Here is a 135346-nt window from a genome sequence, read left to right on the forward strand (position 1 = left end):
ACACGGATGAATCACAAGATGAGGAGCCAAAGAAGCTAGACAGAAAAGGCTACATACTGTATGCTTCCATTTATATAAATTCGTAGAACAGGCGAAAGTAATCTATAGTGAGAGAAAGTAGGTGAGTGGTTGCCTGACGCCAGGGTTGGGACACTGACTATAAAAAGGACAAGAAGGAACTTTTGGGAGGTATTGGAAATGTTCTGGAATCTTCCTTGTGATGGTAATAACAGATGTATACACTTGACCAAATTCAATGAACTGTACACTTAAAGTGGGTACTCTTTATCGCATGCAAACCCTGCCTCAGTAAAGCTGATGTTAAAGTTGAAGAGTCACCTAGAAGTCTTAGGGAGCAAAGGGCCCTTTCGGCTGTCAATCCCAGCTCCCCTCTGAAGCCTTCCCCGACAGTGTGTGCGCTCTCCGCATCTCTTCAATGCTATACATCTCTGGCTGTTGCATAAAAACCTGCTTCTTGAGAATTTTTGTATATTTATGCCTATTTTCCATTAAACTAGGTTTCTCTGAAGAATGGTAATCTCTTTAATAAATTGAGACCATTATAAAAGCAGAATTATGTTCTCTTTCTTCCGATTCAGGGAAACGTTGATGAAGTCCTGGAAATCCTAAACAAAAATATTATTTCTGCATTTTTCTGGTAAGAAGGTCCTATGTTTTTATTAGCCTCTCAAAGTACTGCTGAGGCCAGCAAGGTTAAAAAATCTCTGCTGTGGCCCTGGCTGGTGTAGCTCAGTGGGTTGAGCACGGGCCTGCAAATCAAACGGTCACAGTTACATTCCCAGTCAGGGCAGATGCCTGGGTTGCAGGCCAGTTCCCAGCAGGGGATGCATGAGAGGCAACCATACATTGACATTTCTTCCCCTCTCTCCTTCCCTTCCTCTCTAAAGATAAATAAATAAAATCTTTTTAAAAATCTCTGCTTTGGATCCACACGCTTTCCCCCCAGTCACACAGCACTGGGCACTGTGCCCAGGGGGCAATCTGTCTGCACTCCTGGCACAGAGGATGAACCCACACGGGAGACACTTACTGTCCTGCATCTCAGCAGACGCTGCTGCTGTCTCTTCCTCCACGCTGGCATCACTGTCACCATCTTCACTGTTCCCTTCTGCCTCGTCTAAAGCACTGCCTTCTTCTTCCTCCTCTTCTTCCTCTTCCTCCTCCTCTTCTTCAGAAACATTCTTTAATGTGGCGAGTAGTTTGTGGTACCCAGAAACTTGTTCTGGTTCACTGTCTGCTTCACTTTCAGAATTTGAACTATCTGAACTCTCTGACTAAAAAGAAAATAGGAATTTTAAAAACAAAATGATATTGTTCTCATTGCTACCCTGTGACTATTCTAGCATCAGATCAACAGCGTAACAGGCTCAGACTTTCCTAAATAAAAACTTTTCTGCACCCTATCTATTCTACTCAAGCAAGCACAGCATCACATTTACTTTAAATACTTAAGCTAGCTAAGACTCTAGCAGCTCTTCATCTTCTTGGAACTGCTCATGTTCCACATGGGAAGAAAGCTGACATAAAGCTTTAGGCTACAAGGGGACCTACCCCATTTGTCAGCCATTGGGCCCTAAATTTAAAGAAGCAACTGGAGAATTACGATACAACAAAAGGATGCAGGCTGGTAAGTAAGCCTCAGCAGGTTCTAATAGACAGATCTCTCAGGACAGTTCAAACTCTGGTTACTGTTATTGTTATTGCAACGGCATTTTAACGGACATCTGCATTCAAAACCAAGCAATATCACTAATTAACAGCTTACATCTAAAACAGAAAAGAGTGAAAAAGTAGCCAAATTTTATTATTACTTATAATTTTAAAAGTGACAACCCAGTACCAACTATTACAAAGGAGGTACAAAACATACCAGTTGACAAATCTGTGGTTTTGCTTCCTTTCCAGAAACCCTGCGAAGAAACAGGTGATTTTTAACTGTAAGTATGGAGCAATCAAGAAAAAGTCTAATGATACAGTTACAAGTGAAAATGGCAGAATATACCATGATAAACACGGCATCACTACAGTCACGTAAAAACAACAAATGCACTGGGACAGAGACTGTTAGAATATGACAGATTGTTAGAATATGACAGATAACCATTGACAAAAAATGTCACAAGGTCACATGACAAATACTCGAGTCACGCAACAACCAGCTGTCATCCAAAAGACGGCAATATTTGGCAAATACAAAACCTCAGATTTACCTTTTCTAGCAAATTTCTTAATTAGAATATCCCTCTAAGTTACTGATAAAGTGGCCCAAAAGGGTGGGGTGTTGAGATCATAACTGAGTCTGAACACTGACTGAGGAACCCACAAACTACCGACACATCTTTCCTCCCTCATGTCAACTGGATAGATCAATGATGTCGAGGGTCCCAAACGGGTCTTTAAAGAAAACAGAAAACAAATCAATCTAGAAACTCTCCGACCATGAAAAGCCAGCCGACACCCTGCACTGCAGGAGTGTGGTCTGGCACAACGTCAGAAGCTCCCCAGACGGGAGAAGACCCGTGCAGAACCACATCTCAGGTGGGTGGCCCCCAGAATCCTCCCCCGATGAGCACCCGCGGGGCCCGACCCTGAGCACCGCGGGCGCCGGGGCGGGAGCAGCCCCGTCACCACCGCGGAGGAGCCCTGCGGACCCAGCCCGGGAGACGCGGGCTCCGACCGGGAAAAGATGCTGGCAGCTCCGGCCCTGACCATGACCCTCCATACTTGTCATAGAAGGGATGCTCCTCGCCGAAATCCCGAAGGTGCTTCTTCTGCTTTTTAGTCATGGTGTTGAGCAGCTGGCTCTGGCTCCGGCTCCTCCGTTTACCCATAGCGAAAAATCACGTCTGTCCGCCTTCAAAAACCACGTTGACCCCTAGAGGTTCCTCCACTAGCGTGGACTCTCTGACACCACCGTCGGCAGAAGCAGGTTACCGTAAAGCAGACCCGCTTTACGTCTCGCTGGTACGACAGGAGCTAAAATTCCAGGTTCCCATTCTGCCCCCTAGGGAGGGTCTTTGGAAGCACAGACAGGTGTGCCCATTTGCTCTCTGAGACCTAGAATTGTTTGTTGGCAGGTAGGCTTGGGGCTGCCAGGGTTGAGTAAACGGGTGGGCGGGCTTTGCGCTTCTGTTTTGATTTTGGCACTCAGCCTGAATAAACACGTAGTAGAGGAGATGGTGGAATGCAGTGACTTAATATTATGCTTTAATAAAAATACCAACCAATATGTAAGCATGCCCATACAACTCACTTCATCCTCACAACACTACACAAATAGATCTTACTAACGAGTCTGATACTGCAAGTGAGGAAACCGACGTTTAGAAAAGTTTACCCACTAGCAAGAGAGGAGATGGAAACCTAAGTCTTTTTCGTGTGCCACGGGCTGCCACCCATGACACCGTGTGCTCTCTCAAGTATGGAGACGCAAGGCTGAGGTTCCCGCCCTGACCCCACGTTCGATTTCACCACAGTTTTGAAGACCCCCTAGAAACAAATCTGTTCCCATATTGTTCGTGTTACAAGAGCAGAAACACACCCAGAGGGGTAAAGTGACTTTCCTAAAATCACCCAGGGAGCCAGATGTTGGAGGAAGAAATAGAACCCAATTATGTGTCTCCACAATCAACTCGGCAAAAGGGAATGGAAAATGTTTTGAGATTGAGTAACCGTTTTATATCTTGATCTGGTGGTGGTTACACTGTGTATACAATCACCAAAATTAATGACACTGTACACTTTAAATTGGTGGATTTTAATATGTGTAAAAAATGACCTCAGTAAAAAGAGGAAAAAGCAAAAACCAAAACTGGACTCCACTTCAGGGATGTGCAGAGTACGCAGGGCTACTTGAGACCACGGGATAAACACAGTGACTTTTTTTCTCCTAATGATAACTTACCAGATCATGTTCTATAAAAAACAAATGGTGATTCATTGACCACAAAATTCACCTGAAATTTTTAAAAGATTTTATTTATTTATTTATTTTTAGAAAGAGGAAAAGGGAGAGAGAAGGAGAGGGAGAGAACATGTATATGCAAGAGAAAACATCAATGGATTCCCTCTTACACACCCCTAATGAGACACTTGGCCTGTGTCCTGACTGGGAATTGAACCAGCGACCTTTTGGTTTGTAGGACAATGCCCAATCCACTGAGCTCCACTGGTCAGGGCTCACCTGAATTTTTAAGGTGAAACAGGAGCCAGCGAACAGTGTTCATTCAGCTCTGCTTCTAGGGGTGCTTCTTTGGGAAAAATTGACCTTTGCCCAGTACCATGTCACACCTGCAGAGGTTGTGCTGGAGCTACTAGGATCCTAGTCTTGCAGGTGCCCGTGGCTATCTCCAGCTCCTAATTAGATTCCTGGATGCTGGGTGGGGTAGAGAGGGCGGGTAGAGGAAGTACCAAGGAAATATGCAAACAGCGGGTGGTGCCAGCAGCTGGCCCAGCGGGAGAACCCATAAACAAACAGACATCTGTCTTCTGTGAAATGTCAAGATAAAAGGTACAGTGACGTATAGTAGCAAAAGGCTGTGTGCAAAGTGTCGTCATATATCTTAAGTTGATAACCACAGTATAATATGGCTGTGACAATCACCGAAGACTTTTCTTCCCCTCCTCCCACCCTATCCCAAGTGCCTCAGCTCCCCTCCCCAGAGCAACCAGTTTCTTGGTATTCTTCCAGAGATCTATAAAAAGCCATATTCTTAAGCACTTGAGGTGACTCCTTTCTCTCCTGGTTTCCACATCTGTGTAGTCCTGCAGACAGGTCTAGACTGTTCCCGTTTCAGTCAAAAATGTGCCCAGCTCCACCCAAGGAGCCTCTTCATTGGTTCACTGAGCAAAACCAAAGGATTCCCCCTTCTGAAAATATTTACATTAACCTTTGACAACGTAAAAAGGAACACTTTGTGACATTTTAACCTGAGAGTCCAGAATTTGAACATTTTTTTCACACCCCAAGTGAAAGTTCTCTTGGGAAAACCCACACAAAGATGTAGGTGCCAACTAGTAAAGGCCCTGGAAAAATTGTAAGGAGGACAAATTGTTCTTTGCTTTCTCCTTCGCACAAGTAGCCTTCCTTCTCCTTCCTCCAAGCTTGTCTTTCACCTTGACCCTCAGGCACTCAGTATTTTCAGGAGTGAAGGCAGTCCAGGAAATAATATTTTATGCTGGCTCATAAAAAGATGTTTATGAATTAATGTGACTTCACCCAGGATCTGTGCAATTCCCAGGAAAATGCTCTCAAGGGGTGAGGGAGGGATAATTATCCCTTAGGACGAAAATATCAGAATGTTCTAGAAGGTGATAATAAAAATTTTAAATAAAAACCTTTTGGGGGGGAAATTTCAAGTGTATATAAAAGTGGACAGAATGGTATAATGCATCCCATGTACCTCTGACTCAACTCCACTAACCGTCAACACAAGCCTATCTTGTTTCATATATACGCCCAACTACTGCCCCTGCGTTAGGGGCAGTAGTTGGGCGTATATACTGTGGCTGCGTTATTTTTTAAGTAACTGTAAATCCCAAACATCACTGTTTCACCTGTAAATATTTTAGTATGCATTTTTAAAAGTAAGGGAATGTTTTAAACACAGCCACATAGGCATTATTTCACTTACAAAAAGTGATAGTTATTCAATATCATCCTATAAGCGGTCAGTGTTCAAATTCTCATGGTCTCATAATCATGGTTTTTTGTTTTACATTTTGCTGGGTTTGCATGGTCTATCGTTCTCTGTATTTCTCATGAGTAGCTTGTTGGACCTAGAATCCTGATCCGACTTCATTATAGTTGGTATTTTATATTTCCATCGGGAGACATACAGTATCTGATTGCCTTTCATTTATGTTGCCGACTATTGGTGCTTAATATATGAATCTGTTAATTCACTAGAGGTTGCACTACTTCTATGATAAGAGGAGATGGTCTAATCCTATCATTTCCTCTTTACTAACTTGCTTGACTCTTTCCGTAACAACAGACTTTTTTCTTACCTAAATTTTGGTGACCCAATGTTACAGTTTGTATAGGGAAATCTACATAAATTCTTGTCTCTCTCTTCATTTACTAATTTTTTAATTTTTTAATTTAATTATTGTTCAAGTACAGTTTTCTGTCTTTTACTCCCATCCCAGCCCACCCCCCGTGCTCCCCACCTCCCTCCCATTTCCGCCCCCCCCCTAGTTTTTGTCCATGTGTCCTTTATACTTGTTCCTGTGAATCCTTCCCCTTTTCCCCTGAAATTCCCTCCCCTCTCCTCTCTGGTCCCTGTTCCATTTACTAATTTTTAGCACAAGGAGTCAATTTACTAGATCTTCTCATGGTGATTAATCAAGTTTTTGTTTTTCTTTTCAGTGTCGTTATTAATTCACAGAGTTATACAGACTGATGCATTTTAATCCTTTGCAAACATGATGGTGTATATGGTTTGAGAGAGCTTATTTGATAAATAGCTGTGTATTTAAAAAGATACAAACAATCCACTTTTTAATGCAAATTACGGAAAGTAAGCAGGGGTCTAGCTGAGATTTTCAAGGGTGGGGGATGGGGGTCAAAGCTGGAGGATACAGATCAGATATGTTCAAGTTTTGGAATTTATGTAGTAACAGGGCATACCGGTTCAAGACATGTTGACAGGAAAACATGATATATAACCCAAAGATGTGACTCTCTGATAGTAAGAGTTCAGACAGCTACTGACTGGGAAGATTCTGGGGATGGTGTGTGTGTGTGTGTGTGCGCGTGCATGTGCACGCATGTACGCCTGCCTCCTCAGAGAGTTAAGTCGGAGTTTCCCATGTATGAGACCAGCTCCTCCACCACATGCATATGCACACGCCTATACACACCCCAAAGCAATCCAGCCTCTCCCTGAGCATGCTGGCAGAACTTGGTCTTTTGCTACCCTCTAATGAGCTTATTTATTCACTAAACTCTGTCAGCCAGGTGCTACGCCCGCAGCTGAAATGAGGAGAAAGAATAAGATCCATGCCTGCTTATTCTAGGAGTTTGCAGTCTTGTCTGGGTGTGAATAAGTACACAGATGATCACAACACACTGTGATAAATTCTGAACTGATACACTCAGAAACAGGAAAGACAGTGTTTTGGGCTGGGGGCCAAGTTGAGGGATCCGCTGCCATTGGGCATTTGTCAACCAGTCACATTCGTTGAACATTAGTACTGTGCTCAGAACCGATACAGGTTCTAGATCTTAGGCTGTATGAGTTGTTTCAGCTGACTTCATGAACAGCATGTGTGTGTTCAAGACAGGATATGAGGGATATAGAACAACAGGAAATTAAAAAAGCTGTGTAGTCATAAGGTTCCATGGCACGTATTGTACATGGAGCAAGAATCTTTCTAGGTGGAGAATATTTTAGAAAAATGAGATAATGTCTGAGAATAGGAGAGCTTTGTAATGCACTTAAATGTGCTCTACATAAGATTGACGTGCAAAATAATATCATGTGTAGTTCCTACACTTTCTGTTTATCCAAAACGGTGATAAGTTACCCAATGTCAAACCCAGAGCCTGGCGTATAGTGACCTTTAATAAATGTTTCCTGAGGTCTATCAGAGATTGATTTACATTACGTTTATCCTAAAGTTGAAATACTTTGTCAGATTATATTATTCTAATTAAGAACAAGAGAGACGGTTGTTCTTAACTACCTCCCTCAACTACATTCTATTTTTTATATTTTCTGGCAAAGGCTCAACATGGACATGTTCATTCATTTATCAAACATTTACTAAACAGATACTGTGTTTTAGTCATGAGACACCCAGGTTTTAAAAAGCTCAGACCTGAGCCCTGGCTGCTGTAGCTCAGTGGATTGAGCACGGGCCTGCGAACCAGGCAATCGCGGTTCGATTCCCAGTCAGGGCACATTCTTGGGTTGCAGGCCAGTTCCTGGCAGGGGCCAGTTCCCAGCAGGGGAAGCACGAGAAGCAAGCATACATTGATATTTCTCTTCCTCTCTCCTTCCCTTCCCCTCTAAAGATAAATAAATAAAATATTTTAAAAAAAGGCTGGTAGTTCAGTTGGTTAGAGCATCATCCAGATGCTCCAAGGTTGTGGGTTCTATCCCTGGTCAGGGCACATGCAAAAGTCAACCAATGAATGCATTACTACATTGAACAACAAATTGATGTTTCTCTCTCTTTCTCAAATCAATAAAAACAAACCTCAGATTTGAGGATCTGACGATGTGAAGATCTCAAAATATAGTTAGGGAAACAAACGGATGAACAGGTAATCACGTTATTGTGGGGTAAGTGCCGCCACCGCATTAGAAGGACGTAGGAAGGGTCCTACGAACCCAGAGGATAAAGAAACACTGCTACGGAATGGGCGGAGGGCGTGGGGAGTGGGTGTGCCCATTCGGGGTTTCCTGGGGAAACGCGTAGGGAAAGAATACTCCAGAGAGAGGAAACACCTCGAGTAAAGGTGCAAAGGCATCTTTGGAGAACTGTACTTGGTCCACGCTGCTGAGGAGGATGGGTGGCGGAGGACAGGTACAGGGGCAGCAGGGGAGAGGCAGCCCACCAACGGCCTTTCACGCCTTGCTGGGGGGTTCGGGCCCAATCCCATGTAAGGTGAAGAGCCCTTGAAGGATTTCAAGGAAGGGGGTTCTGTGACCAGATGTGCCTTTGAGGAACCGCTGTGCTGTCTGGTGTGGGTGACAAAGCTACTCCCCTGAGCAGTTAGTTTATTATCGATGCTTCTCACCAACACTCTGCAGACTTTCTCGTATGTTTACCAAATGCTTGCTCCCACGTCTTGACTTCTCTTGAAATTTGTGTCTCAAGTTTCTCCTGATACAATCATCCTAATCTGAGACTATAGTGAACTCAGTTTTTGAAATCCACGCCACCCACGCTAGTCCCTGTCTAGGGCGTGCTTGCAGCATGGGAGGGTCACAGGGGCCTATTCCCCACAGCTGTTAACTTAAAAAAAATAGTTATTTATTGATTTTTTTAAGAGAGAGAGAAAAGAGAAAAATCGATTTGTTATTCTGCTCATTCATGCACTCATTGGCTAATTCTTTTAGTCCTCTGGCTAGGGGTCACACAATCTTGGAGTAGTGGGACAACATTGTCACCAACAAAGCTACCCACAGCTGTTAACTTCTGTCTTCCCTTTGCCTTTGTGGGCTCAGGGACCCTGTGTATATCTGCCCAACAATGTCAGGATCATTTGATTTGCATGTTAAGCCTGAGACTTTTATTAGACATCCAACGGAGAAGTCCAGAAGGTAGTCAGATGTGCATTCATACCTGGGGTTCCGGGGAGAGAACCAGCAGGGCCAGGACGCCCATGCATTTAGGGGGGTTGTCAGCATATGAATGAGAACGATGAGATCACTTACCATCAATACAGCGCAGAGGCCTGGGAACGAAGCCCCAAGGCCCTGCACATTTAAGAGCCTGGGGACATGAGGAAGAACTAGAAAGGTGAGTGAGAAGGAGCAGCCACTGGGGGAGCAGGAAAGCTGGTGTTGTCTCTCATTTACTGACTGATCCTTCTCAGGAAAGGCAGGTTCACAAAAAAGTTAAAACTGCAGATGGGACTCAGCTAGATCTGGATTGACATCTCAGTCACATATTAAATACTAAATGAGTTTACATTTCATATGCGCCATCGGGTCCAGCAGAGGACCTGGAAGGCATTTGTTCAGTAGTCACTGATTGCATGCTGGGCATGTTGTGAGTGCCAAGGGGATTTGTGGACAAAGCAAACAAAAGGCCCCCTTCTCAGGGAGCTCACAGTGCAGGAGGGAGCATTCTAGAAGCAGATGATTCTCCATGACATCACAGTGTGACAGATTCTTTAGTGCAAGTGTGAGTCATGCACCAAGAGAATAGAGAGGAGCAGTCATTCATACAACCTGTGCTGGCCTGGCTTACAAGTGATACATTTTTTCTCATTTGTCTTTTTCACGCCCAAGAAAATCACCACTCTTCCAAGTACTACCAATCAAACTTTATGACCATATGTAATCCTTTTTCTTCTGGAGAAAAAAAAGTGAAAAAAAATCCTCAGGGATAGAGATTTGGTCCTACTTTTTCAAAAAGGAATTAAGAATTACTTTCTTGAATGAAATCGGGTCTATCACCGTCTATTTGCCCAAATCAACAGCAGCTGCTGAAATGCCCTCCCAACTTTGACTGTTTCCAGACGGCTCCCCAGTGTAGCCCTCACAGGGCGGCCTTGACTCCCAAGAGCCCGCCGCATCTGGTGTGGTAGGGTTCAGTGATCTCACTCTTTTTCCTTGGGCAATGACTTACCTTCCACTTGGGGGCAGCTTTTCCTTTACATAGTGAAGCCCCGAGAAGATCAGCCTTTCTCATATTTAACCGCCATACGTTTCTCATGAACAAGGTTTTCTAGTGTCTCCTTGTGCTTTTTATTTCTCCTGGCTTTCTTCTCTATGCATCATTCTGGTCAGAACTAAACATTTTCAAAATAAAATTTGTCACCGAAGATGTGCTTCCTGAGTGTGCTATAAATTCTTGCACTGAAAATTCCTCGAGGACAGATTGCAGAGCTGTTTGGAACTCAGTATTGAGCACGGAGGAGTCTGAGCCTTACTCTGCAAACTTATAGCTCCTGCAGCTATGCCTGGAGACATGACTAGGGATTTGGGAGCCAGATGAATGTTTGGATGCTTGTGTCCTCCAATCCTGAAGTAACTGCAATTGTAGTCCCTCTGATGGCTGGCATGGATGGTGAGTGTATTTGCGACAAGGCAGGTTCTAGCAGAAAGGGAGATGAGGGTAGGGTGGGCAAGGGTTGCGCATTGGCAGCTTGGATCCAAGGAGGAGATTTTTTTCTTTCTTTCTTTTCAACCCTCACTTGTGAACCCGCGAACATGTTTTCATTGACTTCAGAGAGAGCGAGAGGAAGGGGGAAAGAGAGAGAAACATTGATGTGAAAGAGAAACATCTATCAAATGCCTCCTGAACACATCCAACCGGGGATGGAACCTCAACCCAGGCATGTACCCTGACCAGGAATTGAACCAGCAATCCCTGTGTGCACAGACTGATGCTCCACCCAACTGAGCCACGCAGCCAGGGCCCAAGGAGGAGAATTTTTTGACCACACAAGCATACACCCTGGAATCAGAGTTTCCTAATCAGAAAACAAAAGACCTTGAAAAAGCTTTGCAAGGAAATAAACTCAGGCAGTTGCATATTCCTAATTTAAAAATGAAGAAAACACTTGGCTTTTCTCTTAGAAAAGGTAGTATTACTGAACAGCAAGTGGGGTCCTGTTGCCCACCACCTCCCTCTAGGCAAAATTCTGGAGGCGAAGTTTTGGTGATAAAGGAAAGAGGTCTTTAACTCAAAAGCCACACAATTTTGGAGTAACGGCCTTCCCCATACGTTAGTCACATAGCTTCAATCACTTAAACCTATCCACGAAGGCTAAAATCTTTAACACCTGAGTTCTGTCATTTTCCCTGTTAGTTTTGAGTTATCTTATTTCTATAGGATGAGTTCACAAACTAGAACAACATAAGATATAGAAGCTACACAATTTTGGAAGAATGGCAGGCTTCTGCCTCAGAGGTCATCCCCTCCAGAACACCCAGGGAAGAATAACCCTGCCGCCCTCTATTGCAAGGCCTTGCAAGACCAGTAACCAAGAGGTTACTGGTTCAATTCCTCGTCAGGGCACATGCCTAGGTTGTGGGTTCTATCCCCAGTGAGGGTTCGTGCAGCAGGCAACAGGTGGGTGTTTCTCCCTCACATTGATATTTCTCTCTTCCGTTCCCTCACTCTCTCCCTTTCTCTCTCTCTCTCAGATGAGAATCAAATAAACCTTTAAAAATATTAAAAAAATAAAAGGACAGAGTATCTTTTGATGTAGGAATCCCAATGACACTTGAGTAGAAGGGCCTGAAGGAGCGAAAACTTCGCATGTTGCAATCCCATCAAGGAATGTGTTGGTATTAGTAGGTGGGGCCTCTGGAAGGTCAGTAGACTCTGAGGGTGGAGCCCTCGTGGATGGGGTTAGTGCCCGAATCAAAGGGACTCCAGAGAGCAACCTCCCTCTTTCCTTGAGTGAGGACACTGTGAGAAGACAGCTTCTAAGAACTAGCAAGTGGGCTCTAACCAGACCCCAAATCTTGGGCATTCTAACCTTGATAATTGTGCAAAAATAAATGTCTGCTCTTTATAAGCCATCCGGTTTGTGGTATTCTGTTTGAGCAGCCCCGACAAACTAAGACATCGAGCTTCTACACGAGTAGCTTTAGCAGGAAGCCCAGGCTCCCCTTGGTTTGACCAAGTCTGTCAATGATGTGGACCCAGTGCAAAAGGTCAGTCCTGGTTATGTCCACCTCCAGTTGTCACTGCTGAAGCCTGGCTGTGCTCCAAGGGAACATCCTCTCCCACATTCCTCTTCTACTCCCCTCAGGTTCCCCCCCCCCCCCAGCTTGTTACGCTCAGCCTCAGGTGTGCCATGCCAGACAGAGCTGGCTCCCAATGGGACCACTCTTTAGGGTCAAAACTCTGCAGTTGACAAGTGCATGGCCATTTCCCTGGCACTCCCCTAGTGCCAGTCTGGATGGGTTGGAAGGAAGCTTCAACATCGCGTGTTCCCGTAGCCAGTTCTCCCCACCGATGGGCTCTAGGTCACAGGTCCAGATTCTCCTCTGTCTTACTGTAAAGTTTATTCTGGTGGCCTTGTCACAACTGTCTGTCAGTGAACCTCAGTCAGGGCACCCCCAGTTTATCCGACATGTTCTGGGAACTGAATCTCAGAGAGACAAGATCCGTAATGTTCAACATGAGCAGTTCTTATTGTTGAGCATTATTTGCTGACTAAGTACAAGTTCCTATTAAAATGAATGGAACAGGAAGGATGGAGAGAAGTCAGGTCTCTGTTCCCAGATGAGTGTGGTGTGTGTGGAGGGAGATGAGCAGGCTGTAAAGACCAGGCCCTGAGAACATATTCTCCTGAGATCCAGGACTCTCTTGTCTTCTGATTCCCTAAGAAGATTTAGGGTAGGACCAATATAAATGTATTCAAGAAAGCTTCTGGGTGACAGGGAAATTTTATAGCCTCTTGCTAATTTGCCATCATCAGAGTCTGCAGTCTAAAATTTGTGAACTCGTGGCCAGTTTGAATAGAGGCCTTGCACAGTCGGTTCTAACCGCATAGAGCAATTGTGTTGGTCCTGACAAGCACCGAACAGGCCAGATAGGAATCATACTGTAAGCATCGCTGGTTTGATTCCCAGTCAGGGCACATGCCTGGGTTGCAGGCCATATTCCCAGTATGGGGTGTGCCAGAGGCAACCACACATTGATGTTTCACTCCCTCTCTTTCTCCCTCCCTTCCCCATCTCTCTAAAATAAGTAAATAAAATCTTTAAAAAAAAAAGAAATCATACTGTAGGCATGCCAGGACCCCCGAGACCGGCCTGCTAAGAGCCTGGGGAACCCAGAGAGAGGAAAGGATGCTTCTTTGGCCGATCACAGTTCAATATGGCACAACCCAATTAGTAATGTATTTCCTGTCTCCTATACCTTTAGGGAATAAAATGCTGTGGTTCCTTCTGTGAAAGAGTTGACCATCTTCTTGGGAAAAGCAGGAGGATGCGCTCCTAGAAATCATTAAGACAACAGACTGTTTGGGACTTCTGGACATGACTGTTAGCTGCCCTGGTGACTATTGTATAACCAGCTACATTTGGAGGCAAATACATGTCCTTCCCGAGGGTCCCTCTGCACGAGGGTCCCTTCCTTGATTCTTGGAACCAAGGAAGAGTTTGCTCTTAGTGGGCAGGGCACTGGGGTTGAGAGGCGAGATGGCAGCAGCTGCCGTCCCTTCTGCCTGGTCCAGAGCTGAGGTAGAAACTGTAGCTCCAGGCTCCACTATTCACCATATATTTATTTCTAAAGAGTTCATTTGTTTATTTTAGACAGAAGGGAATGGAGGGAGAAAGAGGGGGAGAATCACATCAATGTGTGGTTGCCTCTCATGCCCCTCTGGCCCACAGGGGGACCCGGGGACCTGTGTTACTGGGGACCTGGCCCGCAACACAGCCATGTGCCCTGACTGGGTACTGAACCAACAACCCTTTGGTTCACAAGCTGGCAGTCAATCCATTGAGCTACACCAGCCAGAGCTCACCATGTGTTCTTGATGCAGGAAAGATATGTCCCAGGAGAGGGTGGGCCATATCCGTGCCTAGAGAGCTGAGTTCCTTGTGGTGGTGAAGAAGCATCTGAAAAGGTTCAGAAAAAAAGCCTTAAGTCGGGGGGGGGGGGGGGTGTTGGGAACAGGGACAGGGACTTCTAACCAAACCCCAGTATTGGATTAGAAGAGGCTGGCCCTCTCTTGAGAGAATGAGATGGGTATTTTTTTTGCAAGAAGTGAAGTCCCCCAGTTTTTTACAGTGCTATGAGAAAAGTCACTTTTAATTATGCTAATTAAACAACGGGGCACTTAACTCCTCAGGAGAGCTTTTCATCTTCAAAAGGGCTCCAGGATGGAGCATTAACTGTTGACAGGAAAGCCTGCAGTTTCAGAGCACCCCCCCCCCCCCCCCCCCCCCAGCTCTGTGGGNCCCCCCCCCCCCCACCCGCCCCAGCTCTGTGGGCTGGAGTGCCTGGTAGGGGCCTGAAGGGCCAATGCCCAAGGACTTCTCTGGCTTCAGGGTGGGGAGCAGGTCAGAGCGAGGATGTGTGTCCAGAAACTGGCCCTCACCTCCTTGATACTGGATGGGGGGGGGGGTGGTTTGAGAAGTGTGGAAAGTTGGGGGGGGGATGTCAGCCTCAGTCTAGTTCTCCTGAGCCCTGACCCTTATATTGGGGTTGCCGGATAAATACAGGACACCCAGTTAAATTTAAATTTCAGATAAACAATAAACATATGCATGAGCCACACACACACACACTCACATGTACACAGCTCCTGTGCCATCAGGGGCGGGCCTTTCTACCTGATAGATTCCTTCCTACCTCAGAGGTCAGCAAGTCAGGGCATGTTCCCCAGGGCCACAGGGAACAAGCTGGTTCTCCAGACCTGCCCAGACCCAGCCCTTTTCCCACCCTCCTGTGGGAATCAGCGAAAGTCCTCCTTACGGCTCCGAAGGGGCGGGAACTCAGTGTCCATCCTTCTCCCCTCCTTTAATGGCCTCGGATTTGGCGATGAAGCAGCCCCAGAAGTGGAATGTCCAGAGTTCCCCTCCCCTTCCAACTTTTTTTCTTCACACCGTGACATTCACCCCACCACCCTGAGGCCACCTACTCCCTTTGCCCTGAACTGCTGGAACAGAAATTCCTCTGTGACAAACAGCAGAGAGAAATGGTCCCTGGGCCGAGATGAGCTTCCTGACTAGGCAGTGGAATCCAGGCCGCCAGGACGGGTCTGGGCCTGAACTAGAAATGCTGCTGGTTTCCTGGGCTGGGCTGGAAGGGAAGACAAGCTGGCACTTGCCACAGCACAGAATAGTAACTGGGCGGTGGGGATGCCTGCTTTGAACCAGAGCGAAACTCGCAGGGCCTCCAGACATTGACTCACAGAGTTTCCCAGGCCCCTGAAGCCCCAGATCCAGCCCCTGGGCTCTGTCAGCCAGGGTCAAGGCCAGAGCATGTTACCTTCTTCACAGCCCCAGGACAGACAGATGGGCACACACATCCTGGGATATTACTTCAGGCCTGTGGGCAAGATTAAAATCTCAAAGCTTGAGTTCCCCTTTGTGACCTAATGGAATGGGCACGTATGAGACAGATTGGGCGTCGTCAGCTTCCTACTCACCATCTACCAGCTGAGTGACCTCGGACAAGGCTCTTCTGCAAATTAATTTTTTAGAAGTTCCTCAATGTGCTTGAAAATTAATCGTTCAGGGAAAATGGAAGCGTATGAAAGATGAACCTGGCTGACTGGCTGGCAATGCTGTGCAGGGGGTCGGGGCACTAGGCCCCACCTGTTCCTTCTACTGCAAGATTCTGAAAAGATTCCAGAAAAGCCAGTGTTGGTAAATGACTCTTAGAATTGCACTGGGGAATAACAACCCCTTTCCTGTGAATGGTAGTATTAGTAAAACATGCTAGTAGTGTTTCCTCCTCTTCTTATCCCTTTTTTCCCCTTAAAAAATGGTCCCAGAGAGAGGGGAAGGGAGGGAGAAAGAGAGAGAGAGAAATGTCAGTGTGAGAGAGAAGCATCGATCAGTCGCTGCACATGCCCTGACTGAGGACTGAACGGCAACCCAGGCATGTGCCCTGACTGGGAATCGAACCTGTCACCTTTCAGTTTGCAGGATGATGCCCTACTGACTGAGCTATGCAGGCCAGAGCCCTTTTTATCCTTTCTTAATAAATTAAAAGTGTATGAATATATGAATCAAATGTGATACACTCAGTTCATGGGTATCATTCAAATCATTACCCCACAGTTATGGAAATATTTTACACCCTGGCCAGTAAATGTTTATTTACTTATGAATAACTAATCTACTGTCTGATTAGAGGAAAGGAGGAAGTGAGGAAGAAAGGAAGGAAGGATTGACTTGACGTCATCTAAGTGGATCTTAGTAGAAATCTTGACTCTTAATTTAAAAGTCTCATATCTCTGATGTTCTGTTTCCCCAAGTCCTCCTTCATATTTGAGCCAGAAAATATTACTGGCTGTAATATTTTCCCACCTTCTTCCATTTCTGCAGCAGCCTTGCCCAAGCTCTGCTAATAATGTTTTGTAAATAATGAACAGAAAGAGCTTTGAAGCTATCTGGCTGCCCCGGGGGGGTTTAGTCAGCCAGGCGCCTAGCCAGTGAATGCCTGGAGGGTCCTTCTTTGGATTTGAAAGGCTCCCGCAGCAGCTAACGTTAGGCAGATGTCGCCGTGCTGGGGAGGGACAGGTGGTATGTGGGCTGCCTCAGTCTCTGGTTCCCAGGTCTGAATAAAATAAGAGTCCCAGAGAGTGGGATGAGGAGTTTCCCAGGGGGGGCTAGAAACAGGTGGGGTCTCACGCAGGACGGTGGTTAACAGGTGGGGGCAGCTTGGGGATAGTGGGCTGGTATAAGCATCTAAGGCAGAGCTATTTCTAATCTTAGTACATCTTTCTTGCCAGTCATTTTGTCTATTTCAAACTTCAGAGATTTGAACCGGGGCATGGCCACTTCCCTCGTGACCTATTATCCTCCATCAGCTGTTTGCTCAAGTGTAAAATACACATACTAATAACGGACCCATACATACACGGTCCGGCACAAATAAAGCCCCCTTTTTATTACAAAACCATAAGCATGCAATTCTGTAAATAACAATATTGTACCTGAGCACGTTATATGCCTGTTAGGTGAAATGTCCAAATGAATACTACAAATTATTACACCCATATCATTACCCTGCCAACCGCACTCCAGCAGGCCTTACTTCTGCTGGGCCCCGTATGTATTTAGTTAATATGTGCTGGACACCCACTGTGTGCCAGGCCCCAGGTGCAGCAAGCGCTGAGAACACAGTGGAAACAAGACAAAGTCCTCGTCCTCCTGGAGCTCATTTATACTACAGGACAGAAGCCCTGAAAGGCAGCTCCTGTGGGATATGTTCTATAACACATGCCATTCAAATTTTTTTAAAAAGTTGTTGCAAACGTAAAAAGTTGGAAGATTTTAAGTAGAAATCTAGATTTCCCAGCAGCGAAGCTGGGCCTGTGTCTCTTTGCAGCAATGGTCAGCCAGGGCTTAGTGACTGTTTCCTTTAAAAGGCAAGCATGCTCTCCAGGTAGCCAGTCAATATCCTTAGGCAGTCTTTTTTTTTCTAATTTTATTAATTTATTTTTAGAGAGAAGGGAAGGGAGGGAGAAAAAGAGAAACATCAATGTGTGGTTGCCTCTCGTGCGCCCCTCCAACTGGGGTCCTGGCCCACAACTCAGGAATGTGCACTGACTCGGAATCGAACCAGCCACCTTTTGGTTCCAGACTTGCACTCAACCCACTGAGCCATATCAGCCAAGGCATCCCCAAGCACTCTTACTTTGCTCAAGCTGAAGCAGTCTTTTTTAAAAGATTTTATTTGTTTATCTTTAGAGGGGAAGGAAAGGAGATAGGGAGAGAAATATCAATGTATGGTTGCCTCTTGTGTGTCCTGCAACCCAGGGATTTGCCCTGACTGGGAATCGAACCGTGATACTCTGGTTCGCAGGCTCACGCTCAGTTCACTGAGCTACACCAGCCAGGGCACGAAGCAGTCGTTTTTTTATTTGTTTGTATTACGTGAAGCCTTTTGATGCTCACTCACTGTACATAGGAGAAAGTCTGGCTCTCTAACAGGACACTCCAGGTCTTCCAGACCTGTTTCCAGATCTGTTTCCTGCCTGACTCATCCCAGCAACTGCTACACTCCCACAAATAACAGTTTCCTGTGATACTTCTGAACCTTCGCCTGAAATGTCTTTTCTTTTATTTGTCTATCCAGGAAAGTGACATTGACCTCTAAGGGTAATCTTAACATTTCCCTTGCCCCCCAACCCCATCCCCTTTGTGAAGACTTCCTGTGAGGAAATTCCCAGAAAGTCACATGATCTGGAGACCTTCAAAGATGCAAATGGTCCACTGGAGACCAAAGGGCCATCCACAGTTCTTTACCTTATGATTGGACCCAGGGACCTTGCCATTGGTGACAATTGGTAAAAAGCCTCAGCTTTCCCTCTAAATGGAGACAACGTAGAAAACATGAAATGAAATTATGTGTGTAAGGGAACTTCGTATCCTTCCTGGCTTAAGAGTAAATATGTAGCAATTCATTTCTGAATTCTTCAGGTTTTCATTAAGTAAATGCTGGGGCCCAGCCCTGTGTCAGATCCTTCCTTGAACACGGGAGGGTGCAGCAGTGAAGAAAAAATAACTGTTGCTGAGACCTATTACTGTTTTATTTATTTCATTTAATTCTCTTGTCAACCTTTACTCAACTATGAGATGAGTAAACTGAGGTCCAGCCAGCTCGTACAACTAAGAATTGAAAGAAGGGGGTATTGGTGACAAATTTCCAAGCACAGGTTGTTTGGGGAGCACAGCAGTGCTGCCGCTGGAACTGAATCATAGACCTAGGACTCGTGGTGGTTAGAAGGTGATTGCGGAACGCGTCCAGCTCCTGTAGATGAAGGGCTCAGGCTCAGACGACAACAGGGAGGAGCGTGACCCAGTGCCAGAGAAAGGCCTGACACCCAGGTCTCGTGACTCCTGGGAGCTCTTTGTTCTTTCTTTTAAAAAAATAGTAATGATAATATTTTTCTCAAATATTATGCGTATCTGCTTTAAAAATCAAATAGTACTGACAGCTCTGTAACCAAGCCATCAGCCCTCCCCACTTTCTATTTTTGTTGAAATAATATGTCTTCTCCTAATGTTTCTGGTGAAATCTCTTATTCCTTCTTAATTCCCCATGCTTTTCGTCCTGTCTTAAACTTGTGGGTCGATCTCTTTTAAAAATTCCTTCATTATCATTGACTGGAATGGTATGGAGAGGGAGAGGGGGTAAAACGTGCTTGATCAACCAGTCCAGTTTCTAACCACACTCCCCCTCCCATTCTATATACCCAGAGAGCTCATTTTTCTGGAGTCAACACATTGTCCAGTGCTCACAGAGCTTCCCCTGAGACTAGCCCTGTGCCAGGACCTCCTGGTTCACACGAGGTCCTGGCTGGACTGTGCCTGTGCCTATGCCTGCTGCCCCCCCAAGATGTGACTGAGACCTGGAAAGAATCATTTATATGAGGAAACAAAGAGCGGATAACAGCGATGATGATCTCCCCAGTCTGCACGGCAGTTGGCCAGTTTCAGAGAGCTTTTGTGTCCACGACCCCACCCCACAGCAGCATGTGATCACTCAGTGGGTGGGTTGGTGTTGACCAGGAAGTCAGAATCAGGACCCTGATCTGTCCCAACAGGGCAGCGTATTTGAAATCAGGACTGTGAACCCTCACATGCATGATAGTTGTGGTTTCTTATTGGGCTCTTTTGTCTGCAGGGCCAACGGAAACTTCCTTTCCAGGGGAGATGGAATTGGACCCCGGGTATGGCACTGAAGGAAAGAAAGAATAGATGAAGGGTCCCCAGGAGTGGGGGTCGGTGGGTAGCTTAATTCCAAGGGATTTACTGGTCCTTGTATTTCCCCTTCCTCCTCCCACATAGACCCAAGTTTGGAACAAAGAAAGCTGCTTTTTTGAGAACACTTACCAGTGCCCAGTCAGGCTCAAGGATAAAAAGAGTCTGAAAACTTAGTGAGAATGCTCCTACATTCTTGAAGCAGTCTGTTTCACTGGCTGGGCTAGAAAGTGAGATTCATGTATGAATTTATTTCTGGTGCAGCTTCTGTTGCAGAAATAATGATAATTCTAGGATTTGTATAGCAGTCAGGGATAGAATCTATGGAGGGAGGGGGGACAGAGGAAGGGGCAACAACTGATGTGCGCTAAAATTTAGCCCTGGCTGGTGTAGCTCAGTGGATTGTAGCTCAGTGGATTGAGCGTGGGTCTGCAAACCAAAGGGTTGCTGGTTCGATTCCCAGTCAGGGCCCATGCTTGGGTTGCTGGCCAGGTGTATGCCAGTGGCAACCACACTTTGATGTTTCTCTCCCTCTCTTTCTCCCTCCCTTCCTCTCTCTCTAAAAATAAATAAATAAAATCTTAAAAAATTTTTAGGCTGTAGTTCAGGCAATGTTTAGGCTCATCTGTACCTCGGTACCGTAAAACACTTGAATGGAACCAAAGGGAAACCAAGATGGAGGGAGGACTGGGGTAGACCCGATGGACTCCAGATGCTTTCCGGAAGGCTGGTTGGGGTCTGAGCGCCTCTGAGAGCGCAGAGTTAGATTGTATAGCCCGAGTCCTCACCCGACTATCAGCCCCACCAGCCTGCAGCTCAGTCTCAGAGAGCGTGTGCTGTCACTGACTCCAGGGGCCCTACGCTCTCTACTGCACGGAGCCACCGGGAGTCTCCCTAGTTGCCCTGCCCTCTGCTCTGCTCAGGAGAGTGGGTTTGGGGTCTCATGCTTGATATTGTAGAGGCTAAAGCCTCTGAGTGGAGAGAGAAACCCCTCCTCACCAAGTCAGAGCCAACCGGGAGCAGGCGTGGGGAATCCCCGCTCCCTGTCCTTGTGAATCAGAGACCCAGTGCTGAAACATACATCCTACCGCCTGAAACTCAGACTCAGTGGTGAGTCAGCACGGCCCTACCTGAGCAGGGATGGAGAGCGAACAATGGGAACATCGCAGGCCTGCACCACACAGGGGATGTCTGAGTCCCAAGGATCTCTTCGTGGACATAGAGCTGATTCCTCCAGAGCCTTGAAGGGCTTCACAATCTGTTTTTATTCCTTAGACCAAACAGATGAGGTGTGTATCAAGCCAGATTTCACCATTCAAAGAGTCAGGAAAGTTCCTCCTGGTCTCTACTCTAATTCCTCCTGCTTCATCCCCTTCCATTGGTTCTTCAGTAGTGACCTGAGTGTTGGGACTTAGTTTTGTTCACCCTAGTACCAAAAGTGCCTAGATACATAGTGATTTTTAAAAAATTAACAACCAGTGCAGATGTAACAAGAAAAAACCCTGGCTGGGGTGGTGAGCCAGGTCCAAGTGGAAAGAGCCCTAGGTTCCTGGCTTTGTGGCTAACTTGCTGTGTGACCTTGAGCAAATCATTTGACCTCCCTTGGCCTCAGTTTTCTCACCTGTAAAAAGGGGGAATTTGGACTAGAGGTTGCAAACTAATGCAGGCAATTAAAGTAAATGAGGGAATCCAATACGGTGGGGTTGTGCTAAATGCAATGGTAGACCCCTCTACATGGGAAGCTACTGCAAGGTGGGACCGCTGGCCCAGGGTGCTGAGAATCCGGTTATTTATGTGAAATCTCCTGGTGCTTATTACTGTGTGGGTCAAACAAATATATCTAAGTCAGTCTCACCCTCCAGACTAGAGGATGTTAAAGGCCCTCCCAGCTTGAATTTTCCACTTCTGAAATATTTGTCTTCTAAAGAGAATCCTTAATAAATCACCTTAGTCATGGCAATTTCGGCTAGCACAGATGTGAATGCCTATGTGTGGGCTTAGGCTCATATGCCTTTGGCTTTTAGCTCCCCTAGATGAGACCCTCCTGGTGGTCTTCCCCCATCCCTTACTGTTTGGTTTCTGGAACCCAGCCTTGGGCTTGTCCATTGAGTTCCTCAGTAGGCAAGATCTGGCTGTGCTGATGAGATACCCCTCCCCTGCATGAAGAAAGGGTGACCATAAGCAGGGGCTGAGACAGAGGCTGGCTGAGTCAGGCTCGGGGATTTCTGTCTTCCCAGGCCTTTGATGGCTCTGCCCCTAGGCTTAACTGGGACTAGGAGTCAAGCCCACATTATTACGAATCTAGAGCTCTCCAATCTACCTGTATTGTAGTTTGCTAGGGCTATAAAAAAAAAAAAGTACCACAGACTGGGTGGCTTAAACAAGAGAAATTGTCTCGCAGTTCTGGAGGATGGAAGTTCAAAGTCAAAGTGTCTGTAAGGTTGGTTCCTTTTGAGGGTTTTGAGGGAAGGATCTGTTCCAGGCCTTCCCGTGGCTTGGAGACGTCCTCTTCTGATCATCTTCCCTCTGTGTCTGTCTTTACGTCCCACTTTCCCTTTTTTATAAGCAACAGTCATATATTGGTTAGGGCCCATCTTAGTGACCTCATTTTAATTTTAGCTTTGTAAAGACTCTATCTCCATGTCCTGATGGGATAGCTCATTTAATTAGAGCATCATCCTGATACACCAAAGTTGTAGGTTTGATTCTCAGTCAGGGCACATACAAGAAGCAAACAATGACGGCACCAATAGGTGGCACAACAAATTGATATTTCTCCCTCTCTCCTTTCCTGTCTCTCTCAAAATCCATTTCAATAAAGATGATCTCCAAGTAAGGTCACGTTCTGAGATACTGCAGGCGATAGCACTTCGACACACAACATATGAATTTAGGGGTGGTACAGTTAACCCATCACACTACTCCTCCACAGCCTCTCACTCGTTGCTTTAAACTCCAAAGCCTGAGCACCCTGCTTATGCCTCTTCTTACCTGTGACAGCTCAGTGCTTTCAGGGTCTCATTTAGTGGTATACAGCTTACTGTAAGTACTGTGAATGTATTTTTTTAAATCTTCACCTGAGGATATGTTTTTTATTATTTTTTATAGAGACAGAGAGGAAGAGAAAGAGAGAGAAACACTCATGTGAGAGAAAAACATCGATCGATTGCCATTTGTAGGCTCCCCAACTGGGGGTCGAACCTGCAACATTTTGGTGTATGGGACAACACTCCAACCAATTGAGAGACCTGGCCAGGACTTTAAGCATGTATTCCATACAGACTGGGGTTCACTGCAGAGGGGAAGGTGAGGCAAATCTCATCAAATTTCTCATCGAAATTCAAGGCACATACAGGCCTTGAATTTCAGGTAATAACAGGAGATCCCATCTTGTTCTGTCAGGCACTGTTTATATAGGACTTTTCACACACTGATAAAAATTGCAAGTATTTATTTATTTATTTATCTTTAGAGGGGAAGGGAAGGAGAGAGGGAGAGAAACATCAATGTATGGTTGCCTTTCGTGCGTCCCCTGCTGGGAGTTGGCCTGCAGGGAACTGACCTGCAACCCAGGCATGTGCCCTGACTGAGAATCGAACCTGATCGTCTGAGTCGCAGGCCCGCGCTCAATCCACTGAGCTACACCAGCCAGGGCAAATGGCAAGTATTTATATAGCACTTGATAAGTGCCAAATATTGTTCCAAGCACTTTGTGTTAAGTAACATATTGATTCCCCACAATACCTTTTTAGGGGGTGGCTATTATTAGCCTTGTCCTACCTCGGATAAGAAACTGAGGTCCAGATAACTCAGAAATTTCCCCCAGTCTATAGTAACCAATGGAGCTGGGGTTTGAATCCCAACACTTTGAAGTGAGATTAACAACTGGGGTGCGAATCTCCAGAGGCCATGCTTTTCATCTTTGCTAGAGAGTTAGTTATTGGAAAAGGCAGGGACTATTATTCTCATTAATAGATGGAGAAACTGAAACCATCAAAGTACCTTAGCCAGGGTCACACAGGTAGAGCAAAGGCAGAATTCCTGCTCTGAAAGCCACCGGGCTTCCTTTCCCCCAGAAGGGACCAAAAATGCCTTCCCCATATCCTGTGTCCACAGGCCCACTGGTAGTCGGGCTAACCCAGAATCTTTAAACCTTTATCTGTGTTTAACAGTCTCTGTACCGCAGGGTAATTAAGGGGCACGAAAGAGAGGTGTCACCCTCTAGACTTAGATCTGACCTCCCAGTCGCTTCCTGTTTCCCAGACCACCAGCACCCCGCATAAGGTGTGAGCTTGAATACGGAAAATTTCTCAGCCTGGGTAAGAAGCAGGGGAACTTTGTGGGCCAGGGGCTGGGCCGGGCTGGGCCGCGCAAGAACACAGTTTCATATTTCTCGCAACCGGCCAATCCTGAGCGCAGGAGGGCGTGGCCACACCTGGGAGGCGTGGCCAGGTGGCCCGGGGACTGCGGCGTCCAGGGAGAAGCGCTGACGTGAGCTGGGCGCACCTAGGCGGAGCAGGTAAGGGCTGGCGCGGGACTGCGAGCGGAACCCGCAGTCCCTACCTCCGTAGAGCCAGGTACTACTTGCCTAACCCGTCGAGGAGCACAGTGGCGACTGGTGATCTTAACTGGGTCCATGGTTTGGAGGGACGCCCGCTTCTGGTAGCCGGATTGAGGAAAGGTGGGGACACCAACTTCTGGAGGCTAGTTTGAGGGAGGAGGGACACGCCCGCTGGTGGAAAAAAGGTCCGCTCCAGCGTTTGTGGGCTCAGGGAAGTTTCTTCTGTATTTCTTTTTTTTTTGAGGGGCGTACCCTCTGGGACTGGCTGCCTGTTGCCCTGGTCCAGGTGGCTTTTGCGCTGTCCCAACCCCAGGGCGCTGGGCCCTCCGAACCCTACCTGCTGTCGACTGCCTTTTCCTCCCCGCCCAGCCCGCTCTGGGCTCCTACCCACTCACCGTCGGATGGAGCTGAGACGTCTCCACCCCTCCAGTCTTACCGGCTCGCTCTGACGCCGGCCTCTATGTACCCAAGGACGGAATTCGGGGTCTGCCGGCCCTAGGTGCTGGGGAGGGAGGGAAGGTTGGGAAATTGGGGGTGGGGAGGCCAATTTAGCCAGTTTTGTTTTCTCTCCTGACTTTGTTTAGCACAGTCAGGCCCGCTGCCCTGGTAGGCACCGGTGGGGTTCCAGGTAGACCAGCTGGGTGTATGTAGGGAGGGTGGTGACGGGCGTGGTTGCTCGGGGGTGAGGCCCTCTTCCCCCGTGGGGGCTGCAGGGCTGGTGTGGAGAAATGTGGGAAATCTCCCAGGATTACTGGAAGGGAGGCCCGGGATGCCACACTTTACAAGGCTTCTGCTTGGTGGCGGAGGTCATCGCTGCCCCAGCCCTGCTATTGGTGAATATCAAAAGTGGAAGCCAGGGAAGGGAGAGGGGGAAGACACTCGAGTGCGTGGGTGACAGCTGGGGCCGGCCCAGGAGCGTCGCGTCGGGTTCAGTGTATGCCTGAGGAATGCCTGACAGTAGCACCCAGTACCCTGCACATTGCTCTCACAGCCCCAGGTTCACTGCAGGGGAGAAGGGAGGGCACGGGAACTGTGGCTGCCGACCCAGAATTTACTCCTGAGCCGGGCTAAACTAACAGCGGGAAAGTCTGGGAAACCTGGAAGCTGGCATTCTAATTCCCTCCAGGAGGAAGGGGAAAAATCCGGACCGCCACTGAGGCCTGTCTGCAGGAAATAGCGATGTGTTTTGTTCTGTGGAAAACCGCTGACAGCCAAATCTCAGCTTTGGGGGAGCGGTGTCCCTGGAAATTGTCCGAGCAGGGGCTGCAGAGGTGTCTGTGGTGTGTTCACAGAGTCCTTGCCCTCTGGAATGGGGGTGTGAGAGAGGACGGTTAGTGCCTTGGTGGGGGTTGAAAGTGTGCCTGCTCAGTGCCCCCTGTGAGGGGAGTGGGTGGGTTAGCATCTTTGTTCTTTGGCTGGTTAAATACATGTCGGTGATACAGGCCTTGAATTTCACTGTGATGGCAGTGAGAGATACCAGGGCCAAGTTCCACTAGGCCAGGGTTGTTCTATGGGCATTAGGGTTTGGGAGGTGAGAACATTTTGAAAGAAAACTCTGATTTAGGTGTGTTTGAAGATGGGTGCCTGTCTTCTCCTGACCACTTCATCGCTCTTCAGGCTGCGGGCATCTTTGTTGCTGTTTTTGGTTTACTCTCCTAGTGTGTGGAAGAAGGGAGGGACTTGGGTGGCAGGGTGCAGTGACAGGATTTGGTACCGCACACTCTGACTCAGGAGTGTTGGATCCAGGCCCCAGGTAAAGTACTTAATGTGTTTGGGTCTCAGTTAACCCAGCTATAAACGGGGATGAGAATGAAGCCATTTCCAGATCAGGAGGATGAAATCAGACATGTTAAGGAAGCACTCATGTAAAAACTGTAAAGCCTTTGTAGATATTAAGGGTCATTGTCACCATGGTCTCATTAGCTGAAGGCCATCACCTTTTGTACCTTCCAGTGGCCAAGAAATGTCTTAGCTTCCTGTGGTTAAAAAATACTACTTGCCGTTTATATTTTTTTGAAAAAAAAATTGAAACCTGTTATGGCAGGAAGATGTAAATTAGATATAAAGTATATAGGCAAGTATAAAATTCACTTATAATCTTATCACCAGGTTTCCATTGAGACTATCTTCTTGCATTGGTGTATTCTTTCCCTTTTGAAAATTCTGTGGGTAGGTATATACATACCCACGTGTGTTGTATGTTACAAAAAGGAGATACTACTATACAGTTGGTATTATATGCTGCATTTCCCCTCAAATTCAATAAAAATTCTTCAGATGCCCTGTTGTTAATGATTGCTTAATATTGCATCCTGTGAACGTGTAATTAGTCACTCTCCTCTGTTATTTGGTTGCTTCCAAATTTTCCCTCTCTGACTATTTCTAGTCTTAGTTACTGGGTGGCAGGTGGGGTGGGGAGATCTTGGCTGACTTAAGAAGGTGGAGAGGTTAGCAGGTGGTGATGGAGGTGCGGCCTGGAGGAGGGCAGGCTGGGGCGGGGTTGCCCGTGGCCACTGCCATCTTGGGAGAACGCTGAGAAACCAGGGCTCCAGATCTTAATCTTGGGACTCTATGGGTGGCTGCTTCTCCTTCCCCATCGCTATGTGCAGTTCCTTGTGTTGGCCTGGTTGCCTTCATTTTTTCTTCATGGGCTGTGGATCAACTAGAATGAGCAATTTTCTTCAAAGTCCATGATCCATCCATCAAGGGGTGGATTTCACGTGTCAGACAGGCCCAGACACAGGACTTAGATGCATTGCAATATAAATTCTCAAAAGGCCCTTGCTGGGTTGACTGATTCGCTGCCCGTTTTTCTATTCTTTTCATCCTTCCCTTGCCCCATCCCCCTTGCAGTAGACTGAGACTGGGGAGAAGGTAGAATTTGCCTTTGGGAGAGTGTGCTTCCTCCTCCTTATAAGGTAAATGTTCCCTGTGTTTTGATGGCTTGTCTTGCTGCCCTGCAAAACAACCTCAACCGGGGCCAGGACCAGGGGGGTGGGGGCTTGAACACCGCATGCCAGCCAACCTGCCCTGCCCGCTGAGCTGTGCTCCCAGGGGGAAGGTTTCAGTTGCAGGAGTTGGTAACTGGGTCAGAAGGCTCAGGTGAGAGCGGTTCCAGCCTTGCTTTTAAAGTGCCAGGGGCTGAGCTGGGTTTGGGTTTTCCCCACTGGATGGAAGTCTGGCCGGGGAGAGAAGTGGTGTTAGGGGCCACCCCCGCAACCAGGCTCCTCTGAGTGGGAGCCTCCTGCTGACTCAACTGATTTGGTTTCTAAACCCTGATCCTGTTGGGGACCTTTCTGCGCGTGAAGGTGACTTAAATTCCTTACCTCTGCAGGTCTTTGTGGGGCTTGAGCTGTTCCACTGCAGATTTCTTCAGGCAGGAGTCTGACGAAAACACTGAGCTTGAGGGTTTGGTAACCAGCATAGGGCTGATGACCAACTGTTGGTTGAATGAATGCTATTTTTCAGATGTTTCTTTCTCACCTTAAGTGAAAACACACTAAAACAAGAACACCAAAAAAACCCCACAAAAACCCAAAAACCTAAAGTGCAACATCCCGGGCAAACAGTTCTCCAGTGACTGGCTTTTCCTTGGGGCACACAATCCGGGCAAGCCTTTGTTTTCTGCTGTGGGCGCGGGCGCCCGAATGTTATCTGCTCTGCTTGGGTATTTTTATGAGAATCAATTGCAGACTTTACCCAGGCTGGCTCTGCAGCCAATCAGAGCCAGCCTCTGTGGGGAAATAAACAAATCCAGGTAAGCAGTCTGTCCTAGCGGTGCAGTGACTGTCTTTAGCACTACAGGGGTGGGAACAGTGGTCTTTGATTGCTCTAGGGCTTCTGAGCTTACCAGACTCAGTTGCAGGGCAGGATTCTCAGAGCCTTTGTCTCCAGTGTTCCCCAGTCTTCTCCCACACACTGGATTGTTCTGTGGAGGATTGTTCTGTGGATAACCAGTTACGAACCCTTTTTCTTGGTACAGAATCTTTGGGTGGCCCAGAGAAAGGACAGCTGACTCCAGTCCCTGCCCTTCAGATCCCCGTGGACACACTGCCTGCTCACTTATGTAAGTGAGGCCTTTGGAACTGGGACCCCCTTTCCCTGCCCAGTCTACTTCTCTCTCACCGTGATGGTGTCATTTTTGACTGAAATATTCCCATTTGTCTTTAGTTGTCATGTCAAAAAAGGGAGATTCTTGCCCATACCCTTCCTTATTGTTTCCATAGCTATTTCACCACCCCCTTCCTGAGAGATGAGATTGAAAAGAGCAATTTTCCTTCTCTTCCAAAGCCCTTGGTATTTCAGGAAGGACTGTGTTCCAGCAGAGATGACATCATCTTTTCATTTTTCTGTTTCAGGATTTAAATAGAAGAAATGTGATCTACTTACATGATAAGTCTGATTTGGCTAGAGCATGAAGTATAAATGGCTTTGGAATAAGAATCAAAAGAACCTTTTAACCTCTTTTCTTTCCTTCCCCACCTGGCACAGTTTATTCCCATATTTAGTTTCTTTGCTGTAATCTAATGAAACTGTAGCTCTATCATGAGGGAACGGTGGCTGGGAAAAGCTCCCAGTGACTGGCCTAATTCTCCTGCTCTCCCCATTTCTTCCCCCTCCCCCACCCAGATCATGGCCCTCCACCCCCGCAGAGTTCGGCTGAAGCCCTGGCTGGTGGCCCAGGTGGATAGTGGTCTGTACCCTGGGCTCATCTGGCTACACAGGGACTCCAAACGCTTCCAGATTCCCTGGAAACACGCCACTCGGCATAGCCCCCAACAAGAAGAGGAAAATACCATTTTTAAGGTAAAGGACCTTACCATATGACTTGAAAGGTTTTCTAGTTCTCTCAGACCATTTTGCTTTTATGTCCTATTTTGTTTTCTCTTTTGACGTGAGTCTGTGGTGGGGGTGCTCGGACACTGCAGGCACAGTACTTTCTCTTATTGGGGCCCGTCTGTAACTTTCTCTCATTGGGGCCTGTCTCTCGGGGCCTTGTCTGTTCTTTCCCACTGGCTGAAGCTACCCAACTCGCATTCCAAGTGGTCCCAGGTACAGTTGGCCTAACTCCTGTGAGTTGTTCCGAAAACTCCCAAGTGTCAGCAATTGACCGTTCCTCTCCATTCACCCAGGGCTCTTGCTATGAAGAAAGCCGTGTGAGCCTGGGAAGGGCTCTGCAGACAGGGCAGAACTATTCAGTGTTAGCAGGCCCCTGGCATAGTTTGTCGGATGGGTGTAGAGAGCCCTCTGCAAGTTTTTCTTTTGATATTAAAATAGTTTGCCCCATCCATACCTTTGCCTAAAAATTACTGGTGATTTCCCCTGGCCAGATAGTTTAGTTAGAGTGTTGTCCTGATATGCCAAGATTGTGGGTTCAATCCCCAATGAGGGCACATATAAGAATCAATCCATGGATGCATAAATAAGTGGAATAGCAAATCAATGTTTCTTTCTCTTGTCTTCTCTCTCTAAAATATTCGTTAAATAAAAATAATTTAAAAATTAAAGGGTTCACAGGAACATGTATAAAGGACACATGGACAAAAACTAAGGGAGGTGGAAATGGGAGGGAGGTGGGGAGCACTGCGGGGGGGGTGGGATGGGATGGGAGTAAAAGACAGAAAACTACTTGAACAATAATTAAATAAAAAATTAAAGGAGATTTTATTTTATTTTTATTATATAAATATTTTTAAAAATAAAAATCAGCAAAGGAAATCTAGTCAATAATATTGTAGTAATTATAGCATCAGATGAGTACTAGATTTATCAAGGTGATCACTTCATAAATTATATAAATGTCTAATCACTATGTGTACTCCTGAAACTAATATATTGTACATCAACTATAATTTAAAAATAGTTAACAAATTAAATAAATAAAGAAAACTACATTAAAGCAAAAAAAAAAAATAGCTCTGCTAGAAGAGTAATGTAACTTAACCAAAAATACGATATAATCACCTGGCATTTTCCAAAATTGAAGTGCAACGAGAGCTGGACTTAGAAGAAGTAGGTGGGAAGCTGGTTGTGAGAAGGGGTGTGACATGGTCAGTCACTTGGGAAGTGCAGGTTGGCCTGTACCTCCACTCCGGGCCCACTTCTCTGTGCTGGCCAGGCGTCCATCTCATGAATAACTTTTGTTACTGCACCTCCAAGTCACCAAGAAGCTAGTTCATCCTTTTTTTCCTGACTATGAGCTGCATGTCACAAGTGAAGTCAAGTCTCCACCATGGGCCTCTTAAGATTGATGCTTCAGGTTCTTGCTGAGATTGCATCTGGAAAGGAGGGCTCACATCTCAAAGGACAGCCATCTTGGAGGTGGCTCCCACCCAACTCAGTTATGTCAGGTATAGAGTCAAGCGGAGGACAGAAAATTAGGCTGAGATTACTTAGAAAGTAAGTGAATGCTTAGTTCAAAAATTAGACAGTGATATAAAAGAGATAGGTAAACATCTGGAAAGCAGCACCAACTGTTTGAGTTGGCAGGGAGAGGGGGATGGGCCTGCCCAGCCCAGCTGGCAGCTGTGGTCTTGGTCTGAAGTTGGGTTTGCTGTTGGAGCCTCTGGTGGTGGCTGGCTATGGGGGAAGAGGCTGGTTCCTGGAAGCCCCACTCAGGAGAGCCATCTGCGTGCATAGGACTTGAGGTAAAGGTGGCTGTCAGGAGCTGCTTTGTCTTCTTCCTTTCCTATTTTTAAAGATTTTATTTACTTATTTCTAGACAGAGGGGAAGGGAGGGAGAAAGATAGGGAGAGAAATATCAGTGTGTGGTTGCTTCTTGCGAGATCCCCACCAGGGAGCTGATCCACAGCCCACGTATGTGTCCTGATCAGGAATCGAACCAGTGACCCTTTAGTTCACAGGCTGGTGCTCAGTCTACTGAGCCACACCAGCCAGGGCTGCTTTGTCTTATTTCCATCTGTATATTTGTTTGCAGAATGCTAGGGGAGAGCCTTGGAAGTCAGGAGAAGAGTAAGATTGCTTTCACAGATCTAAAGCTCTGATGGACCTTTGACAGGATTGTGGGGTAGGGGTGCTAGTTATAAAGTGGGTACCTGGTGCATACCCTGTGTCCATCATGTCATATAATTCTCAACAACTCTGTAAGGGCCATGTTGTAGATGCAGAAACTGAGTCTCTGAAGGGTGAAGTAACTTACCAAAATCACACAGCCAATAAGTTGTGGAGCCATGATTTGAACCCAGGCCTACCTATTCCGGCACTCTCAGACCTTGCCTTCTGACTAAGAATTGGAAGAAGACCTGGCTTCAGACCCTGCTACCATGAGTTACGTGCATGGTCTCTGGGTTTCAGTTTCCCCTCCAGTAAAATGGGGTTGAACCCAGTCTTGCTCACCTCACAGGATTGTTGTGAAAATTGAATGAAAGAATATATGGGAGGGAATTTATAAATTATCATAAAAATGCAGGGGTCATTTCCATTTTAAAAAATTTATTTATTTTTAGAGAAAGGGGAAGAAAGGGAGAAAAATACCAATGTACGAGAAACATTGATAAGTTGGCTCTAGCATGCCCCCAACTGGGGACCTGGCCCGAAACCCAGGCATGTGCTCCGACTGGGAATTGAACCAGTAGCCTCTCAGCTTGCAGGCCAGTGCTCAATCCACTGAGCCACACTAGCCAAGGAGGGATCATTTCCATTTTATGAAGTGAAATAGGGACCTGTACAGTGGCCAGAATCTTAGAACATGACTCAGAATAGGCTTGCACAAGTGACGTTTGTAGAATAAATCTCAATGATGGCCATGTGATGAGGGCTACCTTCGTTGCATCAGTGTGGGTCCTCCGTGTCATCTCCAGGCCTGGGGGAATGCTCTGCTGTGAGCGGGAAGGTTGGGGCTGTGGTTCTGGGTTAGTCTGGCTGCTTTCCATGGAGGGGCAGGGATTTAGGGAGCCACAGAAATGCTCAGACCCAAGCCAAAGTCAACATGGCCCAAGCCAGTTGGGTGGGGCCAGAGTGGGAGTGGGCACAGAGGATCAGATAAATGGGGGACACGTGGTGAGGCCTGGTAGCATGAAGCACAACTGGGGATGTGCTTCTCAGGCACTAGGGACCACTGAAGTTGAAATCTCCAGTAGGGGTTGGATGGAATGGTACCTGCTAAGCCACCTGGGGCAGCACAGCTGTCAAATCTCTTCATTTTATACTTCATAACAAATGGAGGAGACCCCGAGTCTGGAGAAGATGGTAAGAAGTGAGCCTGAACTGGAGAAGGATTTACATTGGGCACTGGAATAAACTTCTGCATGATTACAAGGCTCCACAGGGGATGACAGAGGCCAACCAGAGATCTCAAAGGAGGGGGCAGAAAAATTGCATTTCAGCTTGAGGGAGAAGTCTTTGGTCAGGAGCAGAGGCGGAGAGTTGGGACTGGGCAAGGGATGTGTATGCCCTGGTAGCTCCAACAAGTTGGTATGTGCTTCCTGACCTTGAGTATCCTGCTAATGACATCCCCCTTTCTGCCTCAGAACATGTCACCCTCCTGGAGAAAGCATAGAGATCTGAGAATATGTTAGCAGGAGGGGAGTGTGGCTGTCCCGGCAGCAGAAATGTAAATGCCTGTTGGGTCTGGAAGGAGGAACCGGAGGAGGAGGAGGCAGTTTTAGCCCATGCCACCAGCCACTGGTGTTCCCAACAGTGTTTCCAGTGAGGTGGGAGTTTGAGGAAATAGGAAAAGGCAGGGGGTGTGCGCCTTCGGCTTTAGGCTGAGTCAGGCTGACCCCCCATTGTGCTTCCTGTCCCCCTGTTACTCCTGAAGGCACTTGATTTCTACAATTATTTATGCACTGAATTAAAGACTGGAGGAGGAGGGAACAGCAAAGCCAAACTCTTCATATTGTAGGCCATTTCCTTTGCCTAATTATTAGATAAGTAATTCACGTCAAAAACAAGAAATTCCTCTCCCCCCCAAAAATTACTGGAAATCCTGTTATTTGAAGTTACCATGAGCATTTTGGTGAATATTCTTTCTAGACTTTTCTTTATTTCCAACCCTTCATTGTAGCCAGGTGGTGCTGGTACTAACACTCAAGATAAGGCTCCTCCTTTCAAAAGACTATGTTTGCATATGACTTAATGTCCCTTAGGCCCTGCCTCGCCTGGTCCTGCGGGTGATATTTTTCACTTCAGTCTCTGTAAATTGGGGTTGGAATGGTGGGGCAGTCAGGCAAAGGTGCGTGTGTGTGAGAGGGTGAGCGCACTTTGCGGCATTTCTGGACACCAGTAGGTACTCACCACAGTTTCCTGTTCCTCAGGCCTGGGCTGTGGAGACGGGGAAGTACCAAGAAGGGGTGGATGACCCTGACCCAGCTAAATGGAAGGCCCAGCTCCGCTGCGCTCTCAACAAGAGCAGGGAATTCAACCTGATGTATGATGGCACCAAGGAGGTGCCCATGAACCCAGTGAAGATATATCAAGTGTGTGACATCCCCCAGCCCCAGGGCTCGATCATTAACCCAGGTGAGGCCCCAGCTGCTGGGGTGAAGGTGGACGGTATGCCAAGTTCTAGGCTGGACTCTTAAAGAGATAGTCGACTTGAAAATTGCCTGGCTAAAGAAAATCTATTCTGGAAGGATCCAAAGAACAGAAGATGTAAACTCAGCAAAATCTTCTTGCTCACTTAGGGGAATAGATAGTAGCCTAATTGCTTAAAGAGGATGATGAGAAAGTAGAGAGAGTATAGATTCCTATTGAAAAGTAACTGCTCTTGGGACTCAATGTTAAGAGGAGAAGCCAGGTAGTTTAGAAGGAGGAATTAAAACTTAGAAGGTTTGGGTTCTAAACCTGGTTCTTATCACTTCACTACTTGTGGGACATTGAATCAAGGCATTTGAACTAGTGAACCTCAGTTTCTTCAACTGTAAAATGTGGGTGCTCATCTTTCCTGCCTACTTCAAAGGCTGATGTAAAAATCAATCAACATAACATGTAGAAGCTCTTAAGTTCTCTATAAATGTGGTGAGTGATCCTTAAATTTTAGGATGCTTTTACTAAGGGAATACCACCTGATCCTTCTATTTACCCAGTCCTTAACAAGAACTGGCTAAGAGGCAGACAAATTTGGTTTGTCCTCCCATACATGGAGTGCAGCTATGCCATGATGGAAGGGTTTGTCTTCACATTGGACAAAGGAGAAAAGTTGTCCTTCAGTCCTTAAAAGTGATGCTGATGTGTAGAAAGAGGGTTAGAGTCCAAATTAAGAGATTTCTGGAGAAGGGACCAGGGTCTGTAGCTCCTGAATAGGGGAGGAGAAGAGAGCTTACATCGGGGCTCTGTGGGAAGAGTTGGGACCAGAGACTAACCCACCCTCAGCTCCTGCTCCTTTTGGTTGGGGCACTGAGGGTGCACACTGCACTCCAGGACCCGCTGTGCCCTCTGTCCCTAGCTCGCACCCTGGGTCAGCTGCAGGGATAATAGTACAACCTGGGGGCTTGGGTGTCTGTTTCTTGGTAGGATCTACTGGCTCTGCTCCTTGGGATGAGAAGGATAATGATGTGGACGAAGATGACGAGGAAGATGAGCTGGATCAGTCACAGCACCACGTTCCCATCCAGGACACCTTTCCCTTCCTGAACATTAATGGTGAGTAGGGGGATGGCTGGTATAGAGGTATGAGGAGGGCTTTGACCTTGCTACTGCTGGCCCCTCGGCCACCACTACCCTGGGAGCAGTGACCAGGCTGCTGGTCACAGCTAGTAGGGGCCACAGGCAAGGGGCCATTAGCAAGTAGGGGCCATAGGCAAGGGGACTCTGCTGCCCTAGTTAAAAATGTTATGCATTCCCAGTCTCACATATAAGTATATAAACATATACATTTTGCTGGTTTCCTTGAGACCAAGTTGCAGATGGCATGTTCATGAATTGTAGGCCGACTCTTCTGCCCTTTCCGTCAGTGTAAGTTTTGTGGCATTTCCTTAACAGAGTCTACTCTGCTAAGGCTGTGTGATGAGAACTTGTGGTTTCTACAGCTCTCAGTGCTAGACTCCGATGACGGAATTTATCTGCAAGGGACTTTGCTTCTGTGGACTTTTTGAATTCAGATTCAGCTTCCCAGGAAACATGAGTTGAGAGGTTGGAATGTCATGGGGTAACAGAGCAGGCACGGAGTCTCCCATTGCATGTTCTGAGCCCCCAAGGGGGGGCTCCCTTGCTTGACCACAAGGCGGGCTGCTCCTCTGTAGCATCCTCCCGGAACTGCCCACTGAAATGCTCCTTGACGTGCACGCAGCTGAGCAGCTTTTCGCTGCCTGTCTAGTTCCATCTGACCACTGTGGGTCAATGAGATGCTTGCGGGCTGCCCGGGAACCTTTTTAGGAAGAGGTGGGACATACATTAAAAGAAAAAGTAAAATGTGTACCTAGGTTTAACCAGCCTTGCACACAAAGGGTCGAAGAATCATTAACCTCTGTGATTTCAGAGCTATTGGGGCAGAGGAAGAAGAATTGTTGAAGGATAGATGCCTGAGAGGTGAGGCTAGGAGGAGACACCGGCAGACTTTGGAGACAACTTTGCCAACAGCTGGGGAATAAGATGGGTTTTTTACCCGCTTTTAATAATAGTTTCAATGTGCTACTTCTGAATAAATAATATTCTCACAAAACTTACAAGTTGTAATGGTACAAAAAGATAATCAGTGGAAAGGTTTTCCTTCCCTTCTATCTCTGAACCTTCCTTCCCTGGAGGAGACAGAACTTCCCAGGCCTTGAGTATCCTTCCAGATGTTTCACATGTATAGAAGTATTTGTTTTTAATGGAACTTATTATAAAGTGATACTAGTCAAAGCGAATCGACTAATTCGGTTGAGTTCATTTTATGTAAGACAACCAGGTTCTGTGAGGAACTGTGTTTCTTATTAGTTGTGGGAATCAGTGATGGGCTGCCAGATTGAGTCATGCTCCAGTGTTTGACTCTTGCTTGTTGACTTGGTCAGATTTTAGAGCCTCAGACCAGGTGATATGCCCGTATGGTGCCCCCGCCTGCTCACCCACATCGTTTTATTCTAGGCTCTCCCATGGCACCAGCCAGTGTGGGCAACTGTAGCGTTAGCAACTGCAGTGTGGGCAATTGCAGTCCTGAAGCAGTGTGGCCGAAAACTGAACCTCTGGAGATGGAAGTACCCCAGGCACCTATACAGCCCTTCTATAGCTCTCCAGAGCTGTGGATCAGCTCTCTTCCAAGTAAGTGAGCCCTGATCTTTCTTGACAGGTCCTCAGCTCCTATTATGGTTCCTTCCTGCCCTGCCTTCTCCATCCATGTCTTTGCTTTGTATAGAATAGCTATCTTCTCCTCAGGTACCTTCTGTATCTGGTTCCCGGCCAACTGATGATGAGCCGCTAGGGAGGAAGTAAAGAAACGTTAGCTTATAAATTGCCCATGGGGATGCTCTGATTGGTTATAGCTCCAGACTACTCACCTCTTAGCTGAGTGGAAGACCTGGGTTTATCAGTGTGGCTAGAGAATTTGGGGAGAAGGCCAGTCGTGGGATAGGAAGGTAATGGCCATAGATATGATCAAGGAAGTTTTGGGATCAGGGATGTTAGTGCCCAGAGGAAATCTTTTTCTAGTTTGGGCATGAATTTATTTCAATGAAGAATCATTGTCCTCCTGGTGGAGTGGTTTAGCTGGTTGGAGCATCGTCCTGTGCACCAAAGATTGTGGGTTCAGTTCCCAGTCAGAGCACATACCTATGTTGTGGGTTTGATACCTGGCGGAGGTGCATATGGGAAGCAACCTATTGATGTTTCTCTCTCTCTCTCTCTCTTTAAAAAAAATCAATGAAAACATATCCTCAGGTGAGGATTAAAAAAGAAGAAGAAGAAGAAAGAATCATTGTTAATGCTCCAAATCCCTTTTAATCTACATATGGTGGGGAGGGGGATGTGAGTGCTAGAATTTTGTCTTAAGAGGCTGGTAGCTTTCTTAAGACCATAGGGAGACTTGCTGAGTGAAAATTTAGTTTGCTGTGAACTGTGTCCTTCCAATGATATACTGTTAAAACAGAAAGGTGACTTTGTATTTCTTCTTATTCCTCTGGCTTCTGTAAATAATGAGTCAAAAATATGACACAAGCCAGATTCCTTCATTTTTAGCTCTTTCTTATGCCTATTGATGCAAAGGCTCAGTCTGAAATGAGGAGAGCAGGACTCAGAACTTTGCTTGGAGAAACTCTAGCCTTTGGGGTATGGTGATCGAACAGAGACAGCGTAGGTGGACTTTGAACAGTTTGCTTCCAGACAGCCTTTTGAGTGAGTATTCCAGGGTTATGTTGATGTCTCCCTTTATTACGGGCAGGATAACTATGGCAGTGGCCTTCCTGAATGCTGGTTGAAAGGTGGCTCGATCTCGATGGACTTGCATGAGGCTTAGGGATGTAAGTAGACAGAGCAGGATTCTCACTGTCCTCTCTCACCTTGCAGTGACTGACTTGGACATCAAGTTTCAGTACCGTGGGAAGGAATATGGGCAGACGTTGACCGTGAGCAACCCCCAGGGCTGCCGGCTCTTCTATGGGGACCTGGGTCCTATGCCTGACCAGGAGGAGCTCTTTGGGCCTGTCAGCCTGGAGCAGGTCAAGTTCCCAGGTCCGGAGCATATCGCCAATGAGAAGCAGAAGCTGTTCACCACCAAGCTTCTAGATGTCATGGACAGAGGACTGATTCTGGAGGTCAGCGGTCATGCCATTTATGCCATCAGGCTGTGTCAGTGCAAGGTGTACTGGTCTGGGCCATGTGCCCCATCGCTTGTGGCTCCCAACCTGATTGAGAGACAAAAGAAGGTCAAATTGTTTTGTCTGGAAACATTCCTTAGTGGTGAGTCTTTTTTCAAAAAGTTGATGGTGGGAACTGGTCCCTGAAAATATGTCTTCCTTCATCCCTTCCCCCTGGCCTGGCTCTGTAAAGATTTTAGCCAAACATTTTTTTTTCTGGAGCAGGTCAAGGTTGAAGAGCACCTTGGTTCTGAAAAATGAAAAGTGACCCGGGCAACTAAGAACGGTGTTCTGCTCCAATGCTATGTACTTAGAAGCTATTTTTTGGTTGGTTTGGGTGCCTTCTGTGGCAGGAGAGGGAAACAGCCTTGGCATAATGCTCCAGATGCTACCAGCTTATCTCTGACTTTGGAAGGAGACCCTGTTCATCATAATCAGCAAAGCATATACTCCTCTCCTTTGCAAAATATCCGAGTGGTGAATCCAAGCAGACAGATTTAGGGAGAACACCGAGTTGTAAATTTTACAACGTGGTTCGAACCCCAAGTCTAACTCAGTGGTGTCCTCTGAAATAATCAAAATGTTCTATATTTGTGTTGTCCAGTAGGATAGTCAGGAACCACATATGGCTACTGAGTTATGTACATGTGACTAATGTGACAAAGAAACGATTTAATTTTTCTTTTTAAAAATATTTATTTATTTATTTATTGAAAGGGGAAAGGAAGGGATAAAGGGAGGGAGAGAAACATCAATGTGTGGTTGCCTCTCACCCCCCCCCCACCCCCACCAGGGACCTGGCCTGAAATGCAGACATGTGCTCTGACTGGGAATCGAACCAGTGATCTTTTGATTCACAGGCTGGTGCTCAATCCACTGAGCCACACCAGCCAGGGCAAAATACCATCTTTGAGGTTATCTTAATATAGTAGCCACTAGCCACAATATGTGGCTATTAAATTTAAGTTAATTAAAATTAAATAGTTTCTACCCTGACTGGTGTGGCTCAGTGGATTGAGCAACGGCCTGTGAACCAAAAGGTCACTGGTTCAATCCCAGTCAGGGCACATGCCTGTGTTTCAGGCCAGGTCCCTGGTCGGAGGTGTGTGAGAGGAAACCACACATTGATGTTTTTCTCCCTCCCCTTTCCTCTCCAAAATAAATAAATAAATAAAATCTTAAAAAGAAAAAGATGGTATTTACTGAGTGGACCAAGAATGACCCAAACTTGCTCTTCTACCTTCTGCAGAGCTCATTGCCCATCAGAAAGGGCAGATAGAGAAGCAGCCGCCATTTGAGATCTACCTGTGCTTTGGGGAAGAATGGCCAGATGGGAAACCCCTGGAAAGGAAACTCATCTTGGTTCAGGTGAGGAGATAAGGCTATGTCAACAACTCTTTACCTTTTTAGCAAAGCTTTTCCTGGAGCGAGTCCAGAGTAGAGTCCAGGGTAAAGCCCTGGGCAAGGACCCATTAGCCGGTGTGGATTTTAATCCCATCAGATGGAGTTGCAAAAGTCCAGCTTTGTACGTTGTACAGTAGGTCCACGCAGTGGAATACAGGGCCCTCAAAATGGGCAGTGGATTTAGTGGAGACTTGATCTTTCATTCTCTTACTGGCATTAGAGTCTTCCTGAAATTTATCAGAATATCCTTTCTGGCTCTTTTACAAAAACCTTTGAATTACTTTTAAGAACTTAACCTTATTCTAGGAAGTAGAAGCAAGATCACAGGGGTTTGGCCCCTGGATCTGTGTAACAAGATGGGCAACGGAGAAAATCTGAGTGAAAGTCTTGCTCAGTGAGCAGTTGTTTGCTTAGGTATGTGACGTGATGTGATGCTACGCCTACGTCTTTCACCTTCATTTGATTCAACTTTTAGAGTGAACCTTGGCAGGATGTTCAGAGAGATGAAGGCAAGTCCTGCATCTAGACTAGGGGGCTTCCCTGGGCCTCACTCGTCAGCGTCTCCATCTTGGCTCCCTCCTGCTGTTGACAAACAACTTTCCCTCAGAGATCCCCGTGTGCTCTGTGTCCTGGACAGGTTATTCCAGTGGTGGCTCGGATGATCTACGAGATGTTTTCTGGCGACTTCACGCGATCCTTTGACAGTGGCAGTGTCCGCCTGCAGATCTCAACTCCAGACATCAAAGATAACATCGTTGCTCAGCTGAAGCAGCTGTATCGGATCCTGCAAACCCAGGAGAGCTGGCAGCCCATGCAGCCTACCCCCAGCATGCAACTGCCCCCCGCCCTGCCGGCTCAGTAACCAGGAATGCCATCGTCCTTCCCTTTTTTACAATATTGTACATACAGATATTTTTTATTATTCAGATATAACCAGCTTTTAAAGCCTCTTTTCTTTCTAACAATGTGAGTAGTTTTTGATTCTCCAAAGATGTCTGGCTCTTCGAGTTGATTTAATTTATGGAAAAATCACCTTTCATACTTTCCCTTTCTTTGTGTTAAACATCCCCATGGTAGTATAATTTAGTAGAAGGAGAATTGGCCTGGGGCTTTTGGACACCAGCATTCTAGTTACAGCTTCGCTTCCCACGTGCGACTTTGAACCAAGTCATTTAACCTCTGGGATTCAGATTCATTACTGTAAAGAGAAGGGGTTGGAACGGTGCCTGAAATAATGCCTGCTTGAAAACTCTGTGTTGATGACTTCATTCTCCTTGTATAAAACTGCCTGGAACAGAACCCTACTGCATTGTTCTTGCCCCACATTTTTTTCTTGCTTTCATTAAAGTTCCCTCAAGCACTGATTTGTCCAGGATTGATCTCTGTTTGACCTGTTCTGCTAGTATAGTAACCTGGTTCCCTGGAAGTGAGGGAGGGGAGCTAGATCGTTGCTTAGGAACCAAGCGTGATATCTAAATAGAAATGGGTGCCAAAGTCTGAAAGTCACCTGGCCTGTGGAGTAAATGCTCATAAATTGAGCTTCTAAAGGGAAGGTGTTGACTTAGAAGGCCCAGGAATCCTGTCAAAGAGGTGGTTATCTAGTATTTACCTTGCCACCATGTGGGTCCCACTGTGTGGGGGTGGGGGTGGGGGGTAGTTGAGTGTGACTCAGTGACAGCCTTCAAAGAGGGTAGAGAGCTCTCTTTTTCTTTTCTGAGGAAGATCCAGGGATGAGTTGGGCAACTCGGAAAACTTCTGTAAGTATAAAAGGGACTGGGGGCTTTTATAGAGTAGGGGGCTTCCACAGGGCCTCACTTGTCCATCCCACAATCTTGGCTCCCTCCTGCTGTTTAGAAATAACTTTCCCTCAGCAGATACCAGTGTGCTCTGTGTCCTGAACAGGTTATGCCGGTGGTGGCTCGGATGATCTACGAGATGTTTGGAGAGAATCCTCTTTTCATTTGGATTATTTGCATTTGGGAATAATTTGGTGTTGAGTGTGGTAAGGCGAAGGTGAAAAGGGGCTGGTCATTGTTTTTCTGGGATAGGCTCACCCAGCACGAACTTGCTTGTCTCTCTAGTGAAGGTAGCTCGGTGTGAATAATTAAGGTATAGAACTTTGCATCTATAGGTGCCACAGACTAGTCTTATATATTAACTTTTGCTTGGTCCCTGACCCTTTTGCCTTTTTTTTTTGTCCTTGCTTGAGGACATTTTAAAAAAATATATTTTATTTATTTATTTTTAGAGGGGAAGGGAAGGAGAGAAGGAGAGAAATATCAATGTATGGTTGCCTCTCGTGGGTCCCCTACTGGGGACTGGCCTGCAACCCAGGCATGTGCCCTGACTGGGAATTGAACCTCAATCCTCTGGTCCGCAGGCCCGCGCTCAATCCACTGAGCTACACCAGCCAGGGCAGGACTTTTTTTTTTTTAAGAGAGAGGAAGGGAGAAAGGAAGGGTGAGAGAGGCATTAATTGTTTGCCTCTGGTGTTCAATGCCCCAACTGGGGATTGAACCTGCAACCTAAGTATGTGCTCTGTTGGGGAATCAAACCCGTAACGTTTGCAACCTTTCAGTATAGGATGACGTTCCAACCAACTGAGCCATACCAGCTAGAGCTTTTTTTAAAAAAAGGATGGACTCATGCTTTAAACATTAAGAGCTAAATGGAAAACAAGATGCTAATCTCTCATAGCTGCCCCAATCCTCTTAAATACTGAAGGCTATTGGTGCCAGGCCATATTGACAAAGCATTAAGGATCTGCTGACCTTAAACCTAGTTACCTCCTATTGCTGTTGGAGTTGAGCTAGGTGAAAAGTTGGGCTAGCTTTATTTCAAAAAGCATAGCCTCAACTGAGTTGCAGGTGGTGGTGGAACTTATTTAGAATGCTTAAGCCCTGGTTTGAGGGTCTCTAAGGATCTGCTGTTACTGAAGTATGACCCAGAAAAATCTGGGTAAAGGTGAGGTGCCCAGGTGTGAGCAGAAGTTGTGTTTCTAGAAACCAGGAAACATGCAAGGTATAGAAACTTTCTATTTTTTTGGTTATTTTATTGAGTGGGTGAAGTGAGGGATTTGGTATTGATGTCTGGCTGCCTGTGTCTGTGTTTGCATAGCTCAAAATTATAAAGGAACAACTGTAGGTAAATAAATTGGTAGAGCAACTATTGGATCTGGGCTGGTCCCTTTCCCTTACTCTGTGAGATTCTAACAGCCAGGCGGTTCACCTGGATTGGGGCCCAGATAATGAGTTGGCCACAGGGGTTAAAAAGTGTTCTGAGTGCCAAGAAGCATGAAACTTTTAGTATGTGACTGTAATAAAAACTTTATAAACATATCAGAGGAATGGATGAATGGTTTTATGTGGTCTTAACTAAAGTTCAGTTTGTACTTTTTATTTTTATTTATTTATTTTTCAATATTTTATTTATTCATCCCTAGAGGGGAAGGGAAGGAGAGGGAGAGAAATATTAATGCATGGTTGCCTCTTGTGCATCCCCCACTGGGAACCAGCCTGTAACCTATGTGCCCTGACTAGGAATCAAACCGTGGCTGTTTGGTTCTCAGGCCCGCACTCAATCCACTGAGCTACACCGGCCAGAACCAGTGTGTACTTTTTAAAAAAATTCTTTTCAGAATACTGAGAGACTGCAGTCAAGGTCGCCCACACTGGACTCCTTCAGTTTTCCTTCTCTGGTCCTGACGAACAGATACCAGGTATCCTTTCTTTCTTGGAGATTCAGTTCACTACCTCCTTTGATGGCTTAACCACACACCCACCCTTGTCTTCTTCCTTGCCTTCACCTTGCTGAAGACCGGGAAGGGAATTAGATGGTGGCACCAGCTCTTCTTTTTCTTCCCTCTTTCACACCAAAGTTATCTCAAAATCAAGAAGAACCACTGTAGATAAACTGGGAGGGCAAGTGCTGGATCTGGGCTGGTCCCTTCAGAACATAATTGGGTCCCTGGCCAGGGTTGCCATAGCACCCTGGACTTCCTTTCAGAGCAATCAATTCCCTTGTAATTGCTCAGCATCTGTGTCTTGCTTGACTACGAATTTGCTGAAGGTAGAGACTATTTGTTTTGGATTTTTGCTGCTAGCCTTTAGCATAGTGTCTGGTAATAGTATGTTTTCAAATATTTGTTAGAATAAATGAATATACTAAATAAGTCTTTCACTTTAGGGATTTATTGGTAACCACCATGATAAAATAAATATGGGGAAGGAAAAAATTCTAAAATTAGTTTCTAGTCCCTGTTTCTGCCTCCCTCAGAGCTAAGTAAGGTCCAGTGAAAGACTAGGAGCCCCTACAAGCTGGTCCTCCTTCCAGGCCGGCTCCATCTTTACTCCACAGCTGTCTCTTCACTGTCTGAATCACTACCAACGTAGAACCAGGAGTGAAACATCCTGTGTAGGTGTGTGCCGCTCCCTTAACCTCCACCCTGCCTACGTTATCGATCCATTTGGGCCATATTCTCAGATACGTGTTTTCTCAAATTATTTTCCTTCGTTTTATGGGTCATTTCTGGTAGTTAGCCCTTCCGTGAAATAACACTTTTTCTTCCTAAAGACTTGATTAAAACCCTCTGCATCTCTGTTTCATTTCTCATGTGAACTCAGCAGACTGAACTCATTGAAGGTGGGTGTTTGTCCGTTCTGTACGCTGGGATACCTCCAGTTTCTAGAAGCATGCCCAGCATACATTTGTTCCCACCCTGCTTAGAGATCACAAATCTGGACTGGGATAGCCCTTATCCTCCCAATTCTCAGAATTCAGCCTCTCAAATTTAGGATTTAGGCGGGCCAAGCTTCTTTAAAAAAACAAAAACCCTGAACTTGGTAGCGCCACCCCTAGGTGTGGAGATTTTGCAACACTTATCGCTGGGCTCGAGATAAATTTCCTTCAGAGTGGCAACTGCATTTCTCCAGACACAAAGAGTGTTTTGTGCCATGTGTCCTGCTCCTGATTTCTTCCTAGTCAAGCGGGACAGCTGCCCCAAAGCCAAGCAGGGGAGGGGGGGAGGGGGAGGCGGGCGGAGCCTCCGGATGCCAGTTCACCAGGTCCCGCCTTCTCTCGCCCACTTCCGCCCCTACCAGTGTCTACCTGGACTCACCGGGCGGCTTCTAACTGGTCGGAAGGGGCGGCCCAGGGCGCCCTCAGCGCCAACTCACAGTGAGGCGGCCTCGCCAGTGGTTCTAATGCTTGGCGTGCTATGATGTCACGGAAAGCGGCGGGGTGGGGGTGGGGAGGAGTCACGTTGGGCATGCGCACTTGAGGACTTCGCCCACCAGAGGCCGAGCGGGCAGGGTTTCCAGTGTGTCGGCGGCCAAGTGCTCGGCTTTGCTGCCGGTGTGGCAGCGCGGAGGAACTAGGAGCCCGCGAACCGGTAGCGGAAGTGGAAGGGTGTGTATGCGTGGGAGGTAGACCTGTGCCTGAATTAGTAAACCACGATAATTTGCTCAGGAAAGGGTGTGGGGATCGGAGTGAGCCTGTCTGTTGAGGTTCCGTGGTTTTCGGCCAGAAGAGGGTGGTGTGGCCAATAGATGTTACAATACAACTCTCCTACATTTCTAACACAGCTCATTTATTTACTTTTATGTTTCAAGGTGTATGGTTTTAATCAGAGCTCTATTCGCAGAACTACTCTGGCGAGAAGAGAAGGGGGAATTGGCAGTGGAAAGAGTGCCTCTTCTTGCCTCTTGAATCTACAACGGTCTCAGAGGGCAGTTTTAGGTGAAATACTCTGAATTTTGCCGCAGGCTGTCTTGCCTCTCCTGTGCCCCAAACTCCTTCTGGTTTGATTCAGAGGAAATAATTTACCAAAGATACCATTTAGGCTAGAAGCCAAAGAGACAATAAATCTAGCCCCAAGGCCATACAGACACGTGCATTTGGGACCGAGAGAGACTAAGTCATCCATAGTAATCAGACAGCATTGCTGACCCTGTCTCGTCTGGCCTGAGTTAGCATTCAAAGCAGAGGGAGGGACGAAATGAACTTCAGAAAGTGCTGTAAGACTCAGGGGAAGGCTGCTGGCAGGTGTCCTGGTATGTCACTGGCTGATGTTAATAACACCCTGGTCCTGCTTTGTTTTTAGGCCCTTCCGGTGCTTGGATCTCTGAGCCGCGGCCCGGGAAAGGGAACTGTGGCTAGTCAAGGAGGCCGTGCTTGATGTTGCTTCCAGATCGCATGTCAGCACCGGGTCCTCAGTTGCTGGTGGCAGCTGCTCAGCAGACCCTGGGCATGGGAAAGAGACGGGGCCCACCCCGACCTGTCTGCCTTCACCTAGCTGGAGAAGTATTGGCTGTGGCCCGGGGACTGAAGCCAGCTCTGCTCTATGATTGCAATGGTGCTGGGGCATCAGAGCTCCAGCGCTATCTGGAGGAGCTACAGGGTCTGGGCTTCCCGACCAAGGGACTTCACATCCTTGAGATTGGAGGAAACAGCCTGATTGTCAGACCTGAGCATGTGTGTCGACACCTGGAGCAGGTGCTCCTTGGTACTATAGCCTTTGTGGATGTTTCCAGCTCCCAACCTCACCCTTCTGTTCGCTCCCTGGACCAGCTTCAGGGCTTGAAGTCCCTTATAGCTGAGATCATCACCCATTTGCAGGAGTGGCAGAGGGACCTATCCCTGGGAGTCAACTGCAGCAGGCTCCGGTGCTCAGACTGGAATCTCTGTACTGTGTTTGGGATCCTCCTGGGCTATCCTGTTCCCTATACCTTTCACCTGAACCAGGGAGGTGACAACTGCTTGGCCCTGATCCCACTACGGGTGTTCACGGCCCGGATCTCATGGCTGCTTGGTCAACCTCCAGTCTTGCTCTATTCCTTTAGTGTTCCAGAGAGCTTGTTCCCAGCCCTGAGGGACATTCTGAACACTTGGGAAAAGGACCTTAGAAGTCGATGTAGGACTCAGAATGACTTTGCTGATCTCACCATCTCCTCTGAGACAGTCACACTGCCAGCTGTGGCCCTCTGACTGTCTCCTGTGGAGAAAGTACTCAGTAAGTGTTCAGCTCTAAATCGGGGACTGCAAATAGCAGTCATCTCAAGTACCAAATCCGAGCACATTGCGAACACTAGGGAAGAATGCTGTTGTCAGCTGGCCACGTCTGTGAGTGGCATGGGGACAGGTGGTGGCAGTGGTGGCGTTGGCAGTACCTACTTGCCATTTCTATAGTAAGGAGTCCTCGGCTTAGCTGAGATGGCTATTCCTTTTTCACTGGATAGAAGATGGAAGGAAAGAGACTGTGGAGAATAAGAAGGAAGGTGGAGGACGAGTAGTGTATCCTTGTATACGATATATGGTGTGGTACGATAGGGTTGTAAATGTGCCTACCTTCTATGTGGGTGGTGTTCACCAGGAAGTAGCAGGACTGGGCTTCGCCGAGTATTTGTCTACCTGCAACTGAATTGGGCTAAGAACAGTAGACCGGGATGCTCAAGTGTCTTATGTTTGTGGCGGGATAGGTCATTCCGGAATAAACAATTCTAGGGACAGAGACTGTCAGCCAAAGTTTATTGGTTTATTTTACAGTGGGTTAAAAAAATAAAGTCAGAACTCACAGTGGCATTGGGAAAACCCACACTTTAAGGTAACTAAACCTTCTGAGTTTTTGATTGAGTTTCTTCCCGAGGAAGCTGTCACAAGTTTTTCAGATCATCAGGCTGTCCTTGTTGGCCAGGAGCACCGCCAGTGCTATAGCCGTTACCGCCATCAGCAGCGATAGCCATCGACCACACTGCCTCTGAGGGGGTGGGGTGGGGAGAGAAAAGCCACAGGTTGGTTGGAGAAGAAATAGGCAAAAATAACCTTCCTTTTTCCCCTTCTGGCTCAGTGGAAAGTCTTGGTTGGTGGAGCAGGGAAAGGTTTTTACATCATTCTGTCTGTCACTTTGTCACCTCCCTTGGAACAGAACCACTTTATTGGTGGTCACTGGCCCATAAGCCAAGATCATTGGCGCAGGGAACCACAGTCAGCAGGGCCTAGATATTTAAGTACTGATATGTACTATTCAAAGGTAGAAGATAGCAAAATTAAATTATTCTCTTTATATTCCTTGGTACTTTTTCTCTCTCATTTGGTCCTTGCCACTACTACGTAGAAAAGGCTAAAAAACACCATTTCATACTTCAGCTACTAGTAAGTCTTTCCCTTTAGGTTTAAGAGTTCTGTGACAATTAAGTTTGGATGCATACGCCAGTGTTTCTTTCCATGGTTGCTATACTCTCAGTATAAACAGCTGAATGGGACAGGCTGGTTAGATGTTGGCATGGGCTGGTAAATTTTATCTGCAAGATTTGGCTTAAGGAGAAATAGCCCCACCATCGCCTAGTGCTGTATGGGAGGGTCGACGCTCTTACTCTGGGAGGCAGCTTCTGGCTCTGGTTCAGCTCTTCTCGACAGTGCTGGAGCTTACGCAGGCAGGAGAGGTACTCGTCACTGAGGTCGTCTAACTCTGAATGCAGTTCTTTGCACTGAGGGGGAGAATACCACCAAGGTCATCACCAGGTAGGGGAGAGGGCCCCATGTAAGTTACTCCTCCTTCATTTGGAATTTGTACCGCCTTCCTCTCTCCCCAGCCTTTCTCAGAGATTTTATTTTGCCTTTTGACTGTCTCATGTGGTTTGTTCAGAATGTGTTCATTTACATGATTGATTATAATGTGTATTATAGAAGTAAGTGCTTTCATGCGTTCATGTGACAGTGTGCACGTGCTTTGTAAATAGGAACACCGAAAATGAAGTTCTTACCGAAGACCTGAGAGTGATCATTGTACACGTCTCTCTGCCAGTGGCCAAGGGTACGTGTCTGTGAGTTTGTAGATGGGAAGAGTGAAGAGTTTTGTTACTTAAAAGACTATAAAGTTCTAACATAGTGTAAGGTGAAGTTTGAAAAGTTAATGTATATTAAATATGTTTGCATTTAGGTTGACTTCATACAAGGTAACTAATAAAGTGAATAAGGATTGGTGTAAATGAGGGAGAGAAAAGATTGATAAGTTAACCCTAAAGCAAAGACATTTTTACAGGCAAGTGACTACCCGCAGGCATCCAGTCACAACGTGGCTGTTGAAAGGCCTGCTCTCCAGCCGCCTCCCAGCAGCTTTCCCTACCACTGTGGGCTGAGCCCCTCACTGAGGTCATGTCTCACCTCCTTTTCCTTGGCCTGGAGCTGCAAAGTCTTCTTTTGCAGCTGGTCTCTGAAATCCCCGTCTTTCTCCTTCCCCGTACCCTCAGGCTCCACTTCGTTATGGGAGGGCTTTGGACTCCACTCAGACAAAGTCTGATCTAAAAAAGCAGCCACATTCTCAGTGATGGTGAGGCCCACCCCTCCGAGGAAGGGCCCTGTCGCTGCGAGAACCCCGAGGAGGGAAAGGGAGGGGAGGAAAAAGGGGAGGGTCTGTCTTTGGTTCGGATTCATGGAACAGAATTCTCTGACTTCTTTTTAACGAATGCCCACTGGGAGCCCCTGCTCAGCCTGGTCAGAGCTGGAATTTGAGCCCCACGGAGGGCAAGGTTGGCATCTTTTCTTTGTATCAGTCCTGTCTAATGCCAGATACTTTCATTAGAGTACATTTATTAATCCAATTTCTTTGGTGACTGGCCACGTCCTTTCTAGTTAGTCTGGTAGGTTTGCTGGACGCCTCAGCACAACTCCCTTTCCCCTCGTTCTTCGTCCCAGTCACGAGAAAGCAGTCATACCCTAGAGTTCACCTCCATGTGGTGAAAGATGGCATTTCAGCCACCTCGCAGTCTTAGTCCTGTGAAAAGCACACTGGACTAAAAGTTAGAAATTCCGAACCTTTGTCTTAGCAGTGTCTTTAATTTGTATGACCATAGACTTTCGTTTTCTTATCCTTGCTATGTGGGCCTAATAATTTCTGCCTTATGTGTTACCCAGTGATGGTGATGAGAAAACAAAAGGCTACGTGCAGTGGATGGGTGAGGAGCTTCTGCCCCTCCATACACACGAGGGGTTCTTCTCACGAAGCTGAGGTGGCAGACTTCAGGGCTGAGAGTGAGGTGTTGCCTGCAGCATGGTTTGGGCTTGGGAAGTTGGATGTGATTTGGAAAGGCAAGTGTAAAAATTGACATGAAATCCTGAGTTCAAAATCAATTTATTGATGAAATGTTCAACACAGACAACTGTTTTCAGAGGGAGTAGAAATCCTTTTTCGCAGTTTACGTACCTCTCGCAATAAGAGGCTAAACTACTTGTTCTCAGAGCCAATGATTGGTCCTTAAGAAGCTTCCCCAGATCCCTGACCTAACAGACTCCCAGAACGGGATGCAACTCCGAGAAGTCATGTAGCTCATCCCCATGCCTCTAGGCAGGCGAGGAAAGAGCAATGTCTTAGAATTTGTGGAAGTAAATTTGCTGACCTTTCTTTGTTAAGAGTTTCTCCTGTTCTTGGAGCTGTACGGATTGACTCTGCAGCAGACCTGTGGGAAAACGCAAGAAGCTTGTCTCTGCTGGCGTATTTACTGCAAAGGGTGTATTTTCAGAACTTTGCTCAGAATCTTAATTATTAAAGGTGTCCCCATCTATTATCGGTTGAATGGGGTTACCCCCAAATTTATCTGTTGAAGTCCTAACGCCCACTACCTCAGAATGTGACCTTTTTGGAGATCTGTAGTTGACAGAGGTAATCAGGTTAAACGGGACCTTAGGGTGGCCCTAATTGAATGTGACACATCCTCGTAAGAAGGGGGCCTTTGGACACAGACATGCGTAGATGGGAGACCTGTGAAGAGACACACAGGAAGAGGGCCACCTACAAGCCAAGGACAGTAACGTGCAGCAGATGCCTCCCTCAGAAGCTCAGAAGGAACCAAGCTTGCTGGCACCTTGATTTTGGTTTTCTAGCCCGCGGAACTGTGCGCAAATAAACTTCTGTTCTTTAAGTCACCCAGTCTGTGGGGCTGTGTTATGAATACACCACCCTTACATCTCTTCCTGCTATGTCTTTTAAGTTTTTCTTAAATCTTACCCTAGAGGAAAAGCTTTCCCTGATGGCTGTGTATAAAACAGCAAATATTTCCCTTTAACCTGCTTTATTTTTTCTCTGTAGTAGTTACACTACCTGCCACATTTATTTGCTCACAAAAACTCCATACTTCACTGCAGAGCTTACTTAGGACGTAAGCTTCACGAGGGGAGGGGCCACGTCAGTTATGTTCCTCACTGTATCCTCTGTACAGCTGGGGTGCCTGGCCCTTGGGAGGGGCTCATTAAATATGTATTGGATAAGTAAAGGCAAGATTTTCCAGTGACTTCTTGACCACTCAGCGCCTGGGCTGCAGGAGCACGGCTTCTGCTGGTGGTTTTTCTCCCTTTTCCCTGTGTTTGCCTTGCTATTTTAATATTCATTGTTGTGTGCATGAAACTTCTCATCCAGTCTCAGAGGTTAGGGTGGTGGGCGACCAGCAGAGCTACTTATTTAATCAGGTTCTCAAGCTCCTCGAAACATTGTCCTTTTTTTGCCCTGTCCAGGTGGCCCAGTTGGTTGGAGTGTTGCCCCATGCACCAAAAGGTGGTGGGTTCGATTCCCATTCGGGGCACATACCCAGGTTGTGGGATCGATCGTCAGTTGAAGCACATATGGGAGGCACTTGATCAATGTTTCTCACATCACTGTTTGTCTGCCTCTCTCTCTCTCCCTTCCCTTCTCTTTAAAAATAAATAAATAAAACTTTTCAAAAAATTTTTTCTGCTTATGAAAGGCCCCCTGTCCCCTTTGGCCCCAATTTTGAAGTGGACTGAGGCATCTGTAGTGTGTTTATTTCTCAACCATTCCTAGTGACAAAGCTCAATATGACATATTTATGTATGTAATAATACACAAAATAAGAACTACCTTGGAAAACTTGACACTTTAAAAAATCTGCAGTTCTGGGGGAGGTGCAGGTGGTTGTCATTGGTATGGAAGGAGAGAAGTAGAAAAGGGGGAAAAAAGGACAGGTTAATATATGACTTGTGAAGAGCTCTCTAAATGACCTCACTTCGTAAGAAGAGGATCTGACAATGCACAGAAGTAGAGGAGATGCCAAAGGCCGGGCCCCCCCAGCCCCTCCTCTGAATGCCTTTCCGGGGGCAGCAGCCCCAGGAACACCCCAAAGCCACCTGCGCTCCTTTTGGAGCCGGGGGAGGGAACTTACTCTGTAACTGCTGTACTTGGGTCACCAGGGCGAGTTTCTCCTCCTCTGACCTCTTTAGTTGATCTAAAAATGAAATGGTGCAAACCAAAATAGAAGAGCCCAAGATTAATGAACTTGACACCTGAGGGTGGGAATTCGTAATAGGTACTGCCTGGTCCATGGCCTCTGATACATGTCAGGAGGAAGTTGCTCTTCCACTCTTCCCAGTTCTGCAGTGGGAAACCAGGACCAAAGTACCTTGCGTGTCATTGAATTAACAAGCAGGGTTGGATTAGGTGTTGTATTTGCACACAATACAACAGCTAACTGCACAGGCTGTGACGGAAACCTTTCATGAATGTGGCCTTGACATGTGACTGATGTGGGAGGTCCTGTGATCTGGCCCAGAGGGATGGGCTGGCAAAGAGAGCTGATACCACAAGATTCCCTACTGCTGCAAAATTAGTTTTCAGTCTTGGGCGATTAAAATAGCCCTGCCTTTCCCTTAAGGTAAAAGGACATCTTAAAGCCAACCAAACAAATGGAAGACTGATTGAAGCCTTTCCCTCCACCCGTTTCCTTCTCTGGCCTCGCTCAGCCAGAGGTCCCCAAGGAGAAGGGTACCTTGTAGGAGCTGGCTGTCCGAGCTGCACAGGTCTCGGTCCCCCTGTAGGCGCTCAATCTTGGCCTGCAGTTCCTGGTGCTCGTTCTCCAGGAGTCGCAGGGCCTGGGTCATCTGAAAGTCTCTACTGTCTGCCCCCTGCAGGAAGGAAGAGGGGCCAGCACAGAAGCAGGTCAGTGCTAGGGTAAAGTGGGGGGGGGCGGGGGGGGGGCAGACCCCATAGAAGAGAAGAATTGTAGAACATGGGAGAACTCTAGAGGTAGGAATGTTAGGGAAATAGAAAAACAGCAGTTTTTACAAAATTTCCCTTTGCTCTATTCCTCTTATTACAAACGATGCCTTAGATTTTATTTTTTGATATTCACAAGGGACTCATTTGGGTAAATGCCCAAATTAAAGAATACCAAATTGTTTTTCTAGATGTCTTCACTTTACTTTTCATTGTAGCACTATCATTTTTTTGGGGGGGGGTGTCATTTTCACAAAGAATTAAGGTTAAAAAGAAAAAGATCATTATGAGAGTTGGCTCGTAGGTGATTGAGATACGGATGCAATNGGGGGGGGGGGGCAGACCCCATAGAAGAGAAGAATTGTAGAACATGGGAGAACTCTAGAGGTAGGAATGTTGGGGAAATAGAAAAACAGCAGTTTTTACAAAATTTCCCTTTGCTCTATTCCTCTTATGACAAACGATGCCTTAGATTTTATTTTTTGATATTCACAAGGGACTCATGTGGGTAAATGCCCAAATTAAAGAATACCAAATTGTTTTTCTAGATGTCTTCACTTTACTTTTCATTGTAGCACTATCATTTTTTTGGGGGGGGGTGTCATTTTCACAAAGAATTAAGGTTAAAAAGAAAAAGATCATTATGAGAGTTGGCTCGTAGGTGATTGAGATACGGATGCAATGCCGTGGCCACCTAAGGTCGCTCCTTTGATAAGACACCCTCTCGTCAAATGAACTGTGCTCAGATTCCACGTCAGTAAAATTAGGGGTGTCCTAGAAAATTCCAAAGCAAGTAAGGAAAAATAACGGCTAATATTCACCGAGGGCTTATATGTACCAGGCACTGTGCTTAGTGCTTTGCATGGATCACGTCCCTTAACCCTCATAGCAATCTTTGATACAGCTATTCTCATTTTAGAGATGAGGAAACTGAGGCTTAGGGGGCTAGTTAATTTTTCCAAGGCAAATGCAGACGAGCAATGAGGAACCGTTGAGAATGCCAAGGACCTGGCAGGATGTGTTAGTTAATACTCTGTAAGTAAATGAATGACATTTGTTCTCTGCCCCTAGTGAGCATTTCTGAACTGCGTGCTCTGCTGGGAGGGGGTGCAGAGGGTGAGTTGGGATATGACAGTAGGCTGATGACTATTTCAGCGCGTTGCATTTGGATTGTGTCATTCCAGTGAACTCTTGAGTTCATTTGCATCAGCAGGGCAGATGTCCTTGCTACACTGCAAATTCGATTTCAGAGCCAAAACAGTGAGACCGGTACAAAGTGGGCAGTGGAACGGAAAGACAGATGGTCTCAGTTGCCTTTGAGGACGACACCAAAGGCTGCCCAGGTGACAGCTTCTCTCCCTTATTGCTGTCACCAACCCTTCTTCCCCTAAATCCTGCCCCCTCTCCCCACCACCTCACCCCCAGGGCCCCGTACCTGCAGTTTGGACTGGAGCACGAGGAACTGGCTCTCCAGCTCTCTGTGCTGGGTCCCCAGGGTCTTCCAATCTTCCTTCAGAGCCTCGTACTGGCTCCTCCACTCTTCACACTTCTGCTCAGCCAGAGCCAGGGACCGCTGAGGAGACAAGGGAGAGGGTAGTACCTGGGAGTTCCCTGGAGCTGTGCAGCTGGCTCCCAGCGCCGCCCTGGTGTGCCCACACCGATGCTCTGCAGATCCCCGAACCTGTGTGCTCTGTAGCTGCTGCTCTGCGCTCATTTTCTCCTCCAGCACTTTCTGCAGTGACTCCTTGGCTTTCTGCTCATAGCTGTTTTTCTGGTCTTCCATCTCCATTAGCACCTTTTTCATTCCCCAAGGGGAATACTTCTGTGAATTTGATGCAATTCAACAAAGACACATTAAGCTTCTGTGTGCCAAAACCTGAGCTGGGTTACAGAAATGAAAAGAATCTGGTCCTTGCCCACAGGGCAGAAATACCAGTAACCTGGTGGAACTTTTCTTCGAGGCCAGAGGTGAGCAGCGAAGTCTCTCGGGTGACGTGAAGGGTGAGTGGAGGTAATAAACAGGGCCCTTGGCATTGCTGGGCATTTCCCCCAGGCCTTCCACAGGCCCTGGAAATCCAACATTTCCAATGCCAAATCATCTTTCTAAATCTGCTTCTTTCTCTTGGACTTCCCCTGTCTCCGTGACAAGCATCACCACCCAGTCAGCCTCCCAAGCCCTAAACCAGGGAGTCACCTCGATTTCTTTCTTACTTTCTTCCAGTATTCAGATGTCAAATCAACCTCCTTTACAGCTCACACCTATTTCCTCTCTAACCCTATTGCCACTTTGTAGTTCAGACTCTAGTAATAATATTCTATGGATTGATGCAATGCAATGGTCTCCCTATCTTTCAGACTTGCCTCCCTTCAAACTCCTTTAGTCTTGCAGCTACAGGGTTCTTCCTAAAATACAAATCTGATCATATCACAACCTGCTAAAATCTTGCTAGATTATCAGTGTCCTAAGGATCAGGCCCAAATTTCTTGGCATGGTTTCTGCTTATAAGCCCAGACTTTCATTCCATGCTTGTTTCGCCCAAGCTGAACTGCTTGCAAATTCCCTAAGCACTGTGTACCCTGCCTTTGCCCCTAGAGCTGCTTCTGCCTCCCAGAGCGTCCTGACTCACCCTTTTCATTTGGTTAACTTCTACTCATGCTCAAACTATTCTTAGGCTCAAATTCAGCCTAGGAATCATGTAAGTTCTGATAAACCTTAATGAACTAACCCTACCCCTAGCTAATGATGGATTAGGTAGCTTTTCTTAGTATTCCCATAGTACCCTCTGCGTGTCTCTATCTTTCCACTCTATCTGTCTCTCTTATGAGACTGTAAACTCCTCGGGACAGAAACAGGGAACATGCTTTAAGTTTTTAAAATTAATTAATTAAAAGCTTTGGAGCTTCAGGGATCCCCAGTAAATAATATCTTTAAATCAATATACTTGCATTTAAGAATTCCTTCTGGCTTCAGGGTCAAGGAAAAACCAAAAGAGCAATTTTGTAAATTCACTGGGGGCCTTGCTGTCCCCATGCTTTTCATCTTTATGCCCTGTGATTTGGGGGACACAGGCAGCTTTTATTGTCGATTCTGGATTACTCACTAGGTTAGAAGTAACCTAGATAATGCAAATTCAGGGATCAATATGAAATCATTCCCATTTAGGTTTGTAATCATCTGAAAATTTGGATTAAATGTGAATGGGTCTTATGTTCTTGGAATTTTTATTAGAAAGCATATCCAGGAATTATTGGTTGAAGTCATACATGGGCATGTCCCAGTTATTGAACTTAACTCTGCTGGTCACTGGCCAGCTTTGTCCTCTACTGAAAATGAATTCATTGGCATTCTGGATTATATATCAGTCTCTTACGAGCTTGGTTGGCATCATTTAATTCATAAGAGTCCGTCAGAGGAGGTCATACTGAAAAAACAGAAGTTGTGGATCAGCAAATCTACAGACTATAAACCTTTCTCCTACAAGATTCCGACTCTGTGGCTTTATTTACCTAACTCCAGATGGGAGCAGACTTCCTGTTTCACCTCATCTCTTCCTTGACATGTCCCCAATTATTAGAAATGCATCACTTCTCAAGTGAAAGCCAATTTTCTTTCTGTCTCTTGTAATCCAAGGTAAGGCCAATCAAGAGATTACTGCAGCTGGATCATAAGGTCACAGGGAAGACAAGGTCGCAGTCTTACTTTCTCCAACAGGTTGCTAAGAGATAAAATTTGCCCACTGAATGAAAATTACTTTGCAAAATTTTATTAGAACGTTCAACTCATCTGTTCAAAGATTGGGACCTGTGCAGGTCTACCTGCATGGTGCGAATCTTTACCAAAGGCTGGTCGCTACAGTTCCAGGTATTCTCAAGGTTACCCTGGAACCAGCAAAGTGCTTGGTGCTGGGGTTCCTTCCCCGGGTGTGAAGGGAAGGGCACGGGGAGAAAGAGAGGGGTGGATGGATGAAGAGCATGGACAAATGGTAAAGTGGGGATTGAAGTGAGAATGGTAAAGCCAGAACCGCGTGAGTGGGAGTGGATACTTCATCTCTATCAGGTGGCATTTCTGGACAGTAAGATTGAGGTTCAAGGATTCTCCTTTAATTCTAGATTCCTGGGCTGGTAGTGTTTTCCAGAATGCTTACCTGGGTACAGGTATACAGCTGGTTTTCCAAGGACCTCAGTTTGCCCTTCAATTTGTCTTCATTGAGTTGTCCCTGAAACAAAAGGGGTTGAGTAAATAGAGTCTGGGCCAAAATATAGTGTGCAAAATATTTTGTTCTTTATCCCCAACCTACCACCTAGAACATAGTCTATGCTCAATGTTTGGGGAACTGAACTATTTCAAGAGACAGGGAGGAGAAAAGATGATGAAGAATGTTTGGGTAGAAGAGGATCTTTTCCTCTTTTTCTGGAACAGGAGAGGGAAGAGTCAGCCTAACCCCCAAAGACCTCTTTGTACCTTGAGGCCTTCTATTAAATGGCTCAGGGTATCCTGCTGTTGCAGGAGATAGCATAGGAAGAACTCTGAGACTGCTCTGCTGTTGCTGGCCAGCGACTATAGCATCCTGGTTGCCAGGCAACACGTTTTAACACTTAGGTAGCAACTAGTAATGAATGGCCAAAGGGGAAGTGGAGGCAAGTCCTTCACCATTACAATCTAACAAAGAATTTAACACAGGAGGCTAAAAGCAAAGCTCACACGTTGACCAAGTAATCTTGAATCTAGTTCGACAAGGCTGCCAGGCATCCCGAAAAACAAGTGAAACTATAGTAGTGTGTGGTGGGGAGAGCCCTTGGAAGTCTGTGAGTATCATCTGCATTAGATGGGAAAAGGAAAACCTGGAGACTATGCATTCATCCCACAGCCTAGAAGACAGAAGCGGAAGAGAACTACAGTGCCCAAAAGAAAAAGCTCATAATCAACTTTGTTTAACTGCTTGCCTCCCGTCACATACAAAATGAACAAATAGAGTCTAGAGCAAGGTAAGGATTCAGGCTGACAGACCCCCACCCACACTTGTGTTTAGACAGTCATATCCCATGGAAAACTGGTACCATCTTTACACATCAATCACAATGTAACTCCCTCACCCTCATCCTGGCAATTATATAAGTCCTCAGAACAAAGTCTCACTCTCTTCTCCTGGCCACGTGGGGGGGCCTCTGGCCACCAGGCCCCTGACCACCCCTTTTTGGCCATCCAGGCCTCTGGTCACCTGGGCTCTGGCCACCCAGGTGCTGGCCACTTGGTCACTGGCTACCCTGCTTTTGCCACTCCTGCTCTTGCCCCTTGCTTTTGCTCTCCCACGAAAACTTGGCACTACTAAACTTTTTGTGCATGCTAATAGGTTTGCCGATCTCTAATTGTTCACCGTGTCGGTGAGAAGAACCAGGGTTTCTTCCATATCACTATTGGGGGTCCACTTGAAGGAAAGCTACTAAGGCGTCCTTTCTTTCATCACCGCCCTCTGCTCTCTGTCTGGGCACCTCTGCACCCCTCACCTTCTTTCAGTCCTGTGCACGGACCTTTACTTCTAGAGTATAGGCCAATAAGACTAAAGGAGTCTTCCCTTCCGGGGGGGAATACACATTCTCTCCCTTCCCCACTGTTATGTGCTGAGTTTTGGTCCCTCTGCCCCCAATTCACATCTCGATATCCTAACCTCAGTGCCTTAGAATGTGACCACATTTGGAGGCAGGGTCTGTAAAGAGGTACTTCAGTTAAAATGAAGCAATTAGGGTGGGCCCTGTTCTGTATGGGAGTGTTCTCATAAGAAGAGGAGACTGGGACATCAGGACACCAGAGGGAGGACAGCCATTTCCAAACCAAGGAGAGATGCCTTAGGAAAAAAAAAACGCACACACAAAAATCCCGTCAGCATCTTAATCTCAGAATTCTAGCTTTCCGAACTGGGAGAAAGTAAATTTCTGTTGGTTAAGCCACTTCATCTTTGGTGCTTTGTTATAGCAGCCCTAACGAACTATACACTCCCTCCCTGCCCCATCCCTCGCCTCAAAATGAGACATTCTTTAAGAAAGCAAGAAATGGGCCCTGGCTGGTGTAGCTCAGTGGATTGAGCACGGGCCTGTGAAGCAAAGGATCGCAGTTTGATTCCCAGTCAGGGCACATGCCTGGGTTGCAGGCCAGTTCCCAGCAGGGGACACATGAGAGGCAACCACACATTGATATTTCTCTCCTTCGCTCCTTCCTTTCCCCTCTAAAGATAAATAAATACAGAATCTTTTAAAAAAAAGAAAGCAAGAAATGGAGGAGAGATATTAATGCAAGGTGTGTGTGTGTGTGTGTGTGTGTGTGTGTGGGGTAGGGGGAGTGGGGTGGGAAGGAGGGTGGCGAGAGGGTTTCCCAGAAAGCCACATTCTATTTATTCATAAACTAGGTTTGTCTAAGGCATTTTGGACATTGCAAAAGAGATGCTAATCGCAGGGGTAAGATTAGATTTTCAGTAGTTCAGCTGAGTAGCTAAATACTTCCTTGCTGCTTTGTTCTTTCCTCCACCTGTAGACTTGTCCTTTTTCCCCAGGTAGGTGGTTTGTTCTTCTAACCCTGAGTTTCACTTAAGGTTGTGTGTGTGAGCGAATCAGGGAGGGGGGAGGGTGCTGTGGAAACTGGTTTCCCAAGGAGACTGCTGTGGATCTTTTTAGGAGTAACTGACTTTCACATCCTTTCCTGCCTTTTTCTAACCAGGGCCTGTGGGACACTTCTGAGGTCTAGAAATTACATTTCTCCTCAGACCTGAGGCACCATGGCTCTTGTCAGGCGAGTTTCCAACCCTCATAACGCTTTCCAGTCTATAATAACCTGGGGGCAGAGGAGGGGACTCAGTTTTGAGGTCTGCCCCCCCCCAAGCGAGTTTCAGGGCACATGGGGGTAGGCAGGAAGTGGTATCTCACAGCTCCTGTTTTGTTCTTGTTTGGCTGATTCTTCTAACCAGGGGAGCCAGGAGGTGCCCCCACCCGTTCTGCTTCCTGTATTACTCAGCTGGGCCTCGCAAAAGGAAAAGGCTTTGCCAAAAAAAATTTTTTCAAAGTATCTCCTGCTATTAATGTTTTTCATAATGTCTCCTAGGAGGGCTGAGAGTCAGGGATTTTGCACATACAATAACCACAGGCTTTGGGACAGATAAAAGAGATGGACAAAGACTTCCACTGTTCTAGGCTTTGGAATAACTGGTTCCGAGGCTGCATTCCCCAGCCTGTTCATTGTCGACGAGCTGCAATCCGCTCACTCCACACCCATCTCCAGCCTTAGATCTTCCGACTCTGAGCATTTTCTGTTGCCTAAGCTCTTACTATGCAGATTGTAATCAAACCCACCGAGTTTAAGGTTTATCTTGCTGTAGTTTGAAAAGAAAACAGATGAGCCCAAAGCAATATTCCTACATTTTCCCCAGTCTCCTACCCTCTTTTTGTAGTTCCTCTCCCTTCCTTAGTATGGTTTTAATTCAATCGTTTACCTCTTCTGTTTTTGGATTTTAGCGGCACCCCAGATTACTTTTCATTCATCTTGGAATACAGTACAATTCACGATAGCCCCTTGTAGCGGGGAAGGGCCACCCAAGACTGGGGTTTAAAAAAACCTCTTGTCTACAGCTCTGCCTTCCCAGACTTTGCCAGGCAGGCCAGTACAGCTGCAGCCACGTTGTTGCAAACGCGTCATGTCGTTTCCTGGTCTGAGTCCCAGCTCACCCCTCACGAAGCCTAGTGGTACAGTATGTGGGGAGAAGCGCTTTTTACAGGGTTACTGTGAACTTGGATTGGGCAATCGCAGCTCTGGAGCCCAGGGCTCAGGGAGCACAGTACCCCTATTTGAAAGAGGGAGCAAGGTGAAGGCCATACACACCTGGTGCTGGTCTGAGGGCTTCAGCTCCTGCTTCTGCTTGGCTTTCCCCTGCCTCTGTCCTTCAGAAACACTAGCACCTCACGGCAGAAGTGCCGGCTCCCACCTCATCTCTGCTCTGGCAGAGGCGGCTTAGGACTTGCAGCCAATCATCTCAAGATCTCATTTCTACTTTGCGGAACTTAAAAACCCGCTCACGCCCCCTTCAGTTTTTGTATTGCCCAACACTGAGAGCTTGCTTTCCTGCCTGAACAGTTTCTGCTCCCCCAGTTTAGGACTCCGGAGGTGCTTTAGGGGCCGTTGCATACAAAAGGCCCAGAGTCAACTTGGAGGATGGAGCCAATACAGGGAGCTGATCCTTGGAGTGCTAACAGAGCTTGCTGTGAGCTTCTCTGCATTTGACGTTGAATATTCAAATCACGGAGGTGGGGGGAGGTAGGGGGTGGGGGGTGGGGAAAGAGGGTTGGGATGGTGGGGTCGGGAATAAAGGCTTGAACTGGGCCGCATCCCTGTTCTGGCCACATCCTCCCAATGATTTTTCCCAAATACCACACTATCACAGACTGGGGCTATCTTTTTATTGAAGTTGAGGTTTCCATGGAAGGAATAGAAGGCTGAATGGTCTTGTTTTGGGGGTAAAGTAACTGAAAAGTCTGAGACCATTTTTCTTAAAAACAGGAAGCTTGGGGGTTGGTGGGGAGGACAAAGAAGGGGAGGGCGAGGAGGGGGTGGGATGGAAAGAAGGGAGGGAGAAAACCACAGCCAGGGGAACTCCTGCTTGCCGGCTGGAGTGTGGAGTGAAACTGCCCCTCAGAGTCCACATTGAAAATGTCTCTCCTGCTCCCCCTTCCCACCAAGCTTGCCACCACTCAAGCGCTGACTCAGTCCTACCTGGGATATTTTAAGTATTCACCGCCCCCACCCCCACCAGGAGCCAGGGTCTTCACCTTTTAAAACACAGATCTCTTCACTCTAATTGAGCGTTTTCTAAGGATGGGCCAGCTGCTGTAGGACTTTCCGAATAAAGCATAGTTCCATGGCTACCCTATTTAATGTCCATAGCAGTGTTTCCCAAACTAGGGACAGCAGTCAACTCATGGATCTGAGATATCTGTGTTTTCTTTCTAAAGTAGAGTCTATACATTATTTAAGTTTGAGATTACGTGCTCAACAGTAAAAGGTTAAGCCTCATAATTCTAGAGACCTCTCTGAGGTCATTTCTGGTCTTATCTTTGAAGTACTCTGACATGATCTCTCTTTTTTAAAAAAAAATATTTTATTTATATATCTTTAGAGGGGAAGGGAAGGAGAGAGGAAGAGAAACATCAATGTATGGTTGCTTCTCATGCATCCCCTGCTGGGAACTGGCCCCTGCTGGGAATTGGCCTGCAACCCAGGCATGTGCCCTGACTGGGAATCGAACCGCAATCCTCTGGTTGGCAGGCCTGCACTCAATTCACTGAGCTACACCAGCCAGGGCTGACACGATCTCNTTTTTTTTTAAAAAAATATTTTATTTATATATCTTTAGAGGGGAAGGGAAGGAGAGAGGAAGAGAAACATCAATGTATGGTTGCTTCTCGTGCATCCCCTGCTGGGAACTGGCCCCTGCTGGGAATTGGCCTGCAACCCAGGCATGTGCCCTGACTGGGAATCGAACCGCAATCCTCTGGTTGGCAGGCCTGCACTCAATTCACTGAGCTACACCAGCCAGGGCTGACACGATCTCTTCATTTCAGCCACACTCTGCTACACCCAATGCTTTGTTACATGTGGGCCTGAAATCATTCTGATTTCTTTATCTTTCTGCTTTTACTGAGAACGATTCCTCATCATCATTCTCACTTGTATACTGGTAAACTCCTATTCATCCTTCAGGACCCAGCTAAAATGGTCCCCATCCTTTAGAACCTACCGGGTCCCACCTTGGGCAGGATAATTGCTCTCTTCTATTTTTGTTGTGTCACTTTGTAGACATTGCTGTTATAGCTTTATCACATTGTATTAGAGTTCTTTATTACATGTCCCTCTCTTCCCTGCTGGAGTGTGAGCTTCTTGGCAGCAAAGACCCTGTTCCTCATTTCCCCCTGTAGCACAGAGCCCAGCACATAGTTGAAACTTATCACATGTCTGTTGAATAAATGGGTGAGATGACCTCAATTCAGTTTAGCACTGAAAACCACCAGTATGTACAGATGTCTGCCTCAGGCTCCCTACTCTGATAAAAATGTCTTCCTTACCCATCAGAAGTCCTAAACATAGACATCTAAACCCAGGTACAATGATGGATGTAAAGAGAGAGGGCTGAGCTTAAGAAATCTTTTTTATATCACTGCAAACAGCTCGGTTTGGTTCCATCCCTCTCACTTCCTCTCTCTGTCTAAGCACACGTCATCTGTGTGGTAGGTTAGATGTTCACAGAGGCCCGTGAGGGTGTGTGTCCTCTCTTTGTGCCTGGTGCTTTATACTCTGATGGTGTCAAACTGCTTGTAGCTCTCTAAACACACTAGTCTAGGGGTTTCAATGTGAGGTCTGGGGACCCCTGGGAATCCCTGAGATCCTTTCAAGGAAGGTCTTCCCTTTTCTAACTACAGATCTGTTTGAGGACAGATTTTTTTCATATGCTTCAACCGAAACAATGTGTTGCAACAGATTGAATGCAGAAGCAACTATGAGCCTGTAGATGTCTTCTGTTCAGCCAGACATTAAAAAAGGTTTGCAAAAGTTTAAAGCCATATGAGGCTTCTGGTCAAGAGGAAGGCATGGGCACACACACTTTGCCCCCTCACACAACCACAAAAAGGAACTACAACTAAATCTCCAAACAAATAACCCTGAGAACTGTCACAAATTGAACTGTATGGAAGTCCAATGACCAAGGATTTAAAGAAGCCAGAAGGGCAGAAGGAGCGGACACTCGGAGATGGGGTGGAGAGGCGAGGAGATGCAGTGTGGCGTGGAAAGGTGGTGGCAGTGGCAGAATGGGCATGGGTGGTCCCACACCTATATGTGGCAGATAAAAATCAGGAGGGGTACCCTGAGAGCGTGCGATCCCAGCAGCAGGTCAGACCTCAGAGCTCAGGGTTCCAGCACCGGGAAGATAAAACCCAAAACTTCTGACTATAAAAACTAGTAGGGGTAAGGGGAGTGGAAGAAACTGCTGGGTTTTCAGGAAACTTCACTTAACAGGCTTGCATGGTATTAAAATATAGGCAAACCCACCCAGTCTGTGATTCAGCACCAGGGCAACGGTCAGAAGGGCACCAGTCCAACATGTGGAGTGACTGGAAACAGGGCAAGTGAAGGGCAAACCTCCTGAAGCCAGGCAGCAGCACAGTCCCCTCTCTGAGCCCTCTTCCCGCAAAGTAGTGGGGCACGTTGCCCCACCTTGGTGATTACCTAAGTCTCTGTTTCACCCAATTCACAGATGTCTTTTACAGGGAGTAAAAGCAGCTCTACTTAATACACAGAAACAAATACAGGGAGGCTGCCAAATTGAGGAGACACAGAAATAGGATCCAAATGGAAGAAGAGAACAAAACCCCAGAAAAAGAACTAAATGAAACAGAGATAGCCAACCTATCAGATGCAGAGTTCAAAATGCTGGTGATCAGGATGCTCAAAGAACTCATTGAGTATGGCAACAACATACAGGAAGGAATGAAGGTTACACTGAGTGGAATAAAGAAAGATCTAGGGGGAACCAACAGTGAAGGGAAGGAAGCCAGGATTCAAATCAATGATTTCATATACAAGTAAGAAATAAACATTCAACCAGAACAGAAAGAAGAAACAAGAATTCAAAAAAATGAGCATACTATAAGAAGACTCTGGGACATCTCCAAAAGAGCCAACATCCAAATTATAGGGATGCCAGAAGGAGAAGAGGAAGAGCAAGGGCAAGAAATTAAAAACTTATTTAAAAAATAATGAAAGAAAACTTTCTTAATTTAGTAAAGGTAATAGACACAGAAGTCCAGGAAGCAGAGAGAATCCCAAACAAGTTTGATCCAAAGAGGACCACACCAAGACACATCATAATTAATGTGCCAAAAGTAAAAGATAGAGAATCTTAAAAGCAGCAAGAGAAAAGCAGAGAGTTACCAACAAAGGAGCTCCCATAAGACTATAAACTGATTTCTCAAAATAAACTTTGCAGGCAAGGAGGGACTGGCGAGAAGTTCTCAAAGTGATGAAAAGCAATGACCTATAATCTGGATTACTCCACCCAGCAAAACTATCATTTAGAATGGAAGGGCAGACAAAGTGCTTCCCAGATAAGGTAAAGCTACAAGAGTTCATCATCATCAAGCCATTATTATATGAAATGTGAAAGTGACTTATATAAAAAGATCAAAACTATGAACTATGAACATTAAAAAGGCAACAAATTCACAACTATCAACAACTGCATCTAAGCAAAACAAACCAAACCAAACCAAAAAACAAACTAAGCTAACAACCAGAATAGGAATAGGATCACAGGTATAGAGATCATTGGAGGGCAATTGGCTGGGAGGGAAAGGGGAAAATGGGAGAAAAAGTGCAGGGACTAAGAAGAAATATTGCTAGGTACAAACTAGACAGGGGAATGTTAAGAATCGTATAAAAAAATGGAGAAGTCAAAAGATTCACATGCATGACCCATGGACATGAACTAAGTGGAGGGCATTGCTAGAAGGAAGTGGGTAATGAGTGGAGGGGGGAGAAGAGGGGGAAATTGGGACAATGGTGCTAGCATAATCAATAAAAATATATTTAAAAAACTTTAAAGCAATGTTACTCTTCTCACTAATTTTTAAAAGTATATTTATTTTTCATAAAAATATAAAATTTAGGTTAACATGTAATAGATTTACTGTTTTTTGAAATGAGTATATAAGGATTCCTATTTTAACTTCTAATGTGATAAATTCTAATACGGTAAATATAAAAAAATTGAAGGGATTTCAATAACTTTTTAAGAAGAGTATAAAGGGGTCCTGAGATGAAAAAGTTGGCCACTCAGCCCTGGCTGGTGTAGCTCAGTGGATTGAGTGTGGGCTTACGAACCACACAATCGTGGTTCAATTCCCAGTCAGGGCACATGCCTGGGTTGCAGGCCAGTTCCCAGCAGGGGATGCACAAGAGGCAACCATACATTGACATTTCTCTCCCTCTCTCCTTCCCTTCCTCTCTAAAGATAAATAAATTTTAAAAAAAGTTGGCCACTCATTGTACTAGACTGTCGTGTGTCTTCATCTGTGCCATATCCCCCATCCAGAATGTAGTTCCGTCTTCCACACCTGCCTAGAAAATACTTACATAGCTATACATATTTCCTTGGTTCTCCTCTTCTCTGGAGTTATTTATTCCTTCTTATATACTACTATACCCTGAAAACATTTCTTCTACTTGTCCTGTCTCTGCATTATTTTATCAACTGTCTCCCCAACAAAACCACAAGCTCTCTAAAAGGAGGAACTCTAATTAACCTCACTATTTCCAGTGCTTGGTGCAGAGTACATGATCTATGAATATTCATTGAATAAATGGACTAAAATCGGGAGGTCCGAGTTTTGGTTCCAGTTCTGCCTCTAAGCAGCAGTGTGACTTTGGATAAGTCACTTGATTTCTCTGACACTCAGTTTCCTCACCGGCAGATGAGAAAATTAGACTAGGTGATCTCTAAGGTTCTTTCCCACTCTGACTCATGTCTGGGTTGGGTGGTAGGTGCTTGCTGGCTTGGAGTTCATACTGGTGTGAATTCCGTGCACAAATATGGGACACTTACCACAACTAGTAATATGAACTGTGGTAGGATCTTCCTTCTTTTATCCTAACAAATGAACAATTGGAGATTCTTGCCCCTTTTGGTTCTGGGTCTTCCCTGGGTATGTGCTAGCATTGTCCTCCGTTGATTTAGCTGGGCTGTCCCATGTATTCACTGGGGCCTCTAGGTCTTTACTATTTGACTCCTAGGTCTTGGGATCATTCCTCACCTGCTGCTTCCTCAGTAGTGAGGGAAAAAAAAACACCAAACCCTTCTGTTGCTGGGAGGGTATGGAAAGAAGAATGAGCCCTGGCTGGCACAGCTCAGTGGATTGAGCACAGGCCTTCGAACCAGAGGATCAAGGTTCAATTCCCAGTCAGGGCACATGCCTGGGTTGCATGCCAGTTCCCTGCAGGCCAATTCCCAGCAGGGGACGCACAAAAAGCAACCATACATTGATATTTCTCTCCCTCTCTCCTTCCCCTCTAAAGGTAAATAAATAAATAAAATCTTAAAAAAAAAAAGAAAGAAAGAAGAACGAGTTGGGCCAACTTAGGTGCTTGTGAGCTTTGTTCAAACAAAGGTTTCATTTTCCCTTACCTTCCAAGAACTATCAGAGGCCCGAACCAGGGTAGACAGCAGGTCTTGGAGAATCACCATTTTCTGTTTTAGAACCAGCTCCCTTTGTAGGGCCTCCTGGGGGACAACATGCAAGAGGGCAAGATTAACCTAGAGGAGAAGGGAGGAGCCGAAGGACGGAGCTGAGGGGAGAGCCCACCTGTCACTTACTTTGAGGTACTCGGAAAGCTGGATGATTTCCTAGGGAGAAAGGAAAAGGGGAGTCAAGAAGACGCCCGTTCCCCTGGAGGCCTGGAGCATGGAACCAGAGCCGGGGTGACTTGCGTACGGTAAACTGTCCTTCTCCAATCGGACAGAGTCCCGCCAGCCCCTCGGGTCTATGCTCATCGAGGGAGAAGGCGCTGCCCTCCCCCATCCCTATCCTAGCTGAGTGTATCGTGAAATTCCAGAATATCAGAGTTTGGAGGAGCTTATATATCATCGGATTCAACCCCTCCAAGGTAAGGATTTTCTTACCTTATCTAGCACGGCCACACCGTAACTGGGAAGAGAAGAAATAGAAACAAAAATGACAGTGGATCAAAGCAACATGCCAGGGGCCAGTGGGTTGATTCCATCTCTGTTCTCGTCTAAAAAGCTGACAGGGTGGGGGAAATCTTCCGTTTTTAAATTACGGTGGGTATGGGAAGTTACTGTGTTTCCGCTCCGCCTCCTGAGTGAGGGTATTCACGGAAAAGCTTAGAAGAGGGGAATGGATGGGGTGTGAGGGAGCTGGCACCAGGAACGTGAAAAGCACTCACTTGGTTTGCTGACTGGCATCATTCTTAATGGTTGGCTGTGCTTCTTTGGCCTTTGTCTGAGTGCCTGAGATATGCAGGATAAGGTGATTCAGAACCGGGCTGCGGGGGCGGGGCGGGGGCGCCGAGCGGGGCAAGTGGGGAGGGGCAGGGACTCTCCACCACCATGTAGCTGGGACTGACTTGGCAGGATTCTTTGCAGGCCTCAGCGAGGGAGGGAGGTTCTGCTCTTACCGCGGTGGTGTTTGGGTGGCTTCTTGCTGGGAAAATCCTGTGGCGGAAGGCCCCCAGCCTGGGAGGGAAGGTGATCTGCTAGATCCCTCCGGACGCCTGGCAGAGGGTGATGCTGGTTTGGAAAGACCTCAGAGCTGGTCCCTGACACCGGGGAAGCAAGTGGAGGATGCTGGAAGCCTACAGCCACTAGAACAGGATTCTCCGGCTGATTGCACAAAGATAAACCAGTGATCAAATTTCAGGCCCTGAAAACCAAAGTAACCCCTTCAAGCCTTCAAAGCTATAAGGTTATTTGCTCTTGCCCTCCCTCATCCTGGTGGGTGGGGATGGTCCTGCTCAGGCCAGGAGATAAGGTGCCGGGCTTGTCTCCAGCTACATTCTCTGGAGTCTGGATCTACCTTGTTTGGTCTCAGTCACTCACACAGCCAGCAGAATGATATGGAAGGAGAACCGATCTTAGTAGGGAGCAAGGGCCTCTGTGACCAGAGCCTGCCTTTTCCAGGTCTTGGTCTCCTGTCCGTGTAATGAGTTTGGGGTAAATGAACTCTTGGGTCCCTTCCATATTCTAGAGTGGCTTTCTTCCTCTTAGTGATAGCTGGGATATCACTGAGGTGTATGTAAAGAGAAGGTGAACTGGGGACTTGTAGGGAGGGATGTAACAGTAGTTGTCACAATTTAGTCTGCTCTTGTTGTATTTTCTTCCCATACTTCAAAAAGTCTGTGCTTGTAACGTAACACTCAAAGGCTAAGAAATGCCTGTGGTATTTAATCATGCAGACTGACTCAATCTCAATAAAACTTTAGATAACTGATAGACCAGTGAATTCTTTAGTTAATTGTGTTTCCTGATTTTCTTCTCCTTAAATTTTTTCAACAAAAGTATTCAGAAACCTTCTTGCCTTAGAAAGTACACAGTTTTTTTTAAAATAATTGGGTTCAAGGATCATTTTCTGAACAGCAGCTTCTATTGCGGACAACAGACACACTAGTTCAGAGACTGTGATGAAATACCTACTCTGGGTGGGGCACAGTGCCAGGCATTTCCAGGGAATACAGTGGACCCATTCCTGCTGGCAGCATACTCTCAGCACGGGTGGGAAGACACCGACACTTTGCTGGCCGAGGTCACTTCGATGTACCCTGTTTCTTTTGCCAACACAGCTTCCTCCCAGGTCAGACTAATGGGCTCTCTAATGGTCACTTAATCTTAGAGGATTAGGAACCTCATAAGGACCAAAAAGAGCAGAGGTGGTCTGGAGAAGCTAGGAAGGCTCCCTGGACTAGATCAGGCCGTGGCTGAGTGAATTTCGTAAGGGATGGCCTAAGAGAAAGAAGGTGGGTGGGTGGAACAGGCCGTGGAACAATAGAGTACAGGAGTGTCTGTGTGTGTGTGTGTGTGTGTGTGTGTGCGCGCGCGTGTGTGTGTGTGTGTGTGCGTGTGTGTGTGCTTCCAGAGGGGCACTGAGAAGATTGGCACCTGCGCTGGCATACAACAGTCATTCAATAAATACTCATTGAATGATGGATGGAGGAATGCTGTAGAAGATATGTAGACTGCTTAAATTTGAACTGATACTAGGAATTCGCTAGGGAGTTGTTGTTAAACTCCTTTTTCTCTCCTATAAGGCAAGCGCAGAACAAAAAGTAGCTACGTAGACAAACAGAAAACACAGCAAAAATCTCTGAATGAGTTAAGTGGCTAAAGGAGTCTTTACTACATGCCCGAGGAGGCAGCGGTTCAACTTTAATCGCTTTTCCGTGACCTTGAGCCCACCCGCTCCCCAGCAGAGCAGCGTGTCCCTCGACATGGCCCACCTGCCGTCTGGGGGAAGAGATCCTGTTGGCCAAAGACAAGGGCTTCTTGAGAAGGTCAGTCGCCTGGCCTGTCCTCCTGGAGAGACCTTGCTCCTGGGTCCGGGAGCTGCGTGTTTTGTCTTTCTCCTCCACTTCCAGGTTCCTTCTCCGGAAGAACTGCTGCTGTCGGGCCTTGTGCAGCTGTTCCCTCTGCTGGGTCCTCAGCGTCTTCCCCACCTGGCGGCAAGTGGTCATGTTGGGGCGGCAGCGGCGGCTTTCACGGGTCTCCTGCCGGCGCTCACATTTGGCCTCGTAGCTCTCAGCCCACGGGGCCAAGCCAGGGCGAGGCCTGGGGTCCAGGCCGATCATGATGAGCTCCTGAACACCTGTTGTGCTTGGCTTCCAGTTCCTGGAATAGCTGCTGGGGGGGTCTGCCAAATGCCAAGAGGGAGGAGAAAGGGAGGGGTCAGGAGATGGGCAGAAAAATGACTATCTCCCTGGACAAGGGGGGCAGAAATAGTACAGACATGTGGCTTGAAAAGTGAGGAGGTGATGATGTCAAACTGAGAGTCAGGACTCCAGGGTCCCGTCTCTGGCTGATTTCTGCTTCTCTCTGGCCTATGTCTCTTCCTCCGGAGAGTGGAAAGGTCTTTCTGGCTGCCGCTTCTTCATTGACCAAACATCTCACCCTGCCTCTAGTTCAGGGCATCGTGAGAAACAATTGATAAAAACATCATGAGCTTATACCTTTTGGGTGGCAGGCATGTGTTAATTTCCCAGGAACCCCTAGAGAACCACTTGAACTAGCTCCCTGTTCCCAGATCTACAGGAAAAGCCAGCATTTATACGGCTCTCTCGGCCCAAGTTATTGAAAGAACGAGTGAGTGACTCTTCTCAAGGCCTGGAGGGATAATGAGACCCCTCCAAGGTGTGGTGAGTTCTGCGACCAGCACCCCCTGCTCTCGTTTTAGCCCTTAGTATCTAGCTTGTGAGCTTGGTCTTGCGCATGGTTCGGGAGGGACACCCCGCCCTCCCAATTCATCCAATCACGATGTTCTGACAGTGGTCCATGGGCACCCGAGTCCCAGCCCAGGCCTGGGCCCTGACTCTCAATGCAGATCCCCTCAAATCAGTGTTGGCTGAGCACCTGCCACTGGCCCAGGGCAGGCAAAACCCATTTCTGAGCTTCCAGCTCAATAATTCTCTGAGCTGAAAGTTCTACTTTTGGGGGGATCCCTGTCAGAGTTAGGTATGGTGCTAAGTCTCCTTCCCTTAGCCCAGACGCAGAATGTGGCATTAAAACCAGCAACGCAAAACCACAAGGACTATACCTCATTACAGCCATTACAGACTAAAATGAAAGTAAAAAACCCAAACAAAAATAGTCACCCCCAAGTCCCCAGGCTGTCACGTAGAGGCCACACTTTGTGGGCCCTTTAATGGCCTCACCTGTTGTTCACATAAGCCCTGAATCCTTCTTCCTTCTGGGCCTCCCCTCTCTGCCCCTCTCTTTCTCACCTACCTTCTGCAAATTGGTTTAGTCTCCAGAACCCTCTGATAGCTTGGCTGAGCTGAATCCTGAGCACTAGAAATTCTGTGCTCTGCTTCCACTGATCACAGGAAGGAGAGGGGACTCCTGCTGACAGCTGCCGTTTCTCTTCTTGGTCCCTCAACCTTATTATCCCCCACCCCGGGAAACTTAGTTCCTGGGTAGGTCAGATAAGGATACCCCAACTTCACCAACGGCAGGTCTTTGCTGGCTCTGGCCCCTCGAGTTTATTTACAGGCCAAACAGACTCAAAAGGTAGCAGTTCTCTGCCCCTTTGGTAGAGAACTTGGCTGCTTATCTGGCTCAGTCTGGAATTCTCTGCAAGAGAATACTAGATCATACTACTCACTCCCTGGGGTTATGGGTGGGGAGGTCTCACTCCCCGAGAGGGGTCTTATGTGGTTAAGCCCTGCACCCTCCCAACTGCCCGAGCCTTAGATGGGGCATAATCTGATCTTGGGCAGGGCTGACTGCAGGCCCAGTGGTGAGGTCGTTGCCATGTTTGTTCTGCCATCCCCTCCCTGGCTGGCTCTCACCTTTCTTTGGGCTTTTCTCCCTACTCTGTAGACGTCCCCTGACTTCCCACCTGCCACTTTCTTTATCTAAAAGCTTAGATACGGACCTGAGAGGCCCACTCATATCAAGTTGTAAATGACTGCGTGGAGGAGACTGGGATCACGTGCAGGCAAACTCCACGTCCAGAATCTGCACTGTGGCATCCTGTGCCATAGCCCCTGGTTCGTCTGCAGTGGGTGGGGGAGGTGGGGGAGCCTGACTCTGGGCTCAGACTGTGTGGCTTCATGTCCTGGCTCAGTCACCTACTTCCTACGTGCTTTTGAACAAACGATTCAACATCTCTAGGTTCCAGGCTTCTCATTTATACCATGGGAACCTATCTCATAAGGTTATGAGGATTAAAGAAAAAATCATGTCAAGCATCTGGCACACACACAGCACACAGTAAATGTTAGCTCCTTATACTACTAATAAACCTAGGCTCTGCTCATTCTCACCCCTGTCCTACTGATCTTGGCGACTGAAGACACGGTGCTGTAAGACACAGGCCCCACACTGACCTACACTCTCAGGACCAGGAATACCCCATCCTCCAGACCCTCCACCCCTTTTCTCTTTGAAGGGGTGCTGTTTATCTCACGGAGGGGATGCTGGTCCCAGAGATGACCCTATGTACCACTCCGCTTCATCTGACCTCTGGGTTTGGGGAAGAAGAAAGGACTTCTCTCTGGTCTGGACACAACCACCTTCTCAACTAGGTGTGGCCAAAAGGCAAAGAAAAGATGGGGCTGGAGAATGAATCAATGTCCAGCCTGCCTGCACTCCACCATTGCCTGTGGGGTGTGGGGTCCCCACCCGGTTTGGCCCCACGTAGGATCCGGGTAGAGGACGCGGATCCCCGGTTACGGAGAAGCCTCCACTTCTGTGTTGTGAGGGGGAAAGGGCTGCGGGGCGGAGTCTGAGAGAAGGGCTCTCTGGGCTCTGCCAGGCTGCGTGCCCTGGTCCGCCGAAACACACGCTGCCCTGCTCTACCTCCCGAGGGGCGCATGTTAGGGCTTGTTACCCAAACAGGGAGATGCAGTAGAAATGACTCCTTAGAGAAGGGAGCATTCCCCAGCTCCGAGGCCGGGGCACTGGGTAGTGGAGTCATACCCAGCTTTCTGGGATGTGTTGACTATTCTGATTTGCTCGCACACAAGAAGCCATGTGGGAGGCTGACTGACAGGGACAGGCTGGAGAAGAAAAAGGAAATGGTCCCTGTGTGGTTCAAAGAGAGGTCACTGGGCCACTGTCCGGGCTTTCTGGCACCTGTGGGGTGTCCCTTGGCAGCATGACAAGGTACAGTTGGAGCTCCGGAGGTATTCGGGATCGGCTGGAGACAGTTCTCCTTGCTGCCAGAGGAAGATACGAGGGTGCGGCCCCTCCCCCGACAGCGGTTTGTCGCTGCCACCCTGAGTCTCTGCTCCCACTTCCTGGCTGTGTGTGCAGTGACTGGCTCCCTTGGAGGGTCGGCCTGAGAGCCGAGTTTGGTGTGCACTGAGAAGAGGGAGGGCCTACACCTAAGCTGCTGGAAAGACAGCTTCTTGTTCGGGGGATCCCTGCTTTGGAGGGCACTGTGAAAGTTCATTTAATTGATGCCCCTGACACTGGGTTGCCCGAACCCTGCCCTTTGACTCACTCCTAATTGAATCTAATGGATGGAGGGGCGAAGCGATGGAAGCTCGACCGCTGAGCTGTGGCCGGTGGCTCTGAAAACCAACGCAGGGGGCTGTCTTGGTTACCCCACGCTTCACACTCTTAAATTACACCATCTCCCCCTTCAGCCCAGGGAAGCTTAGATGATGGAGGGTCTTCTGTTCCAGCCCGGAAAGGGAGGACCCCAACCTGAACACAGAAACATCCTCCTTTTCAGTTACCTCCGGTCCCAGGCTCCAGCCCAAGCAGCTCAGAAAAACCTTCCAGCTCCCGGGCAGATCTTGGCTCTGGTCTCAGATGGGGCAAGACAGCAGCCGAGTAAAGCGCAAGCTCTCAGTCCACGGCCCTGGGTCCCCTTAGCATTTCTCTTCTTGGTACTGTGTTTCTTTTTGCACAGAAACCTTGCTGAAACAGGAAACAGACAAAGCCACAGTGCTTGCTCACCCTAGTTCCTCTCTCCTGCTCTGCAGCCCAATCTGAGTGGGCCCCTGAACCCTTGAGGCTTCCAGGGCTGGGCTCCGCAGCTCCTCCCATCGGTGGCACCCGGTCGCCCTTTCTCTGGCTTTTGGGTTGGTCTGAGCACTTGGACAACTTGAAGTCGAGATCCCTTTCCAGAAGTAGACAAGGATGGGTCTCTGGGTCGGATTCAAAACCTTACAGTTTCGATGAGGGGAAAAATGTTGTTTTCACCTAGAAAAGCTATTCCCGGTAGGTCTTCAACTTTCTCTTTCCTTTAGTTACCTCTTCCCAGTCCTGGTGTTGTGAAGAGTTTCTGCTCTTCTGAAGTATCGTTGTCTTTTTAGTAATTCTGGAATGAGGCCAGCTTTGAATGCGCTCCTTTCTGAAGCAACGGTGAGATACAAAAAGGTTGGGTGGCTGGGTGAGGAAGGGAGCAATAGCAGTCAGAATCTTATAAAATATTTTCTAGTCAATGGACTAGGAAATTTGGGGGAAAATGAAAAGGCACTGATCTGTATGCATTTACAAAGAAAATTCCCAAGAAGTCAGGAAATTCCCCCAAAGTTCAGGATAAGATAGTAGAAAGGGAACCGGATGGGGATAAGTTAACCAAGTAGCTTTGTAACCCGGTGCAGTTCACCGTGTCTGAACGGCGCACTCAGTACGTGGTTGGGCGATTTACATGGTGCCTACGACTTCCAAGGCTTGACACACGTGAGTCACATAATGAGACTTTTAAATAGCTACAAGAACACCTATTAGCATATGGGGAGTATGTCACAATCTTCTTCACTGCCCACTACTTCCCCCATTCTCCGAGGAGAAAAAGGACGGGCGTAGACAGGGAGAAGGGCAGAGGGTGGATTCTCAAGCACCATGACTAAAGGCAGATGTCGTATTCCCTCCGGATGAGAGACAACAGCCTGAGGTCCTGTGTTTGGAGTTTGACATATGGAGAGAAGGAATGGGTAGAGGATACAGGCACTGGGGGTAAGAATCAGAGAATTTCATGGGTATAGAATAGTGAGAGGGCCTGGGGAGTTTAGGGCACCAGAACATCAGAAAGGAAGGGGTGGGGTGGGAGGGTCTTTGTAATAGGAGTTCCTGTGGACCAACTATTTGAGCTTGAAAGAAGTACATATGAAGGTCAAAGCCCTTTTAGGGCTATGTGCTCAGTGAGCTACTCCACCCACTTTTACTGGGGTTTGGAGAGGTTAATGATATGCTTGCTCATGGTCACACAGACTTGCTTGACGTCAGAGCTTGACCTCAGAGCTTGACCTCCTAACACTTTGCTCTGAGAACAATGCAATTAATAAGGTTATACTACTTCCATATCTACATGGTGAGAAAGAGAAAGAAACACATCCTGAAAAGAGAGAACCCACATTATTTTTAAAGGGCCATAGAGCCTAAAAAATGACCATAATGATTATAAAGCAAACCTCAGTACGTTTAAAAAAAGTTGATTTGTTATGCCAGAATTCTCTGACCGTATGATAAAATTAGAAATAACAAAAGTGGGAATAAATAAATAGTTCAACGTTTTGGAAAATAATTCTTCTGCTTTACTCGAAATATAGAGAAAACCACATCACAGTTAAGAGTCCCTTGAGCCCTGACCAGTGTGGCTCTGTTGACTGGGCATCATTCTGCAAAGCGAAAGGTCACTGGTTTGACTCCCAGTCAGGGCACACGCTTGGGGTTTGGGTTCGGTCCCCAGTTGGGGCATTTATGGGAAGGAAGTGATTGATGTTTATCTTTCACCCTCCCTTCTTTGTTGTTTCTCTCCCTCCCTTTCTCCTTCCCTTCCCCTCTCTCTAAAAAATAAATGAATAAAATATTTTTTTAAAAAAGAATGCCTGAAAACAATACTAATGAGAACATTAAGGACAAAAATCTCTGAGGTCTGACCAAGGCATGATCCAAGGAAAATTCATAATCTTTTTTAAAAAAATATTTTATTGATTATACCATTACAGTTGTTGTTCTATTCCCCCCTTCATTCTCCTCCTACCCTGCACACCCCCTCCCCCACCATTCCCCCCCTTTAGTTTATGACCACGTGTCTCAAGTTCATTAGATTCTATATTTCCCCTACTATTCTTGACCTTCCCCCATTTATTTTCTACCTACTGTCTATGCTATTTTCTGTACCTTCTCCCCCCTTCTCCTCCTCCCACTCCCCTGTTGCTAACCCTCCATGTGTTCTTCATTTCTATGGTTCCACTCCTGATCTAGCTGTCCTCTTGGTTTGCTTTTGTTTTAGGAGTGGTTGTTAATAACTGTGAGTTTGCTGTCTTTCACTGTTCATATTTTTATCTTCTTTTTCCCTTTAGATAAGTCCCTTTAAGATTTCATATAATAAAGGCTTGGTGATGATGAACTCCTTGAATTTGATCTTATCTGAGAAGCACATTATCTGTCTTTCCATTCTAAATGAAAACTTTGCTGGATAAAGCAATCTTGGCTGTAGGTGTTTGGATTTCATGACTTGGAATACTTCTTTCCAGCCCCGTCTTGCCTGTAAGGTCTCTTTTGAGAAATCCGCTGACAGTCTGATGGGCACTCCTTTGTAGGTGACTGTCCCCTTATCTCTTGCTGCATAATCTTAAGTGTTTATATCACTGAAATAAGGAAGATTGGGAATAAATTAGCTATTTATTTTTAAACAAATTTCTAATAAATGGTCATAAAAAATGAAGAAAAGGAAGTGAAAATAGAAAGAAAGCAAAGGAGAAAACAATGTGAGGTTGGAATTCAAAGCAGAACTGGTAAATAAATCCAGGAGCTGGTTCTTGTGTGTGTGTGTGGTGAGAGATAGAAGTACCAATAAAAAACAAAATTAGTAAAATAAATGACCAGCTAGCTAAATCAATGAAAACACAGAGAAAGCACATCTATAAAATGTATGAAGTAGACATGGAAAATAAACATAACATATTGTCTATAAAAATAATTTTAGAGTCACTTGTATAAATACACTGTCCTGAAAATTGGGGTAAAAAAGATTCAAGAAAACTTGAATTAGCTCTGGCTGGTGTGGCTCAGTGGACTGAGTGCCGGCCTGTGAACCAAACAGTCACTGGGTTGATTCTCAGTCAGAGCACATGCTTGGGTTGAGGGCTAGGTCCCCAGTAGGGGTGCATGAGAGGCAACCACACACTGATGTTTCTCTCCCTCTCATTCCCTCTGTCTAAAAAATAATTAATTAATTAATTGATTTAAAAAAGAAAATTTGAATTAATCAATGTAAGCTCTAGTGGAGGTATGTCATCTAACCACCAGCCAGCCTGTACCCGAGGGTCCCTTTTTTCTAGTAGGGGTCAGTACCGAGGAGAATTTATGTCAATCCTGAGCAGGTCACTCGGCATTTACTGGCCAGCACTTTGTGCTTCTCCTCACTATTTCCAGGTCCGTTTGTTGATGGTCACATCCTGGAACTTTGGGACATGGTCTCCTTGCTAGATGCTGGACCCTCTATGGGCTCCCATGAAAGGGGGAATATAGGGTAAGTGACAATTCAATTTATACTGCTGTTGCGTTATCCTTTACAATATCACACAAGCATGTATAGGATTATCAGATTTTATTGTGGCGTTGGGGTACTAGACAGAATTGCAACTATGAAAGGGAAAATTTTAAACTGCTAATATGCCTTTTTAAAGATTTTATTTATTTATTTATCTTTAGATGGGAAGGAGAGAGGGAGAGAAACATCAATGTATGGTTGCCTTTTGTGCGTCCCCTGCTGGGAGTTGGCCTGCAGGGAACCTGGCCTGCAACCCAGGCATGTGCACTGACTGGGAATCGAACCGCGATCCTCTGGTTTGCAGACCTGTGCTCAATCCACTGAGCTACACCAGTCAGGTAATATGCCTTTTCTTTTTTAAATATTTTATTTATTTATCTTTAGAGGGGAAGGGAAGGAGACAGGAAGAGAAACATCAATGTACGGTTGCTTCTCATGCATCCCCCGCTGGGAACTTGCCCCTGCCGGGAACTGGCCCGCAACCCAGGCATGTGCCCTGACCGGGAATCAAACCGCGATCGTCTGGTTCGCAGGCCCACGCTCAATCCACTGAGCTACACCAGCCAGGGCAATATGCCTTTTCTTGTACTGCAAGAGACAGCACTAAGTTAAACCCAGAAAGGGTGCTATTTGTTCTAACCCTGCGTCCCCTCCCACCCTACTGGGTGACTCCCTATCCATCTTTTGGGAAAGAGCAATACTGCTCATCAGAATGGTTCTTGCCTTAAAATCCTCCCCTATATTCCCTTCAATGTTTTCTTATTAATGAATTCATCAAATCCAATTTATTCTAGAATAATGCCACCGACACTCTTAATAGGATAGGCCGTGGTGGCCTTTGCACCCCAAGTTTTGCAGAAGGTAGAAGGGGTGCATGGTGAGGGGACCTTGGAACTCCAAGTCTCACAGAGTGGCTCAGGTTTGGCATACTTAAATCTATTCCCTTTTATGGTCTTCCCAATGAGTGACCTGCAAACTCTCTTGGCCTTTCGAGTGTCTAGCTGGTAACTAGATGTCCACATAAACATCTTATGCACAAATATTGTCAAAGCTGCTACAGTCTAAACCCACCAGGAGGAACGTAAATATGTCCTTTACATCTACATTTGCATGGTTGACTCTGAAGTTGCAACTTCCCACTTGCGGCAGGACTGAATTCTCAGCCCTCTTCTTTCTTTGGTTGTTTTGTGTCCTTGTAGATAGTACACCTTTTAGTATAATAAATCCTCAGTTATGCTGTGAGAGATGATTAATATTAGCAAGAGATTCGTCTGTTTTATAGGTGCTAAGAATCTAAAAGATTTAAGCCTAAGGCATGACTAACTATGGATCCATTCTTGTGGGTCTCAGCATTGAGAAAGACAGATGAGTTTGCATCAGAGGCTTCTGAGAAGGATGGTCTCACTAGCTTTGACCTTGAAGGCTCTGACAGGAGCCTTAGGCCTGGGTTGGGAGCAGAGGGCTGTGTGTGTGTGTGTGTGTGTGTGTGTGTGTGTGTGTTACATACAGAACAGACAGAAGAGGAAACAGGAAGGTAGACCAGAACACGGAGGGCCTCAACAGTAGTAACTATACTCACATTGACATTCTAATTCCAGAGACGTTTGCTCTCCAATATAATTATTATTTAATAGTGTTACCCTCTTTCTGAAACTGGCAATTCTGCTTTCTGGTTAAACTGTCACCTCTTCCCACAGCTTCAGTTTAACTATCTCCATTATTTTCCAGGTTGTCTCGAATTCCATACTGAAATATCCTCCAGAGCTCTTTCTATACATTTTACACATTTCTACACTAACCTTTTGATCTATTTTTTTAAGATTTGATTTATTTAAGCCCTGGCTGGTGTAGCTCAGTGGATTGAGCGTGTGCCTGCGAACCAGAGGATTGCGGTTTAATTCCCAGTCAGGGCACATGCCTGGGTTGCAGGTGGGTTCCCTGCAGGCCAACTCCCAGCAGGGGATGCACAAAAGGCAACCATACATTGATGTTTCTCTCCCTCTCTCCTTCCCCTCTAGAGATAAATATATAAATAAATCAAATCTTTAAAAAAAAGATTTGATTTATTTATCTTTAGAAGGGAAGGGAAGGAGAGAAGGAGAGAAACATCAATGTATGGTTGCCTCTCGTGAGTCCCCTGCTGGGAACTGGCCTGCATCCCAGGCATGTGCCCTGCCTGGGAATTGAACTGCAATCGTGTGGTTCACAGGCCTGTGCTCAATCCACCGAGCTACACCAGCCAGGGCTCGATCTATTTTATGCTCAGCTAATCTATTATCCATAACAGAATATTTAAATTAATGCAGTAAAATTGACCTAAAACTGATCTCAACGAAGTTCTGGCACAGTAGACTGCTGTGGGCCCACTCTGCAGACAGCGCTCGAAGGCTTGCTTTGCAGACTAATAGTGAAAGTAGCTTGAAGGAGAAATAAATGGGTCAGAAAGCATTCAGATTTTCTTTTGCTTCCCTTTTTTATTTATATAAAAATTGTGATATAATACAATCAAAAGAATTTTTCAAATGGAAAAACAAAGGCCTTAATACTGCTACTCAAACACAAATAGTTTTGCATTTTCACATTCTTTTTCAGTTTTCGTCTGTATACACATCTTTTTTTTCAACAAAATTTAAGTGTAGTAATCCCACAATTACGTGTTTGTCTTCTTGCTTGATACTATGTTATAGACATTGTTCATGTTTGTACGTTTTTTCAACTTTTCCCTTTTAGTGTTATAATCTTTCATAAAGTTTAATAATTTTCTTATTATTAAACAGTAGCCATTAAACAGTCTACCCAGCACTGCTCAAGATAATTATTAACCATTAGTAAGTACAATTTAGTAGACATAAGAAAAATGAAAATAAGTGTGAACCCTGAGAAAAAAAATACACCTACTAAAAAGGGTTGCTGGTGGCTGACTGAGCTCAAATTTAAAAAAATATAGCCTAGCAGCCATGTCTGCATAGGGGCCTCTCACACAAACTGCTCTTCATGGAGAAGCAGGCAGCGGGCGGCCTGCCTCCGTGCTGAACTGCCTCCTGCACTGTGTTTCTGCTCACTGAGCCAGCCCTTACAAAGGAATTCCTGGAATCCTATTTCAACCAGTCAGATAGGGCTAAGGCTTATCCCATCCAATCAGAACTGCACAGCTCTAGCCAATCAGAGGTGTTCTATTTTGAACAATCATGACAGTGCCTTTTGGCCAATCAAACTATGAAGATTTGGAGTACTCATTTGCATGAGGACAGACCAACCTAGGGGTCAAGGGCAGGAACTCCTATCCATATAAACCAGCTCCCTCTGATCCTAAGAACACATTTACTCGTGAAGGTCCCACCGCTCTTAGGATGACTTAAAGTCTATATAACATTGAGTCCTTTATATCTCAAACATTAACCTAATCTTTGTACATACTAAAATCTGTATTCAGTAAATTTAGAGTGTAGCGAATTCAAGTGATAGACAAAAAATGATAGAGGCACTGGATAGGGTGGAAAAGCACTCATCCCAGCTTAGTGTAAGGGAAGAAACTTTTTTTGGAGGGGGTTAATGATGGAGCTGAATCTTCACGGGTGAGCAGGGGTTGAGCAGACAATGGCGGGAGTGAAGACCTGTCAAGGTAGAAGAGATGACGTGGGTCAAGGCACGGTGGAAACAGCAGGGTGCCTTGAGTACGGGCAGTTCCATGTCCTCAGGAATCAAAAACAGAGTAAGTGGCCCGAGATGTCGCTGGAGAGGTAGCCAGGGTCGTTGCACATCATGTTAAAGAGCTTGGGCTTTCTGCTTACCATTTTAGCCAAGAATGGCTTTGGATGTATGCCAGCCCGTACTCATAGCCAAGATCTGTCTCGATTTCCCCGCACCTTGATTTTTCTTTCCCTGTGAACCTCGGAGCACCTTGCTTTTGAGGGTGACCACTAGCTGTCGCTATTGAACAGCTCTAGCTCCCCACAGCTCAAAGCCAAAGGTGTCCTTGGCTGCTAGGGCCAGGCGGCCGTAACAGATGACTGAGTTCTGCCCCGCCTTCACTAAGTCTGTTCATCCGTCCTAAGCGATGACTCATAAGTAGGCACACGCTGTGAAGGGTTGGTGGTAGCCCTTGAGCAGAAAGAACTGGGCACGAAGTGGGGAAAGAAATTAGGGTGCAGTTTGGTACACCACCACCGTCAGTCACGAGGTGGCGCTGCTACCTCTGACGACAAAAAGAAGACGTGAAAAAGTCTTCAGTAGAATAGTTTTCCACTTTGGTCCTGGGGTGGTGCGGCTGTTGGTTCACTCTGTTACCTGGAATTCAGGTTACTTCAGGACTGTTCAAGGACAGTAGGAGGGAGGTTCAGCAACCCAACAGTCCCAGGCCAGCAAAGCACCGCACAGACAGGCACAACACTGACATTCTCTGGGTCTTTCAGGCCGCACCTGTGTGGGTCTTTTGATCTGTCCCTCAGCTTCCACAACCACCGATGCGCCTTCCCCTTTGACCTCTGTTTCCTTATCCTCCTTCCCTGAAACTCCCGTTTCCAAAGCCTTCCCAAACGCAGTGGGATTTCTTTCATCGGGCACTTTTCTATTTCTTAAGAATCCGTTTTCCGTGTGGCAGTACCTTCTGCCCCTTGTCCCTGCCCTCGCCCTGCGTGTTCTGGATCCGTGCAGACTTAAGGCTGCTTCTCTTGGATTCTTCCTCCTGTGGGGTTCTAAGCCCTGTTTTCCTGTTTTATTTTTATTTATTTATCTTTAGAGAAGGGAAGGAGAGAAGGAGAGAAATATCAATGTATGGTTGCCTCTCATGGGTCCCCCGCTGGGAACTGGCCTGCAACCCAGGCATGTGCCCTAACTGGGAATCGAACCACGATCCTGTGGTTCACAGGCCTGTGCTCAATCCACTGAGCTACACCAGCCAGGGCTCTGAGTCCTGTTTTACCCTCTTGAAATTTCCCTCTCTTTCTCATCTGCCTCATCCTTTCACACTTGCCCTGTTCCCATCCCTCTCCCCTCCCCTCCTTTTAAAAATGAGAGAACTCAGGCACATTCTAAGTCTGACTAGACCACTTGTAGGTCTAAGAACTAGAGAACTTAGGTGAAGAACTGCCGAGAGGAGGGAGGATTTAGTACTGAGGATTTAGTACTGAGGGGCACCCTGCCTTTCCTCGGCATTCTCCACGAACTGGTGACTCTCAAGTGGGATGGAGATTTCGGGGTGCTGAGACATTGGCAGGGAGGCAGAGTTGCTGGATGGACACACTGTGAGACATTATGACCGCTGCGTCAGAGCGGCTAATGTAGTTTTTTTCCCCCCTGACACTGCAAATTAGTTTGGTTTGCACAGCTCCCTTTGCTGCCTTCTTTCTCTAATGTAACTTCAGAGTCATGGTCTGCACAGGGGACATGTCAGAGGAACCACTGAGTTATGGGGAGAAAAGACTAGAATTTCTATTGATTTTTATCTTGTCTTTTAAAGATTTCTATTTTGCATATGTTTTAGGTTAGTACATATTATGTGCATATATTATAAAAATAATAACTATATATCTATTAGAAATACTATGCCTAGTCATTTTTTTAAACAATGAGGTCTGTAATCAAAAGTTTTGGAGGCCAGTGCTATGGAGAATCTTTGATGCTTTGGGTCTGAGATGCTGGCTCAGAGCAGTCCAGTCAAGGAAGAAGGTCCAGCCTGTGTGGACAGACTCGGGTGGTGAGGTGGAACCTAATTGTCCTTGAGCAGGAGCTCTCTGGCATTTGGGACGACTGTCCATTTTGCCCATGTGAGTCAGTACCTCTGAGGTCACCTCAGGGCTCCCTGCTACTTCATGTCTGGGGCCATTCATGCATTCTTTACTGAGGGGAGGGAATCACAGTTTCTTAGAGGAAAATTTGAGGAGATGGGAAGCCTAGGATGTTCTTCTGCATGGGTGGTGGTGGTGGTGGTCCTGTGACAAATCAGGACCTTGCAGAGGTCAGTGGGAACGGCTGCTGCCACCATGGTTAAGAGCCTGACATGGTAGGAAATGTCTCCTTTTGTTCTGACTATGTCCTTGTTTCCATTGTGATTTATGTTTGTGACAAATACTTTCAGTTGCCTAACAGAACCCCACTTTTGGGGGGTGAGAAAGTGCTCCATTTCTCAATCTCTCTTAAAGGGAGGGGTGATCGCACGATGTGAGTCCAGCCCATGGGATGTGAGCTGCAGTCATGGATAGGGCTTCCCAGTTGGCTTTTTATCAAGGGTCAGGCTCATCTGGCGTGCCGCACGCACATCTTTTGTCCTTCGCATTCTTGTTGCTCTTTTCTGAAACACAGCATGATGCCGAAGGTGGAGCAGATGTCTTGTGCCCGCACGGCGACGGGAAGGAGGATGGATAGTTGAGTAGGAAGACAGAAGGAGCCTGGCTCCCTGAGGCCCTGGTCTGTCCTTCCCAGGTGTTTTGTGACGGGAGGAAAAGAAATGTCTACTGGCTTCAGGCACTGCCAGCGAGGTGTTCTGTTACTCATGGGAGTGCAGTGCTAGCGAGCATGAAGGTCCGCTTTAGGACTCGCTGACAATTCAGTTGAGGCTGTGGACTTCATCGTGCAAGATGCTGACACCCTCAGAGCTGAAAGGTGTGAGTACCCCGCCTTTGGGACCACTGGTTCCTTCTCTTTTCCTGACAATGGTAGAAACAAACTGTTCTGTCACTTTCATGTCCTTGGAGGAGACAGACCTACAGCTGGGCCTTTAAGCTGATTCTTCCCAGAATGTGGAAAGTGGGAGTCAGGGCCGTGTGCTGGCGCCAAGCACAGGTTTGAGAGGGCCGATGGCGCATCTCTCTTCTCGTAAACATTCAGTGAGGTCAGTTGGTGGCTTGGAATCAACCAGGGTGAGAGTACTTATGAACAAAGCAAATATTACAAATTGGTGTTCTTTCCCCCTTATTCTGGAAAGCCAGTTTTTAAACATTTACCAGCGCCCTCTTGGAAAGGTCAAAGGTTCAGTTTACTAACACCAGTATTGTTTCATAGCTGCTCTTGCTTTCTCCATGCAGTCCAGTAAGTGATAAGTGAGAAGAACCAGGGAGTTTCTGGTTTATACTGAGCTGAGGCTGAAGTCTTAGTATGTCTTTGGGCCTAAGGAGACCCCTGAAAGTTCAGGCTAGAAGCAAAATTAATTTTACTTGACTTTGGCTGTAAACTTGTCATTTGCTCGTGCTTCTGGCTCGACACTCATCTCCTTTCCTCCTCGTCCATCTCTCCCCTCTGTCCTGCTGACGCTTTAGCTTCTTTTCCTGTTTGTGTCACCCACAGAAGCCTCTGATTCGGGGACTGGTGTCATGTTTTATCTCCTGCCTCCAGGCAGCTCATGACCATCTGTGATTCGGCACCTACGTGCCAGGCACTCCTCTAGGTTCTGGACACACCCTGGGCTAAATGGCTCTCTGCCCCGTGGAGCTGACATCCTAGTAGAGGGGGTGTGGTGGATGGTCTCACCAATGTCCACCCCCTCCCACATGTTGTTTTTTCTGATGGGACATGACACTCCTCTACCAAGAGGTGGGGTCTGTTTTTTCCTTCTCCTTTGAATTGGGCTGGGTCTTCCTGACTGCTTCAACCAATAGCATATGGTTGGTCATAAACAGCAACATAGTTTCTGCCTGGCTCTTTCTCTAGGGACACGTAGGGAGCCCCAAGCCGCAAGTAAGAAGTCCAGCAACCTGGAAGCTGCTATTCTGAGACACCCTGTGGAGAAGCTACCAGGAGGTAGTGGTGCCCACGGAGCTCTTAGCTGTGCCAGGTTCCAGCTGTTCCAGTTTTTCCAGTTCAGGCACCAGACACATGTATGGTCAAGCCTTCAAGTGCTTCTCAATCACGGCCTTCGAGCCACCCTTGCTGTGCTCGGTGGAGCAGGAACGTGCTGTGTTCTCGGAGCCGTGCCCAGCCTGAAGATTTATGAATGAAGCGACTGTTTTGTTCTGAAGTACTGGGGATTAGAACTTCAACATATGTTTTTTGGGGGGGCCCATTCCAACCCATAACAGTGCCGTTACAAGAATCACAGGTCTGCTTCTCAGAGAGAAGCTCCTAATTTTGTCAGGTCTTAGAATAGTGAGTTGTATACGCTAGCCTCTCTATTAAATACACAAACACACACACACACACACACACACACACACACGACAGGAAGGCATGCGTGTGTTAAACATTTTAACATAAAATGGATTATATTATATGTATTTGTAAGCAACTTGTTTTATACACTTAACAGTATGTCTTGAGGGTCCTTGCATGCGAGGACATAGACATCTACCTCATTCCTTTTTATCATCATACAGTGACTTAGTAATATTGATCCCCCGTGGATAGACATTAAGATTGTTTTTAACCTTTTTTTAGGGGGGGTTAGGGTTAGCCCTAGCCACAAATGTAATGTTTAGTGCATTTTTTATTTTCCTAACAGTAGTGCAATAATTCTTGTGGTAAGAGAATATCTTTGTTGAAAAAAATTGTTAAATGGCCTCAAGTTGGAGTCAGAACCCACAGTGCATGATAAACAAGGGAGGGGAAGGAGGGAGGGAGTGGAATTCTCTGGGCGTCAGAGTCATACACAAGGTGGAGCCTGGAGGCAGCTCTTTGAGAGAGACCTGGCCAAGGGAGGTCTCTGGAGTTAGATGATTCACGCTGAATGAATGTGAACTCTGTCGTCCTTCTCCCCTCCAAAAGATCAGAAGTAAGCAACAGTGCTCACTCAGTGGGAGTAGAATTGCTTTTGGATTCCAGAAAGAAATGCTGAATTATTTTATTTTACTTATTTTTAGAGAGAGGGGAAGGGAAGGAGAAAGTGGGAGAGAAACATCAATGTGTGGTTGCCTCTCACGTATCCCCTACTGGGGACCTGGCCTGCAACCCAGGCATGTGCCCTGACTGGGAATCGAACCGGCGACCCTTTGCTTCACAGGCCCGCGCTCAATCCACTGAGCTACACCAACCAGGGTGAAATGCTGAATTTTTGAGTCAGTGTGGGTGAGAAGTGAATTCCACGTCCAATGTGAAAATGACATCCTTGTACATTTATTTTTGAGGTCGTCGTGATAAAGTGAGCTGGGCAGAATAGGTTCCTCTAAGTGGAACTTGGGCAATGACAAGAGCCATGGTGCTTCTGCTGCCACTGAAATTGGAGCTTAGCTCCAGCTGTTGGAACCCCTGCCCCTCCAGAGAGAGGGGGCAGATATCTAGGGGTCAGGGAAGCCAGGTTAGGAACTGGATGTGGGCCTGCAAGCTGGCCTTTGGGAAGGGCTGGTGGAATGCTGGCTCCCTGAAAAGATCCCTACAACCCCCTGTCCGTAAGGTAAGGCTGACTTTATTGTTTACCTAGGTAGGCGAGGGGAACTACCTTGATGGAGTCTCAGTAGCTTTTAGGAGTGGGGAGGGCAAAGTTAGGGAATTTGTGAGGTGCTGGAGACTAGTTCCAGGTTGCTCTTCAGTGTGGAGGCTGGATCAGGACTGGGCAAGGGTCCCGATGCAACTGTTTGGCACTGGGGAGAATAGTGAGGAGAGCGTTCCAAAGACTCATGAAAGGTTAACAGTCACTTCATGCTCTCTGTCGAAAAGTTGAGCATTTTAAAGTGGATTTGCAACACTTATCTTCCTGGACAAAAGTTGCTTGGAATGGTAAAATCACGCTGATAAGGACGATGGCATCATAAAGTCATGCTAATGAAGACAGTAATTTATGATTTCAGGTCTCAGACCGAATTTCTGTGATCTTCCCCTTTGGGTTTTGGGGAGAGCTTCATTTAGCACGAGCTTAATTTTTCCTCAAGCAAATTCTGACTCATTTTTAATAGTGTCCCTACCCTTCGGTAAAGGAATGACTGCATTTCATCTTATCACGAAAGTCTGTGCTGTGGGAGCCTCATTTCTACAGGAGACTAGCAGGTGTTGCTCTGGTTGGTCAGACACCCAGACATCCACTAGGTCACATGCTACTACTGTGTGTACTTGTGGGCATGTGTGTTATTATGCTATATAGTCAGAAACCTGGGTTTTTGGTCCATTTTCTCGCACACAGATGCAGTCAGGTCTCTCCTGCTCTCTGCACTGAGGGAGCCTGGGAGGACCTCTTTCTAAGAAAAGTCCACTCATATTCACACACACTCTCAGATCCAGCTCCTTGTCCATGTGATTGGCAGGCTCAGTGGACTCTGGTCTGTTTTGCTCTCCAGTCATTTAGATTAAAAGGCAGGTAAGGGAAATTTGTCCTATGCTTCCAGGCCCATGTCTTGTGCTCCAGAATCTCTAACCATGGAAACCCTACATTTGAGAGTGTTGGGTTCTACTGGATATACTGCCTGTCCTTCCAGAACACTCTCCATCCTCTTCTACCCTGCTCTGTGCATGGGGCAGGCTGTCCTGTATGGTTTCTGTCCATCTGTTCCCTTCCCCTCTGTTCAGCTAACAGAAAACATCAGCAGGAAACCAGAGCGAGGGAAGAGAGTGGCACTGAGGTATTTCTTCTCCCAGATCTCTCCTTCAAGGTCTTTGGCGTGCTGGTTGCATCCCTGAACTGAATGGCGTGGCTCCTCCCACGTGGCACGGTCCAAACAGTTCTGTCTCTCTCTGGGTTTTCATAATGGCTCTCTCCTCTTGTTCCTAAGGTGGGCCTAGGCTGGAAACAGCTGCAACTAGCCCTGAGGCATTCTCTCTCTTCTGATTGCCCTTCCACGTTGCCCACACTTTTGTAAATAATCCCCTTGTTATTAAACTCTACTAAAATTACCCAGCTTGCCATCTCTTACTTTTGGGGGACCTAATTAGGGCTTCGTTGAACTGTCAATATAGTTGATGCCTTGTTTCCTATTTCGTTGTAGTCAGGTGGTACCTGGCAGGTGTTTGATGAGTAGTTGTTGACGGAATGAATGAGTGGCAGGATTTGAACTCCAACTGCTTCTCTCTGAACTTCTAAAATTCAGTTGAGCCTTTACATGTGTTGTTGCTTGATGTACTCTGAGTGCAATAAACGAGCCCAGGTTCTATGGCTCAAGTTGTCAGGGGCCTCCCCTTCTGTGGTTTTCCCCTAGTGATTCACACCCAGGCGCTCTCCTTCCTAGAGGAGCCATAAAAAAACAATAGAAAACTTATCTGAAATATACACTGTAGTAAAGGCATCATGTCTATTAAATGAGGAGTAGGGTGATTTCCTCAATTCAAAAACAATGAAAAGATTTAGACCACAAAATAAGAGATAAACATTGATAACTTTTACTTGCATTGGTTATGGTTTTAAAAGAGAACACCAAATGAAATGAAGTTATAACCACCAGTTATGATTTATGAAGTCTATGTGACTTTGTTATAACTAATATTATATTAAGCATCATAGCATTATTATGTATGAGGTAAATTTGATCTAACTACCTTGTAATTATACCCATGGTTACTAACAATTTTACAACTGCATGTTCCCGTAGAAAAGAAGGAAATCTTACGCTTTGCAACAGCACGGATGGAGCTGGAGGGCATTATGCTAAGTGAAATGAGCCAGTCAGAGAAGGACAAGTACCGCATGATCTCACTCCTATGTGAAATCTAATGAACAAAATAAACTAACAAACAACATAGAAACAGACCCACAGGAAGAGAGCAGGCTGACAGCTGTCAGAGGGGAGGGGGTGTCGTGGGGCTGGTTGAAAAAGGTGAAGGGATTAAGCAAGCCAAACAAGACAAAACTCATAGACACCACTGCAGGCCCATGACCTACATTACAATTACATGTCCACTGTGCAAGTGTTAGAGGAACTTTTCCAAACTGTGAGATGTGAGGTGTGACTTGCAGCTTTCTGGGGAGACGCATTTATGTCTCTGGGGGGGATGCCTTTGGGGGTGGAGCTTAGATAAGTGTCCGGTAGAACAGTCCCAAGCTCCCTTCTCATGCCCAGTCCTAAGGAAGTTCCTAGTTGTTTATGAATTTGTCCACATTAAAAGTTCTTAGAAAGAGAAATTCCATGAGGCTCCTCCCTGGATTTCTCAGCAGGAGACGGGGCAATATCGATGTGCCATAATACAGTTCCTCCTGGCGCAGAACTCCGGCTTTGATGATCTCCAGGGCACAGTCTTCCTTTGGAGCTCCCTCGTCTTTGACTATCTTAGAAACGGCCTCCTTGGCTGTCTCTGTAGAATGGTCAGAGAAGAGTGGGGTTATTTCAGACTAGCAGAGTCCGCACGGTGAAAGGAAGGCCTAAAAACACCAATAACTTCAGCATTAGGGGCTTCTTGCCAATGCTTGCTCTGCAATGCCCACGGGCCCTGTAGGAAATACACGGAGAAGACTGGGTATGTTTAGGGCCTGTTGGGCTTAACACAGGCCCTGCCTTCCCGGATGAAGATTTGTGGGGGCAGTTAGAGCTAATTAGTTGAGAGATTTGAATCATGTTCCTCTCTTGGATATTTTGGTTGGGGAGAGGGAGTAACATGGGGGAGCAGAACAGAGAGAAGTCATATGATGACCCAGTAGCTAATGGGAAGTGTCAGTGGGCAAAACCAGAGCGCTGTATGACAATGATTTGCCGATTTGTGAAAGGAAGAGATGGACGAGAATTCAGACCTTTGCTTTTTTGTCATCACTAACCGCTTTCATTCAGAAGGAGACTCTAGTGTGATTTTCCCTCTCCTTCCAAATTTTCATGTTCTTCTTGCACAGCTTCTGTGTCCCTCTCCATCCCTTCTCATTTCACCACGTGTCTCTCTCTCTTTCTCATTCTGTAACTGCTACTCACTTTATTCGATTACTCTTTATATGGTTTTCTCATCATGCTGATCAACTTTCACTTGGACTTACAGAAAAGTTATGAAATCTTTGCAAAGTCCTCCCTTATGTGCTTCACCCTGTTTCCCCTAATCACACTATCATATGTAACCATTGCACAATTCCTGAGACCAGGTAGGATGAGATTGGAACAATATTACTAACTAAACTACAGGCCCTAGTGTTTTTTTTCACTAATGTCCTTTTTATGTTCTAGGATCTTACCCAGGACTCCACTTAGTATTTAATGCTTATTTTCTCTCCAATCTGTGATAGTTCTGCAGTCTTTCCTTGTCTTTCAGGGGTTTGCCCATTGTTCTCTTATAATAGGAGTGAGGTAATGCATTTTTGGCAAGAATACTATGAAAATAATGCTGTGTCTTTCTCAGTGCCTCATCTCAAAGGGTTGTAGACTGCTACATCTTATTACTGGTGATGTTATTAAGAAAAACAAACTTGTATTTGATAAGTCTCAGAGAGGAAAGTAACGGCCATGGAGAGTTCAAGAGGCTATAGGTGTTCATAATAAGATTAGGTGACGAATGTGGTGTCACTCGGCGTATCTGGTGGTCACAATGGAAAGAAGGTGGTCAGAAAATAGTCAGAGGCTTCACTAGTGACAGCCACTGCGGCCACATTCATGAAATGAGAGCCAGTTCTCACTAGCTTTTAGGTCAGTCCAAATGAATCAGGGAGTTAGCACTTCCCTCACCCACAGTGGTAAGGCAGACAGTCCCCCTGCAGGCTATTTATTCCAATGTCTTGACCTTACCTGTGTTTATGAGGCCGAGGACACAGAGAGTGATTGACACGTTGACCTTGGTCGCAGAGTATTCCTTCCTAATGGAGGAGAAAAACCCATCGAGAGCAAACTTGCTTGCAGAATACGGAGCAAGAAGTGGATTAGCTATTTTCCCTAAACAATAAAGAAATGAGTTAACAAGTGATGTATTTCAGCTCTGCAGAGCTGGTCTTTGCTCTAGTTTTAGCAGGCTTTGTAACTCCCGTGGAGTTCTTTCACCCTTTGAGTCATAGTTTCTCTCCATGTCCCAAAGAGATTATCTTGCTTTGTTGAATTTATAAAAAAATTTTTTTTCCCCCATCATTAATATATAAAGAACTCTTAAAAATACAAACAAATCTCTTTAGAGAACCACTTCAATTCCATCCTTAATTGTGAGTTTTGGCTTCAAATGACTCTACAGGCAAGTTCTAGAAATGAGTGTGTAACACAGGGGGTCCAGCTGGAGTGTCTGATACCAACTCATCTAGGGATGAGTCAAAGACCAGAGCAGAGGTCCAGGACACATTTTGGGCAGCCTACTCAGAATTTAGTTCCCCTTTCTTCTTCTGTCACAGAACCTCAATTATTTACGTTTTCGACTATTGCAGATACGGCCAGTATTCTCTCAATGTATTTTCTGCCCTTCTTCCTTAGTAGTGGAACCCCCGATGTGTGACTGGGCCAATAGTTATCTGAAATAAAGTCCACATTTTCCAGCTACTTTGAGCCGGACGTTGCCAAGTGACAACGCGCTGTCCAGTGGGTTGTAATCAGCAGTGTATCACGTGATTCCTGAGCTACGTCTTTAAAGTAAGAAGTCAGTGTCCCCCTCCCCACTCCTTTTCCTTCTTGGTCCCTGGGGGTGGATATGACTGCCGCAGCTCCAGAACAGCCTTGGACCATGAATTAGAAGCCATCTGTCGTGCATGGCAGAGCACTGAGAGAGTAGGAGGGAAGCTGGGTGACCACGGAGGTGCCATCCTAGCCCTAAATTGTCTACCTTCTAGACTTGATTGACCTTATCATTTATTTAATTGGCTGACATAGGTTTTCTGCATCGGAAAATTGAACCTAATCTACATTGATAGTCCCCCTCACTTTCATGCAGCCCATGTGCCAGAATTAAACTGATACCCTCTCTAACTCTAGGGGTGGCCTTGTATAATTTATTTAACCCCACTCTCCTTGTCCATAATTGATACAGGAATAAACAAATGGCCCATTTGGACAGTGGTACTTGAGAATTTTGTTCTTCTGGGAGAGTTTCTTGAAGTGGCAGCCCTGTTTCCCTCCTGCTGAGCACTGTTGGGTGTGGTGGACGCGGGGGCTGGAATCGCTGCAGCCGCCTCACCGTTGGCCCGTGGGTGAGGTTCGTTCTGTTTTCTCCTTTACAGAGAAGTTCAGGCTTATAAGCACTTACCCGTGACCTTTAGGGACTAATGTGTTGTAGAATTCAGAACTTTTTTTTTTAATTTTAGAAGGTGATATTGGGCATACATTTATATTATAATACATAACACTCCCCGTAGGTCCTGGGGAGGCATCCTGTAAGCAAACACTTTATTATTTCTCCAGCAAGGTATTTGAGAGCTCACACTGAGATAAAGGCTTTATGTAACCTGACTTCAGTTCAAGTTAATGTGGTTACGTAGCATTGATTTTGAAAAAATGTCCTTAGTTTTCGGAGCTTTATTTATTTATTTATTTGTTTGTTTATTCATTCGTTTCCCCATAGCTTTTTGGACTTTGGAATTGTAGATAAAGGACTGTGAGCCAGTGTGGGCTCACTGAAGGAAAGCTGGAATGTATCAAAAGGAGAGTAAAAGAGAAAAGCAGAAAGAAGAATCTCCCAGGTTTGCTGTTCCAAACAACCTTGGTGCATTTCATTGAAGTTTGTTTTCTATGGACCACATGGTTCTTAAACATTTTTTCATATAGTGTTACTTAGTTTGCATGAGGCAAACTCTGCATTCTGCTGTCTGGAAAATATATTTAGTAATTTTAGAAAGCTGAAAAGGGCAAAACCTCTCCAAAGACCCCAATTTTTATTAAAAAAAAGGTTTTGTGAGTTAAGAGACCTTGATTAAAATGGAATAAATAATATGTAACAGGACGTTAAAATATGACCTGTCCTGCTCTGGTTTCAGCTGAGGTTCAGAGGCTGGGAACATAGTAATTGGCCAAAGACTCCATAGTTAAATTTTTTAAGCTGGTTTATGCTATTGCAGTTGTCCCAATTTTCCCCTCTTTACCTCTGTCCCTCCAGCCCCACCTTCCCGCAGTCAATCCCCACAGTTGTTCATGTCCATGGGTGACGCAAGTATGTTCTTTGTCTAACCCCTTCATCTTCCAACCAATCCCAATATCCCCCCAATTCCCTCTTGCAACCACCAGTCTGTTCCTTGTTTCCTTGCCTCTGGTTCTATTTTCCTCATTAATTTATTTTGTCCCTTAGATTCCAGTTATAACTGAGATTATATGGTATTTGTCTTTTATTGCCTGACTTACTTCACTTAGCATAATAGTCTCCAGTTCTATCTACGCTGTCTCAAAAGGTAAGAGTTCCTTCCTTTTTGAATTCTGTGTAATATTCCATCGTGTAAATGTATCATAGCTTTTGCATCTACTTATCTACTGATAGGATCTAGGCTATTTCCAAATCTTGGCTATTGTAAACAATGATGCTATGAACATAGGAATGCATAGGTTCNATTCCCTCTTGCAACCACCAGTCTGTTCCTTGTTTCCTTGCCTCTGGTTCTATTTTCCTCATTAATTTATTTTGTCCCTTAGATTCCAGTTATAACTGAGATTATATGGTATTTGTCTTTTATTGCCTGACTTACTTCACTTAGCATAATAGTCTCCAGTTCTATCTACGCTGTCTCAAAAGGTAAGAGTTCCTTCCTTTTTGAATTCTGTGTAATATTCCATCGTGTAAATGTATCATAGCTTTTGCATCCACTTATCTACTGATAGGATCTAGGCTATTTCCAGATCTTGGCTATTGTAAATAATGATGCTAAGAACATAGGAATGCATAGGTTCTTTTGAATTGACGTTTCAGGGTTTTTTTTTTAAAGATTTTATTCATCCATCTTGGAGGGGAAGGGAAGGACAGAGAGAGAGAAACATCAATGTATGGTTGCCTCTCATTCGCCCCCCCACCGGGAACCAGGAACTGGCTTGCAACCCAGGCATGTGCCCTGACTGGGAATCAAACCGCAATCGTGTGGTCCGCAGGCCTGCATTCAATCCACTGAGCTACACCAGCCAGGGCCAGGGTTTTGTTTTTTTTTTTTAATACATTTCCAGAAGCAGAATCGCTGGGTGGAAAGGCAGTTCCACTTCTAATTTTGTGAGGAAACCCCACACTGTTTTCCACAGTGGCTGCACCATCTGCATTCCCACCAGCAGTGCACTAGGGTTCCCTTTTCTCCACACCCTCACATCCTTCACATCTTCACCTGTTTCCTGATTTACTGATGACGGCCATTCTGACAGGTGTGAGGTGATATCTCATTGTGGTGTTAATTTGCATCTCTCTGATGGCTAGCACTGTTGAGTTTTTTTTCATATGCCTATGGGCCTTCTGTATATCCTCCTTGGAGAAGTGTCTATTCAGGCCCTTTGCCCATTTTTTAAATTGGATTGTTTGTCTTCCTGGTATTGAGTCATACGAATTCTTCGTACACTTTGGAGATTAAACACTTGGCCGAGGTATCATTGGCAAATATGTTCTCTCATACAGTGGGTTCTCTTTTCATTTTGCCAATAGTTTCCAAACACTGCATATTCTGCAGATAGGTTCCAGACTAGGGCCTTTACATAGGACATGGTAACACAAACAAGTAAAAACAAAACCCCCCAAACAAGTTTACAACACATAGACCGCCCCCAGCACTCCAAGGGAATAATAGAGCTGAAGCAAAGAGGCCAGAGAGGATGGGAGTTAGGGAGAAGAAAGGAGCAGTGTCTCAGGGGTCCTCCAAGAAGAAGGGGTGGGGGCTTCCCCTCAAGTCGATCCCCGTGGGAGGAGTTTCAAGGGCACCTCCCGGGGAGCTGGTCCCCAGGAGTTCGAGATGCACCAAGGACTGATGTCTGAGCAATCCGAGAGGCTCCAGTTACGGGCAGGGTCACTGCGGAGCTAGTGCAAACTGTGTGCTACATGAGGGACGCTCCCTGGGTGAGGGGGCACCTAGAATCCAGCCCACGCTCAGCTCATCGAGCTATGGGCCTTGTTCTAGGGCTCATCCCTTTCTCTCTGGAGTCATTTCCAATCCTGCCCCAAAGGGCAGCCCAAAGTGGTGAGTGTATTCCCTGTCCTCCCACGGCCTGAGGGAAATAAGAGAAGCAACTGTTGTCCAAATCTCAGGGAGGACTACTAATATTCCAGCAGGGTCCTCCCAGGACCCCATGGAAGCACCCAGCGCCAGAGTCAATGTGTTCAGCCTCCCAGCTCAGAGAGTGTGAGCTTCGAACGTCTGCTGTGGTCAGGGAGACCAATGCCCTAATAGCTGGGAGCTAGTCAAGTAAGGTTTTCCTACCCCAACCCTCTCTTCTTCCTTGTATACTCCCCTTTCTTTTATACGAGAGAGACTAGAGGAAGCCTAGTGAGTTATAAGAGAGGGAATGGGAGGAAAGGCCAAACCTTTCTCTTTTTCCTACCCCAGGTTTCCTACAATAGCAGCTTGACGATGGGAGAAACTTTAGATTACACATGACTGGACATTTTAGTTACTGAAGTGAAGCTGTCCTGGAGACTGGAAGGAGCCAGAAGATCTTTGATTATCCTGGAGTGTTGCCAACTGCCCTGGGTCACATGCGGGCTCAAGGAAGAGCTCACCATTAGAATAGGTCTGAAGGAAAGAATCAAGTTTTTTTTTCTGATGGCATCTTACAAGAACAGCTTGCTCAGCTACCAGTTAAAAAATACGCCAGAATGTGAGCTCAATTAAGTGAAATGAATAAGTAAATAGATGCATCACCTAATATGCATGAAGTAGGCATGAAAGTGAGGGCATCAGAAGCCTGAGTGTTTTGCCCAAGGTTAAGTTTTGATTTACACGGGGAGAATGAAGCTCCTATAGCAGGGTAGATACATACAGCAGCGAGAGTTCTCTTCTGGGAAGTTTGAGAAACAAAGAAACGGAGCTACGCTGACTATACTTTCTGAAGCTCATTATGGGACATGGGAGTAGGACAAGTAAGAGTGCAGTCTTGGTGGTAAAAGGGAGGGACTGTGTGCAATTAGCTCTGTCCCAGAAAGGCTGGGACTGGGCCACTGTAGAGCCAGGAGGAGCCACATGGCTGGCAGATGAAGCCGTGCATTGGATCTTGCTGGTGAGCAGAAGAGGTCAAAAGCAGGCTTCATTCCTTTCACTAGCCCACTCCACACCTTCCACCCTCGACTGCCTTGCTGAAATTTCAGAATTATTCTCATGCCAGAGGCAGACTTTTAAACCGTTTTAATCAAGAGGTTAGAAGAAAGTATACAGGGTTGAAAGGACTCATCCTGCCTGCCTTCGGACGTGCAGAGTGACCCAGGCAGATGCACCACACCTCCTACTGGGCGAGCCCCCCCTCCACTTGAGGTTCACCACGCCTTGGTGGCTTTGAGCCTGAGAACTCTTCCTGGATCTTGCCCTTTACCCCAACTCTTCCTAATTTTTTTCTCAGCTGGACCCCTCATGGTCTACACCCTTTAGTTGTTTGGGTTGGATCAGATTTTAAGATTAATCCATCTCTCTCCTTCAGGCTTTAAAGAACCTGAGGTGTCCATTAAAAGGCTTGAGGCAACCCAGAATCCAGTGCTAATTGAAGCAATGGAAATGGATGAATTGCCCAGGGAGACTATGTTGAGTGAAAAGAGAAGAGGGCTTAGGATGGTAAGAATCCCAAGAAACAAACCATAAAGCTGGGGAGATGAAAAAAAAAAAAAAAACTGAGAAGGGACAGTCTTAAGAGCTGAAGGAAAGCCAGGGAAGTGTTTTGGCTGAAGACAAGGAAGGAGTGTATGATGTCGAAACAGCACAAAAATGCGTCAGAAGATGAGATAAAACCCGTTACTTAATTTTACAAGATGACTTGGACAAGAGCACTTCTGTGGAGGTATGGGGCCTATGAAATGTGGCTCTGCGGTCTCAGAGCATCAGCTCATCTCCCAACGCAGGAATAGAAGCATGGACCTTAAGAACCCCCATGGCTGAAGGGTGGGCACAAACCTGTTTTATCAACTTTACGTAATTACTCACACTCAGCCTACCTAGTTGTGCTTGCCGAAGGGAGAGCTGTCACTGCCCTGCGTGTTCATTTAACCAAGGGTCCACAGAGCATTTGCATTCCCTTCACCTAAAGTCACATAAGCAGGGCTTCAATGGGATTATTTGGAGAACTTTATGGGTATCCTCTGGAGTTTGGGGATGGGTATTTGATTCACATCGGAAAGTCTAAAGGCAAGAGGAAGGGCTGGAACTGCCCTAGCATGAGAGCAAAGCTGGCTGCTTTGGGTGATCGTGTATGCCCATGAGTGGCAGCTTTCCCAGAGATCAAGTGTGGAGCCTGTGAAGGGGGGCTGGCCTGGGGTCACCTTCTCGGGGATGATGGGTGGACTGGACCACGAGGGCTGGGTTGGTTGATGCGAGGAGGCTGAAAGGAATGAGCTAGAGGAAGCATTGTTGATGCTAAAGGGGTCTCCTATGAGGAATCTCTGAGAAATCCATGAAAAAAGCCCCACAAAACCACCCTCACCTCCTCCAAATTATTAGACCACCTAGGATGGGGATTTCTTTTTCTTTTGAAATAATTTCACACTTAGAGAAGTATTTCAAAAATAGCATAAATAACTACCCCTACCCTCACGTTCCTGAACTATTTGGCAGGAATTGCTATGACTGAGGTGATTACTGGACCTGACGTCCGAGTCACTCTGGACGGGTGGGCATGCATTGCCTACGCATAGAGAGTTCTCCTACATAACCACCAAAAGGAAGAAAGCAACCCAGTAGGTTCCTAGACCTGCCATAATAAATCACTGCAAGCTAGGTGATTTAAGACAACAGTATTTTATTTCCTCACAGTTCCAGGGACCAAAAGTCTGAAATCAAGGTGTTGGCAGGGCTGCACGCCCCACAAAGGCTCTGGGGGAGAGAGGATTCTCCCTTGTCTCTCCCCACAGTGTAGCGGCTGCCAGCATTCCTGAAGGCCACATCATTGCAAACTCTGCCTAATCAATCAATCAATCAATCAATCACTCAATTCCCATCTCAATTCCCATCTCACTCCCTGACCTGGCAACCATCAGCTTAGTCTTTCTATCTGTGGATCTATTTCTGTTTTGTTTTGTTCATGCATTTACTTTGTAAAAAATTGTACATGTAAGTAAGGTCATCCAGTAAATTTCTGCCTCTGTCTGACTCATTTCACTTGGCATAATACTCTCTAGGTCCACACTGCTGCACATGGCAAGACTTCATTCTCTCTTATTGCTGAATAGTATTTCATTACACACATACCACATCATCTTTACCCATTTATATGTTGATGAACATCTTGGTTACTTCCATATCTTGGCTATTATTAGTAATGCTGCAATGAACGTAGAGCTGCATATATCCTTTTGAATTTGTTTTAAAAAATAAATACCCAGTAGTGGAATTGCTATATCCCAAAGCAGGTCTATTTTTAATTTTTTGAGGAACCTCCATACTGTTTTCCATAGTGGCTTAATTTGCACCAACAGTGCACGAGGTTTTCCTTTCTATCACATCCTTGCTAACATTTGTTGTTTTGTTGATTTATTGATGATTACAATTGTGACAGGTGTGAGATGGTATCTCATTGTGGTTTTAAATGCATTTCCCTGATGACCAGTGATATTGAGCATAGTTTCCTGTCTGTTGGAGAAACATCTGTTCAGGCCCTCTGCTCAATTTTTAAATTGAATTTTTTGCTTTTTTGGTTTTAAGTTGTATGAGTTCTTTACGTAATGTGGATATTAATCCATTATTGTATGTATCATGTGCAAATATTTTCTCCCATTCAGAAGGTTGTCTTTTCACTTTGTTTTTGATTTCCTTTGCTGTGCAACAACTTTTTATTTATTTTTAAAAAGATTTTATTTTCATTTATTTTTGGAGAGAGGGAAATGGAGGGAGAAAGAGAAGGAGAGAAAAACTGATGTGCAAGAGAAACACCAATTGGTTGCCTCTTGTGTGTTGCCAACTGGGGACCTGGCCCACAGCCCAGGAATGTGCCCTGACTGGGAATCAAAGATGCAACCTTCCAGTATGCAGGGCGGCACTCAATCCACCAAGCCACACCAGCCAGGTCAAAAACTTTTTATTTTGCTATAGATTATTTTTTTGTTTGTTTCTCTTGTTCGAGGAGATACATCCAAAAAGATATTGATACAAGCAATATCAAAGAGTTTACCCCCCATGTTTTCTTTTAGGAGTTTTATAGTGTCAAGTCTAACATCTAAGTCTTTAACCCCTTAGAGTTTATTTTTGTATATAAGGTAAGAAAGTGGTCCAATTTAATTTTTTGCATTATCTGAATTTTTAAAAAATGTTTTTATAAAAGATTTTATTCATTTATTTACAGAGAGAGGGGAAGAGAGGGAAACAGGGAGAGACACATTGATTTGTGGGAGATACGTCAATTGGTCACCTCTCGCATACCCCCAACTGGCCAGCAGCTGAGCCATGCGCCCTGACTAGGAATCAAACCAACAGCCTTTCAGCTTGCAGCATGGTGCTCAATTTACTGAGCCACACCAGTCAAGGCTTCTATCTGTATCTTTACATGGTCTTCTCCTCTCTCCTTCTGTCTTTTCTTCTGTCTCTCATAAGGATACTTGTCATTGGGTTTACGGCCCATCCAATAATCCTGGGTGCTTTCATCACAATATCCTTAGTTACACCTGTGAAGACCCTTTCTTCAAATAAGGTTGCAGCTGAGCCCCTTGTACTTTTCTCTTTATTAAATTTATTGGGGTGATGTAGCTTAATAAAATTATATAGGTTTAAAGTATACAATTCTATGACATTCTCTGTATATTACATTGTATGCCCACCACCCAGAGTCAAATCTACTTTTGTCACCATCTATTTAGCCCCCTTTACCCTTAAGTATTCTCCCTTCCACCTGGTAACCACCTTACTGTTGTCTATGTCTATGCATTTCTCTTTGTCTTATTGTTCATTTGTTGCCTTCAGTTTTATATCACACATAGGAATGAAATCATATGGTTTTTGGCTTTTTTGGTCTGATTTGTTCTTTTAGCATGATATTGTCATGATTCACCCAGTTGTTGCAAATGGCAATATTTTATCTTTACTGATGGGTGAGTGGTATTTCCTTGTATATAGGTACCACATGTTCTTTATCTGGTTATCTGGACACTTCAGCTGTTTCCATGTCTTGGCCACCGTGAATATGGCCTTAATAAACATGGGGGTGGGTGCATATATCTTTGCAAATAAATGTTTTCAAAATTTTCAGGCAGATACCCAGAAGAGGGATGACTGGGTCACATGGTGACTCTACTCTTAATTTTTTTGAGGAACCTCCATACTGTTTTTCATAGTGGCTCTGCTGGTTTCCATTCACACAGGCCATGAATGAGGGTCCCTTTTTCTCCACAACCTCTCCAACACTTGGTATTATTTGTCTCTTTGATAATAGCTGTCCTAAAAGATATCTTATAGGTTTTTTTTAATCCTCACCCGAGGATACATTTATTAATTTTGAGAAAAATATCAATGTGAGAGAGAAGCGTTGACTGGTTGCCTCCCTTATGCTCCCTGGATGGGGATAGAACCCATAACCTAGGTATGGGCCCTGACCGGGGATTGAACCTGCAACCTTTTGGTACACAGGTCCATGTTCCAACAAAGCCACCCTGCCAGGGTTTATAGTTTTGATTTGCATTTCCCTTGTGATTTTAGTGCCCCTACTATTTTTGGCAGCTAGAATTAAATAATTTAATTCTTAACTAGGCCCTTGTTCACATGTTAACCATCCTTTCTGCTCAATTACTTTTGTTTGCATGCACATAGTCATAAGTTGCTGATGTGGGGTCTCTTTGTCAAGCAGGAGAGAACTTCAGGGTTGTAAGAGAACTTACAAGTTTCTTTTGTTAAAGGAAAGGATGTCTTCAAGGTGGCCGTCAGCAGCTGCCAATGTCTGGTAGATAAAAGCGTCATCTATGACTTAAGGGACACAGACTTCTCCCTTAGTTCCCTGAAACACTCCCTGCCACAGTCCCTAGCTGCATAAAAGCTTATTGCTTTTGCTTTTTGAGAGAGACACGCTTCAGAGATCTTGCTTTGGCCAAATCAAATAAACATTTCTCCATCTCCAAGCACAGATGTCTCAATGTTTCGGGACATGCAAAACACCTACGCAGTGGGTGAGGCACATGAACTTGAATTGTGGGAGGTGATTCTACAAGGTCATGTCCCTTAGTTCAGGGACCTAAGATGTAGACATGCCTTTTTTAAGGGCCACCACTCAACTTACTACATTAATACTGATGTATCTGGTCCACAGACTGCATTCAAGTTTTGCCACTTGTCCTCATAATATCCTTAATATACATAATGTCCTATAGCAAAGGATCTGACTGAGGATTGCAAGCTGCATTTAGTTGTCATCGCTCTTCAGCTTATTTTAAGCTGGAGCATTCCCTGGTATTTCTTTGACTTTCATGACCTTGCCACTGTTGAGTATTGCAAATAATTTTGTGCAAGGTGATATGCTAGCGCTGAATCATAGTGGATTATGAGAGCTGATTGCCAGTTTCCAAGAATTTGGTAGGCATGTTAAAGTCACGTTGAAATGGCCATCATGAGATTTTTTTATACCTTGGAAATGCTACAGATAATTTTTTTATTGTCTCCCTCTGGAGAGCTAGTTGTTAAATATTTACCAGCACACTACTGATAAATGTCCCTCAGTTTTGATCTTTCTCTGCTGTTTCCTCATGATTTGATTCAGGCTATGTATTTTTTTGGCAGGATCACAGGGTTTACTCTGTTTTTTTCCCATTTCATATTTGTAACATTGACAGTGAGAACCTCATCCTCAACCTTTGATTAATGCCCCCTGTATATGATTATTCTTCAGTTGCTTCTGTGCCCTCTGTGTGGACACCCTCCTCATCCCTACTGGACACTGACACCCCATTGCAGGCCACAAGGATGCCCTCTTCCCTCCATGTTGAGCTGCCCCAGTGCAGATGCCTTCATTGCTTCTATTATTCTGACACCCTCGTTGGTCTTGTGTGAACCAGGTTCTTGGTATAAACCAAGCTACCATTGCTGCCCCTTGTCTGATATCCTTCTCATCTCAGCTCAGTCATGATATCGCAAGTCAGGCTGCTGTGGCTGCTCCCTGACACAAAGCTGTCCCATTCTGCTCAAGACGGACAACCTGTGTTGACAGGGCAATATTTAAGGAAGATTATCCAAAGGATGTACAAGAGACTCAGACACGTCTACCACCGTCTCCCCTGCTTGTAGCCTAACTCAGTCCTCCCCATGGCCTTGCTGATTAGACCTGAGTCAATAATTGTCCCTTTCCAGGCTGGATGACTTGCAGGACTGACTTGCAAAATTCAGCTGAGCCACTCCGGTACTTCTTTTTTGGAAAAAATTTGGAGTTGGGGGATTTGGACACCAAGAGTCTTGGCAATGGAGCAGAAGTCCAAAGTGTATTGAGGCTTATTATGCTGCGAAAGGGAGGGTGGCAGCCAGGCTGAACGAGGCACCGAGTGAATCAGAGGTTCTAAGAAAGGAAGGGGAGCGGATGCCCTGAGAGAAGCAGGCACGGCAGAACCATGATCTCTCGGGGAGATCCTGGGGTGGCCTTGTTTCCTGATGGTTTCCCTACTCCAGTTCCCATAAGGCCAGCTGTCTCCCCAAGGATGGACTGAGACAGACGTGTGCCCAATATAGGCCAGTGATCTGGCACCCCTTCAAAATAACCTTCACTGAATATCGTTCAACATATACTTAGAGATAACAGGGCTAGACTGATTTTCTAAAGCTAGAAATAAAGGGTTTATTATATATATGTATTACATAGGCATTTCTGAGCCAGATAACTTCATGGGAAATCATTAAATAATTGAAAACTCATATAGTTAAATACACTATACCAGACATCTGATGGATTCTGACTTCCAGCTGACTGTAATGCCTGAGTTCAGGCATATGTCAGCTATTTTCAGCATTGGTAGCTTTACTCATAGGTTCATAGCCACGCTGAAAAAAAAATCCCATCATAAATGCTTCTGTGTATTCTAGGTTTTTATATCTGTGACTTGATCGATGATTATTCCTTAATAGGTTTTTAGCATTACATTTGCTGGATGAAATGATGGAAACACTTTTTAAGGCTATTGATACATATCGCCAAATTGCTGTAGACAAAATGAAAAATGAAGGACTAGACTTTTAGAAATCTAATGTAAATATCAGTTAAAATGAATAAAAGTGCCATGCTCTTTCCTACCAAGAGTATATGAGTGTCTATTTCACATCTACCGTATTTTACTGGGTATAAATGCACACCTACATTTTTATGCACATTATACACAGGATTGCCATGCCCATTATTATACCCATGTTATGTAATCATTATACCCATGTATAATGTGCATCTTTATTTTTCCCCCCCAAATTTGGGCAAAAAAGTGCACATTATACATGGCAAAATATGGTGCCTTGTAGAGTTAACAAAGTTTTAAATAATTGACAATTTTGTAGGCAAACCAAGAAACCAAATAAAACAACAAAAAACAACCCCCCCTACCCCTGCCACGGTATTTAGTTGTTTAATTTGGTAGTTCAGTTGTTTTAGTCATTTGAATTTGTTTACTTATGAGGTTGAGCACAAGTTCTGTCCGGTTGAGGTCAGCCAGAGCAGAAATATTTTTTGTTTGGGGGGGTACTATATAGACACCTATCACCTACTTTTCTTTTTATTCCTATAAAATTTATACCAAGCTTGCCGCACAAGAAGCAGTTCCAAGTATATAAAATGAAAAGTAAAAGCCCTTTTCTTTAAACACAGTTGGGCTCATACTATATTAATATATACTGTTCTCTAAATTATTTTTCCTTTGAACATGTGCTTTTTATAGTCCGTATGTGTAAACGTTTACATATTATTTCACTACAATTTAAGAACTAGTTGCTAGTGGTGGATATTCAGGTTGCTTTCAGTTTTTTTTTTAAATGCCTTTAAATGATGCTCTGCCAGTCAGCTGATGCTGGAATGTGGGCTCCGTGATGACAAGCACCTGACCTGGCCACTGTTGCTCACTGCCATAGCCCTGGCACCTGGCATAGGGCCTGGCTCAGAGTGCGCCCTCAGTTCATAGTTTTTGAAGAAGTGACTGAATATGTTCGGAGAGCACTTGTGCAAGTTTATGCAGAACACATTTCTCAGATGTAAAGTTATGCTCTCCTCCCAGCCACTTCTCATCTTACGTGGACTTCTCATCAAAATCAATACTTATCTCAGGAGGAGTTCTTGGGTCAAGTCAACTATACAAAGCTATACATTCACACCATGCCAAATTCACTTTTTATTTTCTGAACTTCATGTTTAGCTGTTTTTAATGATACATCTTGTCAAAGTTTACAACAAGCAGCTGCATATGCAGTTGATTTGCTATGTTTATTGTTAGAAAGTTTTACGAACATATCAATGGGCAGGGATGTATAAAAATTGTTCATATAGTAGAAAATATAAATTGCCTATAAGCACATGACAATGAAATTCATTCATGAATTACTCAACTTTCATTAAATATCCACTACCTGCCAGGTGCCATTATAGAAAATAAGAACATGATGGAAGCCAAAATATAAAATACCCCTGCTCTCAAGGGGACAGGGACCTCCAATTCCATCTCACAAGGAAACAAATTCACATGATAACTACATAATTCCTTCCATATTTGTGGGTTCCTCATCAGTGGATTCAACCAATAACAGATCAAAAATATTTGAACACAAAGTTATGTTGGGGCCATGTACTATGTAGTTAGGCCTATGATGGTGCTTCTGTATTGAATATGTATGGAATTTTTTCTTGTTATTGTTCCCTAAACAATACAGTATAACAACTATTTATAGTATTTACATTGTCTTAAGTATTATAAGTAACCCAGAGATGATTTAATGTGTTTACTGGGAGAAAAAAAGTAAGGCTGACAGGTGAGAAAAATATTTATTTGGGTTTTTGAATTACAATTCAAAAACACAGATTCTGGAAGCAACCAGAAAAGTGTCTTGTCTGGAGATCAGCATTCAGTTACATAAGCTGATACCAATAATTATGATTGAAGGGAAATTTATTTTTTAAAGTCATTGGTTTCTCATGAACATCTCTCTCCATTACTGGGAAAGAAATGTTTCTTGTATAGTCCTTAAAAAGCACAACTATTTTGTACAGCCTTAGAAAGGTTCTTTCTCAACAAATAACTTGTTTTTGTTTTTTTTGGCACGTTGGCAAGGTCAGTGTAATTTGTTTGTCCAACAATATTGATTCCAGAGTACAAGATGAAGTCACTGTGGTCATCTCTTTTCACAAAAGTACACAGGAGGATATAAGTAAGTTATTTGCAAATACTATGCCATTTATTTTATTTGACTAATTAATTATTAATTATTTTTAAAACATTTTTTCCATGATCATTTATCCCCTCATATTTCCCTCCTTCCACCCCTATTACCCTATGCCATTTAGAAGAAGGGATTGAGTATCCGTGTGTTTTGCTATCCTGGGATCATGGTGATGGTGTCCTGAAGCCAATCCCTTGCTGACACTGAGGGACGACTGTACTAAATACCTTGTACTTTCACGTATGAAATTGTCAGTTGCTGAAAACTTTCTTAACTCTGCAAAGTAGGTGTGAGATGAATGCTTATATGTACGCGCAGGGTGGGAATGGGACATGATGCTCACAGTATTCATTTAAGTTGAACATTTTGTGTATTTAAAAAGTCAAGTTCTTTGTTTTTCATATTGTCTAAAGAAATTTGGAAATATGTTCCAATAGCCTTTAAAACATTCCTATCATTTCACCCAGTAAATCTAGTGCTAAGAGTTTGTGAAGGAAATAATCATCGACTTAGTCATAGATTTACGAACAAGAACATTTATTGTAGAGGTTTTAAAGTTGCAAAACATTGCAAACAACCTAAATAAAAATGAGGACAGACTCATTTTTGGAGTCTGTCATAGATGGAGAGCAGATGACAGCTAGTTGGGGTGGGGGAAGGTTCGGGGTGGAGGGATTGAGCAAAAAGGAGAAAAGACTCATGGGTATGGACAAGAGTGTGGTGAGTGCGGGGGGGGGGAGTATAAGGGGACTAAATGGTAATGGAAAAAATACAGCCAAGATTAAATTTTAAAAATAAAATAAAACATCAGCTCCTTTAAAAAAAAGAAATAAAATAACCTAAGTACCTGCTGGGATAGATATAAATTGCATTATATGTGTATCTGTATTGGTATGTGTGTATCTACCTGGAAGAAAAAATGTCAAAATATTGGCATAATTTTGGCTCATTTTAATTTCATTTTTCATATTTTATGGTGTGTGTATGGCTTTCATAATCATAGAAACATTTAAAAAAGTTGTTGGGGCATTGTTCTTTCAATTACTTTGTGCCTTCAACTTACAATCTTTTATGAGAAATTTATTTAAGAAATCATTTGGTTTCTGCAGTCCTTCCTTCTTTGAATATAATCATATATATGCTGACCCAATTCTTTGTCTTTAAGAAAATCAAGAGCCTAATTTGAAACTTAAGCACAGCATCTGTGGTTGAGTCTAATTTTGGCATTTTTATATTCTTCTTTTCTTAGGAACTACTTTTCTGTTTGTATATTTCAGTTAGAGTACATTTGTTGTAAGTCTTCCCACAATTCCTTGGTGAGTACACATGACTAGGTGAGTGATGGCAGAACCTTGTTATTTTCATCAGGAAGTAAGTGCACTTGGTCGAAACCAATGGTAACAGGGTTAAGCAGCTGTGACTACTTAATTTAAACTCTATCCAGCTTTTCAAGGGTGGAATGGGGAGCAATGATTGTCATAGATACCATTTTTTTTTTTTTTGGTTTTCAACTCTCATTAGATTGTCACTGTCTTCATCAGTGATAAATCTCCTCTTGTCCCTCTTGGGGCAGTGGTGCAGGGGTGGTCAGATAAAAACTAATCTGAAGGAGTCCAGGAGGGTCACTGAATCCTTCAGTTTCTGCCTAAACATAATCTCTTGAATTTAGGCAACAAATGGAATTTTTATGTCTAGTTTATTGATTCTTCCTCTGATCTCCTTTTTGGTCTTTATCCATGCAATATGCATGACATAGCTATACACACATACTTCATCTCCCCATATTTCTCTCCGTTCTCCTCCAAATAGGCTAAACCTGTAGCAGCACCCTTGCCCTCCTTTTAATACCTGCATTCACTGTATGAACACTTCCACTCACCTGGGAAATCGTGGTTTCTGAAAATTATTTCTTAGGGACTTGTATGTAAGGGTAAGATTCATCTTTTCTTAGAAAAAGTAGGACAACTTAATGAGAACTAAACCATCCTCTTTCTACTCTGGTTTCGAGGCTTCTTTTCGTCCTAGACCTTCACCTTGCTCCCTGCTCCCACTGCACACCAATGCACATCCACACATTTAGGAATTCATTGGTCTGCCTTTTAGGAAAAAGTGGTAGGCCTGAGCTGAAGGCCGGGATGAAATCGATATCTGTATATTTTTGTCTTTATGCAAAACATCAGAACATCATGATGGGCATTCTAAATCCTCTTAGTGGATATGCGTAGGTGAGAAATAGGTTTTCTTTTTTTTCCTCTTTGTAATGTTGAATTTTTAAAATAGGTTTAGAACACACAGGCAGTTCTTAGCTGACAAACAGGTTAAGGTCCAATAAGGGACTTCATACACGGGCCTGAGTTTTCCCACAAAAGCATTGTCTTATGACGGATTTGCCAGGGTGAGGTTAAATGGAACCTGAGAGGAGAAAGGGGCCGGGATGAAGAGGTTGGTCCATGGTTTTCCTGAAAGGGAGTAAAGAAGGCGTACAGAAGCATGGGTTCTGGCCGTCATGCATGTAACTGGTGTGATGTGCCATAGTTATGGTGTTCACAGAGCCAAGGAGAATGACAATGGAATAACCTTTACTTTTCTAAAACAGAGCCTATGTCATGAAGACCCATTTTGACTAAAATGACAGATACAATTTTTCTGTTTCCCACTGTTCTCTCCCCAACCCAGTGGGTTTTCCCCACTCGATTTGGAGTGTTAATGTCTCTGTCTCAGTTTATTTCATGAATGCCGTGTAGGCATTCTGTTCCCGTTATTTCGCCTACCCACTGTCCCCTGCGCCACTCCCTGTCAGAAGGGCCTGGGGTGCGTATGAATTGTATGGGGGACACATACGGGGTGGCCTGAAGAAAATATGGTCTTCTAAACTTTAACAAAATTGAGATTAAATTTATTGGGGTGACATCCCTCCAGGTTTTTCACCTAGCACCCCGACCCTCCTCACCCTGTTTCTGACAGCTGTCAGTCCGTACTCAGTATCTATGATTCTGTTTCTATTTTGTTTGTTAGCTTATTTTGTTCATTAGTATCCACATAGAAGTGAAATCATATGGCATTTATCTTTCTCTGACTGGCATATTTCACTTAGCGTAATACTTTCCAGGTCCATCCAAGTTGTCGCAAAGGGTAAGACTTTTTCCTTTTTATGGCATAGTAGTATTCCATTGTGTAAATGTACCATAGCTTTTTTATCCACTTCTCTACTCATGGGCATGTAGGCTGTTTCCAAATCTTGGTAGTTATAAATAATGCTACAATGAACACAGGGGTATAGAACATCAGTCTTTCCAATGAGAGTTTTGGGTTTCTTCAGATTTATTCCTGGAAGTGGAATCACTGGGTCATAAGGCAGCTCCATTTTAAATTTTTGGAAGTAATTTCATACTGCTTTCCACAGTGGCTGCAGCAGTCTGCATTCCCACCAACAGTGCATGAGGATTCCCCTTTCCACATCCTCACCAGCTTTTATTATTTGTGGAGTTATTGAGGATAGCCATTCTGACAGGTTTGAGGTGATATCTCATTGTGATTTTAATTCGTATTTCTCTGATGGTTAGTAACACTGAACATCTTTTCATATATCCATTGACCCTCTGTATGTTCTCTTTGGAGAAGTGTTTATTCAGGTCCCTTGCCCATTTTGTAAAATTGGATCGTTTGTTTTATTTTCTTGGCGTTGAGTTTTTAAAGTCTTTATAAATTTTGGATATTAACCCCTTATCAGATGTATTATTGACCCCCCTCAGTGGGTTGTCTGTTCATTTTGTCAATGATTTCCTTTGCTGTGCAAAAGCTTTTCAGTTTGATGTAGTCCCATTTGTTTATTTATTTATTTTTATTTCCTTTGCCTGACAGGTGATTTATCAGAAAAAGTATTGCTATGAGAAATGCCTGAGATTTTACTGCCTATGTTTTCTTTTAGGATTTTTATGGTTTTGAGTCTAAAAGTTCTTTAATTCATTTTGAGGGTTTTTTTTGTGTGTGTGTACAATGTAAGGAGATGGTCTAGTTTCATTTTTTTCATATATCTGTTTAGTTTTCCCAATATTATTTTTTGAATAGGTTATCTTTACTCCATTGTATGCTCTTGCCTCCTTTGTCAACTATTAATTAACCATAAAGGCATGGGTTTATTTCTGGGTTTTCTGTTCTGTTTCATTATCTGTATGGCTGTTTTTAGGTCAGTACCAAGCTGTTTAAATTACTATGGCCTTGTAGTAGTTTATCAGGTGGCATGATTCCTCCAACTTTGTCCTTCTTTCTCAAGATCACTGTTGCTACTTGGAACCTTTTTTGGCTCCATGTTCTAGTTCTGTGAAGTATGACATTGGTATCTTTTTTTGTAATATTTTATTTATTTATTTTTAGAGGGGAAGGGAAGGAGAGAAGGAGAGAAATATCGATGTATGGTTGCCTCTTGTGAGTGCCCTGCTGGGAACTGGCCTGAAACCCAGGCATGTGCCCTGACTGGGAATCGAACCGAGATTTTGTGGTTCGCAGGCCCGTGCTCAATCCACTGAGCTACACCAGCCAGGGCTGACATAGGTATCTTGATAGGAATGACACTGAATCTATAGATTGCTTCAGATAGTATTGACATTTTAATGATGTTAATTTTTCCTATTCATGAACACAGTATGTGCTTCTACTTATTTGTATATTCTTCAATTTCTTTCTTCAGTGCCTTATAATTTTCTGAGTATAAGTCTTTTACATCCTTGGTTGGGTTTATTCCTAGGTATTTTATTCTTTTTGAAGCAATTGTGAATGGGATTGTTTTCTTAATGTCCCTTTCCATTAGTTCATTATTGGCATATAAAATGCAAGTGATTTCTGGATATTAATTTTGTACCCTGCTACTTTGCTGAGTTTATTTGTCTAGTAGCTCTAGTAGTTTCTTGGTGGAACCTTAAGAATTCTCTATGTACAGTACCATGTCATCTGCAAAAAAAGACAGTTTTACTTCTTCCTTTCCAATTTGGATGCCTTTTATTTATTCTTCTTATCTAATTGCTATGGCTAGGAGTTCCAGGACTATGTTGAATAAGATAGGTGAAAGGAGACATCCCTGTCTTGTTCCTGATCATAAGGGGATTGCTTGTAGTTTTTGCCTGTTGAGTATGATGCTGGTACTGGGTTAGTCATATGTGGCCTTTATTATGTTTAGGTCTTTCTATTCCCAGTTTGCCAAGAGATTTTTGTCATAAATGAGTGCTGGATTTTATCAAATGCCTTTTCTACATCTATTGATATGATCTTTTGGTTTTTATCCTACATTTTGTTTATGTGGTGTATCACATTTATTGATTTGTGAAGGTTGTACCAACCTTCTATTCCTGGAATAAATCCCACTTGACCATGGTGTATGATTTTTTTGATGTATTGCTGTACATGTTTTGCTAATATTTTGTTGAGGATCTCGGCATCTATGTTCATCAGGGATGTTGGCCTATAATTTTATTTTATTGTGGCAGCTTTATCTGGTTTTGAAATTAAGCTGGCCTCATAAAATAAGTCTGGGGATCTTCCTTCTTCTTTAATTTTTTGAACTAGTTTGAGAGGGCGAGGTATTAGTTCTTTTCAGAATGTGTGGTAAAATTCACATGTGAAACCATTCAGTCCAGGATTTTTTTGTGAGGAGTTTTTTGATTACTGCTTCAATTTCACTAGGTATAATCTGTCTATTAAAAATCTCTAATTGCCCTGGCTGGTGTAGCTCAGTGGGTTGAGTGCGGGCCTGCGAACCAGAGGATCGCGGTTCGATTCCCAGTCAGGGCACATGCCTGGGTTGCAGGCTGGTTCCTTGCAGGCCAACTACCAGCAGGGGACGCACGAAAGGCAACCATACATTGATGTTTCTCTCCCTCTCTCCTTCCCCTCTAAATATAAATAAATAAATAAATAAAATCTTTAAAAAAATAAATAAATATACACTTTAAAAAATATCTCTAATTCTTCCTGATTTAGTTTTGGAAGATTATATGTTTCTAGGAATTTTTCCATTTCATCCAGGGTGCCCAATTTGTTGTCATATAGTTGTTTATAATGTTTTCTTACAACCCTTTTTATTTCTTTGGTGACAGTTGTTATTTCTCCTCTTTCATTTCTGATTTTATTTATTTGGGTCCTTCTTTTTTTCTCGATGAGTCTGATAAAATTTTGTCAATCTTGTTTATCTTTTCAAAGAATCAGCTCTTAGATTCATGGACCTTTTGTACTGTTTTTTTAAGACTCTATTTCTTTTATTTCTGCTCTAATTTTTATTGTTTCCTTCCTTCTCACTTTGGGATTTGTTTGTTGCTCTTTTTCAATTTCTTTAAGTGTAAAGTTAGGTTGTTTGTATGAACTGTTTTTTGTTTCTTGAGATAGGCCTGTAATGCTATGAATTTTCCTCTAGGACTGCTTTCCCTGTGTCCTAAAGATTTTGGGTTGTTCTGTTCTCCTTTTCATTTGTTTCAAGGTATCTTTTGATTTCTTCCTTGATCTCACTGTTGACCCATTCATTGGTTAGTAACATGCTATTTAGTTTCCATGTCTTTGTGTGTTTTTCAGTTTTCTTTTTGTGATTATTTCTAATTTCATGGCATTACAGTCAGAGAAGATACTTGACCTGGTTTCAATCTTAAATGTATTGAAATTTGTTTTGTGTCCTAACATGTGTTTTATCCTAGAAAACATTCTATGTACACTTGAAAAGTATGTATATTGGGTTGCTTTGGGATGAAATGCTCTGAAAATATTAATTAAACCCATTTGATCTAGTTTGTCTAGGCTGCTGTCTCCTTGTTGATTTTCTGTTTGGAAGATCTATCCATTGATGTCAATGAGGTGTTAAAATCCCTGACTACTACTGTATTTCTGTTGATCTTTCCCTTTATGTCCATCAAGAATTGCTTCACATATTTGGGTGCTCCTATGTTGGGTGCAAAGATGTTTACTAGGGTTATATCCTCTTGTTGGATTGTTCCCTTTATCATTTTATAGTGTTCTTCTTTGTCTTTTATTATAGCCTTGGTTTTAAAGTCTATTTGTTAGATATGAGTATTGCTACCCCAGCTTTTTTCCCTTTCCATTTGCATGAAATATCTTTTTATGCCATTTTACTTTTAGTATGTGTGTATCTTTTGTTGGTGATGAGGTTGGTCTCTTGGAGACAGAATTCATGTAGGTCTTGCATCTACCTTATGTGTTTAGATTGGAGAATTTAATCCATTCACATTTAAAGTGATTATTAATAGGTATGTATTTCTTGCCATTTTAGTTTTTTAATTATGTTTCTTGATTTTTTTTCTTCTTCCTCCTCCTCCTTTCCCTTCTTCCTATTCCTCATCCTCTCCTCCTCCTCCTCCTCCTTCTTCTTCAAGACTCTTTAACATTTTTTGTAATACTAGTTTGGTGGTTACAAATTCTTTTAGCTTTTTCTTGGATGGGGAGCTTTTTATTTTTCCTTCAAATTTAAATGATAGCCTTGCTGAGTAAACTATCCCTGTACTTCCTTGCTTGTCATCACTTTGAATATTTCATGCCAATCCCTTCTGGCCCGATATATTTCTGTTGAGAAATCAGCTGACAGTCTTATCGGAGATCCTTGTATGTAAGTAACTGCCTTTCTCTTATTACTTTAAAGATCCTCTCTTTTTTTTAACCTCTACCATTTACATTTTTAAAAAATCCTCACCCAAGGATATGCTTATGGATGAGGGAGAGAGAGAGGGAGAGAGAGGGGGGGGAGAGAGAGAGAGAGAGAGAAAGAGGTAAGAGAGAAACACCAGTTGGTTGCCTCCTGTATGTACCCTGACCAGGGATTAAACCTGCAGCCTAGGTATGTGTCTTGTGGGAATAGAACCCACATCTTTATGGTATATGGGATGACACTCCAAACAACTGATCCACCTGGCCAGGGCATGACTTTTGCCATTTTAATTACTGTCTTTTGCTGTGTACAATGCACACTCTTTTGCCCATTTTTTAAGGAAAAAGTAAAAATGTACTTTATACATGGTTACAATGATTACATATCATGGATATAATAATCCCATGCATAATATGCACAAAACATGGGTGTGCATTATACATGACAAAATATGGTATGATGTGTCTTTATGTGGGCCTCTTTGCATTCATCTTGTTTGGAACTCTCTGAACTTCCTGGACTTACGTGTCTGTTTCTTTCACTAGGTTAGGAAAGTTTTAAGTCATTTCTTCAAGCAGCTTCTCAATATAATCCTGTTTCTCTTCTTCGTCTAGTACCCATATGATGCATATGTTGTTATACTTCACACTGACCCAAAGTTTCCTTAAACTGTCCTCATTTTTTAAAATTCTTTTTTTCTTTTTGCTGCTCTGATTGGGTGTTTTCTGCTACCCTGTCTTCCAATTTGCCAACTCAGTTCTATGCTTCAGCCAACCTACTGTTTATTCCTTCTACTGTATTCTTTGTTTCAGATACTGTATTCTTCAGTTCTGATTTTTAATGGTTTCTATGTTATTTATATGCTTATTATCTCTTTGTTGAAGCTCTCACTAAGTTTTTTGAGTATCCTTATAACCATTTTTTAACTCTATATCTTATAAATTGCTTATCTTCATTTCATTTAGCTCTTTCTGGAGATTTCTCCTTTCATTTGGGGCATTTTTTGTCTCCCCATTTTGACTGCCTCTTTGTGTTTGTTTCTATGTATTAGGTAAATCTGCTATGAATTTCAGTTGTGGTAGGGTGGCCTTATGTTGTAGGTGTCCCGTGGAACTCAGTGATACAGTGATCATCTGAGCTGGGTGATCCAGGAATATTTCCTTTGTGGGTATGTGGGCCCTCCTGTTGTAATTGAGTCTTGATTTCTATTGGCCTGTTCATACATGGGGTTGACTCTCAGGCTGGTTGACTGTGAGGATTCACTCATACCTCAATGTATGAGCCGCTGTGCAGGTGCTGACCACATGAAGTGGAATTTGCTTCTGAAGGGCCTGTTGCCTGCTGAGATCTTCCTGTGGACACGCCACTTGCCAAACCTAACTGGGTCCGACTCTATGTTGTCTGAAGCTGGTAACTGGGTGTGTTGGTTCTGGGATCTCCTGGGAGGGATTCTGGGTCAGGCCAAATGTCAAACACGCCTGTGACTGGCTCTGGGCAACCTGTTTAGAGCTACAAAAATGACTCACAGTTTGTGGGTGCCTGAGTGTGCACGGGAAGGACCAAGCTGTGAACCAAGGTCAGCTTTTACCAGCATTGGGCACAAAGCAGTTCAGCAAAGGTTGTAAGGCACCCCAAGATCTGCCTCTGTCTGCCCCACACGTAGTCTGCCTGTTAGTCTCAGTCAGTGAAGCGCCTCAGGTGGTACTTGAGTTGCATGAGGTAGGTTCTCCGTGAGTTACCAGGAGAGTGGTGTTTACCAGATCAATACAGGTTCAAACTGTGAGGTGCTGGGTCTGAGGCCACTCAGCAAATGTCCCAAGGTATATACCAACTCTGGCTGCTCACACACCTTTGTGATGGGGCAGGGGTCTCAGGGAGTCATCAGGGTGAGGATAGCAGTATTTATTAGGCCCAAACATACCAAGATTTGGCCATGTGAAGGGAGCGTTCTACCCCAGCTGGGTATGTGAGGGAAAATTTTCCTCCATCCTACAGCTATATGACTCAGACTGTCCTGGATTTTGCTGGAAGTCTGATCTCAGCAGGGCCAGGCTGCTGGGTGTTGGGAGAAGTGCCCATCAGGATTGGAGGTAGGTGGGGGGGGTGGGTGGGTGGGGGTGCTGCCTCCCTTTATGTCCCACTGCTCCAACGCCACACAACTCAGTCTGTTCCAAATTCTGCTCAAATATCAGCAGGGTGGAGCCAGCAGGAGTCAAGACAATGGGGCTTGACTGGGAAGCCAGAGGGTGGGTCTAGAGGATCTACTATAAGGAGGAGGCACCAGTCAGGTTCACAGAAAAATAGGGGGAATGGCAGTCACCCCAAAGACATACAGCTCAGTCACTGCCACCCCTGAGTCTGCCCAGACATCCACACTCTGGTCCAGCAGCTGACTCCTCAGCAGGGCACTGGCTTTGCGGGAAGTTCTGGGGCTACAAGAAGTTCAGAGGATGGAGCTATTGCTTTTTCCTAGGCTGATGCTGTACGTACGGAAAAGAGTGCCCCACCCAAGTAAGATGGCATCTAGAGTATGGAAGAATGACTCAGTACAGGGGTCTTGGTGGCTGTCTCTTCAGCTCTGTTCCCAGAGCCACAAACCTCAGTCTCTCCTCATGCAACTCTAGCCAGCTCTGCCCTCCCTCCACTGGAGCCCAGGGTGAGTAGCTTCCGATGAGATTTTATCCATCGGCTCTCTAAGAGGGCCCCTGGGTCTCTAGGAGACTCTGTCTCTTTCTGGCAGACAGAATTCCTGTTGATTTTCATAGCCAGGTGTTACGTAGGTGCCTCTTCCTGGCTCAGGTGCTCTGGGCTAGGGAACCCACTGCCTTCTAGTCTTACATACATCTTGCCATGAGTGATTTGGGGGGCTCTCCGTTGTTTATCAACATCAGTGTCTTTTATAGAAATAGAACCCCTGATTTTCAGTCAGACACAAGTCCATTTTGAGTAAGGACCACAAATATAGCCAGCTGTGGCAGAAGAGAAATGTACAATGTTCAGGTTGCATATATCTGTCTTTCTGCATTTCCTCCAGCTGGAATTCTGACATAATAATAAGCCACCTTGACATACAGGCAAGGGACCCATCAGAGATGTTGGTTCTGTGATACTCAGACTCCTAGACAACAACCTGGGACGCCTACCACCCTGGGACTGCTTGCTCCAGGCTGTTCCATGAGAGAAATATACATTTTGATTTATTTAAGCAATTTTAAATTTGGGTTTTGGTTATAGTAGCTCAACCTGTATCTAAAGCTGCATCTGGGGAAGGAGAGGGGACTAATCACTGTGATATATACACAGAAACTTGATCAGTAGGTGACAAAGGTGGCGTTGTATGGTGGATGGATGTGGGCTATCATGAAGTTCCTAGAAGCAGCAATACTGTCTCTGTTGCTGCTAAAGAAGTAGCTGGGGCTTTAAAAAAATACTAAAAGTATAGGATTTTTATGTATGTAATGCAATGCCTAGAAATGCACTGGTGACAAAAACAATTGCTTAGCACTGTAATTCAATAAAAAATTTAATGCAGTCCCTGAGAAGAACGATTTCTAATATTCGTTGGCTGACCTCAGTTCGAGGTTTAGCATTCCATGTTTGTGGAATTCAGATTTTAAGGAAGAAGAATTAATGAAAGAATATGCCATGGAATGGAGAAATTATTCATTAGGGTGAGAAAGCAAAGTTGCCTGTACTTTGGGAGCTCACAGATGTGCTTCAGAGCAAACAGGCTGAATTATTTTGGCTGTACAAACAGTAGACTTGAAGGATAGTAGTCTGACTAGATTTCCATCTCCTGGAGTCCACAGAAATTACAAAGTGACATTTAGCAGGTGCAGAGAATGTGTGAAAACAGAGGTTATCATAATTTCATCATGCCCTTGGACTTACACAGTAGTTCTTGTTCCTTTTGAGAACAGTGACACTTTGTATATGTTACATGTAGAAAGTTACATTCTACAGCCAAAGACAATGCATGCCTTTGCCTAGATTAAATGTATTACTTAATCAACTAAACTCCTTAAAGCCATCTACACCATGATTGATGTGAGGTTTTTGGCCAATGCCCTGGGGTGAACTGAAGATGTGCCCAGCACCTTTCCCACTCAGGATGTGTCTGGGGGCTCTCCCTTCCTTCCAGGCCAGAGAGAGGCTATGTCTGGGGAGGGGTGGAAAGTCTGTATTGCCTGGGAAACAGAGGGATGCATATCAATTACTCTGTTTGGTGGGTAGCACAGACACACTGCCCTTTTGTCTATCCCACCATTAGGCATGCTTTTCCTGTCCAGGAAGTAGAACTCTTTGCGACACAGATGATGGTTTTAGTTACAGGAATAACTAACTTCTGAGAAGTACTTAAGAACTTACGAAGTCCTCTAGGTTATTTGCCAAGAGTGAAATAGACAGTTGACATTGATCTTGGTGTTGGCACCTTCCGGCCACATCCTTCTAACTGACTAATCAACAAATATTTGTGGAGCTTTTCTCTTAGACCTGTGATGAAATGGGCCTAGGGGTCTCCAAAGCTGGGAACTCTCTGGCTCTTTTCTGGTGATAACTTCTGATGGGGCCACCACCCAAAACATCAGGGACTTCTCTCGATCACACAAAGTTCTCTTCCTGAGTATTCCTCTCTACACACATGTTCCCTACCCAGTTCAATTCTTCAAATTGACCTTTTAGTGTAGCAAGTTCAGATTTGAGAGTACACTCCAATATATTCAGGTCTGTTAATAATATGGTGAGGTTGTTTTTGCTTATTTTATTTTGCCATAGCTTAACCCAATGATTAGGTAACTGTATGTTGTTAAAATATTTTACTCTTCAATTCCACCTTCATATCAAGTAACTTCACCTACCTACAGCTCTTAGTCATGAAGGAAGCAAAAGTCTTTTTATTGATTGTGACCAGGTGTCTCCCTTAGTATCAGGACAGGCTGTACCTCTAGCAGTTTCTCAATGTTGCCTTGACTTTCATTCGCAGATAACAAGACACCTGGCTTCTGGTAGGCACTCTGAACGGCTGCTCTTTCTCCATTCCTCCCAGGCAGTTGGTAGCCCTTCTACCTTGTATCGCCCACCTTGTTTTCAACAAGCGTCTCTCTTACTGAGCATGCATGACCCTCATTGAGTCTGCATACCCGAGTCTCTTACTCATATATCTGCCTATCCACACATATGGGAAAACTGCTATCCAACTTTTGCATTTCAACTTCCAATCTGCATAAAAACTGATTTAAAAATTCATGTTTACTACAGAGCCCCCGACATCATCTCTGGCACTTCTGCTCCTACCTTCCACATTGGCCCCCTGCCCCACTCACCAGCCATCGAGGAGACGACCACGATGCTGCCGTTGCTCTTCTTCAGCATAGGAAAAGCAGCCATACTCATGACCACATAACTGAGGTAGTTGACCTCCATAGTTTTGCGTGCGAAGTGGATATCACCAGTAAATAGTTTCACTGGACTGTTGGTGATGTGGTTGAGAATGAGCATGTCTAGTCCCCCTGCAAGAAATGGTGGTGTTGAGCGAAACTTTCTGGGGTTGAAACCTTTCCTTCCTTCCCCCTTGCCAAAGGTCCCTGAGCAAATTTCCACAGAGCAAGCCCAGAAGAGGAGAGAGGAGAAGCAGCCTCACCCATGATCTTTTCAGCTTTGGCAACAAATTGCTCTGCGAAGGTCATGTTCTCCATGGAGCCAGCAACATAGTGTGCGGAGGCTGCCCCATATTCCAGGCAGTCAGATACGATCTGCAGGGACATAGGTATCTTGGTGTCAGTATTAGCTGCAGACCTTTGGGAGCAGACTCTGAAGTGAGGGGATTTATTTACTTGTTTATTTTTAGAAAGAGGGGAGGGAGGGAGAAAGAGAAAGAGAGAAACGTTGGTGTGCAATTGGTTGCCTCTGGCATGCCTCCGGGCCCACAACCCAGGCAAGTGCCCTGATTGGGAATTGAACGAGTGACCTTTTAGGTCACAGGCCAAAACTCAATCCACTGAGTCATACCTGCCAGGGCTAAAGGGGAGTTAGATAGGAAGTGGCCCACAGCTCTGTTGTGAAAAGAAATGGTAGCAGGTTTGTGTATATGAGTGTAAAAGCAGGGAACATGCAGTGAACGCGTGTGCACGTGTGCGTGTGTGTTGCTAAATGCAACCTGACCCCATCTTTGTCTTCTGTAGGAAAGACTTTTTGGAAGTATTTCGTGTAGGGTGTGAGCAGAGAAATCACAACTGTGTCGGTGTTCAAGTCCATGATTTGCGTTTATGAGTCTCTGTGAAGAGATGTTTCTGAACAATGCTGGTTTCTGTGTGGGTAGTCCTAGGCAGTTTGTGAATGTTGGTATACCCCTGGGTTTGTGAGTCTGAGCATATGAGAGGGTATGTATCTGAGAGTTTGCTTGGGTACAAGAATATGAATTATTCGGTAAGTACAGGAATTTAGGTATCTGAGCACATAACTACATATCCATGACTTTGCATGTAAATGTGTATGCCTAGGCATGTCTATGAGTATATACAATCCAAGAACTTTGTGTTTATATATATGTGCATGGGAATGAACACTGAAATTTGTATTATTGCGGGTATTTGGGTGTGTGAGCCTGTAAGTGTGTGTATGTGTGTTTATGTGTGCGTATGCATCTGTGAATGAATGTGCCAGCCTCTGTGTGTTGGCATGTGTATATACATAAGTATATATAAGAATACATGTGTGTATACATGTGTTTTGGGGCACAGAACACTCACCTTCTTTAGAGCTTCTTCGGACCTTGCTGTCATCATCACATGGGCTCCCATCTTGGCCAGATGATAGGCTATCTCTCTTCCAATCCCCTTGCTGGCTCCTGTGACAATCACTTTCTTTCCTCGGAGCAGCTCTGGGAAACCCCAAAAGGAAGTGAGGAGTATACCCAACATGGCAGCAAAGTTCCTCCTCCTATGCTGGGTGGGGGCACCTTATCTCAACGAGTAAATGTTACGAATACAGGTCAGTGTCTCTCAAACTGCATAAATCAGTGAAGGAAAGCTCGAGTCTTCCTTGAATATGCTCTGAAACGGGGGTTTTGGGCTTGCTTTCTCAAAACAAGCCTTCCTACTCTCTTTCCTAAAAACAGCCTTTAAGGACAGAAATTTCAGCTAGAACACTAGGGTTCCAGATGTTTCTGGACTCAGCCAGTTTTGCGCAATTGAAACAAAATGCAAAAGTCATCAAACCATGTCCTCACAGAGATTCCAGGAATTTCCCCTCGCTTCTATTTAGTCATCAGCTCCAGACTACTTTCTTGCCTCCTACTATCAGTCTGTCCCTTGAGTCCAGATACTTGGCCAAGTTGTCAATTTTAGTATTATCCTCATTTTCGAAGGGAATCTGAAATTGCTTTTTCATTAAGGGTGCCAAATACAACGTGGACTATTTCGTACTCTCTTGATTACATGATTACCCTTCCCTGCACTCCTATTGCTCATAACCTGTGGCTGGAGGACACAGAAATACTCTTCCGCCTCAGGGTCCCTTGTTGTTCAGTAGTTTTGGGGATCAGAGAATTGCAATGATCCTTAGACACCCCAGCTAAACATGGTTTTGGGGTAGAAGTCTATTCCTCCAAATTAGTCACAAAATAGGTACTTACCTGGTCTGAATTCCTCATTTGCAGAATAGTAGTAGCAGGCCAAGAAGATCCCCAAAATGGGGAGGAGATAGTTTTTCATCAGAGCCATCGGAGAAAGATCTGGCACGAGGAGCCCTGTAGGACAGACAGAGAGGATCTACACAACTTTCTACAATATCCTAGGCAGGCAGCGGACTCTGAATTGTGACATCAGGCATGAGAGGCTGGAGTAATCCCAGGCAGTGTTAGCCAGTTAGAGCAGTGATTGGATATAAGTGAGATCCCATTTGTACTGGCAGCCTTTTTGGTAGATTTCACAATGCATGATATTTATTCCATTTCACTAAGAAGAGACTTACAGATGGCTAAGCTCATGACTGTACAGGACTGGATTCCCACGCATCACTACCCTGAGCCCATCTTTCTCTTAAAACCATTCCCACCAGGAATCAACAGCCTTACAAAAGTGTACGTCAAAGACAGAGAGAGTGTGGGCGTGTGGCTTCTGGGGAAATATGACTAATGGCAAAGAGAGCCAAGTCTATCAACCAAATCTTACCCTCAGCCCCACCACCTAGTCAGAAAAAATTAAAAATAATAGCACAAAACAGAAAAATAACCTTAAGAACATATGCGTACTTCTTGGGAAATAAAAAGAAAACAAGCCCTATGAACCTCACACTCAAGTTCAATTAACTTGTGTTACGACATCAAAGAGGAATGCAAACCAGCTGCACCTAGATGGCAGGAAACCCAAGACCAGTTCAAGACTCTTCAGGAAAGTGCAACGGAATGTACACTTATTACTTTAATAGCAAATAAAGACGAACTAATGAGTGCTAAAGGAAAAAGAGGCACCAAGCTACTAAATTGGGCCTTAACAAATGCTGTAGAGGAACAAGAATCCTGGAGAAGTTGCTACAAGAGATCTGGTGCAGGAGAAAAAGCAACTAGCACCGTCAAAGCGAAGTCGGGCTGAAAAGCCCACATCCATCTAAAAATTGATCTGGTAACAATAAAAGGACCATAGAGGAGAAGTTCTCTAGTAATTTAGAATTTATTATAGAAATAACCACCTTAGTATGCCTGTGGTAAGAATTCATTAAGAGACAATACTTCAAGAAAAAATTTAAGATGTATGATTGTTGAGTTTTTCAACTTAAAGCCAACTAACCAAACAATAAAATTTACCCCATCACAAAGCAAATTCAGAATTCTGCTAGTTACCAATAGAGCTGAGGAAACCATTGAAATGTAATGGTAAGAATGGGTAACAGGTTTTGGAGGGGGAATATGGATTGAGGGTGGGAGTTTGGGGATTCAGACAAAATTAAGACAAATTGAGTTATGACCCCAAGTACAGTGTCTGAAACACTCACTGAATTTTCACTTCCGAGGAGGGGAAAGTAATGTAAGGGAGATGAAACAGTTTGTCAATACTGGCTCATAGCTGTGAATTTTACTTCCAGAAAACATTGGAGATTTGAGAACAGTTGAGTGCTAGACAGAGCTCAAGGTCCATGGAGGAAAAAATTTAAAAGAATAAAGAAAATGTAAGTGGAAAATTATATTACCTATTGTCAGAACTGCATGAAAGAGTTATATGCATAATTTTATAAATGACTTTATGCTACCAAGGTACATGACAGACTAGACTCCATTTTCATCTCTAGAGGGAAGGGAATTTAAGTTTTGTTTTCTTAGCACTAGACTATTAATAATACAATTATAGGAAACAAGAAATTTCTTGAGAATATGATGATGCTGAAATGATAGATAGACAAACTAGGGAAGTTTGTTGTCTGACAAAAAATATTTAAAATGCACTACAGAAAACTTAATTTAAATAAATAAAAAATAACAATAAGTAAGATAAACAGCAGGGTGGTAGGATGTAAGACAAACACATCAGCTATTGTTGATTTTTGTCTGAATTAAAAGTATACAGTCCAACACTGTGCTGCCTCAAAAGACATTTAAACACAGGAATTAAAACACACACACAGCCCTGGCTGGTATAGCTCAGTGGATTGAGCGCGGGCCTGCGAACCACAAAATCGAGGTTCGATTCCCAGTCAGGGCACGTGCCTGGGTTGCAGGCTAGTTCCCAGCAGGGGACACACGGGAGGCAACCATACATTGATATTTCTCTCCTTCTCTCCTTCCCTTCCTCTCTAAAGATAAATAAATAAAATCTTAAAAAAGCCCAAAAAACCCCCCACACACCGATTAATAATTTAATGACCTAATAGCTGTCCAGCTAGAAAACAAGAATATAGGGAAAGCACCTAGCAAAATAATATTCATGGAATTAGATGAAATACTTTTTAGTCAATAAAATGTATTAATGAGAAAAGAGGACACTGTGTAATGGTATACTGTCTTAGCAGTCTCAAAATTTTTAGTCTTGGGATCCATTTACGGTCTCAAAAATTATTGAGGATGTCAAAGAATTGTGCATATGTGTGTTTTAGCTATTGATACGATATATTAGAAATTAAGACAGAGTTTTTTTAAACTCAAGGGTACATAAGCATGCCTGTCATATGCTTTGTATTCTCCCACATCTTGTAGTCTCTGAAAAATTCATGAAAGAATATAACGGGGAAAAAGTCAAGTATTATCTTGGTATGATTATGAAAATAGTTTTGACCTTTCAAGCCCCCAGGAGGGTCTCAGAGACCCAGGAGTACCACATTTTGACTCTGTGATGTAATAACACTGACCCTTTCTTTGTGTGTCCATATTTACACGCCTGGTTGTTTCATTTGCTTGTAAACTCCTGAAGGACATGGACTGTATCTTTTTCATCTTTGTATCTCCCCATCTCTCTCTAGCCTTGCTCCAGAGTATGTATTCAGTGAACCTTTGAAGTTTTAGTGTTTCTGGGGTCCTGCAGCAACAAGACAATGGCTGTCTTCCTGGAGCCTGATTTATGAAGCAAAGAAATCACTGGGATTCTGCGTTCTGGTTAAAAACAGTCAATTCCATTCTCTAGTCCTCTTCTAGAGGTTCTCAACCAATTTTTAAAACTTTGAAAGGAGATACAACTGTTTTACCTAGCATTTCTTTCAATTCAGACTTCCCCAATGAAGTAAAGTTCCACTTCTCCATGCTACCCTCCATTTAAAAAAAAATAAATTTATTGGGGTAACGTTGGCTAATAACATATAATATTCAGGTGTACAACATTACAATTTGACATCTCTGTAATCTATGGTGTACTCCCCATTGGAAATCTAATTTCCTTCCATTATCATATATTTGACCCCCATTACCCACTGCTCCCTCCCTACTCCCTTTCCCCTCTGCGGGACCCACCTTTAGAATGGCCATTATCAAAAAGATAAGAAATAGCAAGGGTTGGAGGAAAAGAGAATGAAAATTAGTGCAGTCACTATGGAAAGTGGTATAGAGGTTCCTGCAAGAATTAAGAGGAGAGCTATTTCTCTGGCCAGGTGGCTGGGTTGGTTGGAGCATTGTCCCATACACCAAAAGGTTACAGGTTCAACTCCCAGTTAGGGCACGTACCTAGGTTGTGGGTTCGATCCCCACTTGGGGTGGGTACAGGAGGCAAGCAATTGATGTTTCTCTCTCTCTCTCCCTTCCTCTCTCTCCAAAATCAAATAAAATTTCCTCAGGTGAGGATTAAGAGGAAAGAGTTGAGCTACCAGATGACCCAGCAAACCCTCTCCTGTATGCTGCCCCTCATTTGCAATGCACTGACCATCTACAGTTTGGAGAAGGTGTTTTATGAAATACCATGAACACAACCTGGACGTTCTCAAAAACCCACAGACAGTATGTTCCCGGAGCTGGAGGTGCATGTCAGAGGCCAGCCAGGCATTGATTCCCAGCCAAATAAATGGCTAAATGGGGTCAAGAAAAATCAACAAGGGCCCTGGCTGGGTAGCTAAGTAGGTTAAAGTGTCATCCTGATACACCAAGGTTGCGGTTTCGATCCCCAGCTGGGGCATATACAAAAAGCAACCCACGAATGCATGAATGGGTGGAACAACAAAATCAATGTGTCTCTATCTCAAATCATAAATTTGAAAAAAAATCAAAGCAACGAGGTGGGAAGAGCTCAGGGGTTGGATGAGAAAGGGACTCTGAGGGATGGGCCAGATCTGGAAAGACTAATAGGAGATGGCAAATGTGCCAAGGAGCAGCCAGAGGGAAATCCTCATACAGTGTGCCTGAAATGTGGATCCTGAGGGGACCACCTGTCATTTCTGGGGCCACAGCAGCTGTTTTGCTTTTCAGCACTGTTTAGAAGCTTTGCTAAGCAAGTGGCCTCTTATTTTGGAAAATGAATCCTGCCAGGGGAATGATGGGTAGCTTTCAGAGTAAAAGGTGGGTGAACCCTCTCTGTTTGGAGGTTCTGCTTTCTCTGGGAAAATAACACCAACATGTCGAGAAAGGAAAGGATCTTAGCACAATATCAGAATGGATAAAATTCTCCCCTTCTCCAACAGAGATATCATGCTAATGGCCATATAAAAAAAACTTACAGCCAACACCATGCTCAATGGGCAAAAACTAAAAGCTTTTCTTTAAGATCAAGAACAAGACAGGGATGTCTGCTTTCACTTCTCTTACTCAACACAGTACTGGAGGTTCTAGCCACAGCAATCAGACAATAAGAAGAAACATAAGGCATCCAATTGGAAAGGAGGGAGTAAAACTGTCATTATTGTCAGACAACATGATATTATACCTAGAAAACCCTATAGGAGCCACCAAAAAACTACTAGACCTAATAAATAAATTTGTTAAAGTAGTGAGATACAAAATCAATACTCAGAAATTGATGGTATTTCTATACACCAATAAGAACTATCAGAAAGAAAAACTAAGAAAACATTCCTACTTACTATTGCAACAAAAAAATGAAGTACTTAGGAGTAACTGTAACCAATGAGGTAAAAGACCTGTATTTGGAAAACTACAGGACACTGAAGAAAGAAATTGAAGAAGATACAAATAAGTGAAAGAATATCCTGTGTTCATGGATAGGAAGAAGTGACATCATTAAAAAGTCCATAGTACCCAAAGCTAATTACCTGAATCTACAGATTCAACGCAATTCCTATTACAATTCCAATGGCATTATTTCACAGATCTAGAACAAATATTCCAGAAATTTTTATGGAACCAAAAAGAATAACCTCAGCAATCTTGAGAAAGAAGAATAAATTTGGAGGGATTACAATACCTGATATCAAACTATGCTACAAGGCCACTATAACCAAAGCAGTCTGGTACTGGTATAAGACCAAACACTTAGATCAATGAAACAGAATAGAGAGCCCAGAAATAAACCCATATCTCTATGATCAATTAATATTTGACAAAGGAGGCAGCAGCATACAATGGAGTAAAGACAGTCTCTTCAATAAATGGTGTTGGAAGAACTGGACAGCTACATACAAAAAAATGAAACTAGACCACCAACTTACACCATACACTAGAATACACTCAAAATGGATAAAAGACTTAAATGTAAGTCATGATATAAAAATTCTAGAGGAAAACATAGGCAGTAAAATTTCAGATATTTCACAGAGCAATATTTTTGCTGATATACCTCCTAAGGCAAAGGGAACAAAGGAAAAATTAAGCACAGGGGACTGCATCAAACTAAGAAGCTTCCACACAGCTAAAGAAACCATCAGCAAAGTGAAAAGGGAACCCACTGTATGGTAGAACATATCTGCCAATGACACATTGGACAAAGGTTTAATCTCCAAAATATATCAAAAACACATATGACTCAGCACCAGGAAGACAATCTAATTAAAAAAAAAACGGGCAAAGGACCTGAATAAACACTTCTCCAAGGAGGACATACAGATGACTAGTGATATATGAAAATACTCAACATTACTAGCCATCAGAGAGATGCAAATTAAAACTACAGTGAAATATCACCTCCCACCTGTCAGCATGGTTCTAATAAATCAACTAACAACAAGCGCTGGCAAGGATGTGGAGAACAGGGTATCCTACTGCACTATTGGTGGGAATGCAGACTAGGGCAGCCACTCTGGAAAACACTATGGAGTTTCCTCGCAAAATTCAAAGTGGAACTGCCTTTTCACCCAGTGATTACACTTCTGGGAATGTGTACAAAGAACCCTGAGGCACCAATTCAAAACAATCTATGCACCCTTATGTTGACAGCAGCATTATTCATAATAGCCAAGATTTGGAAACAGCCTAAGTGCCCATCAGTAGATGAGTGGATGCAAAAGCAGTGGTACATTTACACAATGGAATACTAAGCAGCAGTGAAAAGGAAGGAACTCTTACCTTTTGAGACAGCATAGATAGAACTGGAGACTATTATGCTAAGTGAAGTAAGTCAGGCAATAAAGACAAATACCATATAATCTCAATTATAACTGGAATCTAAGGACCAAAAGAAATTAATGAGGAAAATACAACCAGAGGCAAGGGAACAAGGAACAGACTGGTGGTTGTAAGAGGGAATTGGGGGGGTGGTGGGACTGGCTGGAAGATGAAGGGGTTAGACAAAGAACATACATGCATCTCCCATGGACATGAACAACAGTGTGGGGATCGACTATGGGAAGGCAGGCTGGGGAGAGGGGGGTAAAGGGGAAAAATTGGGATAACTGTAAAAGCATGATCAATAAAAAAATTTAAAAATTCTCCCTTTCTTTTCACTCTCCCACCCCAATGCAGTTTCTCAGGTCTGGCTTTTTAGGAATTCGTAAATGTGTGCTATGGTCACTGAAATCTGCTCTCAACGATGGAAACAGCTACCCTTTCTTCCGAGAACACGGACTTCTCCCCTCCCCCCGCCGCCTTTTGTTTTCTCTCTCCTGGGGAAGAAGTTCTCCTTCATTAATCCTTTTGCATGACCCTACTCCTAATGGACAGCTTTACTCATATTTTCCTACTAATGGAAACTCAGACGTAGAAAAATGAACTAGACATGGGGTAAGTTGCCCTGTGCACGCTGTCCTGTCCCCACCTGTCATATGTAGTTTGTGGGAGGGGTCGGGGAGAACTGGTGAGGCAGCCACCTGGAGTCTGTTCGCCTGGGAGAGCTGTGAGCCTCTTGGGGAAGATCAAGCGCTCTAATTTGGCCCTGAGGACGGCCTGACCCCTGCTCCTCAGTGGGGGTGGGGTGGATGCAGCTCTGAATATGTTGTAGGTTTTCAGGTTATTTTAAAAAATATTTTATTATTTATTTATCTTTTTGTAGAGAGAGGGGAAGGGAGGGAGAAAGAGAGGGACAGAAACATCAGTGTGTGGTTGTCCCTCACATGTTCCCTACTGGGAACTGGCCCACAACCCAGGCATGTGCCCTGACTGGGAACTGAACCAGCAAACCTTTGGTTTGCAGGCTGGCACTCAATCCCCTGAGCCACACCAGCCAGGGCGTTTTTCAGGTTTTTTATGTGGCCTTGTTCTCAGGGACCTGCATTGAAGCGTGGAGGAGAGCAGAGCCTACACACAGTAACTGAGGAAGTCACTGCCTGAAGCTGGTGAGACATTGGTAGCACAAGCGGAGAGGACTGCCTCAAGCAAAGCCACCACACAGGTCTGGCCCTCTAGTGCCGGTTCCTGGTGGCTCCGCCTGGCTCTCAGGAAGCGTAGCGAGGTGGCACAGCAGCTTCAGCCAGGTGCCTTTCCTAGGGGGCCAGTGACTCCAGCATTAGTCCCTGTGGTGGGAAATAGGGCTGCCAGACTTAGCAGGTTTAGCAGTTAGAAATAGAGAACGCCCAGTTAAATGTGAATTGCAGGTAAACAATGAATAGATATTTTTAGGATATATGTAATTTCAACTATCTAATGGAATATAGTTACACTAAATATTATTCATCATTTATCTGAAACTCAGATTTAACTGGGTATCTTATGTTTTATCTGACCATCTGAGAAGTTGCACAGAGCTCTGGGGACACTGGGAAACTGTGCCTTCGGTGTGGACCAGACATCCTTGACCATGGCTACTGATAGCAGAGGCGAGGCCTTCCCTGCAGTGGAGCTCAGCAGCCTGGCCACAGACAGCCTCCAGATGGGCTCTAGGCAGGAACGGAGGAAAGGACGCATGCCACCATGTGGCCGAGTGGAGATTTCTTCTACTAACATTTATTTAGTACTTACTGTGAGTCAGGTACTGTGAATGAAAAAAACAAACACAATGTTTCCCGAGCCCTAGAAGAAGACACACAGTGGTTATAAACGAAATGTATAAAGGGTTACCAGTGTCACCATGGACGTCTCTGGTGGGGACATGAAGAAGGAAATAGTTCATAGCAAAGGGCAAGTAGCAAAGGCTTCAGAGGAGAGTTTAACCTGATCCACATTGAGCGAGAGCAGGCGTGCTTCATGCAAACGAGGAAGGTTGAGAGGCTGAGTTAGGTTCCAGAACTGTGTGTGGGAGAGGGGAGGGCTGATTTCTAGAACATTCCACACAAAGGAAGCCATGTGAGACCTTGGAAGGAGGTGTGAAAGAGCATGGCATATTTAGGAAACTGCAAACAATTCCATCTGGTAGGATCGCTGAAGTTTAAGAAGTGGGGTGCTATGTTGAGAAGCAAGCCTGGAGAAGGTAGCGGGAACCCCATCTCTGAGCACCGTGCACGTGTACGGAGTCTGCAGGTCTGTCCATTTACTTCTAGTCATGAAACTTCTGCACCCTGGGGTCTCGTTACCCCCCTCTCAGAGCTCCGCCTGTTCACTGGCCTTTTTCTATTCCCTCGTTGTCATTTCTCTTCCCTCACATGCTAAAAATTCAGGCTCCCCTGCCTGCCCGAAGCTCATCCATCCATCCCCACTTCCTGCATCAACACGTCCCTCTCCCCGAGGGCCACACTGGGTGTGGCCTTGTCTCCGGGAGGCTTGTGGCTTCCTGGAGCTATGCCCAGCAATGTTAGCGGGCTTCCCCAGACTCAGCTCAATTTTTCTACCATGTCTCCCATGTTTTGGGTCCTGTTTACACTTTCTTGACTTCTCAGGAACCCTTGCTCCTCTTGCCTCTATCCTTGCTCCAAGAATCATCTTCCCTCGGATTCTGTCCGTTCATCTTTCCTGGACTTTCTTCCTACTTCTCTGACTGCTTCTCGACAGGTTTTTCTTCCCTTTCAGACACCTTAAATGTTGGTTCAGACACCTTGATGCTGTCCCCACTTCTTCGTCTTCTCTGGGTGACTTCCCTTACTTTTACGGCCCCAATCATTACCTTTATGTTGATGAGTCTTACAAATCTCTACCAGCTCTGCAGCCTGGTCTCCAAAGCTTCAGGCAGCATCACCCCTGTTTGCTCAACCTCTCCTTTTTATCCCTCCTAAACACTTCAAACTTCTGAGTTTGCCAAAAGTGACCCGATTATTTTTTTACATTTTTTTTGCAGTGTAGCTTATATACCAGAAAATTATCTCATGGTTAGTGTACAATTCAATACTTTAAAAATAAATCTGCCAAGTGGGGAAACCACCACCACCATCCAGTTTTAGAACATTTCTGTCACCCCCATAGATCCTTCTCACCCATCGACAGTGACCTCCTGTTCCCCTCCCACACTCCAGGCAACCAATAATCTACGTTTTGTCTTTCATCTTAGTGAAATAGCATAACGTGTGATCTTTTGTGTCTGACTCCTTGACTTTAGCATAGTGTCTTGAGGTTCATCCATACTGTAGCACGTATCAGTGCTTTGTTCCTTTTTATTGCCAAATTGTATCATATGGCCACCCCACATTTTGTCTGTCTATTCACCAGTGCATAGACATTTGGAGTTTTCCATTTTCTGCCCATTGCAAATAGTGCTGCTGTAAACATTGGAGTGAACGTCTTTGTCTAGACATCATTTTATTTCTCTTGGGTATATACCAGGCGTGCATTGCTGGGTTGTATGGTGAAGTTGTATTTAACTTTTTTAAAGAAACTGCTAAACTGTTCTCCAGTGACTTTGTTATTTTCATTTACCATCGCCCAGTGCTCTCTGTTTCAGTCAATGGCTTCCCTAGCCATCCAATTCGTACCCTAGAACCTTGGCAATCCTTCCTTCCTCCTTCCTCTCCACGTCCCCACGTTCCGTTACTCAACTGGTTCCGTCAGTTCTACTTTCTAAGTATCTCCTGAACTGTCTTCAATTCTCCATCTTTGCTATGACTGTCCTAACTCAGGCCCCCACTGTTTTCTGCTTTAGTAAACTTCTCACTTTCTCTCTGCGTACCTTACCTTCTCCAATCCATTTATTTAAAAAAAAAAGGTGATGAAATATTCGAAGTGCAGAAATGTATGAAGAAAACCATATATAATGTGTGAGGCATAATAATAAAATGAAAGCTTCATGAGTGTACCGTCCACTTTAAGACTGACCACTGACAACGTGGTAGAAGTGCCCTGTGGGCTCTCTTCCACCCAATTCATCTTCAGTGGCTCCCTGTTGTTCTTAGGATAAAGTCTAAACTCACTATTTTACTTTATTTTTTTTAAAAATATATATTTAAAAAATTTTACTTATTTATTTTTAGAGGGGGCGAAGGAGGAAGAAAGAGGGAAATATTAATGTGTGGTTGCCTCTCAAGCGCCCCCTACTGGAGACCTGCAACCCAGGCATGTGCCCTGACTGGGAATATAACCAGTGACCCTTTCATTTACAGGCCAGTGCTCAGCCCACTGAGCTGAACCAGCCAAGACTAAACTCACTGCTTTAGCTTTGCAAGTTCTTTGTAAGTTCTGGAATCTTTCCCCAGGAACCTCTCACCAGCTTACCCCTAGTCCTTCTTATCCTTCAGGTTCTAGACTTCAAAGCCACCTCCCTTGGACACGGTGAGGTGCTCCCCAGACACTGGGCATTTCTCTCACTGTGGCTTATATCATCCTGTACTCATAGCTGCTCGTTTCTCTCTTTTTTCCCCATTGTACACAACTCTGGGAGGGCAGGGGCCTGGTCTACCTTGCTAGTGGGCCTCCAGTTCTTAGCACGGTACTTGGCACACAGTAGGTGCTCAGAAAGCATTTTTCAAGTGTTTAATGAAAAGTGATTCTCATACATTCAAATAAAAATGCCTGGTATGGATTTGGAGTGCAGGGAAAAGGTCTAGGCTGGAGATACAGATCTGAAGGAATTAAGTCATATAAGCTACAGCCGAAACCATGGGAATAGCCGGTGAAGGCAGAGGGTAAAGGGCAATGTCACACTAATGTTTAGGGGTCAGGTGGAAGAGGGGAGCGAGTGAAGGAGAATGGAAGAGAGGCAGGGAGCTGGAGGATATGAGAGACCAGAGAGGGAAGGGGGAGGGGTGGGCCTCACTGAGGTGGGAGCAGTTGCAGCTTTGAAGCTTCTGAGAGTCCAAAAAGGATAAGTTACAAGTTCAGGTTGGGTCTGGTGTAGAGGAGTCCCTGGAGGTCTGTGCCAGACAGCTCTGGAGGAGCTGAAGCCAGATGCCACGGCCTGAGGCACTTGAGAGGTGCACAGGTCTGGAGGAGGGCTTTGACTTTTAGGATAGCAACAAGTTAAGCTTTCCTTCAAATGCTTTTGAGCTTTTTTTTTTTTCCATGCCAGACATGGAGCCAAGCTGAGCCTGTTTTCAGCTTGTGGGAAAGGTCCAGTAGAGCCCACAGACAGAACTGCTGGAGGGTCATGATGCATACGCTCCTGTGTGATAATGGCACATGGCTCTGGAAAAGGAGACGACCAGAGGAACTGAAGTGAAGGTGGATGTTGAACCCTTGTCTTCTGCTTCCAAACCCAGTGAGCTCTTTAGCCTAACTTGTTGCCTTCCTTTGATTTTTGGAAGGCAGAAGTTTGTGTCTTCCCGATCTGTTCATCTCTCTAGGGTGAGGGTAAGGAAGAAGGTGGGGAGTAGAAATCCTGAAGGTCTTCTTTCACTCCAGCTTGGCTGCAGTATGTACCTCTCATTCTCACTCCTGCCCTGTCATGCTCCCTCCTGACCTTTATATATTCACACCTCTAAGGCAAAGAAGTCCTTCCAAGCTTGGCTGAGTTTTCCATTTCCTGTATGATGGGAGGGGCCATGAAGTTTGAGGGCATGAAAGAAACCGAGTTAAATGACCTACCTAGGGATGGAAGGAGAATGGTCTAGGTTTAGGATACTAAGCGTTTTAACAGGTCTGTGCCAGCAGAGGGAGCCCCAGGGTCGGGAAAGAAAGCTTAGAATGCAGGGGTTAAAAACCACCAGGATGAGGATGGCATTTCTGGCAATACTTCCATCAGTCCAAAGGGATTTAAGAGTTAAGTTCGGATAAAAGATGATGAAAGAGAGAGGAAGGGGAAAGGTAGACTCATAATACACTGACATATATATAGAAACACACTCACACAAATCTTGTGTAACCCTCTCCTTCACCTCTCCTAGGCATACTCGCTATTTCTGCGGTGGTCCAGCAGTTCCTAAACTGTGCTGTGTTTAGGAACTCAGCGCAGATTCCCAGACCCCGCTAAAGCCTGTTGAAGGGGAACCATCAAGGGTGGGACCTGGGAATCTGTATTTTTACAAAGCTCCCCAGGTGATTCTGAAGCAACTTGTGAACAGACAGACTGGTGAACTGCTCTGGGTAATAAGTGGTTTAACTATAGCTTGTTGGAAGCTAAATTTCGTGGTTCCAGACATCACCAACATGTGGACTGGTAGACTGAATATCAGCCATGGAGCCCACCATTATGATGGAATTATTTTTTTAAAAACAGTTTTAATATGTATCAATGTAATACATGAGGAGGATTTAAAAGGTCATGTGGTACAAAAGGCTTATGATTAACCAAAATCCTTACTCCTCCCTTACCCATGCCATGGCCTCATTTCAGAGGCGACCCCTTTTTTAAATCTTATTTTTTTTGTCTGAGAATGAACCACATATTTTTAAACAATATGCTTTTACTTTTATTTCTTGATTTTGCAATTTCAGAAATTGTTTATTAATCCCCTACAAAGAAATATCAGGGTTTTCCTTTTTTGACAGCACACATAGACACTCGTTTACTTTCTTCTAGATTACTGTTTTTAAAAATAATACTGTTATTTCATTGCTTAACTAATTAAATCACTAGTCAGTGTGCATATTATTTTCACTAACTGTTTACAGCTCAGCAATGTAATGTACTGTGTGATTCTTTTCTTTTCTTCTACTTTTCCCACCTGTCCTGCCTATATGAGACTGTTCTGCCTCGTGTGAACCTGGACAGGACCCACACCCATGGATAGGTTCTTCCATGGGGAATCAGGCCTGCATTGTACCTAGACTGCTATGAGCCTTGCTTTGGCTAAAACTCCCTTAGCCTGAATTGAGGCAGAAAACATTTACTGCTGTCTTCAAATTAACTTCCTAAAATCCATGCTAAACCTTCCAAGGATGAGCGTAACCAGTTCAACCACTTTTCCTTTTGCATTTGCAACTATCCTTCTTTTGTGATGTGGTTAGTGGCATCCTATCCTTCGTTTTCTGTAAAAGGTAGCTACCTAAAGTGAACCTGTGCACAGTAAATGAGGACCATCATATAATGTGCTGAGAAAAGCAATAGAAGCTTGCCAGGGCAAGGGTTGGAGCACTCTCCCCCTGAGAGAGTGGTCGAGGCGCTCCAAGGCTTTTTCTCCTCTTCAGAGAGAAGCCCCGTCATCCCTTTTCCTCCATAGGACTCAGTAGTCCACGTGAATTTGTCATCTCAGACACAATGCTGTGGACCCCAGGAGCCAGGGTTCAGTCACCTGTCGGAGTTTACAATCAGATTTTTGTTTGTTTACTTTGCTTAGTTGTCCATGTTCTCCAAATCCTCTGACAAGAGCTAGAAAAATAAACTGGTACAATTAATTGGAAAATCTGTCTGTTTCTTTTCTTGGAGATATCCCTCTTGGAGCGTCCAATCTCCTGTTCTAGTCTGCACGAGGAGCTTGATAGGTGGTAGCTGGGCCATCCCTTTCTATCCACACAGGGACTCCAACTGTTCTTTTTCTTGATTGACTTCTCACAGATAGTTAGGACATACTTCAAGACCTGGATGCAGGAGTGTTATTTGATACTTTACTATTTTATTTTATTCTATTTATTTTATATTTTATATTTTATTTTATTCTATTTATTTTATGTTTTATTTTATTTTATTACCGTTGTTTAAGTACAGTTGTCTCCATTCCTTGCCTCCCCGCACTGCTCTCCTCTGCCCCATGCACCCCCACCTCCCACACTCAATCCTTCCCCACTTTGTGTTTGTCCATGGGTCCTTTATACATGTTCCTTGACAAACCTCCTCCTTCTTTCCCCCATTACCCCCCCTCACCCCTCTGGTCACTGTCAATTTCTTCTTTATTTCACTGTCTCTGGTTATATTTTG

General features: G+C 44.9%; 5 protein-coding genes and 1 long non-coding RNA gene across 15 annotated transcripts in view; 3 read left to right on the plus strand and 3 right to left on the minus strand.

Annotated features, from left to right (window-relative positions):
* UTP25 (UTP25 small subunit processome component) overlaps nt 1-2951 on the minus strand; it is a 22206-nt gene extending 19255 nt beyond the window's left edge. The window contains exons 1-3 of the mRNA XM_037027542.1: nt 2746-2951; nt 1892-1931; nt 1052-1295 (exon numbers count right to left, since the gene is read on the minus strand). Coding sequence (XP_036883437.1) covers nt 1052-1295; nt 1892-1931; nt 2746-2852 — 391 coding nt within the window. The 5' untranslated portion in view covers nt 2853-2951. The remainder of the gene's footprint in view (nt 1-1051; nt 1296-1891; nt 1932-2745) is intronic.
* A 21583-nt stretch (nt 2952-24534) lies between these two features.
* IRF6 (interferon regulatory factor 6) lies at nt 24535-41157 on the plus strand. Of its 3 annotated transcripts, none has more exons than XM_037027579.1 (9): nt 24535-24624; nt 28649-28732; nt 29296-29472; nt 33942-34146; nt 35140-35268; nt 36691-36864; nt 38104-38496; nt 39643-39761; nt 40435-41157. In XM_037027579.1, exons 3-9 carry the CDS (start codon nt 29299-29301, stop codon nt 40657-40659), a joined length of 1419 nt encoding a protein of 472 aa, XP_036883474.1. In that variant the 5' UTR covers nt 24535-24624; nt 28649-28732; nt 29296-29298; the 3' UTR covers nt 40660-41157. The 3 variants fall into 3 exon arrangements, with proteins under 3 accessions (XP_036883474.1, XP_036883475.1, XP_036883476.1); XM_037027580.1 differs by having other exon boundaries at nt 24595-24682; XM_037027581.1 differs by lacking the exon at nt 24535-24624 and adding an exon at nt 24703-24786.
* An 89-nt stretch (nt 41158-41246) lies between these two features.
* On the plus strand, nt 41247-47826 carry CUNH1orf74 (chromosome unknown C1orf74 homolog). Of its 4 annotated transcripts, XM_037027586.1 has the most exons (3): nt 45070-45205; nt 45898-46806; nt 47470-47826. In XM_037027586.1, the coding sequence occupies exon 2, from the start codon at nt 45972-45974 to the stop codon at nt 46779-46781; it is 810 nt and encodes a 269-aa protein (XP_036883481.1). In that variant the 5' UTR covers nt 45070-45205; nt 45898-45971; the 3' UTR covers nt 46782-46806; nt 47470-47826. The 4 variants fall into 4 exon arrangements, with proteins under 4 accessions (XP_036883479.1, XP_036883481.1, XP_036883478.1 ...); XM_037027584.1 differs by lacking the exon at nt 45070-45205 and adding an exon at nt 41247-41554 and having other exon boundaries at nt 45898-47826; XM_037027583.1 differs by having other exon boundaries at nt 45898-47826.
* Nucleotides 47303-74043, minus strand: TRAF3IP3 (TRAF3 interacting protein 3). Of its 5 annotated transcripts, XM_037027578.1 has the most exons (17): nt 73793-74043; nt 70339-70506; nt 69834-70242; nt 68018-68166; nt 67787-67850; nt 67503-67527; nt 67197-67226; nt 67008-67103; nt 56940-57011; nt 54476-54616; nt 54230-54367; nt 52568-52703; nt 51965-52027; nt 50189-50248; nt 48957-49093; nt 48167-48280; nt 47303-47550 (listed from the first exon to the last, which is right to left on the minus strand). In XM_037027578.1, exons 3-17 carry the CDS (start codon nt 70178-70180, stop codon nt 47458-47460), a joined length of 1665 nt encoding a protein of 554 aa, XP_036883473.1. In that variant the 5' UTR covers nt 70181-70242; nt 70339-70506; nt 73793-74043; the 3' UTR covers nt 47303-47457. The 5 variants fall into 5 exon arrangements, with proteins under 5 accessions (XP_036883473.1, XP_036883472.1, XP_036883471.1 ...); XM_037027574.1 differs by lacking the exon at nt 47303-47550 and having other exon boundaries at nt 47858-48280; XM_037027575.1 differs by lacking the exons at nt 47303-47550; nt 73793-74043 and adding an exon at nt 71334-71423 and having other exon boundaries at nt 47858-48280.
* Nucleotides 74044-74363: 320 nt separating this feature from the next.
* Nucleotides 74364-92969, plus strand: LOC118974205 (uncharacterized). Its single transcript, XR_005063803.1, has 3 exons — nt 74364-74438; nt 77445-77541; nt 92857-92969. It is a non-coding gene; the product is annotated as an uncharacterized LOC118974205 (long non-coding RNA).
* On the minus strand, nt 88772-121270 carry HSD11B1 (hydroxysteroid 11-beta dehydrogenase 1). Its single transcript, XM_037027582.1, has 6 exons — nt 121033-121270; nt 120149-120279; nt 119041-119152; nt 118724-118909; nt 91110-91253; nt 88772-89703 (listed from the first exon to the last, which is right to left on the minus strand). Exons 1-6 carry the CDS (start codon nt 121118-121120, stop codon nt 89486-89488), a joined length of 879 nt encoding a protein of 292 aa, XP_036883477.1. The 5' UTR covers nt 121121-121270; the 3' UTR covers nt 88772-89485.
* Between the last annotated feature and the right edge of the window lie 14076 nt (nt 121271-135346).

This window comes from Sturnira hondurensis, unplaced genomic scaffold (assembly GCF_014824575.4).
Source record: "Sturnira hondurensis isolate 20B ecotype Veracruz unplaced genomic scaffold, ASM1482457v3 Scaffold0019216, whole genome shotgun sequence".
NCBI lineage: Eukaryota > Metazoa > Chordata > Mammalia > Chiroptera > Phyllostomidae > Sturnira > Sturnira hondurensis.

What these genes read in the sequence shown, in the direction of transcription:
- CUNH1orf74 (XM_037027584.1), top strand. Translation starts at nt 45,972, where the DNA reads ATGTTGCTTCCAGATCGCATGTCAGCACCGGGTCCTCAGTTGCTGGTG.
- TRAF3IP3 (XM_037027576.1), bottom strand. Translation starts at nt 70,180, where the DNA reads ATGATCGGCCTGGACCCCAGGCCTCGCCCTGGCTTGGCCCCGTGGGCT. An exon ending in GATGCCAGTCAGCAAACCAA is followed by an intron (nt 67,528 to 67,786) that starts GTGAGTGCTTTT and finishes TTCTCTTCCCAG; the next exon opens with TTACGGTGTGGCCGTGCTAG. An exon ending in TCCAGGCCAAGGAAAAGGAG is followed by an intron (nt 48,281 to 48,956) that starts GTGAGACATGAC and finishes TCTCCCCCTCAG; the next exon opens with TGCAAAGAACTGCATTCAGA.
- IRF6 (XM_037027579.1), top strand. Translation starts at nt 29,299, where the DNA reads ATGGCCCTCCACCCCCGCAGAGTTCGGCTGAAGCCCTGGCTGGTGGCC. An exon ending in GGGCTCGATCATTAACCCAG is followed by an intron (nt 34,147 to 35,139) that starts GTGAGGCCCCAG and finishes GTTTCTTGGTAG; the next exon opens with GATCTACTGGCTCTGCTCCT. An exon ending in GTGGATCAGCTCTCTTCCAA is followed by an intron (nt 36,865 to 38,103) that starts GTAAGTGAGCCC and finishes CTCACCTTGCAG; the next exon opens with TGACTGACTTGGACATCAAG.
- HSD11B1 (XM_037027582.1), bottom strand. Translation starts at nt 121,120, where the DNA reads ATGGCTCTGATGAAAAACTATCTCCTCCCCATTTTGGGGATCTTCTTG. An exon ending in AAATGAGGAATTCAGACCAG is followed by an intron (nt 120,280 to 121,032) that starts GTAAGTACCTAT and finishes GGGGTTTCCCAG; the next exon opens with AGCTGCTCCGAGGAAAGAAA. An exon ending in CCTCGGCCTCATAAACACAG is followed by an intron (nt 89,704 to 91,109) that starts GTAAGGTCAAGA and finishes ACCATTCTACAG; the next exon opens with AGACAGCCAAGGAGGCCGTT.